Genomic DNA, 130,666 nt, shown 5'->3' with positions numbered 1-130,666 from the left:
GAATGATGTAAGGGAGCCACTATCGAAAACTACCCAATCACGGCTCGTAACTGGACAAAATTGACATTCAAATGACGTTTTTCAATATGGTGTCCTATGGTTGTTCGTAGTTCCATTTTTGGCCATCCTCTATGTAAGTTTGTAGGTCTGTACACTAAATCTTTCGAGTCGGTTTATTTTAAAAATAGTAACACTATGAAGTTGGGATAATTATATTTTTTTAAGTTTCTTCGTTCGTATACATAGTGTATACTCGTACTTTGAACTTTGGTCAGTACTCCATGGTATTGGTACAGTAGTCTAGAAAGGTTTGCCAACCGTACTATCGTTATAGTACATTAATAATTAATGTACTATAACTATAGTAACATTTATTAGTATATCCTTGGAGAATGGTACTACGTACTATGTTAAGATTTATGTAGTCAAAAATGTGAGACGTAAAAACAATACATAAGGGCAGTTTTCGTACAGTTCAAAACGGTTATTTTAGGTATTTTTGACGTAGAACTATGTTCTTTTCCATAATCTAAATTGGTGAGGGGATATTAAACTTTAATATATCTAGATACTAAAACCACACCAACCCTCGATTCTATATTGTAGGCAAATCGCATGGAATTAATGGAATAATTATAAGAAAGAATACATTCTTGATAAATGCCATCATAGGTAGGTATATTTTTCTCTTGATCGGTGTGCTCTAAATCCAAATGTACCAAAGGACCTACCAGACCGCAATAATTGAAAACAAGAAATTTGATCATTACTTTCATACAATCAATACCTACGGAGCAATACGACTGGATTCGAAATCCTTTTACAACCAATGCCGAAAATTCTGTAGAAGCGTTTTCCCTACAGATTCGAGAGACATATTTGTTCATTATTATTTGAGGAATGATGGGACGCTAAACCTGGAGTTCGCTGATGTGCCATTGGATGTTTTCTGGATTTCGGTTAATAAAGAATACCTTTCCTCGGATTTTCAAAAAAAACTATCACAGTTCTCTTCTCATTTTTACGACATAATATATATTATATGAGCAAAGTTTTTCAACTCTAGTTCTAATTAAAAATGATAAGCGGGCGTGTTTGAAGGGTCTTGACCAAGAACTTTAAGTTGTTCTTTCACATATCAAGCCAAATGTAAAACTTTTATGTTCATTAAAACAAGCTCAGGTAATTGTATAATAATTTTATGTTATATTGATTAAATAATTAAATACATAATTATATTATACTGATGTTATATAGGTATACCTATTCAATTAAGTAGGTATCAAATAAATTTTGGTGTATATTTTTAATAAGTATATATTTTCACTTGTGGTGTGTTGTGAGTGAGAAAAGGTTGCGGAGAATTTATGCTAGAGTATAGATGCCTAAAACACTCCTAATTATGCCTAAATACGAGAATATTATTATTAAAATATTTTGTTAGTAATTTAGTGTTAAAGTTATCAATTTTTCATACCTACACATAATGTGAAATTTGTTGAAAGAAACAACATATTTCGATTTTTTTTAATAGTATTAAAAAAATAATAGGTACGTACCAGTAATGGATTTTGTTTTTATAAAGATAATTTTGATTTGAGTGTTCTTAAATGACCTCCCCCTTTGACGGAATACAATACCGAAAAAATACTGGGAGCTAATAATTTTTCTTATAGTAAACTGAATTTTCATAATATTCTATTTGCAAGTAAGTATGTACCTAGTAAACTATACCTACACATTTTGTTGTACTATATTTAATTAATAAATATATGGCAGCACTTTCTTATTTTGACTTTTGACAACTTGTCAGATCAGATTATTTGTCTTGTCATTTTTTATTCGATGTCAGTTTTTCACGAGCTTTATTTTGTTTTCTCAATTTCTTAGCAATTAGTGATAATCGTCGCTGTTAGTCCGTTGACTTATTTGTGATCTATATTACTGGCAGGTATGTTTAAATAATGATATTACGATCCAGGGCGAAACAATCTACTTTAATGTTATATTGTGTTCTTATTATTTGTTTCGAACCGGTTTTAAAAAATAAGCAGTGAATTCCTAAATCCAAAACTTTTATAATTATGTCTGAACTATTAATTTTTAAGAGCTGACGGTGCCAAACTTCGTAATTACCACATAATATTATTGAACATACCTATTGTCATTTATTATATTAATTTTTATTTTGAAGCAATGCTGCCATACATACAACGAAACCCTTCGTCGTCCTCAGTCGTGAAATCAGAAGTAGCTTCACTCTCTGCTCTATTATCTAAATATGTCTCTATTATCTATATAACTATACAATATTTTTTTTAGGATGTCAAAACTAAGCTTCGCCGGTCGCGTTGCTGTGGTGACAGGAGCAGGAGCCGGTTTAGGAAGGGCCTACGCTCTACTATTCGGTGCCTATGGAGCACAAGTTGTTGTCAATGACTTAGGAGGAGGCCGACACGGAGATGGAAAGTCCTCCAGCGCAGCTGATGCTGTTGTTAAAGAGATTACCGATAAAGGTTTGTTAGATTTTATACCATAATGAAGTCCTGTGACTAATTCTTTACAATCGCTGAGATTCAGGTGTCATTTAGTCAGTTTTAGTGTTAATCCGGCTCGCATATCTAAACTTGTCACGTCTGCGGCACAGCCACAAATCAAACCTTTGAGGAATGTCGCATGCATGTTGCATATTCAACCGCGGACATAGGCGCTTAGCGACAGTGACATGCGTAACCTTTTGAAACATCAAAGTCGTCAAATGCCATTGCACAAAAATGCCATCAGATGCCAAAACAGCGAGTATTATGTTTTGGTAAGTTCATCCATCAATAATTAGGCACATACACGGATATTTCTCTACCAAGTAAATGTTGTTGCACTCATCTGCTATTTTGGACATGAATATGTAGGAGATACGACAACCGGCGAGCTTGACATTTCAATAGAAATGGCCCACTCGTAGCGTGTGCGCATGTGTAATGGAGAAATTAGCAACATGCGATGCGAATTGCGTGAAATTTGTTGCTAGCGACACCAGCTGTTTTTTTCAAACTATGTAAAATGTTTCACTTCAGCAGTGTGCAAAGGTTCATAAGATAACGTGTGTTTTGTGAATAACGATTACGTCACATCGCCCTATTCGACATATTGCAGATGAGATGAGCTTAGATGTGCAAGCCGGCTAAAAGTTGAGTTTAACGTTTTTATTCTATTCTATTGGGAAAGCAATTTTGTTGACTTTTCTGCATTCAGATTATGTTGGGGTTGCCAAAAATGTCTGCGTGTCAGACGCCTAAAGTCTTGCTACAAAGAAAATTGCTAACAGTGTGCATTTGGAAGTCTTCCTGCCACTGAGCTGTATCTATGACAGCCAGATATGATTTATTAAAGACAGCAGTGAGAAAATGTCTTTTAACATAAATTATATTTTTAACATGACCCCCCGTGTTTCCTAGAAGGGAAGCTTGGGAACTGTGTAGGATCAAGAAGCCGTATGTTAAACACATGGCCCATTTTTTTCCATTACGTAAGACATGCATGGGATTTCTCCAGACAAAAATTATTTCAACATCAGTCTGTATACCTCACGACAAGTTTGATTGTATACAGGTGCCGCACCACTCCAGGTTGACAAAATATTTGGGACTGTCCCAAGAACAACAGCAGATTGTGTTCAAATGGAAATCTTGCCTAGACCAAACCATAATAGTGGTAGTAAGCTGTGCATGGAGTTCCGACAAAAATAATGCACACTTTATCAGTCATATGTATTTGTTTTCGTTGAACTAAGAATACAAACTGCAGATGGTTTTTAAAATTCAATTAAACCCTGCCTAATCAAACAATAATAGATAAAACATATCTAAAATGATGAGCATATTATTAGTTGTTTGGTTAAGCAGGGTTCAATCGGATTTTAAAAACCGTCTGCAATTTGTATTCTTAGTTCAATGAAAACAAGTAAGTATGACTGACAAAGTTTAGTTTGCACTAGTAAAGCCGGATCTCCACAGCCTACCTCCACCCTACGCTACTGCTATACAAAGAATATTATCTATAAATTATTATAAAAATCAATTTTGTATCTCAGGTGGAGTGGCGATTGCCGATTACAATTCAGTCGTCGAAGGTGAAAAGATAATCCACACAGCGATGGAGAAATTCGGCCGGGTCGACATTCTGGTTAACAATGCCGGAATTCTCCGTGACAAAAGTTTTCCACGCATTTCCGATCAGGTATTTTGAATTACATAAATATATTACACCATTGTGTTTTCTTATTCTGTCAACGTGAGAGCCATGAATTAAATTCTATTATGGCTTGACCTATCACCTATTGTGGTGAATAAGTAGTATAAAAATATATTTTATTTTCGGATGTGTTTTAAACTTTGCCCTATGCAATAAATAAAACTTATTGAACACAAGTCATGTAATTTGTTACTGCCTGTAAGTTAGGTACTAATTTTATTATACAGTTTTTACGTCATGTTTATGTAATTTTACCGCATATTACAATCACGCCACGGGCCTTGTGATTCCATACAATTCTATACTCAATAGCAAATAGTCCTTGAATAATATTATTGTAAGAATGTATGTTTTTATTGATCTAATTTAAAAGTAAATCAAAATATTAAATATGTATCTATATAAATATTATTTTGAAACACTTGGTATAAAAGACTATTTTTACTTTTATTTCATCAATATTTCAATGTAATCTTTTGAGATCTTGTTTTTGATAGGTTATAATATTATAATAACCTCTGAATATTGGATAAATTAACAAATATTTTTAATTATTAATTTAATTTAATAAAATGCAAATTTTTATAGTACTTTTTTCACTTCTATTAATTATTATATCTGGGCCGGTTTCATCCGCGTCAGAGGGATATTTTCAAATTCGATAGTTAAAGAAAAACTACTATAAAAAATTTACATTTTATTAAATTAAATTAATAATACAATGCATTTCTACCATGAATTGACAGTTAACACAATAAAAGAAATATATTTATAAAAATATATGCGTCTATTGAAAGAATCATAATATTTTTAAATATTAAAAAGGGGAATTTTTATACACCTAATTGCAGTGGATATAATATGTACCTGTCAGTGGTGAAGGGTGGACGTAAGCTGTTAAGATCTGACATAAATAGTCCACACTACACTTTGTCAGCCAAACGAATTTATTTTCATTGAAATAAGACTACTATGTCATTTAATTCCCCTTTTTCAATCGAGGCTAAGTCTAGGAATCGCCTGAATCCATAGACGGATAGCAATCAACAAGAAAGTTCCATGTTTTGACATAATAATTAAATTTTATCTTTAGAATTGAATTTTAAAATATATTCTAATTGCTCGATTCATATTTTCATTTTATGCAACGAGTTATAAGGTGATTTGTTTAGCTGAATTTGTTCACATTCAGTACTGTATGTAGTTAAAATAAAATAAAACAACTGTTTTTTTTTCATGTAATTCATAAAATACAACGTTTTCTGATAAACAATGTTTACTTTTCATAGAAATGGTTTCTTACAACAATCAATAATGCAAGTCATCCTTGCTTCTCAGTATATATTGTAAACGTCACACATTCAAAACAAGTTTATTTTCAGGAGACAATAAACACTGTCTAATTTTAGTTTTAAATATAAGTTCAAATTTTTTAAATGAAAAAACCATATAGGTAGGTATATCAATTGACAATTCCTGGTTTTATGAGGTTAATGTTCTATTGTATGATTGCGGATGACAAGGTCTTTGTTTATTGATTTTTAAAATGATATGTTATGACTGCAGGAATCTTACATTCGATAATACAGTAGAACCTCGGTATACCTGACAAAGGCGGGTGGGACGGTGTCCGTTAAAGCCATAAGTCTGTTATATAAAAACACAAACAAAATCCTGTTTATTCGTCTTCAGATGATATATCCAGACACACCCGTTGTGGAGTGACTTTAATGTTCGATGTCGACGGGCTTGCTTTCGATAATCCTGCTTTGTAAGCTGTTTTTTTTATAATCAACTCTCTAAAATTACGAAAATGCTTGTAAATATAATTAGATTTCCTTATCTGACGAATAGTCAATAAATGTTATGAGATTATCATGCGCAGAAGATTGTTTACAAGAAGATTGGACGACACTTGGATTTAAACATGTATAACATTATCAGGATGTTTTTATCAAATTTTCAGATTTGACCAGATATTTTGTCCGTTATGTCGAGGTTCTACTGTACTTGAATATTCAAAAAACTTGTAATTCTTGACCAAAATAGGTAGATCGACATATTGTATCTTATTTCACCAAATAGTCACAATATACTCATGGTGTGGAACCACAGAACGGATTAATAATATAGAAATGTGAAATCTAGTCGCCATAGACTTTGATGGGAGTTTTCGTTTATGACTTAATGAGAGGCAAGCCATTAAACGATTAAACCCAAGAACTGCAGAGCCCTTGAATGTAATATTACCAATACTGAATGTGTGTTACATTTACGTGACAAATTTTAATACATACAGTAGAAGCTCGATTATCCGGACCAATTGAGAATGACGACAGTCCGAATAATGATAAATCTGGATAATCAATAAAACATGTATTGTACTTCCAGAATAATCCTTTTTAATTGTACCATTTTATTATAATCAAGTCCAGATAACTGAGGTTCTACAGTATTATGACGCAGGTGTAAATATTTCACATTTTAAAGTTTATCTTGTATTTCTCCACAGTCAAGAATCGTATCTTCTTACAACCACACTCAGAAGATAACGCTTCCCATGATTTTTGTGTTTCCTGCATTGATATACTACTGGATGAATCATATGCTTCTTAAAATGACGCCCGATTTTCAGCGACTCGGCCAGTGTTAAAACTTACTGTTTTAATATCAGCGGACTTAACTCGATATAAGCTCACTTAATATTTGTCTCGAAAACGACCTGGCAATAATTATGAGTAAGCCCGATCTAGCTTGCATCTTCCTCTAACTAATAGTTAGCGCATGACGACTTGCTCTGTCCGCTCAGACATGAATTTTTGGTAGCTTGCAAGCTATGGGTTGCAGACACCCTTAGGGTCACTATTCCAAGAACGCAAATTTAGTTTTACAGCCAGGGCAATACGGGTGAAATTCGGGAATCCATGTCAACGGTCTTAACGCATTATACGTACAAGGAAATACTATAAGACGATATTCGTAATATCTTCTTTTTTCTTTTGTGGTACATTTTTAAAATGACACTTGTATGGGAACTCCTCATCTAGTAGTATATCAATGGTTCCCTGTGTGAAACAAACTTTGTTAATGCTACAATTTTCACATTGACTAACGATTAAAACAGAAAAATTGTGCCAATATCCATAACTCATGGTGGATGACATTAAAGGGTTTAAAATGACATTTTCTAGACTTCATAAAGACGCATTTTCCAGTGGAGGGGGTTTCTATTTGCCAATCTGTTTATAATGTTTATATTTCAGGACTGGGACCTCATCCATGCGGTACACGTGAAAGGTAGCTTCAAAACAACCCAGGCGGCTTGGCCGATATTCAAAAAACAGAAATACGGCCGTATCATATTGACTGCTAGTAATTCAGGCGTGTATGGAAACTTTGGCCAAGCCAATTATAGGTGTGTATATATTATTCTATTCTAATATTATCTAAACACCTTTGTATTTTTTCTTATCTTTTTGACATTTGGCGTTCATGATTACTTGCAATAATTCTGTTATGCAAGTGGTGTTATTAAATGCCTGTTATATTATAATTACATAAGAATAGTGGACATTATCTTATCATTATTTGAAAAGATATTCTTAATCATTTTTAATACATACTAATCTTCGCAATTTGACAATATTTGGTGGTTTTTATCCATCAGCATTTTGGTTTATTGTTATGCTGTAAACCAAGGTTACTCAACCTTTTTTCAATCGTGACCCAGAATAAAACCACACATACAATGACATCTTATACTATTGATGGTCATCGATTCTTGGTGTTGTATTAAATGGGATGCATCTTATCTGGTTCTATGTCTTCTTATTTCTATTCTATTCTTATCTTCGAGTGATCGACAGGCCACACATACAAATTTCGCGAGTTATCTCGTCCGACTTTAAACTCAAATTACTAGCCACTGTCGATTGATTTGCATAATCCAAAAAATTAAACACACAGTAATATTTGTTTGAATAATTATGAAATACTAAGCCACGAATTATCGATATTACAGCGATTTTACTAAGAGTTTCGCTTTACATTAAACGTGTGTCGTTAAAAATCTGCAGCCTGTGAATGAATGAATGTTGGCATTTATATCATTTGTTTATAATACCAGAGATTCGCATTAAAATACATTTCAATCCATTAAATTTAATCTGGGTACCTAAAAATGTTGCATTTTTAATGAGTGAAAGTTGCCACAGACCCAGAACAGAGTTGCTTTTGAATCAATACTTACTTATTCATAGTATATATTTTTAGCGCTGCAAAGTTGGGCCTGGTTGGATTAGCAAATACTCTCGCAATCGAAGGCGGTAAAAGCAATATTCTATGCAATGTCATTGTTCCTACGGCCGCTTCGAGGTTGACTGAAGACATATTACCGCCAGATCTATTCAACGAACTTAGACCTGAGCTGATTGCACCAGTTGTGGTAAGCATAAAAACAATCTTCTTTCAATCTGTCCTATTCATGATATAATCAAGTTTGTCGGAAATAGATAGCAGAAATATGAAGACTTGGGGGGGCCTTTTTCTAGTATGGCTGCTGACGAGTTCCATGGCTATGCTATGGACATATACGATTCTGTAGTAGTTTTAATACCAGCGTGGTCTTCAACAACTTGATGAATTTAAAATTAACGATCATTGGGTCAATTTTTAAATTGAACAAATCGAGTATTTTATCGTAGGATATTGATTCCGTCGAATGGGGTTATTCCGTCTAGTAACAAAATATTTTGTTTGTATGGCCACTACTTATTTTTACACTCGGGTAGACAAAACATTTGTTTATAACCTTATTCTTAATAATTGTCAGTTAGTCACATTGCACCTTTTAAACATATCAACCGTGTTTAGGAAAAAGGGCGTAACCCACACAGAACAAATTTTACAGGAGAGCCAAAAAACGTTTTATGAATGATTTTGGTTCAACATTAATAAAAAAATAGCCACAGACATTCGGTGCATGATTATTGATGATTTGGTGTAATATCTTTTCGATCTAATAATAATAAAAAAAGTTATTACAGAAAAGTCATTAAAATTGAGGGTAAATGCTTTTTTCCTTCAATTAAAACCTTATTAAAGCTCAATTAAAACCTGAATTTAGATAATAAATCGGCATTTGCGGCTTACCTCCTTTTTACAGAACGTGTATTTAGTTGTATACATTGTTAATATCTAATAAAAGCACTTTTAAAAAAATCGAGGGTTACGCCCTTTTTCCTAAACACAGTCGATATATAACTTTACATTAGTTAATATAAAACTTGACTTTTGTAAATGGTGTGTGCATAATATGAGGCGTCTAATTACAAAAAGCGACAAGTCCACAATTCAATATTGTCGGGAAACAACGTTTTTATGTTTCAAGCTTCAATTATTTGTTTTAACGTGAGATTATTTTTTCCGTTCTATTCTATGTCGAAATTAGAACCTAATGGCAATTTGTTTCAGCCGATAAACTCTTAAATGTAATAAATATAGGCAAAATAAAATTGGACGTAGTGCTATTTGTATCTCACTTTTTAATTTACTCCGCAGAAGGCACATATTTCCATGGCACTGTCATGAGTTTACCAGATGCTACAGCATGGGAGACGCCTTTTTCAATATTGAACGTTCTTTTATTGGTTGACTTAAACACGTGCGAAATCAACCAACCTTTAAATATTATAAAACACGGACTTGGCGCTTTTTGTAATAAATCGAGACTTAACATATTTTTTTTCATATGGTTATGTCGCGTTTTGGAATTTATAGATCAATACATATTGTATAAAATTATACAAAGAATACGTGCGTATTTTTTTCAATTTATCTCCCAGAAATACAAAAAGTACGATATTAATATTTTTAATCTCCATTCCCATTGTATGTTAGCAATTAGAATGCATGGCTATATTTAAATGAATTGAATTTTAAAGACTTCAAATACGCCAGGCGGATTTGTACCGAAGAGCTACATTAGGGTGTTATTCTGCGTGGGTTAAGGGTTTCAAAACTTTTTAATAGTATTATTTTTTTAATATCAATAAATACAATAAATAATTGTCTATTATTTATCAGTGGAACGCCAAAATAGGTATAACAACACGAGTATTATTATTTGTTTTTTAATAAACCAATTTGATAGAAGCATGGTGAAATTAATATTGGTGTCTTATAAAATTGTGTATTAAAATATAAAAATACACATCATAATAATTGTATTGGTATGTATTTTGTCATTAGATGTAAGAGGCTTCATTAAATTAGTTTTTGTATTCAGTTACAAAGATACTTTTTGTTATATTTCTTTCTAAATAACAAAAAATAAAGCATAAAAAACAATGGTTTTATACATTATTTTTCTACCTAATTAATATGCACATTAATTTGTTAGAACATATAATTTTGAGCACAGTCACAGCACACTCCTAAGTTCACTAATCAAAATGTATGCATGTGTCAGCGAAACAAGAATAATTATTCTTCCTGGAAAATTTTGACGATGCAAAAATACACAAAAAAAGGTGAATGTAGATGGGTTACGGTAGTTAACAAGTTTGCAGCATGTTTTATGAGTATTATTCCACTACATTGCTGTTACCTCGTAACAGTGATAATGATTTCACCCCGAGACAGTGTTATTTCACCTACATGTTTGTATCAGTAAAATCAATGTATTAGAAAGTAGATCAATAATATTAACCACATAACAATGGATACATAATACAAAAAAAATCAGAAAATACAAAGTAACGACACAGCATAGAAAAACCAGGCAGAATAAACCCGTATGACGGTATTCAAAGTTCCTTATCTTCTTTTAGGTTTACATGTGTCATGAATCCTTTCAAGACAATGGCGCTATCATCGACTCGGCTGCCGGGTGGGGGGCAAAAGTTCATATGGTCCGAGGCGCAGGAACTCATTTCAGGTACAATAAAACCTACTTCTTCAACTGAATACCGTTATTGACACCAATTGTGCCTGAATTGCGGAATATCTATCACATCTTCTAGAGGTGCCCCCTATTATGTCGGAGAAAGGTAACAGTTACTCAAGTTTACGACCTATAGTTTGGCCAATCTGCTATTGTGACCTGTGTTCCTACGAGGAGTAAATTTTCAGTGTCATATTATGTAGTGGGAGAGATTCCTTCTCCTTACTTCTTCCTACACTATTGACAACCAGTGTCATGGGGGAAGTTCTTCCTGGAACTCTCCCAGCGAGGATAACTTATTTAAAATTTTTAAATTTTATTTATTTTTACATATAGTGAACATTACAAATTATTAATTTAAGACGTTCACAACATGAAGATTGAGATTTAGAAGAAAAGAAATATTAATAAAACAGTATTATATAAAAAAAAAAATAGATCAGCATTAAACAGTAGAAAAGTGTAAATACAAAAAAATATAAATTAGATACAAGGAAGTACACTATGTAAATGGGCATGAGTGTAAGCCATTTTCAATTATTATTACTAAAATGTTAAAATATTATATTATCTAACTCGTTTTTGGTTTCGTTACAGAAAATCGATATCTGACAATGTTACACCTGAGGATGTGCGAGACAACTGGTCGAAAGTGGTGGACATGACTAAACCGCAGAGATTAAATTCCATTCAGGAGGCAACAGGAGAACTTCTGAATTGCTTGGAGGTATAGTTGTCATCTCCATGTATCATTTACATCTCTTAAATAAGTAGATAATTACTGGGCTAATATTGGCATATGTGCCGTCTTAAAAGCTGCTAGTTCGACGAAGTAATTGAATTACATTTACGCTGTAGAAGTCCATTATAATGATTTTGAAACAATTTTTTTTTAGTTCTACAATATATTCAAGCCATTTATGTTGATAGCTATTTTGGCCTGTAAACATATCCACGGAACGGCAGTGGCAAGGGGTGAATGTAGACTGTTAAGATTTGTCATAAATAGTGCATACTAAACTTTGTCAGTCAAACGTAATGACTATTAATTATCGACTATGACTTAGATTAGGCAGGGTTTAATTGAATTTTAAAAACTAATAAACACTATCTACACATTGTAGTGTTGGTTCAATGAAAACAAATACGTTTGACTGACAAAGTTTAGTGTGCATTATTTATGCCGAATCTTAACAGCCTTCCTCCACCCCTCACCACAGCGGAACGGACTACAATAACTAATCTTAGAGATTCAGATAGCATGCGTTTATGCTCAGATAGAGATGATAGAGCAAGACGGTGTATATATTAATATCTGCTTTCATTCTCATTCACAACAGTGGCGTAGGCTGCATCAATTTATTTATACGGATTAAAATAACATTGTTAAGTGATTGAGTTTATTAGAAATTTGTGGCAATGGAAAGTGAAGAACCAAAAGAATTGAAAGTAGCTGAAGGAGGCCTTTTTCACGAACCGGATCAACCCTAGTTGATGACAATTATGATGACAAAATTTAAATAAACCCCACGTAACATTACGATTTTATTTTGTCCTGGCACTGTAAAAAAATTAAGTGGTGTTGGTATTTAAAAATACAGTAAACTCCCGATTATCCGTGTGCGGATTATCCAGTTTGCGGATTATCCGTGCACGATACGGTGGATACAACAATATAATAGCTCTTAGGAAAATTCAAACTGATATTAGAAAAGCATTAATGGATTCCTGCAAAAAAACCAAAATCACAGATTTTCTTAATAAATAATGAGTATTAAACATGTTAGATTGATTGTCTGCTTTAGAAATGTATAATCTGTAGTATGTATTTTAAAAAGAAAAAAAAATTGTTTGGATTATCCGTGCCGCCTCTCCCCACCATTAGCCCGGATAATCGGTAGTCTACTGTACTAATGTTTTTGAATTGCCATATTGATTGATGATTGACTGTCCATCAAACAAAGGGAGGGAAGATATATTTATATCATATTTTGACTCTGCATAATGTTTGTGAAAGGGGAAAAGCAGTATTCTGCATTGAAATGTTCAAAGTATAGAAATCTATTATGGCGACCATGCTACAAGTTTGCATTTCGAAATTATTTGTTGTACCTCAGGGCGCCGCGATACTCACTATGGAAACCTCTGAACTAAGCTATTACTCAATAATTATATTTTTGCAGAGCTTGAAAGCAGGATCAGATGCCTCGGGTACCTCCTCCGAAGATTTTTCATTCAATTCCAAAGACAGCATTATTTATGCACTAGGAAGTAAGTTATTATGTACAACATTTTCCATTGATAATCTATTGCAAATTTATAATTATACTCTTCCGTCGATTTATGAGATTTTTTTACGCGGTTTGGTTTTGTGCGGTAAATTAACCTAACTAACATAAACACGCGTGGCTTCAAGCAAATATAGTAACATTATTTCATTTATTTATAAGATAAAATGAAGCAATATTATATTTGCTTAAATTCTGTGTTAAATATACTTGACGGCTATCACTAGCATTAATCAATTCTGCCATTATTTAGTAGCATCGCTAGTCACTAAACGGTCGATTTCGGCTGCCTATTATTAAATGGCAGTTAAGTATGACAAACCATCTGACACTATGACTAATCAAATAATTAAAAAAAAATGATACTAGATAGATTTTATCTTTAACCCTTTATAGGGCAAAGCATTTTTTTCTTCATTTCAAACCGATCTCTATCATTTTGCATCAGATATTTAATATCTTAAGACAATTTCAATATAAAAATAAAAAATATCTATCAGAAATTTGGAAAAACTATAATTTATGATGGTTTTTTTATCAACCAGTGCCCATTCAGGTGTTTTTTTTTTGAGTTTTTGATAAATTTTTTTCAAATAAAACAAATAAATAATGGTTTTACATATTATTTATCTAATCTTAAGGAAAGTTAAAATTATTTTTTTATTTTTTTACACCCATTTACGTAATACTTTTCAAAACATAGTATGCAAAGCGGTACGTTACATTGCTTACAAAAATAAGATATGTTTTTTGGCTCTCTAGCCATACTACAATAAGCACATCGACAGCTCTTTTTCTTAGATTTACTCATGAACTGCAACAAATTAAAACATATTATCGTAACAATACCTACCGACCTACAACATTACCATATTACGAAATGACCGAGAAAAGTAGAGTATGATGGGGGAGGCCTTCATTCAGCAGTGGATAGACCCCAGCTGATGATGATGTTACTTCTACAGTCAAATATAATACAATACAAACCCATGAAAGTTGCGATATTGATAGTAATTTCGTACTTTAGCATTCAATTGATGTCACAACTAACAAAAAAACACCATTTCTTTGCGGATATTTTGAAAACTTTTCCGATCCCAAATATTTTGAGTAAAACTAAAATATATCTATGATAGTATACTATATTCACAATAAAACATAACTATACACAGCTGCCTAAGCTGCTTTTTTATTTTTAAAATAATTTTAGAAGTCAGCCGTGCGAATTGCAAATTTGAGGTTATGTACTTCCCGCTTGGCAATAGAATGATGAAACAAGTACTCTATCACAATATATTTGTAAAAAATATAATGTAAATCGATAAATAAATGCATATTAAATACTTATGTACATACCTTTTTTCACAACACATAATATAAATGGGAACAAAATGACTTGCAAAGTCAAGTGTCACTCGCGAATTCGTCGAGTCGCGACCGCAAACGCGCAATGGCTGATACATCGACCAATCGTCTAAATAGTGTTTTGCGAGTGATTGACGTACACTTCATATTAGATGGTTTATTTCATAGCCAGAGAACGTTCTCGACAACGTCTTGACGCACTAAGGGTGATATTTCCATATTTAGTGTATGACTTATAGCTCATAAATGAGGTGGTCGATAAATAAACCGTTTTCGGCCTTTGCCCTATAAAGGGTTAATTGTATACACTTCATCCATAATTCATATTATGTTAAAGCAAACCCGCATAAGTGGTAACAAAGTTTTTTGTCTCTCCTGAACATTTTCATATATCACACCGTGAGTGTAAAACCAAGGCATCTGCAAATTTTTCAATTTCGAGATTAAGTGCAAAACAACTGCAAAAGTTGTGAACTTGATAATGTAAAAGTGAAGTAACTGAAAGAACATGCAATATAATGTAGATATAAAACAAATATTATGGTTTTTTTTTAGAAACTCTATTTCTCCTAACAAAACGAAGACTTCAAACCCTAATATATCCTAAATATGTCTTTTGCAGTTACCTTGGTTTTACACTCACGGTGCGATATGGTCCATTCACGATATTGAACTTTTTTTCAATTGATGATATTATTACAGTCGGTGCATCTGTGACAAATTCTGATGATCTGAAGTTCTTGTACGAGAATCACGAGAGCTTCAGCACATTCCCGACGTTCTTCATTCTGCCTGCCATCACGCAGTCCATGAGCAGCGGCATAGTTGGTGATGCCATGCCAGCTGGGAAGGAAGCCAACTTTACCAATGTGAGTGTTCCTATTATCTAAAATCATCTCACATTCACAGTATTGCAAGCTATATTATAATTGTGTAACTATGTTTATAGACAAGTACAAATAGTGAAATAGTGATATAGAGGGGTGAATGTCGGAAAGATTGTTTTGATTTATATTAAATCCACGGATTCAGGGCAATTGAAGATTACGTATATTTCTTTTCTTTTCACACAAGATACGGAACAGAGACATTTAAGGAGACAACAAAAATACAGGTGAAAGTTTATTTAATAATTGTCAAGATGTCACAGGCGACAAAAAAAGTGTAAGGACCTTAAATTAGAATTTATATTAAAATAAAGGTAGGTATGTGCACTTGGTGCATAATGCTTCAAATACATTATCATCACGTTACGTGCTGTCACCTTCTGTCGCAGTAAGCTGCCGCTATGGGAAAAAAATGTGTAAAGTCGTTTTTCTTAGTATTTAAAATGATATCAGACTGATGTTCCCATCCCGTAGAACATTTTGAACCTTTAAATAAACATTGTCAGTAGGCAAAATCTGCCGCAAATTGCCAGAACATCAGTGATGTCACCTCACGCATATCGTGCTACATCATGAACCGCAGTTATACAGCACTAGTCAGTGTCCGTTTTTTTCTATTTTCTGCAGGTCTACACATTTTCAACTCATGACAAAATCAAAATCGCGTGTTTGTTTGCTTTGTATTTAGTGGTTTTCTCTGTGGATTTTCCATTAAATTATTATCTATGTCTGGTGTTTACGTATATTATCTATGTTCTTCTAGTTGGCTTCAAAATATTATCTATGGATGCAATATTGCAACTGAGAGATAGTGATCATTCAAAATATTCTATGTCTACAAGTCAATGAAACCATAGACTAAATTTGTCGCTGTGACAGCATGTGACATGATCATAATGTAATCACTGTAAAACGTATCTATGTTTTTGAGATGCTCATAAAGACGCTTTCGGGGTTTGAGGATGACTGACTCTTTTCTTTCAGTTTTAAAACCACGGTGTAACTGTACATTTCCTGTTATGCTAAAATTCTAAAAATTATTTCTTGTGGGATGAACCTACTGGTCTAGCATTCTGCGATGGTCCTGTTTCAAAATTACAAATTTAATACGATTGAGAGTTAAATATTTTTCTCCCTAATTCTGTCTTATTGCAGGATTTTTGGATTTAGGTAATTTAACGTTAATTGGTGTCAATGGGTACCACAGTTTTTGTATTACAAATGTTCATTCTGATGTGTTTTTTTTATGTAGATCCTGCACGGAGAACAATTTATAGAATTCCTTTCACCGCCTCCACAAGGGGACTTTACAATTACATCACAGTGTCGAGTTGTCGATGTTTTGGATAAAGGATCAGGCGCAGTGGTCTTAGTTGGAAGTGAGTATAAGGCATTCATGCATGTTTCAATTACTCTACAATATCATCTAGAGATAAATAGATATTGTGTCTAAGTACTTACCCTTACAAATATTTTATTTCCATTACGGTGTTTAATAAATTTATTTATTTCACGAATTACGTCTAACACAAATTAATCTAACATCTCATGTAATATTTACAATGAATGAATTGTAATAGAGGTACAATTTTATCAATCGTACTGTTGTACCATTTGCTCTGGAAAATAATTTCAATGTCGGAGATTACATTGATTTATTATCATCAGCCTCAATCAATACACTGTTCCATTAAAGCCTATCAAAGCTTATTCCTCTCAATCTCGGTTCTGTACATTGAATTATCACAGACTTCCCCAGAATTTTACTATCGTGTCGAATCAGCAGCCTGGCTACCATTGGATGATCGATTTGTACAGCGATTGTCTGTTCTTTGAGCAATCTTTCTGCCTATTTCCATTTAAGATGTTTGGCAAACTATATTACATTGCATTCACTTATTTCTTTCTTAATCTTTTTCTAATTATTTTGTTTTTTGACCCTACCTGATATGCTCAATATACACCTTTCCATACAATGCTGTGGTTTCTGCATCTCTCTTTTTACTGAGGGTCCATATTTCACATACATATTTGATTATGGGGAGTGGGTACACACACGTTTTAGGCATAATTGATTGTTTTCTTCAAAGCAGTGTCTCTTTCTTTACCAACATTATGGTCATAAGTTTATTATTAATCCTACTTTGCTATTTGCATCAATGGCTTCTGACATTGGAGCTATTCTGAATCTTTCAGGAAGACTACCATGTAAATAAATATCCAAAATTGCAATGGTTATTTAAAATAGTGTCTTTGCTGTTTAACAATCTCAATATCTCATTCTGATGATATCTTATTTTTAGACGAGCTTTCTGATGGCAACGGAAACCTTTTCGCAAAGAGTCAAATGAGTGTTTTCGTGGTGGGAGCTGGTGGATTTGGCGGACAGCGCCAGTCGAAGAATGTTATCGAGTGTATTCCGGTTCCTAACAGGAAAGCCGATACAGTCGTTGAACAAAAGTCTTCCCCCGATCAGGCAGCGCTTTACAGGTAAAACTATGCACGGTTTCTTAGCTTGAGTTTCTTGACAGTATGATAACATATTTACCAATAGCGATGTCATTTATTTATTGTCTCCTGTATCGTTTCATAAAGGAAATTTAAAAGGGCTTAAAACAAAATTAAATACATAAATTTATCTTTAGATTTCTTCAGCATAACTAGCTTCCCTAAAATTATGTGCTTGAGTTATATAAAAGGCCAGATGCAAAGTTATATTTATATGCTTCTCATAAATGTATATGCAACACAAAGAGAGAGCTGCGACACTTAATTGTAAAATACAGAAAATCAAGTTGCACCTGTCAAAATTATCGATTATATTCTACACAGGAAAAAAGTTTCGATTGTGAGAAAGCTAAATTGTATTGAGTACCGATTATTTATATAAACTTAACTTAACGACAACATCTGTGCATCTTACGGTGAGATTCCAATCGAAATGTGATTTTAATACATCCCTCCCTTTTTAATCTATCACAGACTTTCTGGAGATATCAATCCCCTGCACATCGACCCGAACATGGCCATGGCGTCAGGCTATAAAAAACCTATCCTCCACGGCATGTGCAGTCTCGGTTTCTCCGCCCGCCACATCTTGATGCGTTACGGAAACAATGATCCCCAGCAACTGAAGGCTCTGAAAGTGAGATTGGTGAAACCAGTGATGCCCGGAGAGACCCTCATCACTTCCATGTGGCTGAACTCCAACAGGATTCACTTCCAGACCACTGTGAAAGAGACTGGAAAGGTTGTTATTGATGGTAAGTCATAATTTATCTTTTTCCCCTATCAATCATTATGTGTGTGTTCAAATCTAGGGTGTGGGTATTCGTCATACTCATAATGCAAATTTTCTGAATAAGGGATAACCGAATGTCTAGCAACCATTTCTAATAAGAAAATATTTTATCTTTGGAAATACTGCGTATTATTTTTTTATGAGATTTGTAATGTCAGTTAGTAATTCTGCAAGACATGCATGCATGGTGCTATGCATCCATTTTCAGTCTACACTGTCAAATTCAAATTTATTTATTTTACGCAATATAATGAACATGACAAATTATAAATTCAAAGCGTTCATGACCTGACATAAAAATAAGTGTTAACACTATTGAAATATGAGTAAATAATAAAATAATAAAATATGTACCTAATAAAATAATAAAATAATGAAGTAATAAACTAATAAAATAATAAAAATACATACTTATAAGAAATTAGAAGCATACCGAGTGAACTAGGTTGATAAACCCTATCTTAAAAACTTATAAAACAGTGTCCACCTAAAAACTCATCCACACGTAAGTTGAATATATCAGTATCCGAAGCGATTTGATTGAACATAGTTATTGTCCTCCCAATTGGCATTACTAATGGCAGGTTAGCTCTGCACCTTGGGAGAACAAACAATGGATGCCCCTGATTTCTAAGATAATTATTATCAGAGACACACAAGTCAATACTACCAAGAATGACAGTTTCCATTTATGCTGCGTATAAGTCGAAAAAAATATCTAACTAAATAAAGATCCTTTCTAAACTTTAAGCTACAGTATGTAGACATACCTAGGAGAAAGTCAGTCGGATAGAGCCACAGAAAATATCCATACAGCCGAAAGTAAAGGAGTCTCAAAAATTTCTTCTGGACTCTTTCCACCATAAGGCCGTACTTCAACTGATGCGGGGCCTAGACAATAGACATACTCTTAAGTCTGCTTCTACTTAAGGTGTTATAGAGAATTTTTAATTCCCTAACATCCGAAAAAACCTGGGACGTACGTAAGTAAGTATATCTTACGTTGTATATGTACCTACAGTTGTTTATCTGATAGCGATCTCCGCATGAGAGATATGAAAATATGTAAGAGAGAGCATGACAGGAAGAAGACCTATTGAATGGAAATTCTATCTTTGAAAAATCGGATGAATCATTTATTTTAATCGGGTTGTGAAAAAAAAACAAAAAATAATAGTTTGACAGATGCTTACAGTGTGGTAATAGCATATCGAGTGATTAATGTGTTATCCATATAGTACAATTATTAGTATAGTACCTGATAGTACAATTATATTCAGATAAGTAACGACTCATAATCACCACACCCAGTACTTTCGAATAGGTCCAATACACACTTGCAATTCTATCGTTTTGTTATTTTATGGTTTCATCATTCTCACTCGTAAGACTTGCACAGATAACTTCTTTCGAAAGCTATCTGCATGTATCACAATACAATAAGAATTTGCACAACCTATTGCTTAACAAACATCCACACTGTGGAAGCCCATAATTATGATCGTATTAGGATCGGACATGGTCAAAAGAATTCTTTCACCGTAGAATTAAATACAGTCACAATCACTGTATCAATTTGTTGTCAAATTTTCAGAAAATATTAGTTTCAGGCTTTAAATGTAGTCTCACCGTGGGTGTCAGGTTTGAATCCCAGGTCTGTACAAATTCAGATGTTTTTCAAGTGACTAACATCCATATTATGTATGTATAATGTAAAATGCATTACTTACACTCACTCGCCTAGTGTGTTGAGGTTGCTACAATTTCTGTCACTTTATTTCCTTTTACTCATATATTGGTGTCTATCCTTCTGATGATAAATGATTATTGCATTTCCAAGTGGATCCGTTTTTATGCAATCTGATATTCTCCAATCCCTTGGCCATTTCTCATTTCTCCATACACGATCGCAGATAGCAATATAGTCAAGCTGTTGTCCCCTAAAAGTTGTAATATCTCTACCAGTATTTGATCCATTCCTCTTCACTGTATATTCTCCACATTTCCACAACCTTCAAGCTCAGTACATTCCCTTCCTTGTCCTCTATCACAAATGTTTTTGATTTGCTGAGTAGGTACTTTAACTAAGTTGTGTCAATTCAATAGTTTAAATTGTTATTTAAAAAATTTGAATATTCCGCATTACCTCCTTAAACCACTTTGGCTCCCCAAAATGCCGCAGCACACACTTTAGTAACCCCTGCCATAAGGCTTGCTTACACGGGCTTAGTGCTAATCATTTAATTTAGTAATCACTACTTGCACTAATACTGTTACATGTAACATGTGTCGGTATTAGTAAGAATAGCAAGTACTACTTAATGATTACTAAATGTAAGCAAGCCCTTAAGCTATACTCATTACATGCATGATTGATTGTACTTAGTTAAAAATATGATATTGTTAACTTTATTTCTTGGCCTGAAGACAGTGTATTTAAAAGCTATGCTATAGGTACATAGTTTAATCCATGTATTTCAATTTTCACAATCTAATCTTTCGATAAAGTTGTGCACATACAAGATAAAATAATTATCATGTGTCACTCTTAATACTCACACAATATGATCGTGAATATTGTATGCAAGAAATATTTAAAAAATAAAATCAAATTTGTATAAAAAATCGGTGTGTGTACTTATGTACGCGTGTTAGAAGTTATACTTATTTGGCGTAACAAAACAAAAATAAAACTTGTGATAAACTAGATTCTTTGACTAGCTCTTAATTATTTTGTTAAATTACACACTCAAGAAAAGGGACCGCTTATTGGAACGCCGTTGGTTTATTTCTATACACTTTAACTTATATTACTAAATTATATAATTAATTATTGTTTTTATTTTTAAAAGTAACAACTGCCCCTATGATGTTTAATAGTTTGTTTACGTAAGGAATTGCAAATGGCCGACAATAATAAATTTGCTGCCTAGCAACGGAACAATTCTAAACTATATACTGTATAATCGTCATGATTGCAGTATCATTCTGTGGCGTAAAGTGTTGTGCGTTCGGCTGATAACCGAACAATCGTTGGTTCGAATCCAATCCAGTGTGTTTTTTGTGTGAAAAAAATAAATTATGTGTTACATGTCACACGCCAAAAATACACTCTGATCTGATTTTCCAAACGCGCCTAAAGAAAGCTACCTTTAAATTTTTAATGTGAAAATTATTTATATCCAATAAATTATGATAAACGCATGTATAAAGTTGTACCTATTTTGTACACTATTGCTAGGGATGTGGTTTTGTATTGATACATAATAATTAATATCAGAAAAGTGTATCAATACTTTGTAATTATTATCATTGTCAATATTATTACTCGAAGGTGCCTACCAAAATGTGTTTTTAAGTCTTTGCAAAGTAAATTTATAAATTTATTCGATGTTACGATACGGTTAAGAGAATAAAATATTTGATATCAGCAAAAGGATCAAAATATAGACATTTCGATATTTTTATCGAAGTATTGAACCACCACTGCTCGTTATTAGGAAGCAGTATTTGATCCCATCTCTAGCTATTGCGGTCTCTTTCGAACTGTCAATTGTTTTTATCACTTTTCGAACCTTGGACCGGGAGTTGATCGTAAAATAATCTGAGGTTTGTTGCATTATTGTTTCATGTTAATTTGCCATTAAAATTCGACCTTTCCACTGCTACTTACCTGTTATATTTAAATATATTTATTAAGGAGCCTATTCCCTAGTAAGTCGGGCGTAAATACGTCAACATAACCTCACAATTTTCAACTGAGATACCAAAATGAAATTTACTCATTAAAGTCAGTGCTTGTGTTGTTTTTTATTCAAAAAATTAGCTGAAGATTCACACCCTGTGTACTTTTTGGTGATTAGAGTAATTTAATACGGTATATTCTTATATTTGTTTGCTTTTACCATATCGAAATGTCAATGTCAAATATATTAACTTTTATTAAGAATATCTTGTGTTTACCTTGGTTACTTAAATGTTAATTTGTGATAGATTTTTAGACAGTCACTGGCAGGGAAAATATTTTCTTTTATCCGGAAATGTCGATCATTAGATTTGTCTTCCAATGAATTATGTATCTATTAAATTTGCTTGTCATTTCCGCATATCAGAATGATGATATTATTTTACGTGTAGTAAAAGTAATCCGGATAACCACACAGTATCTAAAATATGCCTTATAACTAGAATAATCCCATATTTCATGTCTTCTTAAATAATACACCAACTTTTTCCGGTTTTCATTTAAATATTGTAATAATGTCTCATGAATTAGATGACATTATACAAAAAAGAATGGCTAATAAAACTATTAGGCTAAAGAATAAAAAAATATTGACCCATGTTCACATAATATGGGATACTAGGTTTTAAATTAAATGTTGCTTTCATGCATATTTTCTTATCAAATATTGACTCATTACTGAGAATTGCTGACTTCGTAAGCACTTTGTATTTAGGTCACGATTCTACACTAGTTGTTCCTGTACTTGGCTGGATGGATTGTCGACACCAATGAAGATCTTGTCTCATTTTTGATTTGATCGATCCAGAGTGGGGGTATTATTCTTCTTTCTCTTTTACCGTTCGGTGGGAATCATCAATAGTTACCTTAGCTGTCACCACCTCCGAGACATATGGCCAAACACCCGATGATTTTGTTTTAGATAGATTGTTGAGTAGTCTTTTATCTTAGGCTTTTATGGATTTTGACCATTCGTCTATATGTTCTTCCATGTCTTTTACAGCTGTGATATTACGATCCATCTGCATATTTCTCTCGCGTATATTTAAGAAAACACAAAACTTTAAAGCTCATTATTTGTTCGAGTTTTAAACTTTAATTGCGTTTTATTTCTATAAAGTTAATGTAATTTTCGCATAATAGCTTTATCGTATTTTTTTGAAGATGCATCAATTTATTACTCTGAAACACATAGAGTGGTAACATATTCCTTGGGCTGCTTCCGTCTCTTCGCATCTCTTGACATGTCAACCCTGCAGTATGCAGGTTGCTCTCATAATGTTGCTACATTGTGAAGAATGGTCTGCTCCATTGAATAAATCGAAGGAGTGTGCTATATCAAAATCATTAGTAAGACAGTCATCATTTTGTATGAAATCCGTGCATGAATTTGCCAATATACGAGGGTGGTCCGTAAAATAAGGTCTCCAATTTTTTTTCACAAAGAAAAACACGTTTATTTGTAATGAATTATACATTGGTGGACAGCCTGGACTTTCTACTATTTTTCTACATAATCCCTGTTGCGATGGATGCATTTTTGCATGTGCAACCTCTTCTTTCAACTCCTCGTAGGTCCTGAACTTTGTCCCACCGATGTGTCTTCAACGCAGGAAAGAGATGATAATCACTTGGTGTTTGGTCCGGGCTGTAGGGGGGTTATCTCATCCAAATTGGTTGATGAGGTCGGTTGTTGCACGGGCGGTGAGCATTGGGGACCCACTTTGCACACACCTTGTGATAATGCAAATGTTCTGTCCAAATCTTGTCAATAGTAGTCTTACTGACATCGGGGATCAATTTGCACAGCTCCCGAGTCGTCACCTGTCGATCTTCAAGCATTACCCTCTCCACTTTTGCAATCATTGCGTCCGAAACCGATGGCCGTCCGGCACGCTGTTCATCATGGACGTCTGTACGTCCGTTTTTAAACTCTCTGCACCATTTTCGCACGTTTTTGATGTCCATACACTGTTGTCCATACACTTCACATAACTGTCGATAAATTTCTATAGCACACAAAAAACGAATAACAACGTAACCCACACCTGGCGGTAGCGGCAAGGGGGAAGCTCCATCGCAAACGGCTACCAAACCAAGACTAAGCGTCGTAGACAGCTTGGAATGGTGGGGATTTGTAGGCGGGGAACCAAGCTACACACAAGTGTTGCCGGATCTTGTGATGATTAATTTTTATCGCTTATAATATTGAAATGATTGCAGGAGCGTACGTGGATTTACACACAGTCACAAACATGCCGCTGAAGATAAACACGGTGTCCGTGGAGGCTCTTAGCAGCGATGGCGTCTTCAACCGTATTCAGGATGAAGTGAAGAGACAACCGGAGAAGGCCAAGTCCGTCAAAGGAGTGTTCCTGTACAACATCACTTTGAATGGAAAACAAGTCAAGCAATGGAGTAAGTGCATAATTTATTATTAACGCCTTTATATGTTTTGGGTAAAACACTACTCATTCATATATTATATTCGAGTTACTATTTTTACAATTACAGTTCATTCGATTTATCAGGGTAAATGTGCACTATTTATGTCGGATCTTAACAGCCTACATCCACCCTTCACCACTGGCGTATGCACAGATGACAGTTGCAACATTGCATTGACAGGGCGAAAAAATACCGAAAACATTGAATGTCGGTTGTCTTATTAAACACATAATGTGAACATTTATAACTGTTTTATCACGAATATTAATTGTTGAATGCATAAATAACCATATCCTTCCATGAGCATTTAGCTTTGTAGAAATTGCATATTATTAAAAGTCTGTTTTATTTACTGCAAACGTTGCTAAGACATGTGACCTACATTATTCTGTGTCTCTTGTTTGTATAAGTTCTTATGAATGAAAATCAATTTTTTTGGTGATTTATTTTTCAGTTAACTGACATACATAAAATAACATATAAAACTGTAAAAATGACCATGTTTTTTTTTTGTATTTCCCTGCGGATGGAAAACATGTCCAAATGCGCTGACAAGCAAGCAAGTGTAACCAAATTTTACTGTCTCAATCAGAGCGACGCACGGTTTTTTCGAATGTTATTTTGATTAAAGCTCACAAATTTATACAATGTTGACTCTCCTAAGCTGCATTTTATTAGATAGGTGTCATTTGAGTTTCAACAAAATTGTGTAATTTGTTTGCGGGCATATATTATAATATATCGCCTGCTCCAAGCCAAAAGGTCGTATGTAGCATTTTGGTTATTTTTGGTTAAATATGAAGTTAGGTTTACAAAAAAAATATGTACAGACTGGCAAACGGGCGTTCTTCAAAGATGATTGCAAACAGAGTTACGATTTTCTAATTAAGGCGTAAATAAGTGATAACCTTACAGAAAGCCAGTAAGAATTAACGTACCTACTACTAACGTAATGTACCAAAATTAAAATGATTATAATAAACAAATAAAACATAACAGAAATACAAACAAAGACATGAATATAATAATGAATAAAAAAACAATTCAGTGTTTTCTTTATGAAATTTGTATTTTTTGTTGGACAGCCAAAAGGAATTAAGTGATTAAAAAAATCTGATTGCAAATAAATAAATTAACACTACATACTCCAAAAAAATATTATTCTACCATAAATGCAAGAAAAATAACACCAATACTAAGAAAGTAGTTGTAAAGAAACGAAGTTGTTCTCATTAACATGAAAGTTTTTCACTCTTTTTGCTCTCCTGAACAGTAGTAGCGATTTGTCATTGGCTTGGAACAGTCAATATATTGGTTTGGACTCTGGACTATGCTTTACACTTGTTATTTACTTAACAATGTTATTTAAATGTAATTAGTGGATTATTAGGGTCGGCCTCCCCTCACCTTGCAGCAGTGCTACAAAAGCGATTTACGCACTGCAGGTCTCGCGTGGCGGTTGGCACGACCGTGTACTTGCCCTATGCCTCAATGCTGAGGCGTAACAGGTTGAAGTAATCAGTGGAAAAAAACGATTAAGCATATTTTTATTTTATTTACAGCATTGGACTTAAAATCGGGAGTGGTGTACGAAGGTGCTCCCAAGGATGTGAAGGCTGATACGACGTTGACAGTTTCCGATGCCGACATGGTGGACATCGCTCTGGGAAAGCTGAGCCCCCAGGTTGCATTCATGAAGGGAAAGCTCAAGATCATCGGAAATATTATGCTCACACAAAAACTCGTTCCATTGTTGAAGGCTGAATCAAAGCTGTAATTATTTTTTGTTAATAATTACAATATAAAAAGATTGGCTAAATGATAAACCGCGAAGATTACACCCATCGTTACAAAGTCATGTTTTTTTTTCATAGTTTGTCGATCATCGCCGTACAGTTAAGAATACAGTTTTGTTGCCATAACATCTTGCCATTCTGACAATGATTATTTGTATAGATGAATAAAAATGACATACTTAACATGTCTGTGATATCATAATAATATATTATCTTCATCCAAGCAATCGTTGAGGTGGATGGCAAACAGATCCTTAAGTAAAGTCTAGTGACTTCGTCTAAGTACAATATGCACAGGTCTCACAAATAATATGAATAGAATATGCTAATTCGAGTGCTTAAAGTCAGACAACGTTATCTACAAAAAAGTGTTTTTTTTTCTTCTTGAAATAACGTTATTTTATATTTACGGCTACATGATAGTCAAACAACGTTATGTCAATCTTTTCTAATTTCTTATTAAATCGTCAGTAAAGTTTAACACTTACTACATAAGTTACCCTTGTTTTCATATTTTTTAAAAACTATCCCTATAAATTTTAACATCATCATACGCAAGATAAATGTACAATACACAATAAATTATAAAATATTAACATTAGGTTTTATTCCCTTGTTGAGTTACAAGAATCTAAAATAACGATTTTTGGCTCTCCTGTAAAGTTGCACTTTTGTAGATAGTGTTGTTTGACACTAAGCCCTCGAATTATCCGTTATATATTCGTCGAAGTTCTTATTCAGTTGTGATTTGAAATCCTTTTTTTCACGACTTTTTGTTTGTAAGTAGCTGGACTTAAATTATATGTACATACTTCAGCCAATTCTGACTCAATACTGTAGTGAACGTAATAAGTTAACGATGATAACCACATACAAAACGATATTACAAATCATTAATAAAACTCAAAGATACATACATTGTTATTTCACTGGATTGTAGCTCAAAAAACCGGTTAACATTCCAAATATTTTTGTGTTTTAAAATGGAAATTACTTTATATTTTAAGTATTATTTTTTTCATATAATAATGGAATGATTTATATATTATATTTTGGTTTCTGTAAGCATGGGTTGTATGTATATTAATTTAAGCATATTCGTATGTTAAAGAATTTGGTATTAGGGAAATGAACAAAATTTTTATACTTCAGGTTCACATAAATGAATAATTATTGACAAATTTGCCAGTGTTAAAAATTGAAATGCAATATTATGTAATTAATTTTTTTTTATTCACTCTTTGTTTACCTAATTTGTAGGTAAATGTATTGATTAGTATTTAAAATATTCAGAAAATGCTTGTGTTTATAGGTACCTATCTGTTAAATAGTTTTTATGACAATTAGTTCATTGATGTTATGTATTTCGGTACAAGTCGGTTACGTGGAATACAGCGGCAAACACATTTTGAAAATAGTCGATATACTGGATTATTTGTTAGGTTAACCTAAGCAAACCTAACCTAACCTAAACTAACCCAAATTAGCAAATAATCCAGTATATCGGGTATTTTCAAAATGTGTTTGCCGCTGTATTCCACATAACCGACTTGTACCAATATTTCTTATAGTATGTAATAATGAAGGTGGTTTATAATAAATATTTTGTATGATAATGTGTTTTATTAACTCTGTGATGCAATAAATCTCTCTCAAATATAATATGAAAATATGAAATTGTTGTCTGAAGTTAGTCTAAAATCACTTTTTCAGACAGTCACAGTCCGATTTGGTAATAGGTACTAGCGTTAAAGTTTCAACGATTGTCACCTATTTCGGCGTTCAATTAGACGCTATGTTGAATTTCGATCACCATGCCAGGACCCAGGTCTATAAGGCTGGGACGACCTTCCAGAGAGTCGATCATATGGCTGATAACGGATGGGGTCTATGATTAAGGGGGCTTAAAATTGCCTACGACACCATATTCATGGGTCTACGCTGCTAGCGTTTGGTGTACGCGTATCCACAAAGTGTCAAATTTAGGAATAAAGTGTGCAGCCCAGCGCGTTATTATCTATCACAGAGGCCTTCCGCACAACTTCCACGGACGCGCTCCCTATCCTGGCCGGAATCCTTCCTCTTGACCTGCACATACAAGTACGCGGTGAATCCACGATGCTCCTCATAGGTAAGAAGGCCGTTGTTGATGACTATCACCTTGCCCCGCCTCCAAACCATAATGCTGAAAAAGTATCCTTGAGGAAGTGGACAATACGTCTTATGGCGCTGGATGCTGCGTCGAAGACCTGGCAGCGGAAGTGGGATACTTCTAACAAGGGCAGGCACATATATTTGTTCTTTCCAAATACAATGGCGATAGGAGATCACCAAATTGACTTTTGACCACTACACCGGTTGGTTTTTGACCGGACATGGTGGATTCGCTGCCAAGCTCTATGAGCTTGGACCTGTTACCTGGCCAACATGTCCATGTGGTGGAGAACTACAGGATGCAAGCCACATCCTCTGAGAATGTCCGAGAGGGAAGAGATGCTTAAGTTGGGCCCATCCGACCTGGTCGCCACATAGGCCAATTATATTGCATTTAAAAAAAATGCGGTGTCTTATTGTGGACGTGAAGATCTCTTCACAAAATTGTGTTTGTCCGTATTGTTTTAGCTTTGTTTTATATGCCTTTCTCTCCCATGGCACTTTTTATTAAATTACGTCTTTCAATAAACTCAGTCAAAGCTCACTTGAGAGCAAGACTTGGGCATCTGCTCCTGAGACATTCCCAGGCGTAAAAAACTGCTGATGCTTCACATCAAACATAGGGCTTCGTGATACGCTCGATTAAGACCGAGTGTGGTGCGGGGCGGTTTGGTTTGGAGGGGTCTATGTTTGTGTTACCAATTCCATCATCAACAATAATACTGGTTAGGATGATAAAAGGCTTGGGTTACCCGAATTTAAAAATCCATATAATATTGAAAGCATTTATACAATGAGTCAGTATGGTTATTTGTTATATTCTTCAGAGCTTGGTCTATCAGTATCACGGTATGTATCTACAGTTTTTTTTATTGGGAAAGGAAGAAGAGGAGACCTGCACCATCTGTGAAAAATATAGATTTCACAAGAGCCATCGATTTTTTTTTTAAATATCAAATTTTTCCAAGGCGGTTACTGCCAGATTACACAAAGCTACCTCCAAGCTGATCACTTCCCCTAAATCGATAAAAAAAACCAGATAGGTATATTATTATGTAGGTACCTAATTGAAAATCAAAGTCTATGTAAAGCATTGATATACTACTGGATGAATCATATGCTTCTTAAAATGACGCCCGATTTTCAGCGACTCGGCCAGTGTTAAAACTTACTGTTTTAATATCAGCGGACTTAACTCGATATAAGCTCACTTAATATTTGTCTCGAAAACGACCTGGCAATAATTATGAGTAGGCCGGATCTAGGTTGCATCTTACTTTAACTAATAGTCAGCGCATGACGACTTACTCTGTCCGCTCAGACATGAATTTTTGGTAGCTTGCAAGCTTTGGGTGGCAGACACCCTTAGGGTCACTATTCGAAGAACGCAAATATAGTTTTACAGCCAGGGCAATACGGGTGAAATTCGGGAATCCATATTAACGGTCTTAACGCATTATACCCACAAGGAAATATTATAAGATGATATTCGTAATATCTTTTGCGGTACATATTTAAAATGACACTTGTATGGGAACTCCTCATCTAGTAGTATATCAATGATGTAAAGGCCATATTTTTTCGAGATATTGATGTGTGTATCCATAACCACAAGATGCACTGATGATTTATGAAACATCAGATTTCTTTTATAGACAACTATACCAGAAGATGTAAACGATGGCCAAGCAGTAATGTGTCGGCCTATAATGTCCCGGATCTGGCAAAAAAAATATTTATTTGTTTAATGCGCAGTTGGACCTATTGAGGAAGTACCTACCTAGCTAATATCCATTTACCAGAGACGTCCGTAGACAAAATGCCGCCCCATTTTGTGTACAATATTTTTTATCATCCGTGCTCCTGTCATTTCTGGTCACCGAGGACATCAAAGGGCAACGGAAGTAAACTAGACATCTCGAACCCGACAAAAAATTACAATCTTGTTACATCTTTTATGTTAATTAATACATTTTGTTTTCAACCACTCAGCTGAATTTTTTAAAGGAAAGATATTTTCGTTATTAAGTACTTACTCAGTTTAGGAAGCTATTTCTATATATAAGGTGAATCGGGGTAAGCAGTGGCGCACCCAGGGGGGGGCCAGGGGGCCTTGCCCCCCCCCCAAAATATGAAAATCATCAGAATGATTTTACACATTGAAATCGAAAGCCAATAAACTATACCTTGGGCTTAGACAAACAACACGGCAAAAAATGATTTGTAATTCTCCAGCACCCTTTTTAGTAAAATTTCTTTGATTTTAATTTATAACACAAAAATTTCGAAACACTAATGTCAGGTTTTTTTAGAATCCCGTTCCCTAATGAAATTCTCGGTGTCCACCCGAATTCCGGAGTGGTATAGGTCATGGCTGGGGAGGGTTGACAGGGTTCTAACCTGGGGGTCTGGCGTGTCGGGTTGACCATATAAGTGAGATAAACACACATCATAAATTAGGTTTAATAGTAAAAAAGTCGCCTGCGGCGCTATTATACTTCATGACTATGAACATTTTAATTTATATAATTGTCCAATATATTTTCTGATTATTATGTGTCGATACTCGACAGCTTTATTATTAAAGTAGATGTATTGAAAATCGCCAATAATTCACTGTATAAGTACCCTCAATTTGAACTAACACAATTTGAAAAACGTTAATGTAGTATTTCACACTGCCTTTAATCTAAGCGGTGGATAGGGGGCCCGTCAAATACCCTAGCCCAGTGGTCGGCAAACTCATTAGTCAATAGAGCCAAATATCAACAGTACAACGATTGAGATTTATTTTGAGAGCCAAATTTCTTAAACTTAAATTATATACGTAGGTAGTAAGTAGGTACACTGCTAATTTACTTAATAAACTTTAGTTAAACTTTTAAGTCCTAATTAAGTTATAGGTAGGTACACTGAATATCATACGTAATAATGATCTTATTTATTAATAAAAATTAAATTGTAAGTCAGGTATCCATAAAATTGAATCATGACAATGACTGACAAACTCAATGTGAATAATGGCCTTGCATCTCCTTGTAAAGTTTGGGTAAGTCAGGTTCGTATGTTGTTGATTTAATTTTAAGCACGATTCCAGGTTCTCATTAATAAATCAATTTCTTAATTTACTCTTGATTTCCTCTCTTGGAAATCTTTTTACTAACCACAAAACTTGCAATATTAACATTGCTGACAGATTTCATTCAGTACCTAATTAAATACAGAACTTTATTTTTAATGACTCTTCTCCTCAGCTGCTTTCTTCCTTGCATCATCGACAGAATATTTTGCACAAAATTACGAGTTTTTAGTTGTATCTTTCTAAATTTCAATGCGCCAATTTTTCCTGACACATAAATAATACAGGTCGGTAAGCCATTTAAGTTTTGAATAAACGCGAAGTCTCGGTCTATTCAACATTACATTTACGGTTATCCTTTTCCATTTTCTTTGCTTCTTCTTTGTAGCCATGTCAAATATGGCAGAGAGCATCTGTGGCAGAGCCGCACTCAAGCGGCCAAAGAGCCGCAGTTTGCCGACCACTGCCCTAGCCTGAGGGCCCGTTTCAGGATGTGGGGGCCATGGTGTAGGTACACCGAGTGCAATAGACAAAAGACCGATAAACGAGATATTAGGCTGTGTTGTATTGAGTAGATTGTGTATAATTTAAATGCAATAATACTTTTTTGTCCATTTTCGATTAATATGTTGGAACCTTAATATTGCAAAACCAAAAATCTACGAAAAACATTCGGCGAAAAGAACGAATACACCCACTACGGTGGTGGTGTGAATCAAAAGAACATTTTTTTTTGGTAGAATTTGGCATAAATATTGTAGTTCTCTAGACTAGTGTTCCCCAAACTTTCGACATCTGTGTACCCCTTCTATAATTTTCGTAACACTGAGTACTCCTCGTCAAAGAAAAATGCATATAAGTACTTTAATAACAATCAAAATATATTTATATATTCCTTTTGTAGTACATAAACAAAATAATAATAAACGAAAAATAAAATTCATTCATAATAATAAAATATAAATAAAAGTTATATTATAAAAAATAACATTCATTGGTTATTAATTTTAATCTGAGATGCGGTTCCACACCCAAAAGGCTGTGCCTTTTTTTTACGTAATGTCTACAAATGCTGAAAAAGCAACTTCACATAGATATGAACTGGATACACATGTTGCATTTGCAACCTAAATGATGTTTAAGTACACTCCTTATATTTATTTTGCAAGAATCCGTCTTAAGCTCATAATTCCAACAATTGCTCTTCTTCCGCATTCGATAAACCTTCTAGCATGGATATTGTATTAATGCTTGTTGCACCAGGCGTAGCCATAATCCGGTGCAGCGCATACCCCCACCAAACTCTTCCCGTACCCCAGGGGGTACGCGTACCACACTTTGGGAAACACTGCTCTAGACCAAGCGGGTAGCACAGCCGATATTATTTAAGTAATCTTTTAGCATACTAGGTACACATGTCCAGCATGGTCGCTGTTCACTTCCAATCCGCCAGTCGCTGATGACACGCTCAACGGTTACTGCCACTATGCCTCCAATTTAATAAAAACTAGGAGAAACTGTACAAATATATTGCCGTGTATTGTAAGAATATTTATATGAAGAAGAAAAAGAGCCTATGGGACTAATTTACATTCTCCTCTTTGGCCCCCCCCCCCCCCCATTAATAAATCCTGGGTGCGCCACTGGGGTTAAGTGTAACTATTAAGATATCTCAGTATCTACTACAAATTGGATGATGCCTTCTATGGAAAGGTGATAGCAAAGTCACTGATTTATAAAAATAATCAGAAATGGTGTTGATACCATGTTTTTTGAGGTGACTACATGGATTATTCTCCAGACGACATTTTGAAGTCGATGAGTGAGATGGTAGCTGTTAATAAATTATTTTTTAAAACACGGAAATCTGCACATTATGGTTGTAAAATTTGGTGAGTATATGTGTTTTGATACCCTGCTTCACGTGTTGTTATCGTTTTATTGTTATTGATAAGCATTTTAAAGCTTTAATCGAGTAGACACACTTTCCCCACGAAAGTAAACGCGTGGGGTAAGTGTGCCTTTGTTTTGTGTCACACTTCCCAATCACTTCCCCCATATATTATTTTCTATGAATTCGCATAGTCATTATTTTAACTAGTGATGGGAAACGATGCATTATTTATATCGATCGAAAAAATGATCGTAGGTACTCAATTGAAATAAAATATTTATAATTTTATTATTATAGTTTTATGTTAGCTAAGTAGGTAGGTACTCGGAAGAGAGCATGTGTTTCAATTCAATACATAAGTTTTTAAAATAAGTGCTTATCTAACATTGCATTATTAACGTGCATTTTTCCACATGTAAATATAAACTAAAGACAGATAAAGGAGCTTACAACCAAGGAAAATTACAAAAAACAGTTGAATGTGTAAAAAAACAATCTATTGACAGGATATGAAGCTGCGACAAAATACGGGATCCACGATCTACAATTATTATTGCTCAAGTTTTCGAAGAAGTGAAGACAGTTTTAGCAGAAGTATAATATTACCCAAAGAGATTGAAACATCTTTGGAAGAAGCTTTGCATACGTTGGAAAAGCATGTTAACACAACGTTTAAAAACGACGTAACCGGACACAATTGGTTTATAGGTTTTATTAAAAGAAATAAGTAATCATTTAAATATGATGGTTACTTAAACCCTGACGGCTCAAATTATTAAACATGGAACATGCGTTGCCCACTGATTCACTGTTTGTTGGTTGTCCGAATTCGAAGGAAAATAAAATAAATTGCGGGGCGCGGGTCACACGTCATTCCCGAAGCGCCGTTTGCGGCCGACTGAAGCCACTCCGGCCCACGCCGCTCTACTTTCGTGACTTTATTTTTTTGTTTTTATTACCGCTCTGTGCGATGTTTTCGTAACGAATCTGCCCGGGTGGTTAAGACTAAAGCATGTTCCATGCTAAAAACCGCAAGCAGTAGAATATGTTCGCAAAAAAGTTTCCGATCCTTTTGTAATCAATTATTGGTAATATAACTTGTCTTATTAAACAGTACAATCATCAACCTGCATTTAAAAGATTGTCCACAAAGTATATATAATGTTGACTGTCAACTTAAAATAACAAGTTTTTCCCATGATCCTTCAAAAAGTAAACTCGTTATTTTCATCGGATTTCCGTCAACTACCTACGTTAATTTATAAAAAATACGTCGTTTTTGTTTCGGTACATCACTAGCACTTCATACATGAGGATGACACACTTACCCCAAAATAAATGTTTTAGTTCATTTTTGTTGAAATTCTATACTGTAGTTTTAACTCAAGACTCAATATCCATTAAATGAAATATTACCTTTCTATGCATGTAATATGTTACGGTTTTGAAGTAATGCTTCAAATACATTCTATGACGATCGGTCATATATATTTCGAAAAACCCGTTTCTTATGTTGGCGTCCTGTGTCACAGGGTGTCACAGAGTGTAAATACGTTGTCATAGCTCTCATACAATTTGTATGTATAATATGTCGGAATGGCATAGATTTGATCATAGACACTAAAACGCTCTTAGCATATATGTGCCCGATCGTTATATAGTCTATTTGAACCATACTTAGTACTTTTGGAATAAAGACGAATTTAGTTACACTTACCCCAATATTGGGGTAAGTGTAACAAACTGACTAGTGATCAAAAAACTTTAAAATGTCGTATTCTAGTAAGATATGCAGTGGGTTCCTTCTGTACATATTAATTGTAATGCTTTTGTAGATCATACGGTAAAGTTTTCAACTGTTTAAAATACACCTATTCATCATGAACCAGGTTGAAATCTCATTGAATTATATGTCACACTTACCCCGACTCACCTTACCAAATGATTCTGCTCAATTTGCCGCCCTTCGAGTAACAATCGCCCCCAAGCGATGGTCAATCTGCCTACCCCTGCGGGACGTCACTTCAATTTACCGTAAAAACAAAAAAAAAGTGTTAATAGGTACAACCTCCATCCAGTGGATCATGATCTTAGGATCGAATATGGTAATAAAATCTGAAGATATATTTACTTACCTACCTAGGTAGGTAGCTACCGAAAATTAGACATTGTTTCAAAATCGGCTTTAATCCATCCATTAGCCTGGAGTTTCACAATATATTATTATTCGAATTCTACTTTGAAGTCCTTGATATAGGGTTTGCTCTTTCTTCTTCGCGTGAGGTTATATTCTACTAATTTATTTTCCTTTTTCTTGTCGTTGGTCATTCCTCCCTTTTTATTTACTGGTCATACCCGCGCGTCCATTTTTTATGTATAGAGTTTGAGATCCCTTTGTCTTCATTCTGGATTTGACTTTCTTATTGTTTACATGTTGCGTCTGATAGTTCATTCTAACTTGCTTTTCCCTCCACCACCCGCCACGTCTCCACACCCGTTATGCAGGCGTATACCGTGGCGTAACGAACGATAGGCGCTGTTCAAATTTGTGCCGAAAGTGTCCCAGGAGCAACTTCCCAAGACCTTGGTTGGCGTGCACTAGAGTGTGCGTGATCCCTAATTCCATATAATGTATTACGGCCAATTCTCGATGAGAAAAGACCTTCTCGCTTGCCGTATAATGCCGCAAACTTTTTAAAAGCTGAGAAATTTTCCCTCGTAGAAACCAAGTCGCTATGGCCGACTGGTCCAACTGAGGGTCGGACCGACTTGAGAAGCTCTTCCCTTTCAATCGACATATAGGGAACTCCCAGAGGATGTGATCGGCATCCTGCAATTCGCCACATAAGCAAGTCGGAGATTCTATTAGGCCAAGCTGACAGAGCTTGGAGGCAAAACCACCGTGTCCGGTTAAGAACTGAGAAGTCCAATGGTCTGGAGTCAATCTGGTTATCTCCATGCGCCACTTAATATTAGGAAAGAACAAATGCGTTTGTCTGCCCTTGGAAGAAGTGGTCCATCGCCCCTACCACACACGCAGCGCCGTGTCATACGCCACCGCGCACCGGCTCATGGATCGAAGACCTAAAGGCGGCGATATAAAGATACCGCCAACCTCCGCCCCCAGACCCCCCAGCAAGGCGGTCGTGGCACCACGGACCTGAATGTGCAGGCCTAACGGAAGCACTCCAGCAAGGACAGGCAACGCGTCGGTAGAAGTCGTCTTATAAGCCTTACTGAGGGCAAGTAATGCTGAGCGTTGACCGCTGAGAAGAGTTTTCCGGATGGACAATAACTTACATCTATGATATCACGTGCTGGCGGCATATCCAGCGATACTCATAAAGATTGCATCATAAGCTATTTTAAGAGATCTGAACTTAAGACCCCAATTACTTCCAGTAAGCCAGGAGACCCGATGGTAAGCTGCTTTGGCTTTAGCCACCGAAGTTTTGGAGTGGTGCATAAATGATAATTTGTCATCCAATAAAATGCCTAGATATGTAACCTTATCTTTGACTTTAACTAAAGTACTACCCATACGGATGGTGGGCGACCTTGAAGTGAGGTTGGCTGCTCCCTTGAGGAGGATGGATTCTGTTTTATGCGGAGCAAAAGTGAGTTTGTTAGTAAAACCCCAGGTCATAATGGTTTCCAAAGCCTCGTTAGCAGCTAGCTCAAGACCATTGCGGCTGTTCGCACTCACAAGGAGAAGCGCGTCATCCGCATAGGCAATAATACTACAGTCGTTTGGAAGCGTGATCGACAGGAGGTCATCAAAAAGGATATTCCATAGAAGGGGTCCAAGAACTGATCCCTGGGGACACCCCATTGTGGATTTCCTAGATATTATTGTATTTCCAGTATCATATAATATAGATCTGTCACTGAAATAATTTTGGATTAGTGCATATATGTCTCCCGGTACACGTTTTAATCGAAGTTTACACAATATTAATGGCCAGGAAGCACTGTCGAAGGCACCCGCTATGTCTAAAAGAATGCCTAGTACGTATTTACTTGTTGCTGTTTCAGTGTAGTTCATTGGCCGTGAGGAGGATATTCTAAAAGCAATGGACACCAGATGGCGAAGCAGAACTGCTACAGGAGGAAAAGTTCAACGTACGAGCGTCGATTAAGATGCTGCTGTTTGAGGTATCCTCGTTACGTACCTTATTTCAGCAGGGGGACCGGCAAGGAGTGGCACAACGCCAAAAAAAAACAATTATTGGCGGCCCCTACGGTCGTAGAGTTATGTCTAAATGACAAGTTGCGTCGGTGCGACCACTCGTCATCAGCTAACCATCTGACGGAGAGGACCATCGCGGCCCTCCAGAATGCGATGTTTTCCCTACGGGACAGCTTCTGGAAGGGTATGCAAGGGTTAGTGGATTGGGCAACCAATCCTCAAAACATCATAACAGCGATGAGGCTGTACCAAAAAATCGAAGAGGGTTTTGGAGACAAGGCATAATAAAATATGCGAGAACATGACTCAGATCCTTACCGGAAGGATACCTTCACTCGGGAGGCACTATCAAGGATTCCTCCGAGCTGAGAGTCCCGGAAGGCCCTCGAACTCACATTATGGCCGGGGTACTCCCAAGCGGCGACGTCCTGTGGGAAGGGAGTTCTCCATCGGAGATACGGGCTCCACCAGGGATCCGTACTCTAAGCGAAGGTGACCGCATCTGGACGACCAACAACATTGGGGGCCGCCTAAGAGACTTTTGGGGAGTCTGGATGGCGTAGTGTACCCCCCCCCCCCCCAACATTGGTAAAAATAATAGCTGTAGCCCGCATACCTTTTGTGCGGACACACCACCATTGGTAAGTCCTTCTTTACTTTTATGGAAAGAATTTCAAACGCAACAATCAGCAGAGGTCACTCTCGAGATCGAGGACTTAAAGAACTCAGGGGTTCTAGAAGAACCGGGTCAAACCCCCAGTTTTTCTGTCAACCCTGTTTCTGATCAAGAAAGAAGACGGGACTCTATGCCCTGTTTTCAACCGAAAGTGTTTGAATGCGTTCCTACAGCCAAAGCCATTCAAACTAATTCACGATTACGAGGTTCCAGCCGTCTTACAAACAGAAGACTGGCTAGTAATAATAGATCTAAGCCAGGCGTACCTCCAGGTATCAATGGCTTCTCAACATCGTCGATTCGTTCGACTAGCCTACCAAGGGGAGCTCCTACAATTCACGTGTCTCCCGTTCGTGCTGCCAGCCGCTCCGATTATGTTGGAATCCCTGACCAATTGGGTTGCTGAACGCCTACGAAAGAATGGCTGAGAATATTCACTTACCTAGACGACTTCTTAGTAGCCAACCAATCCGAGAAACAGTCTCGGTTCAGGTAGGAATACAGGATAACCTTCCTACAATCTTTAGGGTGGTTAATAAATATTAAAAGATCCTGTCTGAACCCAAGCCAACAATGAGGGTTCCTGGACATCACGTAGGACACACACAACAAGCGGAGGTTTCTGTCGCCAGAGAATTGTGTAGCACTCCGTCATCATCTGCTAATGCAGGTACAAAAAGACAGTTGATCCCTCAGACAGGCACATATCCAATTCCTTCTGGGGCGACTCAACTTCACATCCTACCTCCACGAGGAAGGTTGCATTGCCGATGGCTACAACGCTCCAGTCATCAATATGGCCGAGGTCCCATCCTCGCCAATTGATGACAATCCCACCACAGGCCCAACGGGACATCATGTGGTGGCTCTAGGCGATAGGATCCTCAGAGTTGACACAACGCAGGTACAGAAAGGCAGTTGGTCCCTCAGGCAGGCACATGTTCAATCTCTTCTGGGGCGATTTAACTTCGCATCCTACCTCCACGAGGAAGGTTGCATTGCCGATGGCTACAACGCTCCAGTCATCAATATGGCCGAGGTCCCATCCTCGCCAATTGATGACAATCCCACCACAGGCCCAACGGGACATCATGTGGTGGCTCTAGGCGATAGGATCCTCAGAGTTGACACAACGCAGGTACAGAAAGGCAGTTGGTCCCTCAGGCAGGCACATGTTCAATCTCTTCTGGGGCGATTTAACTTCGCATCCTACCTCCACGAGGAAGGTTGCATTGCCGACGGCTACAAAGCTCCAGTCAGTTCTCGCCAATAGACGACAATCCCACCACAGGCCTAACAGGATATCACGTGGTGGCTCCAGGTGATAGGCTCCTCAGAGTTGACACACATCAATCACTTCCTGACGACAGACGCAGCCGACACAGGCTAGGGAGCCCAACTGAATGAACACCACCTATCAGGTACGTGGGAACAAGACCAGTTAGCATGGCATGGTATTCCAACAGGAAGGAAATGTTTGCAATTCAATCTCAGGTACAATCGATCATAGGATCAGATCTGCTTCTGCAGACAGACAACAAAACAGTGATAGCATACATCAACAACGAGGGCAGCACAAAATCTGTCACCCTCCTAAACCTATGCCGACAGATACTAGTAGTATTTACCAGTCGAGCCAACATCACGTTTACTGCACAATACTTCCGCAGAAATTACAACTGCGTGGCAGATCATCTCTCTCGCAGACAACTCATTCCCGAATGGGATCTCATCAACACCGCAACCACCCCCCTGTTTCAAAGATGGGGTGTTCCCGTGGTGGATTTATTCGCAAGCGAAACAGCACATGTCATTGCAACGTATGTGTCACGAGACGTTACAGACAATGGCGCGCTGTTTCACGACGCCTTCAGCCGAGTGTAGGACTTCAGACTGGCGTGAATATTTCCCCCACCAAACATACTTTTACGAGTCCTAGCGCACCTGAACTCAGCAAAAGGGAAGTACTTACTAGTGGCACCGAGCTGGAAACAATGCTTTTGGCGAGTGGACTTACGAAAAAGGGCGATAGTACCTCCTTATACAATGCCTCACCCACATACGACACTAGTAGGTATGGAGACCAACCGTCCACCTCCAAGGACCCAGGACCTGTCCCTTTAACTATGGATAATTTCGGGTGGGGTGGAAATAACATCAAATTGAATGGTGGAAGAAAGGGCACTCCTTACTTCCAGATGGCGGCCTTCGACTCTAAAAACTTACAAACCAGCTTGGAACAGATGGAAGACAATGACATGGGTAACATGAACCTAATGGATCATAATAGCCCTCAACCAATGAAATTGGCCAGATACCTAGGCTACATGCACAACATGTAGGGTTTGTCGTACAACACCATCCTGGTGCATAAGTCAGCCATAGTCACATTTTGCAAACCGATTATCATTGTAGATATCAGCATCAACGTGGTAGTACAACACAATATGTTACAGGCAATTTCGGTGCATAAAACGAAACCCGTCAAACCACCGGTTTGGGATCCAGGACGAATGGTAGATCATCTTAGGAAAACAACTCCGGTGGAGCACAACCTATTCGAAACGTCTGACAGACTAGGACAGCTACATACTCGGCTGCTTCTCGCATCGGGACGAAGGGTTCATGACCTCACACTACTCAGTAATAGTAGACAATGGATTAGTGGATAAAAGTGACCACATAATTGTATGGCCAATGTTTGGCGCAAATACAAATACCGCCAAGCATCGTCAATCGGAATGGAAGCTAAGCGCTTCCACGTGTCAAAACATCGACACAGTATTAAACTCGTCTGCATGTCAAACCCAAGGAGGAGAAGGTGGGGATATTTCGGAATTATTTATATCTTCAAGAGGATCACCAAAACCAGCCACCAGGACAGTTATAGGGAATTGGATAAGGTCAGTACAGTTGGAAGCAGGGGTACAAGAACCACTAGGCAGTGTCCGCTCAGTGGTGGCTTCCTTAAACTGTAAATATACCCAATAGATGATATTATCTTAAAGAGAGGTAACTGGCGTAGTGAGTCGACATTTCACGAAAACTACCAGAGAACGATGGACACACCACCATCAGAAGGGGAAAAGAACCCATTAACTTCTCCATTCAACCATATACATTGAAAGTCACGATGGTCTATACCTCGTCAATGAATCATTGTCACATACAGGAATTTGGCATACCCAACACTAGGTGATAATACACAGATATCTCAAGGACTTCAAAGTCAAATTCGAATAATGAAAGGAGTTTTACCTACTAATAAAACTCTTATTATTCATGTTGACTTTGAAGTCCAGGTAACTCCTACCTGGTTCCTTGAGTCAGCGGCGCACCCAGGATTTATTATTGGGGGGGCCAAGGAGGAGAATGTAAATTAGTCCCATAGGCTCTTTTTCTTCTTCATATAAATATTTTTACATATTTTCACAATACACGGCGATATATTTGTACAGTTTCTCCTAGTTTTTATTAAATTGGAGGCATAGTGGCGGTAACCGTTGAGCGTGTCATCAGCGACTGGCGGATTGGAAGTGAACAGCGACCATGCTGGACATGTGTACCTAGTATGCTAAAAGATTCCTTAAATAATATCGGCTGTGCTACCCGCTTGGTCTAGAGCAGTGTTTCCCAAAGTGTGGTATGCGTACCCCCTGGGGTACGGGAAGAGTTTGGTGGGGGTATGCGCTGCACCGGATTATGGCTACGCCTGGTGCAACAAGCATTAATACAATATCCATGCTAGAAGGTTTATCGAATGCGGAAGAAGAGCAATTGTTGGAATTATTAGCTTCAGACGGATTCTTGCAAAATAAGTATAAGGAGTGTACTTAAACATCATTTAGGTTGCAAATGCAACATGTGTATCCAGTTTTAACAGAGACACTCCTGAAATACATCTTGCCTTTTCCAACTTCATATCTATGTGAAGTTGCTTTTTCAGCATTTGTAGACATTACGTAAAAAAAGGCACAGCCTTTCGGGTGTGGAACCGCATCTCAGATTAAAATAATAACCAATGAATGTTATTTTTTATAATATAACTTTTATTTATATTTTATTATGAATGAATTTTATTTTTCGTTTATTATTATTTTGTTTATGTACTACAAAAGAAATATATAAATATATTTTGATTGTTATTAAAGTACTTATATGCATTTTTCTTTGACGAGGAGTACTCAGTGTTACGAAAATTATAGAAGGGGTACACAGATGTCGAAAGTTTGGGGAACACTGGTCTAGAGAGCTACAATATTTATGCCGAATTCCACCAAAAAAAATGTTCTTTTGATTTACACCACCACCGTAGTGGGTGTATTCGTTCTTTTCGCCGAATGTTTATCGTAGATTTTTGGTTTTTCAATATTAAGGTTCCAACATATTAATCGAAAATGGACAAAAAAGTATTATTGCATTTAAATTATACACAACCTACTCAATACAACACAGCCTAATATCTCGTTTATCGGTCTTTTGTCTATTGCACTCGGTGTACCTACACCATGGCCCCCACATCCTGAAACGGGCCCTCAGGCTAGGGCAGTGGTCGGTAAACTGCGGCTCTTTGGCCCCTTGAGTGCGGCTCTGCCACAGATGCTCTCTGCCATATTTGACATGGCTACAAAGAAGAAGCAAAGAAAATGGAAGAGGATAACCGTAAATGTAATGTTGAATAGACCGAGACTTCGCGTTTATTCAAAACTTAAATGGCTTACCGACCTGTATTTATGTGTCGGGAAAAATTGGCGCATTGAAATTTAGAAAGATACAACTAAAAACTCGTAATTTTGCGCTAAATATTCTGTCGATGATGCAAGGAAGAGAGCAGCTGAGGAGAAGAGTCAATAAAAATAAAATTCTGTATTTAATTAGGTACTGAATAAAATCTGTCAGCAATGTTAATATTGCAAGTGTTGTGGTTAGTAAAAAGACTTCCAAGAGAGGAAATCAAGAGTAAATTAAGAAATCGATTTATTGATGAGAACCTGGAATCGTGCTTAAAATTAAATTAACAACATACGAACCTGACTTACCCAAACTTTACAAGGAGATGCAAGGTCATTATTCACATTGAGTTTTTCAGTCATTGTCATGATTCAATTTTATGGATACCTGACTTACAATTTAATTTTTATTAATAAATAAAATCATTATTACGTATGATATTCAGTTTTATTCAGTGTACCTACCTATAATTTAATTAGGACTTAAAACTTTAACTAAATTAAGTAAATTAGCAGTGTACCTATATACTACCTACGTATATAATTTAAGTTTAAGAAATTTGGCCCTCAAAAGAAATCTCAATCGTTGTACTGTTGAGATTTGGCTCTATTGACTAATGAGTTTGCCAACCACTGGGCTAGGGTATTTGACGGGCTCCCTATCCCCCGCTTAGATTAAAGGCAGTGTGAAATACTACATTAACGTTTTTCAAATTGAGTTTTAGTTCAAATTGAGGGTAGTTATACAGTGAATTATTGGCGATTTTCAATACATCTACTTTAATAATGGAGCTGTCGAGTATCGACACATAATAATCAGAAAATATATTGGACAATTATATAAATTAAAATGTTCATAGTCATGAAGTATAATAGCGCCGCAGGCGACTTTTTTACTATTAAACCTAATTTATGATGTGTGTTTATCTCACTTATCTGGTCAACCCGACACGCCAGGCCCCCCACAGCCCGGGCCCCCAGGCTAGAGCCCTGTCAACCCTCCCCAGCCATGACCTATACCACTCCGGAATTTGGATGGACACCGATAATTTCATTAGGGAACGGGTTTCTAAAAAAACCTGACATTAGTGTTTCGAAATTTTTGTGTTAGAAATTAAAATCTAAGAAATTTTACTAAAAAGGGTGCTGGAGAATTACAAATCATTTTTTGCCGTGTTGTTTGTCTACGCCCAAGGCATAGTTTATTGGCTTTCGATTTCAATGTGTAAAATCATTCTGATGATTTTCATGGGTGCGCCACTGCCTTGAGTCATATCATAATGAAGACAAAGGGATCCCAAACTCCATACATAAAAAATTGACGCGCGTGGTATGACCAGTAAATAAAAAGGGAGGAATGACCAACGACAAGAAAAGGGAAAATAAATTAGTAGAATATAACCTCACGCGAAGAAGAAATAGAAAACCCTATCTCAAGGACTTCAAAGTCAACATGAATAAGTTAACATATATACATATAACAATATAGCTAAATCAGAATCAAGTATTTTGAACAGGAAAACCAACGACAATAATATAGCATTAGAAAGCGCCCAAGTACCTACCTACATTAGGTATCAAAACCAAAACAAATCCAGTTGCGTAAGTTTCAAAATGTAGTTAAATCCATATCATCTATAAAAATCATTTTTCCGAATCTAAATAACATCTAACATAAGTATACTAATGCGTTTCTGATGCAAATTCTTGTGACGTATTCATTTCTAATAAATTTTAATCTTCTGTAATATTTTTTTGTTTATTAATCTCCATACTTCGACATTATTGGTTTTGGTGTCGGTAAAGAAGCTGTCTTCGAGGATGAGGAGTTCCCGGTTTGGCCGCTGAGCGTTGAGTGTCGAGCGCTAGTGTCGAATACTCCGTCGCAATAGCTGACCCGCCAGTCAATGCGCGTTTTGACTCCGTGATGTTAGAATGGTTTGATTTGATGTGAAAAGTGGCTTTGACTAGCCATCATGGCGAATCCTAGAAAATTTAGTGAAAAAATAGCTTTACATCATCAAAAACAAGCGGAAGAAACGGCTGCTTTCGAGAAGATTATGCGAGAAGTGTCCGATGCGACGAATAAGGTAAGCGAGTGCCCTTACGATACGCCTGTAAGAGATCCGTCATCTGTCTGCCGCGACGTAAACAACTTTCCCCACCGTCCGTCTTGCCACTGTTAAATCCAACTGTATTTTGTTATTATGTGGTAATACGGCTGTCAGTTTACTGCGACATCGTTTTCAACGACTATCACAATAATCTATCCGGGGTGGCTTTCAACAATGGCTTAAATAACACTAATATGTTTGCGATTATGGGTGGAATACATTTTTGACAAATGACACCTGTAATGAATATGGTTTATCTTCGATTAAAAAATTCCATGCATGCATTGCAAAATGCAGTCTGTTTACATGGACAGCGGCCTTGACCTCTCGCCAGTTACTGGATAATGAGCACGTTCGGTATTGTTAATATTAATACCCTTTTGTTTCATAATATGCCTTACATTTCTCTCGGGATAAGCATTGTTTGACAATGCATCGATGAACCTTTTTATTGTATTTGCAAACAGCTAAACATCAGAGTAATCTATACTTTACATGCGTGTGTACCTTATCAGTAATAAACACGAAAATCAATGTTGCTATAGTTTATTGCCTGCAATGTTTTCCATCTAATGTGTGGAGAATTCAAGGTTATGAATTTTACAAATTCTTATTGGATTCTCACGAGCATCCGACTGGCGAGCGAGAGAAATAACAACATAATTCGTTCTCAGTATGTTATAGGTACACAATAATTAATACTTATTAAAAATCATTTGTTTTTCATAACATTTTATCTGTCAAGGAAGATTTTTAATGAGTGCGACTGATCTTTAGCAGTCTGCATAATCATTCTATTGTTTACCACAATATATTAATTTCATAATGTCAACACACATAATATTATTAAAATGAATCTGGTTACAACTTCACAATAATAGAATATTATTTGTTTTCTTTCGCAAATATTACAATATCTAGACATGTCGGTACACAGTTTCCTGGCAAATGCCTAAGTACCTACTTACCTACTTCAATTATTATATAAATACATACAACAATTTTCCTGCTCATGATATATATTTTACATTTTTATTGGTATACCTATTAAGAAATAGCATCACACATGCCATACCATTAATTTTAAATCAAGTTTTACCTTATACGTATTAGAGAAAAATGTATTTTAAATAATTAATGTTTATTGTTTACATCTGATACAATACCTATACCTACTAGGATGTATATTTTGTGTAAATTTACATAATTAAACAAAAATGTAACTACATCCTATTCGAATGAGTGAAAACAGTGTATTGTTTGCAATACAAAATACCACAATTTGATGAACTACTGACTCGTTTTAATAATATTGTTGGATTAGCAAAAGCTTAGTACATAACACCACCAGCGCTCGAAATGGAAAATTTTACGAACCGGAGCGCTCGATAATTTTACGAAATATCAATTATATTATACTATACTAAAGTGATTTATAAAAAAAAGTGTGTTATTTTTTTATTATATGAAATATCTCGCTTAGACGGTCAAATTAATATTTCCACAAGACGGAGCGATAATTTTGTGGATTTTATGAACCGGAACGGCGCTCCGGTGCGTTCCGGTCAATTTCGAGCCCTGAACACCACATAACAGTGGCGAAGGTGGAGGTAGGCTGTTAACATCCGAATTATTAAATAGTGCACACTAAACTTGATCAGTCAAACATATTTGTTTTCTAATGGATTCAAGCTCTTTACTGTTTTCATTGAAGTAAGCCTACTATGTGTAGATAGTGTTCGTTAGTTTTTAAAATTCAATTAAATCCTGCCTAATCCAATCCATAGTAGGTACCTAGATAATACTCAAAAAATAATCATTTATCTATAAAATATCTAAAATTATGCCATTAAACCATACATCATTTTAGATATTTTATAGATAGAAGAATATTTTTTATCGATTATGGTTTGGTTAGGCAGGGCTTAATGAATTTTGAAATACTAACTCACACCATTAGCTGTAATAGGTATTATGTATTCTTAATTCAAAGAAAACAAATAAGTATGACTGAAACAGTGTGCACTATTTTTGCCGGATCGCCCATAGCATACCTAAACTATTATGGTCTGGTTTAGGCAGGGTTTAATTGAATTTAAAAAAAAAATAACCAGCACCATCTGCAAATTGTAGTCTCAGTTCAATACAAACAAATGCGACTGACTGACAAAGTTCAGTGTGCACTATTTATGTCGAATCTTAACAGCCTACGTCCACCCTTCGCCACTGCTACATCATGATAGTACATAGTGGAATAATTTTCATTTTCTATACATGCAGGGCTATTCTAACATATTATAATTTAACTCCAAAATCAACAAAAAGGCGATAAATAATAATATGATGTCGTATCAATCAGTTAATTATCCCGGGAAGTTACCTAACATGTCAGGCGTGATATTTTTTTAATACGGCCGCTTATGACAATTTTAACCGTGGAACTGTCAAATGTAGTTGACACGTATTACTTGATTCCAAATGCATCTGATCAGAATCTCCATTAATAATTAGACAATTTTTTTTATCCAATTGGAGATTTTAATCGCAGTGCGGTGTGTTAACAAATTATTATAGATAACCGGCCTTGTTTATGGAATTGCTCCGAATGCTATCCGTGTTATTTTGGAGAAATGCAAATAATGGAAACGTGTTAATTATTTAGAATAGCCCCGCAGGTCTCCTGCACAGTGTTATTATTTATTATATTACCTGAACATTGATATTATTCATTTAGAAATCATCTGTATCGTAGACAAAGCAGGGAAAACATTCGCGAATATACCTAATAGGTATACATACCTATATTATTGTGTGCATGTAGAAAAGAAAATGATACATGGTGCAGAAATGTTATACATAGGTACCTATTATAACCTATATTATGATGCTGTTTTATTACATAAACAATAATAAAACTATTCACTGTGCATAGTAAACATAATAATATGCTATACTTATACCACACACGATTTTACAACACGTGGGTACGCTTAAATCTGAAAATGTCAAAATTAAACCACCAATTTGTTTATAATGTAATTTATTAATCGTGAATATGTAGTAAACATATTTTAAATAATGCTGTGTATGCAAAGAAAGGGAGATATTTATGTGTAAATGCAATACTTTTCAGGAAAGCTACATAAGAATGGAGTTTTGCAAAACTTTCTATATGAATTTGTCTATATTTCTGTGTGAAATTTATTTCTTTATTCAGCGCCATTAATTCAACATTTTCCTTTACACATATTATATGCATTACGAGTCAGTATGCAGTTTGGCATATTAAAATCATTTTCAGACATACCTAGGTATCTTTCGTTTCTTTTTGAACTCACGGAATGAAACATGTAAATTTCACTGTTAATCTAATGAAATGCACGACATTTGCGCATTGCGCGTAGTCGAATGCGTAAGGCATTGGCTTCTAATTCGGCAGCTCCGGGCTAAATTCCCGGTGAGGTCACAATACATAATATAAGTAATTTTCTCAAAGCATGGATGTTTCTGTGATTGTTTCTTTACTACATACACTATTATCATTGATTGCCTATTGTAGTGTTAAGAATAAGAACAGAAAATTGTTTATCCTTCTGTCAATGTTCAGGTTGATTCTTTTGTTGTTAAATCGACATACACTGTGTAAGAGTGATCAATAATTATAAACCACACTCGTCACGATATTGTTGTTTACAAAATAATGCAGCATAATATTCATACTAATAATATGACATTTTTATTTAATTTCGGTTTTGTGGTGCTATCAAACTTTAGCTCTGAGTCGTCACCTACTGAGTATATTATTATTAAGTACTTATGTTTTTATTAGCCAATAATAATATATTGATTTTAGTGTATTTTTTTCATCTTATAACCATTCATTTTCAATCGTTATTTTCACGTGTGTGTAGTCTCATCACGTGCCAGCATCAATCAAACCAATCACCCGACATAACGAAACCATCCCCATTAAATATCCTCATAACATACCTAGATTCAACAATCATTCTTCATGTAATTTACCATATCATTTTTATTCATAAATAATAAGACTATGGGTGTCATACAATAATAATTAAGGGGCCGAGAATTAAACTAAGTAGTACAAGTGAGCCAGTTTAAATGAGTTAACTGTTCGATCTTCCTACGGCAATGTTTTTCAAACTTTATTCCTTTCACAATGGCATTTGTATATGTAGGAAAAATCACGCCGTCCTAATATATCAATTAAGTAGTGGACTGTTAATCACACGCTTTCAATGTTACTACTAAAGCTTTGATCCACCAGTATAAGTTGTCCGCTGAGTGAGGACATTTGACATATCATTCAATACTTTTTATACTGTGATAAGCTTAGTTCTAAATTCGAACACCGGATGATTTATGATAGTATATCAGCTATGCACTCATGTCAGACAGTCAGGGTTACGTCATGTTTGCATTACATAATAATATGAGCCTCCATATAGTGGCGTTATATCGAGAGATTTTTTACGAGGAATAGTTATTCGCCCAACTCATCGAGTCCTTGCTCTGAATCAACCAGACATTGGAAATAATTAATTCCTAATCAGATTTATAATATATTGCATAAACTGTCCTTTTAACGTCCTTTCTTCTTTCACCCTGTCACGCCCCAGCGTTGGGGTATAGGGCAAGCACAAGATCGCGTCACTTCCCTTGTTTCAACGCAAACTCTCGCGCCTCCCGCCATTCAAGACCTGCAGCGCGTATGTCGTATGTAGCACCGCTGTAGAGTGTAGGGTGAGGGAAGGCCGGCGACGGAACCCTTGAGGTTGTGCCACAGGGGTACGAAGTGTCGCACTCAGCAGCATCCGGAATCTCTTCGCGATTACCTCAGTCACCGAGGGCTGCCGTGACCGCTCACGAACTTGAGTGTCTGTAACACGGTCGTACCAGTGTACACCTAAGATTCGGCGTAGACATCGATTCTCAAAGTTCATAAGCTGAGACCTTTGACGTCCCGTAAGATACTACGTCTCAGGAGCACTTAATTAACATTAGGAGCATTTAACTACACGTAACCTAAGCTGCATCTCAATATATATATGTAATATCAGTATTGTCCTGTTATTGATGTATGAATACCCCTAAAATATAATGTTTCAGGCTTTCACGGTTTGTTATCGTAATAGATTGTTGGGTTGCCACGGCGTCTTTCCTCGACAACCCAAAAATCTATTACGACAAATGAAAAAAAATCAACAAAACGAGAAAAGAAATAAATAAGCCACCTGTAAGCAACATCAAGGACACACATTGAAAAAATAACATATTACATTAATTGGTAAACAACCAATAATACGTCATATGGACAAATACATTTTTAAACATATAGGTACAAATGTGTGGTGGAACAAACGTCATAGAGAATTTGTAAATATGTACATAGTTCTTCCAACGCGTTACCATGATGTAAAGATTTACTACTTCTTGACACTTACTAACCTTTTCTTTTAAATGCAGTATTGCGCCGTGGGTCCCAGGTTCGAATCCTGGGTCTGGCAAGTACTCATATTGTTTTTCAATTTGTGTCTGTCAGGGTATGGACCTAATAGGTTGAGCAAGTGGCTGACATCCATTTCTCGTGAAAAAACAAAATGTGTTAATACAAATCTCTACTCTGTGGAGGCCCATATTATGATCCTATTAGGATCGGACATGGTCGAAAAAAAAGAAAAAATATATAGGTACCTACCAGTATTTATTTGTTTAGCTAAGTAAACCAAACTTCTGTTCGGTAGAAATGGCTATTATGTTGATTGAGTTCATATTGGAAATATTTCCCGCCAAAAGTGTGACATCCAAAATATTCTCTCCGGATTTAATTAATTACTCTAATCGGAGATAGTTAATAGACACTAAAATCCTCCTACAAGTTTGATTAATGAACGAATATTAATTAAGTAGTTACTTTCTAGTCTAGCTCTAGATAATACCCAATTTATTTTAGAGCATTTATCATTGTTAAACTACTTCATAGTTTAAACATACATGCGGAATATACTTCAATATTTATATATTGTGACCGACGCTTGATTCACGTTTCTCGTGAGACCTTCAAAATATAGATATAAAAAAATGAATATAATTAGTAAAGGTCACTGAATAAATGGCTCAACTTGGAATCTGGACAGATTGTCATAGATAATCGCTTGGATGGGAAAAAATAAAGTATACAGAATTTGATAGTAATTGAAGACGTTCTCGATATAGACGATATTGCTGGAGGCTTTCACGGTTACTGACGCGTGTTGTTATACATTATACCTATCCGTTTCCTCCCAACAATCGCAACCGAACGTTTCGAAGCGTTTCAAAAATTCATCTCCTTGAAGATGTACGCTTATTCGAATCGACGATTAGGAGAAGATATGGTAAGACACGCTTTCAATTATTTGACTCAAAACCATCGCATTGCTGGCGTTCAAAACAAAAAATTCTCACCATACTCCAATACATCAGCGTCTCGAAAACCAAAAAGTCTTCTGGTTGTCCGTTGCAGGCTTCGGCTCCATTCTCAAATTCGGATAGATCGGTACGGAACCCCTTCATCAGTTGCCCAGGTTTATGTCTCGATTTGAAGAAATGCTTTATTTTTCAAAAGTGCTTCTTGCCATCTCAATGTTATTCTGATCTTATATATTTTATGTTGTCTTGGTGCAAAACTGATATTTTTCAGGAGGTACGATAATGTCAAGAGTCTCTTCTGGTTGTACAGGTCCTTCAGGATAAGTTCGTACATTTGGTCGTCATGTATTGTGAAACATCTTCCTCCAGCACTATATTTCAAAAGCGTCTAGCGGTTTCATGTCTCTTGCCTCCAGTGTTCACACTGTAAAGGCGTATGGAGGACACTAGTGATAGTATTGGACGTCCGTTAGTGTATATAGCTATGTTGTTGGTCTTGCAAATTTTCCCTAGTCTAGGCATGGCGGCATTTGTCACTACATTCTCTAGCGTTGCTAACTTCTTACCAGATCTAGCATTTTTCGATAGTCGTCTAACTTATTGTGGCGTTTTTATTAGCATTTTTTGATGCCTTCAACAGCTTTAAATGTGCTGAAAATAAGCTAGATTTTTAGTTTATTTATTCAGATATTTAATGAAGGTAGATCGGAACTTGAGAAATAAAACAACATAATGAAACAATATGAGCATTCTTGGCGTTATAGTGATATATTGGTAAATTAATGTGTGTATGTGGCATCGGATTGACGATTATCGTTAATTCCACTTTCTGATACAACCTAATTATTACTTATCGTAGGTTGTTAGATTAATTAATTATTTTTTATTAATTTTGAAATTAGTTCTGGGAAAATGTGGTGTGATTTTTACAATACCCATCAGCAAAAAAAGGTATTGAAAATTGATTTTCTCAAAATCTAGCGTTTTTTCTTGCCAAATAGCTTGTTCTCGTACCCCGTCTGGCATGTTTTTGTCAACAACAGTTGGCAACACTGCTACATTCCCATATGTTCGCAATTACTATCACTATACTAATATACTATTCAGATCATTAATTTGGTATGATCTTTACCATTGTCTTCAAGCCGGTGGCGGTTTTAGTGACTTGAAGGCCCGAGGCTCTGACTAATTCTGAGCCCCCCACGATATAAAATAAAATAAAAACCATACAATTTCAACTAAATAGACGTTTATTATTCAATCGTCAAAAATTCAGAGACATTCATTTTTTCTTATGAAAATGTGGCGAACCGAGATATCCATTTCAATGATTCAATTTTAGTTATGTTATAGACATCTATCTACCTACACCCTACATCTACCTGTATAATAAAATTGAATTCGTCTTTGGATATTATAATATAGAAGCAGCCACTGCGTAGCATTACGTATTATCGGAATCGAAAATATCCCGTTTTATTTATTCAATAATGATACCTTTGGCATACCTTCATAAGTAATATATTATTCTATCATTACCTTTGATACGTTTGGTAAACATCACATCTATTGTAAATGCGTAACGCCTATCTACTTTAATTTTACGTAATCCAGAAGATTTTCCGGAATAATAGTACATATGAGATAATAAACACGTTTAATGAATTGAGATAGGTACCTACCTACATATACAGCGACGATTTTCTTTAACGCAGATAACTCGAAACAGTTCAAAAGAATTACAATTATGTACACCAAAAATAATTATGTTCATTTGGGACTGCAGTTGTTTTAACCTGTTTTCTACGAGGAATTGTTGATTAGATGAAGAGCATACTTCAGTGAAACGGCAAATAATTTTCAACTATAGGTGCGACGAAATTTTGGACTGGCTGGCAATCGGAGAGCGAAAGTCGAGCTGTGAACACGTCAATTTGTTTTGTGATGGCGACGGGGGAATTAATTCTTAAATCGTTTAAAGATGACTAACAAACGTTACACATTTACTTTAAAAAGAAAACATGTCAATGAATATATTATTATTGTTACTAATATAACGATAAACAGAACATTAAATGGACGCATGTTGACTTTTTATGACAAATTATATTTTGTACTGCACGCGTCATTTGCACAATCTTCGCGTCGCGTAGTCACGATCGTTTTAGACTTGCCCCAGCTGAAATATAGGTGACTCCAATTCATAAGAGTGGTACAGAGTCGTCAGTAGAAAACTACAGGCCGGTAGCTGTTCTCTCTGCACCAGCAAAAGTTCTGGAGATGATCATGCACAGCATGATTTCTCCAAAAATTGAGTCATTTATAATGAATGAACAGCATGGATTTAGAGCAGGCCGATCAACGGAAACCAACCTGATGGTATTCACTGATTATGTGTCGTCAGTACTAGATAGAGGCAGCCAGGTTGACTGTTCTTACAATGATTTCTCGAAGGCATTTGACAGAGTCGATCACGATATTCTAATGGAAAAACTCCAACTTATTGGATTGTCGGATCGATTTTTAAAGCTATTCGGGAGTTATTTTAGGAACCGTCAACAATACGTTTCGTACGGCCTTTATCAGTCACAGACCTTTTACACATTTTCTGGTGTCCCCCAGGGCTCAAACTTAGGGCCATTGCTGTTCACGATTTTTATAAATGACATAGCATTGGTAATTAAAAGTGCTATGTTTTTGTTGTTTGCTGACGACTTGAAACTCTTCATGGAAGTTGTCACCTTGGACGATTGTCGTCAACTTCAACTTGATATAGATAATATATTAGATTGGGGCAGGCGTAACAAACTGGACTTCAATATTGATAAATGCAATGTTTTATCGTTTACTAAAGCCTCACGAGTATGGTTTTTCCAGTACTCGATGCATGGCAGAGTTCTCTCGCGAATAGCATCTGTAAGGGATCTTGGAATTACATTTGACGGTAAACTGACGTTTAGTGGTCATATAGATACCATTTGTAAAAAGGCGCTAAAGATGTTGGGCTTTGTCTTGCGTACTTCCCGGGTCTTTTCGGATGTTACGGTATTAAAAATTCTCTATAACTCCTTAGTTAGAAGCAGACTTGAGAGTGGGTCTATCGTTTGGGCCCCGCATCAGTTGAAGTACGGCCTTATGGTGGAGAGAGTCCAAAAGAAATTTTTACGACTCCTTTACTTTCGGTTGTATGGATATTATCCGTGGCTCTATCCGACTGATTTTCTCTTAGGGATGCTTACATACTGTAGCTTAAAATTTAGAAGGGATCTTTATTTAGCTACATATTTTTTCAGACTTATACGCGGCGTAAATGTGAACTCTGCCATTCTTGGTGGTATTGGCTTGTGTGTCTCTGATAATTACCTTAGGAATCGAGGGCATGCGTTGTTTGTTCTCCCACGGTGCAGAACTAACCTGCCATTAGTAATGCCAATTGGGAGGGCAGTAACCATGCTTAATGAAATCGCTTCGGATATTGATATATTCCACTTACGTGAGGGTGAATTTAGGTGGACGTTGTTTTATAAGTTTTTAAGATAGGGTTTATCAAAGTTCACTCTGTGTGCTTCCATCTACTTTTATTTTGTTACTTATTTAATTTATTTTCTTATTTTATTACTTTTTTTCTGTATTTTTTTTTTTTTTTTAATTATTAACACTTATTTTATGTCATGTCGTGAACGCTTTGAATTTATAATTTGTTATGTTCATTATATGTAAAATAAATAAATTTGATTTGATTTGATTTGATTTGACTAGGGATTGCAATACCGGTATTTGAAAACAGGTATCCTATATTTATCGATACCGAAATACCGGTTTTAAAAATCGTATAATACCATTATATTCGGAATTGAAAGTGAAAACAACATGCAAATTAACATAAAAGGTTTAACATGACTGTATTTTTGTCGGGTTACGCGATGTCTGGTTTACTTCCATTGCCCTTCAACGCCCTTGAAGACCAGCAATGGCACGTGCTATAAAATATTAATATTTTAAAGAGTTATATAATATGATGTATATTGGTAAATTTTATATAGTAATATATTGAATACCGGTATTAGAATTTTCATTCTGTATTGCATTGCAACCCCTAATTACTACACTTGTCGCGAAGTGATTCATAATCTCCTGACGACGCACGGTTTAAACTCCTTGCCTCTCTGAACTGGACACAATTCTCGCGGAGGATAAATTTGAACATTGAATCAAAATACGTAATACAGATATGTACCTAAATAGTTTAAATGATTTCATTGGTTCTTCACCTGAGATCAATCCACTGCTGGATAAAGGCCTTTCCCAGCTCCATCTACTCTTCTCGGTCTAAAGTTATTTGCGCTGCCATGTACATCCGTTGTACGTAATGAGCTCGTCGATTCCGCGGGTATTAGGACGCCCCTATGATCATTTCGTGTCGCTTGCGTACCACCGTATGACTGCGTTTGCTCATTGCCATTTCTTCAGCTTGGCGACCTCTATCTCCTTCTTCAGCTTGAAGAAGTTTCCATATAAAATTTAGTGAATTGTCGTCGTCATAGATTCAAGAAAGAAGCTTCTCCCGTGTATACACATACCTACTAGTAACCCACTCAGGGCACGCTGTTCATAGTCAAGATAATTATTGTGAGGCTCTTCCTGGAGTACTCCCAACGTATTTTCGAAACGAGCTTATCGTGTGTTACAACTTACAACCGTTTGTGAATATATTGTAGGTACCAAACCAATCAGATATCAGATCATCGGTATGCGTTAGCCGACCAAATATTCTCAGGAGTTAACCCACTCCCTCGGAGATTAGCACGCGGTATAGCAGGTGGTCAACCATACAACCATTATTCACCCGCAAAGCTTCTTAACTTCAGTGTTAGAACGGGGGGACTTCAGGAATAATACATAGAGAAATTATTAAACACAGCAAAAGATGATTATACGATTATTTTACCACATCACAAATAACATTTAATAATATAGATTAGAGTGTCTCTTTTATAATGTTAAATTATTCGATTTTGTTGTCAGTTCCACCACTGGATTTTTCTTTTTATCAATTGTTGAATAAAGCTGAAACCGTAATATAGTAAAAATAGAAACGGTAAAAAAAATCTGGAAATATATTATCTACGGTTAATTTTCCGTTAACCACCTACACATTTTTTATAATAAAATCATAAGATAGGTACTTTGTTTCACCATTTTCTCTCGAAAATGTGAAAATCTAGAACATTTCAATAATAATATATTGAATCGATGTTTACACAGTGAGTAGTGCTGTGCAAAATTTCTATGGATAAGGTAAACCGGTCAAAATAATAATATTTGAGATGCTGAGAGAACAACGCATCCAAGTGCAGATAGTCAAGTTGAGCAAGACTTGGGAAAATGGCATGAAAAAATATTGCCTCCTTTTTATGATAAGTTTAACGGAAGCACGTAGCAACGCAATACACAAGGTCGAGAGGAATGGAATGAGTTTGGAGACCCTTCATCCAGCGATCTAGGCCGACAATGATCGTATAAAAACACTTGGAGGTGGCTAATTTAATGTTAGAAACTACAAATGCTATGGACGGATTAAGTTATGTTCGATATTCTCTAATCAGTCCAATCAAAAAAAATATATTAAATTCAACAGGTTAGTGTATTGGTAGATAGTTATTTCGGTTGCCATACCATCGTCAATACTATAACGTAATACTAATACCAACGTTCCCAACATCTGTATTTTTTGCAACCGTTTTAAATCTTTAAATGCAAATATCTCAATACCGGTCTTGCAGTGGACCCTTCATGTTATGTTTTGGGCGATCCGACAAAAATTGTGCAGGCTTTTTCAGTCATTCTGACTTGTTTTCGTTGAATTAAGAAGAATAGATATTACAGATGGTGTTGGTTAGTTTTTTTAAATTCACTAAGCACTGCGTCAACCAAACCATAATCGATTAAAAATATCGTTCTATATATAACATATCTAAAATTATTAACGGATAACATAATTTTATATATTTTATAGATAAACGAATATTTTTTTTACTATTATGGCTTTGATTAGGCAGGGTTTAATTGAATTTTATAAACTAACAATCACTGTCACTATACACGTTGTAGTCTTAGTTCAACGAAAACAAATACGTTTTACTAACAAAAATTAGTGTGCACTATTTATGTCGGATCTTAACAGCCTACCTCCCTTCGCCACTGATAAAGAATGGGTTGACAACTTATTTATCCTTTTGACGTAAATATGTTGCTATGCGTTGACGTGAACACCTCACTTGTACCACTTAGGTTCTTAGTAACATAATTATTTTACTAGATATGCCCCGTCCGTATGCGAAGCAAAAATAATATTTTCTTTGCTAAAATGAATAATAAAAGGCAGGGCATTGGAAAATATATCTACCAAATATAGGTGGGTGTCTAAACCCCTGATAAGAACTGGTTTATACATAATAGAAATATCAGCATATTATGGTGTGTTTCATTATGTATTATCATTATCTCATGTGTCGTTGACCCAACGTATTTTGGAACAATAAGGATGAGCAGCTAGGTACTAGAAAATAAATAATAAATAGTCATTGCGGATTGATTTGTAGCAAACTTCACACGATTATCGTCCAAATCTGACAAAAAAACTGCAAACGTTTCTACACACTTTGAGCCAAGTAAACAATCTATTCAATAAATAATTATTAAATATGCAGATATTGTTACTATAAATCGTGAATGATTTTTTTTTTTAAATTAAAAATTGAGACATCAGTTTAAAGAATGTTAAATCCTTATTGAAAATATTATGCATTTTCAATAAACTGTGACACTTGAATTTGCGAAGAATGCTTATTGTATTTTATTTATTAATTATACTTGATGCGTATAGTTTTAAAAAACTCGAAACATGTTTCACTTGTACCTGGATCGAAAACAATCACATTGCAAAGTATGTAGCTAATGTTATCTATATGATACTGTGAAAGGACATTCCGCGCCAATTTTTGTACATAGAATATTTAAATGAACAACCGCAAAATAGCGTATGACACACGTAGATATATTATTACCGAAACGTTAACTTATCAATTATCATACATACTTTGAAAACACATCTGAGAAATATATAACCAATAGAAAAAATATGTAAAAATAACGTTAAATTGTGAATTATTTGTTTGAATAAACAAATAGTTGGTTTACATGTCAGTCGAATTAATATTGTCGTCATGTTACAATGCGCCAACTAACAAAATATATTTTCTCTGTGACTATTGAGCCAATCGCACTAAAAACGTTGTAGAAACGACGTCGAGTGGTGTAATACTAAAATTTCATAAGTCTCACGCTAGTTATAGTCCAATCTCTTTGGACGGTTATTGTTTGGGTGTATTGGAAAAGATAGTTTACTTAGTATCATTAATTTATGTTAGTCACAGTATAAAATTAATACAATTCAGAAGCGTGAATCTTTCCCCTCTAACTCTATACAAATGTGTCACAAAAGAATCCTAAAAATACAGCTCGCTGAGTGATATTTCTAAACTTGACTAACATGTGTACATAATAATATCTAATATTGTGTTCACGAGCTTTTATTGAAAGAAGCTTAATATAAGTACATTAAAAATCTATTAATAATTGAGACGAGAATCTAGATTATAAACCACACATTAAATTTCACGCCTGGTAGTTAAATTACTTTGATGGTGCAGTTGTCATTTCTCGGTGGAAAGCATATCTTCTTCATCCTGCAGACGTCCACTGCTTGAAATAATATGCCTCTACTATTCTATATGCGTCCATCACGGTGTCTTTCGCATCCAGCTCAATCAGCTGTTCTTCTGAGGTTCTAGTAGATGTTTTCCAATACTTCAATGTCTCGTCCGAGTCCCCCACCGGACATTCCTTCTACTAACGTGGCCGGCCCACTACCACTCGGGTATTGCGATGGTCGATAGCCATGCGTTGTGTTCGCAGATGGACCTTCATTTGTAACTCTACCCCATATTTAATTTTTCACGTTGATCGGTCCATCAATTGTGCCACTGTTAATTCGTGTACGTGTACCCACTATGCCAGTTAGTCCTGGGGCATATGTAATTTTTAACGAAGAAATTAAATTACTTCCCAGAGATACATGTTCTATGACAATTATTTTAATCTTAACCTCTTTTGTTCACAACAAAATAATACACAAAAATGTCATTCTCTTTGTCGATATCTTGTATCAAACACGTATAACGGATTTTTTAAATATTGCATTATGCTCAAGGTCGGAAATAAAGAATTTGGGGTATATTTGGAGCCATGTCTAAATAATATGTACACTTTATATAGGGAAGATGTAGGTATATATTATTATGATTCCCTGTCGTTTTTCAACATATAAATCGACATTGCATGATCCTTCATTCAAAATTCCACGGGATAATATATTATATTCCCCAGGACTTATATTTAGAATGTTATCGTGGTCTTTTAAATATTAACGTATATTATTATATACATCAAAATTACAAAACAATCGTCATTTAAATTGCGCATGTATTTGGAAGCGACAAAAGTACTTTTTCAATAAGCTAACTTTGTACATATGGATTTTCTACATTTATGAATTTGAAAATATGTTACAGAAATCGCTTGGTCCCCAAAGACAGTATCCAAATAGCTTTGGCTCTGAAAAAGAGCCCTGTTACAATGGTGTGTTGGCAGAAATGAAACAATACAATTTATCCGAAAACATTAGGTGGCGATGGTTTCAATGAAATGTTTCAGTTCATCTATTTCTCTTAATCATTTAAGCATTCTCCACTATCCCTCACTTATTCATGAAAACCTCATACTTCTAACGTTCTAACATCATATCAGTAGTTGCGCTAGTCTACCATAATAATCATACATTGTCACATAATTCATACTTTAGTTAGTCCTTTATAACTAAACTTCATTCTAAACATCAAACTTCATGATCATTTTATTTTTTGATTCATGCGTATGTACCTACTTAACTACAATTAAATGACTATTCATTCATCCAAAACAAGCTCATCCGTTATAATAGTAAATACATTATAATAGTCTGTAGATTGTAGAACAATTCTAGATGTCGCCCCCTGCCCAGAGGCGATGGTATTGACTTATGTAATCTGTTGCGTTAGGTTGTCGAAGCCTCCCAGAGGGGCCTGGCCCCCGCGCTCGGCCCCCTCCGCGCAGGATCGCTGCCGGACGTCTCGCAAGTGCCGGCGGCCCTCAACTCGCTCGTCAAGGTCTCGAGATCAACCCTTTTGTCACCGTAGAGCCCCTTTACCCGGTGTAGCATGTGATTTTTTGATATTATGCTGTAGCCATAGAGATGTATCAACAAAACTATATAATTTTCGCATCTTTATAATATATAAAACGTATAACACTTAAAACTTATCGAATGTAGAAAATAACTTTTAAACTGAAATCAGTCTACTGATTTTATTATTAAGTAAATTTTCATCGAACACCATTTGCCGATTGTATTATAATACCTACACACGTTTTATATGCGAAAAATGGTTATATAGTTTTTTTTTTTTTAACTTGTCTCGATGCGATGGCCTATGATTTCAAATCATCACTATGTTCCCAGCCCTTTTCTTCCACTGAATGACATTAGCCGTGATCTCTGCTCGAATCGTAGCGAGACGCCACACTTTTGATTTATCTCCGTAACTATGGACAACTAATAAATAATATCTACTTTGATACAAAATATCATCTTTATTTATTGGAATCGAAATCACTCAGTGTAGCGTCTCCTGTAGTAGTGTTATTATATGATAGTATATTATGTCTCATTTTAAGGGTAGTTTTAGATCTACACTTAACTAGCCGATTCTTTAGTAATGCCAATAAGTAGGTATATTATTAATTATTTAGTATGTGTCTACGTATTTTACTCTTCTTAATTTTTTGGTCGTCGCATATTTCACATTGTTTCTGATCAGTGATGGTTACAAATACTGTGAAATATGACTTGACTTTATATATGGTCATTTGATGTAAATGTAAACTGTAAACCCATATTGATTGAATAGAAAGCATGTGAACCTTATCCAAAACAACGATGGGAACTCGTGGTCTACGCACGTACGCCCTATCCTCTGCTCCACAGTGGACGATTAAACAGAATCCAGTCGCATTTCGTCCTCAGAGTCGCGGTTTTAGTTTCGTGGTGGATTGTATCTCGGTCCTTATTATAATTGTTAAAATATGTTTCTAACTGAAAATATATCTTTTAAAAATGTTTACTGTAACACTGCCAACGAAATATCGCTTGTTAATCTCTATATATATATATAAATCTCGTGTCACGATGTTTGTGGTCAAACTCCTCCGAAAAGGCTCGACCGATTTTTATGAATTTTTTTATGTACATTTGTTAGGTATGAGAATAGGTCAGCAAGTATATTTCATACCGCTAGGTGATAAGGATATCTCTATCCAGAAAAATTTTCTTTTATTTTTTTGACAATTTTTTTTTGTATTTTTTTTTATTATTTGGCATAAAAAATACCTATAACCCCAAATTTTCACCCTCCTACCCCCACCCTCCCATTTTTTAATCGCGATTTTATTATTTTTGTATGAACAAATTTAACCGTCGTCAAACAGAACGAAATTATTTATGTTGTTGAATGACAGATGGCGCTACGTCCGAGAAGAATTCAAGAGAAGCGTCGCGTCATTTTGACATTTCATTCGGCATACCACAACGCAGTGCGTGCAAAATTTTGTACGATTTATTTTATTTATCTATTTTTATGTGCGTGTATTACAGTGCACATTGCCAGCAAGACGCAAGGGGAGCCATTTGGGCAGTAGAACGAATAAAGCAACAAACATGCGAAATAGTAGAGCAGAAAGAACAGACGAACAAATCCAACAAGATAACAAAAACGTGCCTGTAAGCATGTCGCAATTGCGTGCATCTCAATCACAAGAGGCACGAGCTGAACGAAATCAACAACGACAATTGGAACGGAGCCAAGCGCGCCGGTTCGTAGTTAACACACGCAGTTCAAATGACCGACAACGCCAACAAGTACATCGAACATTTACATCCGCTTCGTTCCTTCGTTTCGCATTCGAGTACGAGCCAGATATTGAATATTCCGCTCATCCGAAAGTGCTGATTGGTGCTTTGGACAAAGAATGTCCCCATTGTCATGCGCTCAAATTCAAACATGAGTCAGCCGGGATGTGTTGCGCATCAGGAAAAGTGCAACTACCAGAAATTGAGATACCACCAGAACCATTGAACGGCTTGCTCATCGACACGGTTCCTGATTCAAACCTATTCCTGAAGTCCATTCGCACATTCAATTCATGCTTCCAAATGACTTCGTCCGGAGCAACAGAAATAGTTCACAATACTGCGGCAAATGGTCAACAATTCCATTCTACGTTCAAAATCAAAGGCCAAGTATACCACAAAGTAGGCTCATTGCTGCCAATGCCAAACGAACCACATACATTTTTACAAATCTACTTCATGGGCGCGGCGGTGAGGACATCAATCATGTGGATGCACGTTGCGGCTACAATAGCCTCAATTCGCCTAATGCCAGGCGCATCGTCGGCGAACTGGACGCCCTGTTGAATGAGCACAATGAATTATTGAAATTCTTCAAAGCACACGTGCACGAATTGCAAAGAGACAATCACGCTATTGTCATCAATCCTGATAAAACACCAGCTGGAGACCACGTACGTCAATTCAATGCGACTGTTGTTGACGACATTGCTGGAATCATGGTTGGCGACCGCACATCGACGCGAGAAATCGTGATTCGAAGAAGAAACAATAATCTGGAGTTCATCGCTGACACACACCGTTCATAGGACGCTCTCCAATATCCGCTAATTTTCTGGAAGGGACAAGACGGATATTGCATAAACATTAAACAACGAGATCCTGTCACAGATAATTCATTCATTATGAACATCATTACTCATTTTGAATTGAGAAAATGAATGGTTCATGTTTTTTTTTGTTTTTATCGGCGGTCATCGTCTACAGCGCTCCATTCCTCTTTCTGTCATAGATCCCATCCCCACACACTTACGATACATTCGTTATTTTTTATTTAACGACCAAAATATTCACTAGAAATAATTTATATGGCAGAACAACGTTTGCCGGGTCAGCTAATAATATATATCGCTCCAGGTCACCACGACTAACTATAATAGATGTTCCTAATCAGACAGTGTGATTCTGTCAATTACATGAAATTATATTGCAGTACATAATTGGATAATTTTTTTATGGCAATTGATGACGCGTTTAACTGTAAACTAAATAATTGCAAGATAAAAAGAACTTTTTATATACAACGTTTTTAAATTTTCTGTTGAATCATATAAACTTGACTAGCTTAACGCTAGCTAAACGATCAAAAAATTTGTACTTGATAGAAATAATACTGAAATGTCATTTTGACATGTCATATTGATTTCCATAGTAACGCACGTATATATTAATAATTTAGTTGCTAGGACCCAATAGCAACCAATAATGGTTTCGAAATAACTTTTCATACAAAACAGAATTAACTGAAAATGAATTCAATTCTACTCAAAGATGGCTAAAAGTATTAAAAATGCATTGGCATCGTGTTCTGATATATTCTAAAAGTTTCAAATGTCTAGCTAGTCGGGAAGTTAGTTAAAAATCGATTGCAAGATTTGTACCGGACAAAGAACCACCGGACAAATAAGAATACGAGCTAAGAAAAACGTTGTAATAATAAAAAGTCTGCTGTCAATGTACGTTCGTAGCTAGGTTCGACTAAATTCAGGCCGTGGCACTGAATAGTGAATTACGTCGGTAGTGCTAGTTATTGATTATCGTCAAATGCAATGCTATGTAATGCACTATATATTCATTAATTAGAATCACTTATTTTTGTTAGCTCACCGTGCTTCTCTCTCCCATGAGCTGTTCATTATAAAGTATCTGTAAACTCAGTCAAAGCACTCTCTAGTGCGTGGCGACTTGAGTCTTGGGTATGTGGTCCTGAGACATTTCCAGGTGTAAAAAACTGCTGATGCTTCACACCAAACGGACGGCGTCGTGATATGCTCGATTAAGACCGAGTGTGGTGCGAGGCGGGTTGGTTTGGAGGGGGTCCATGTTTGTGTTGTTCATAAATGAAGATTTTCGATTGCATATTATTTCGTTCAAATTATTACCATGTATTTCAATATGAAACGATCATCGTTTTCTACAAACAGTTTACCATAATATTGCATTCGAAGTATTCATGACCAATAACTAGCACTACCATCAAGATCTACAGTTTCGTGTCACTGCCTGAGTATAGTGGGCCTTGTTCGTAGCAAGCGAGATCCCACAGCAAATATTGTTAGAAACCGAATCAGATCAAATGTTATGTTGATTTTATTTGTGGCAGTATTAGAATTGTTAGATTATAGATACATATTTAAAAAAAATCATTTATTATTTATAATGTGAAATAGTTATATAAAATTCACCCGTCTGACCGCCATTTGCCGTAGTCTAATAGAAAAGGTTATTATTTTTTGTTATAATTCGTCAAAATTGATACGGAGTTTGTTATCGTCATTCTACCACAGAATATTCCTTTTTTGAAAACACGGTTTTGATAAAAATAAAGAATTTTTCATGACTTCACAAAGACCGCGTTAATTAATTGGTATTCTCTCCCTTAAACATTATTACCATAGCCTGCAAATTGTCCTGTCACAACAATATAATAATTATGTTTAGTTGTTATATTATAATATTATAACGTTGTATGTATGCTTTCAGCGAATATTTAATTACAGACCTCGGCTTTTACGTGGTCCTAATTACCTATTATTATATTTTTTTTGATGTTTGTACACCATATTGTGTCTTTTTATTATTTTGTAGTGAGTAATATAAACATAACATACTTACCTATTTGTGTGTAGAAAATAGCAAACTAGACGTGCACCAGACAACTTTATTCATAGTTTTATTATTTCTAGATGTTTTTTAAACAATGTTTATTTAGTATTAATTAACCATGTTTTCTTTATTATTAATCGAGTGGAATCAACGATAAAAATGTGGTATTCTCTTCTAATTAATATATTATGTATATGGATGGATTATCTGCCTATATTGTGATTATGAATCAATGCAGTTTTAACACTTTTATAGAAATGTATTACATATTATATGTATTTGAATTTGACTGTTTCAAAAAATTCTCCTTTAAAATATTTGATTTTGGATAGTTCTCTATTCGAGTAAGCTTCGGATATTTTAAATAAATGCTTCAAGGGAACCTTCTGGCCTCATTTGACGCTCGGCTGGGTTCGGTTGAATAAGATAATTATTATATATAAATTAGAAACACATCAGAAAAATACATATTAAAGAAAATCTTGAAACAGATATATTATATGGTGCCGGGCGGGACATGAACCCGCGTCTTGCAACTGAGACACTTCTCAAATTTCGTTAATTTTGGCTACATACCCGCTTTTGTGATTTGAATCAAGGTTCCAGGTTTCTTCCTAATATATATGTTTCCAAATTGTATTTATGTTCTATAAATAATGTTACATTCTTAAACTTGTAAATTATTCGTTGAGGAAAAAAATAGTTTATCGGATAATTATCTGAAGTATTTTTTTTAAATTTTACATATCAAACAAGACACTTTTATAAAATAATATACTATGGCGGCATATCAATCATCGATTTCACCTTCAAGTCTCAAATGAAGAATATTAATTATTGTAAGGTATAAAATATACCTAAATGTTAGTATGTAGGTATTTATGAGTTTGTTATGGTTCCATATACATAATATAATATAATATTTTTTTATACTGTCATGTCAATTAAAACTGTGGTATTCAAAGTGTGCGACGCAGCCTGTTAAAAAAATCTATGCAATCTTAATTCACTGCGCTGAGGCACAACCACAGTGATGGATTCGTACGCTTTGGTGCCTGTTTTTTCTACAGGCGACATTTAAACTGCTCTTCATTCACGTATCGTGCGGAGTCAAATCGGATATGATTTCACTTCCGAGCGGTCAATCATCGATCCACACCTTTCAGAAAGCTACAAAAAAGCTCTCGTATGTAATTTATGTATTTGTGAAGTTGATTTACCGTTTTAAGACAGAATACCTATTTCGTTTGAACAAATACAACATAACATTATTATGTTTGTCCGCAATTGTATTAAAAGTGATGACATACTTTCAGTTAATTTTTGAGTTATTGATTACTTTTTAATGTAGGTAGGTACGTCGGAAAAGTTTGTACGTATTGTGGTGTTCGGAAAAATAACAATTTGTCGTTTACACGCCCAGGTAATTTCGACTTTCCGCATATAAAAACGACGTGTATCATACTCGTCGAGCGTATGGGCGATCGATACTATTAATGACTCGATAATCGACGAGTAATCCGTGAATAAATTATAACCGCCGAATAGTAAAATAATATAATTTGGAACGCGTATTTAATGGACTTGTCTATGCTGAAATTACACCAGACGACGCGATCTCAACTGATCGTCCTACAACCTACAGACGTTGCTATAAATCTGTTTTAAGAGTGTTTAGACCATTAGACCATGGCCCCCACATCCTGCAGCGAGCCTCCAGACCAGGATCTTTGACGGAACCCCTATCTATCGCTAAGGTTAAAGGCAGTGTACCGCTCGACAATAGCGTTTTTCAAATGATGTTCGAGGTAAAATTTAGTGTATTCAGCGTATTTTTTAGCGAATTTTTTATACATCTACTTGAATTATTATTGTGTCAACACAAAACAATCAAAAATTGATTCGTACAGTCACATATTTCTAAATGTTAATACCTTTGAAGTACGTACTATAGCGCTTTTTTACATCTTTTTTTACTATCACAGCGAAGATATGATTTGTGTTTATTTCACCTATCTGGTCGATCCGCCATGCCGGGGCCCCCAGGCTGGAGTCCTGTCAGCCGTGCGAGTGCCATGGCTTAGGCTTAGACAGTCTTGAGCGAAATATAATGTTTTCTATTACCACTCTATCTGACTGGACGATGATTGTCAATTCCTTCTAATACGTTAATAATTTGTTATTTGTCCAAACACAATCGGCAACAGTTTGTATTGGCTAGGTGATATTTTAAATAAAGTAAAATACTATGAAATACTATTTGATGCGAACACCAACCTTACTTAAGCCAGACGTAGGGTCAATTTATCCATTTTTTCTTAAATATTCGTGCACTTATAGATAGGTACAAATGTCCAGGTATGGGGCACCGAATGTGTAACTGAGGTGTCAATCTTGGTAATACATACTATGAACATTTTCCCGCATATTCGATTTCGTCAGCGGATCGCAATAAAATCCCATGCTGGATTGTGCGCCACTGTTATAAGATAAGTTTTAAGCAAACCACACGAGCGTCAAATAAAAGTATTGTAATTTTTATGATTGACTTTTCTCGCGACGACCGTCGAACTGTTTGTGTAATTGAGCCATTCGAATTATTAATTCATATCATAGCAATACGACTTTAAGAAAATTGTCCTTATAAAAAAAACTTAAATTTGGAGATACATTGAAACACTCGAGTTGTATAGAATTTTCTAATATATATAATTGCTGACGTATTCAAAATGATGTATATTTTAAATAATTGATTACTTATGGGTATACGAAGATAATAATATTTATTAGATAGATACTATTTGGTAAAAACTTTTAAAGTAGTTTTTTTCCAACAATGATTATGAACGAGTAATTTATTCAATTTCAATTTTTTAATCAAACTTCGATGTTATCTTTTTATCTGACGAAGTTTTCCGCTCGCAAAGTTTTCAGCCTCCAAAGCATGGTTGTCCGTGGAACTTTTTCCCCTTGCCTATTTGAAAATCTCGGAGAGATAATAATTTGTAGTGCCAGTGTTTGGGCGGCTGATACACATTCCTGTAAAAAAAAAACATGCCAGTATCCAGTTGTACCTACAGTCCCGCGATGGCCGCGCGGATCCCAGATTCAAATCCTGGGTCTGGCAAGTACACACATTGTTTTTCAATTTGTGTATGTTTGTATGCCGATTTTTTGAATAGTAAAATGCCTAATTCTTGTCAAATTTGGGATCACAGATATTATAAATATAATTTTTGTATCGTAAATATTTCACTATAAATAATGTTAACATAAATTTGGCTAATGGTTTTATAAAGGCGTTTAAAAATTAATAAATCTAAAAAATCTCAACACCACTGCACATGGATGTACTGAAATATGACTATATTCTAAAACATTAGATCAAGAGGTTTAAAAGAATACTATTTTATGTAATAAAAATACTTTATGCAATCATCAAATGTTTAAAATAAATATAAAGAATAATAAGGCTTCACAATTATATATATATCCATAGATTATCAACAACGTTTAAGGAATGTCCAGGCTTATGCTCTGAAAATACCATAAAAGCTCCATTTTGACCTACGTGGTGCACGTGGGCCGTGTTAAGGTAAATGACATTACTAACTTAATCGTAACAGACGTCTGTTTCTAATCAAATTTACTTATCTGCGTTTTTGTATTTATAAATATTTAATACTGGAAATACATATGGTTTTAATCTAAGAATGTTAGATTCTATATTATAGAAAAACACACAATTTTAAAAAGCTTAGAAAAATTTTTTCCGACCATGTCCGATCCTACGGGATCATATGGGCATCCACAGAATGGAGGTTTGTATTAACAGATGTTGTTTTTACGAGAAATGGATGTCAGCCAATTGCTCAACCTATTTGGCCCATACTCTGACTCATACACAAATTGAAAAACAATACGTGTACTTGCCAGACCCAGGATTCGAACCTGAGACCCACGGCGCTATAGGCCGACGCTTAAGCCGCGGGGCCATCGTGGGTGTTTTAGAAACACTGCCAGTTTTTAAAAAGTGTGTTTTTTTCTATAATAAACAATCTAACATTCTTGTAACCTTGTGTTTATTCAGTATTGAATAAATAAAAACTACAATAAATATATATTCAGGCATCAGTGGCGTAAACTCATTACTAGGCTATTATTTTAACGCTTACCAATAATTAGTGGGAATATTAAATAGCGAACAAGTATTTAATTTAAATATTTATCTTGAGTCAAGATATTATTATTTAATTGTTAGTAAGTATGTATTAACCAATAAAATATAATTAGTGGTAGAAAAAATACTATTTAATAACTGTAATAATAATACTGGAAAATGAAACAAAATTCAACTTCAAAAATGCCTTAGTTTTTTTTCGCTCAACCATAGCCTACCTCTATCCAATAGCCACTCTTCCTGTCAGGCATACCGATATATTCCATCTTGTTATTTTTGGCACATTACCTTGCGCAAGACAAGGCTTGTCAGTGATCCATTATCATATCACAGTGATGTCAGTTAGTATTTAATTAATTATAAATTATAATATACATGCATTGTATTATATGCAGGAGGGTTGTTATTTTGTTGACGAAACTGTGTATTTTCCATGCACGATTAAACCGAATACGCCACTTTTATGATATTATTTTTAATATAAATCAAAATATCTTCATATCTTACATACTTCGTCGATTTTCCAACGTAGCCAGAGCCGCCGACAACTAAATCAGTTATCAATCACTCGTGTGCATCGAGACAGAACCAAGCCAAGTTTAATAATTTAATTCATGACAACATACCTACATACTATTTAGCATACAATCATGTCAGTTGACACGGCTGTGCTGTGACTAAGTAGTTTCAATCAAGTTAGGAGGATGACCTGCACCAAGACTATTTCACTATATTGACCGCTGCCCGGAACACTACGGTAGAGCTACACTCGTATCAATCACATATATGAGGCGTCTAATTACAAAAAGCGACAATTCCACAATTCAATATTTTCGGGAAACAACGTTTTTATGTTTCAAGCTTCAATTATTTGTTTTAACGTGAGATTATTTTTTCCGTTTTATTCTATGTCGAAATTAGAACCAAATGGCAATTTGTTTCAGCCGATAAACTCTTAAATGTAATAAATATAGACAAAATAAAATTGGACGTAGCGCTATTTGTATCTCACTTTTTAATTTACTCCGCATAAGGCACATATTTCCGTGGTACTGTCATGAGTTTACCAGATGCTATGCTACAGCATGGGAGACGCCCTTTTCAATATTGAACGTTCTCTTATTGGTTGACTTAAACACGCGCGAAATCAACCAAGCTTCAAATAATATGAAACACGGACTTGGCGCTTTTTGGAATAATTTTTTATTAATAATATTTTTTTTCGTAGGGCTATGTCGCATTTTGGAATTTATAGATCAATACATATTGTGTAAAATTATACAAAGAATACGTGCGTATTTTTTTCTCGATTTTGACCAAATGTGGACTTATCGCTTTTTGGAATTAGACGCCTCATAAATGTTAATCCACTCAATGATACATGTTTCTCTGCCGCGTATAACGCTGATCTTTCCTTCGATAATGAATTGGGGAATGCTGCATGTTTTTGTCCCCATAATGTAGCCGAAAAACTGTAGTTTTAATACTACGCAGAACTTCTCGATCTTTTCCCGTTCATTTAATGACGTCAATTTTGGTCAGCCACTGACTTCAAGGGATTTTGACTAAGTCGATATTATTTATTTTAGTCTGATAAGCATGGCCCCGCCCTACAAGGGGGGCTGACTCTAGCCTAGAGGCCCGGGCTCAGGGAGGGCCTGGCGTGACGAGATGATCAGATATGTGAGATAAACACCCATCAAAAAATTTCTCTAATAGTAAAAAAGTCGCCTGCTGCGCCATTTCACAAAGGGGATATTTACATAGAATGAAGTTCTAAGATGCAGTTTTTGATTGTTTTGTGTTGATACACGACTACTCCATAACATAGTAGATGTATTAAAACTCCAAAAAAAATCGCTAAAAATACACCGAAGGTCCTTACTTTTACCTCTAACACAATTTTGAAAACACTTTTGTTATACGTCACACATGTCATTAAATTTATCGACAGGTAGGGGGGGGCATGCTGAAACAGAAATAATTATAAGGCAAAAAGAACTTTTTATATACAACGTTTTTAAATTTTCTGTTGAATTATTATGCTCAATATGCTCAAACTTATACTTGATATGAAGCAAATAAAAAACAAACAAATATAGAATACTGAAATGTCATTTTGACATTTCATTTTGATTTCCATAGTAACGCACGTATATATTAATAATTAAGTTGCTAGGACCACCCCCTTCCTTAGCAACCAATAATAGTCTTTTACTTTTTACGGATTTTTCTGAAATAACTTTCCATACAAAACAGAATTAACTGAAAATGAATTCAATTCTGCTTAAAGATGGCTAAAAGTATTGAATGCATTGGCATCGTGTTCTGATATTTTCTAAAAGTTTCAAATGTCTAGCCAGTCGGGAAGTTAGTTAAAAATCGATTGCAAGATTTGTACTGGACAGACAACCACCGGAACCATAAGAACTGAAGTCTACTGCTAAGAAGGCGTATCATTTTAACAAATGCACTCATTGCTGTCTAAATTAATCAAGATTTCTTTAAGAATTGTTAATTACGTTGATAATGATGGTGACCTTGGGTGCAACATAATAAATAATTTAATTACTATTTCCAAAATAGCATATTGAACTTTTTTATATCTATGTAATTAACGACATTGTATTTTTTGGCACGTTGAATAATTATTTATTGTGGAGCTATTTGCATGACCAGAAGTCTCTAATAAAACTAAGAATTAAAAGTTGCAAAGTAAACGGTAGTGAAGTAATTTTAAACTAGACAAAATAACATTTGAGTAAATTCACCATTATACTGTAAAACAAAACATAATAATTATTATTCTATACGGCGCTGTTCGAGGAAATTAAGAAAACGTGGGTTAGACTTAATACACATTTAAAACACTAAAATATTCATTTACTTTTAATTTAATATATGCACTACTATTAAATCTAGTATGCGCCTGCAGTGAAGTAGTGCCGGAATCGCTGCTAATTGGGACGCTATCGATGACGACGATGGAATCCGTGTTGCCGTGTCACACAAGCGCGGTTGGATGTGTTACGTACGACTGCAGCACTTAAATATTACACTCAAGAACGAGGCAAAGCGATACAACAGGCGCGATCTATACAGGTCGGTGATGCTCTTGGCCCCCTCATCCTGAAGCGGCCCCCCAGGCCAGGATATTTGGCGGGCCCCCATACCTATCGCTAAGGTTATGGGCAGTGTGATGTTCTACACTTTAGTGTTCCCTAAATGGTATCATCAGTGGAATCTCAGAGTTCCATAAAGTAAAATTAAGGGCGTTCTGTGTATTTTAGCGAGTTTTAGTATTTTTATATAAATCCACTTGAATTATTGAGTTGTCTGCACTCGCCTTTCACTTATGAATGATACTTATGAATGACACTTATGAACGAACTGATCGCGACTGCCTTTTGCGGTAGGTACCTAGTCAAGTAAAATGCACCCATCAAATAATTAAAATAATTTTTCTACACGTGAATTATCATTTAATTATATCGATCATCATAATATCACATCGTTGCATCTCATAGCCATAATATATTTGTAAATGTTAATATTCCTTTAGTGAAATAGCAGGCGACTTTTTTCCTATCCGAGTAAATTTGTGGTGTGTGTTGATATCGCTTAACTGGTCGACTTGCCACGCCGGGCCCCCTCTAAGCCCGGGCTCACAGGCTAGAGTCCTGTCAGCCCCTCCCTTGTGGGGCCATGCCAATATACATTAAACACATTAGCCCCACACGCACCCCCGCAGATTAAGACCCGACGTGCCGTGTAAATTAAGAATTTGGGGTATCATTAAATTGATATCATTAAAACTCAATGGCGTTGACTTCATAGGAAATTTGTATAATAAATTATGCTTTTTGTATTCGAGTAGGTATTTATTGAATGACAAGGGGTGGACTTAGGATAATAATATTATAAATTCATGATAAAATATTGCAATTACAAAATTCCAATGAAAAGTGTGCCGATTATATTTAGTAATAAGTATTATTACAATTAAGGGTATAAATCACATATTGACATAATAAAAATAATACTATAACCACGGAAATCAGATGCAACAAAATAAGGCTTTATTTTCATTTCCCTTTTTATAATATTATAGTATATTTTATATGTCAATAAGCAAATATTATATAGTTGATATACGTAGGAAGTAAGAAAAATATCACATTCCCCGCAGAGCCAACATTCGAATGGTAAACGTTGCATTCCCGAAAACATAAAATAAACAAATTCCGCCGTATAATAATTCCGGAAAACCATTAAATCCGCAGTAGTATTGTTTTCGATTTTACCATGTCAAAATTTCACGGAATTCTCGACGCAATTACTGTTGCCTGGCGTTCATAATAATATTTATTATTTATTTCCAGACGAGTGCCTGCGAAATGTATTTTTAATGCGTTCCTAGGTACTCGAATTACTATTTTACTTTACGTGTATAATAAATAGTGTTTGCCCGATCGAGCGGTTTTATATTTTTCGCATTGTCACTTTATCTCATCGTTTCCACCGCAAGCATGTGTTTTCGAAGATCACCGTAATTATAGTTACTATTGGTCTTCACAGGGTGTCATGCACCGTGAAGATGCAATCGTTGAAGCTATTCCCATTCAGATAGCTAGGCTCTATTTGCGAAGTGCCTTATCCACCTTAGCGGGTCTATTCTATACACAAGCCTGTTTTCCGTCCGTTACGGCAGCTAAATAGGGTAGGATAGTATCGAATTATTAACACTTATTGTAACAATTACAATAAGTTAGCCGTCTGAACTGTCAAAACTGTCTATCTCGGTCTAAAATTTATCACAGCCAAGAGCGGTGCTGTTTAAACATGGTACTAATTGTAACTATTATAATTAAATTATTGTAATTGTTACAATAAGTGTTAATAATTAGATTCTTTCCTACCCTATTTAGCTGCCGTAGCGGACCGAAAGCACGCTTGTGTATAGAATAGACCCGCAGGGATATTAAACTGTTGACACTCGATATCCTGTCAGTCACTGATCAAAGGGACATTTGATTCCGGATTGGTGCTATACCCTTTCTCTTCATATCATTTGCTTCATTACAGAACAATGTCCTTCCATCTAGAGCAATGATACTCAACCTTTTTTTTCGTCGTGCCAAATACATATTCGTATTTGTAAAGTAACGCGGGCCGCATCACTACAGGTGTGACGAAAAAAATTATGAAACTCCCCCTTTTTTATAAAACATTTTTGAGATTTTAAAAAATTATGCGTGTTTTTAAATTAATCGTGTACAATAGCAACACTCTTATACCACATATGATGTGGACCATAATGACAATCCTCTTCGGGTGTCACTATCTGTGCGTCAAAGTCGAAACGAATCTCAAGATATACGAAATTCCTGATAATAAATGTGTTTCGGGCCGCACATAAAAGCTTTAAGGGCCGCATGCGGCCCGTGGGCCACAAGTTGAGTATCGCTGATCTAGAGTGATCCTACGCTTATCAAATTAATTCAGTCACTTTCTTGATAATGCCCTCGCAACCTCATCCATTATACGCCACCACATATCACTATTCTTACTATGTGACAGAAGAATCTACAAGCTCTTCCAGTATAGACACATTTCTAAGCCCAGCTGTCCATGGAATGTGAACGATTCTCCGCCAATTCTCTTCGTACAATTCTTGGTTCTTCGACATCTCACCCGTTCCAAACGGTTTTAGTCTACTGGTAAAAACAAGCTCAGTTCGATCGACAATCATTAATAGCACATAGCGTTCGCTTTTCGATGTCTCACGTTATTTTTTCATTTTTAGCCGAAGAGTAAGACATGAAAACTTACAACATCAATATGTACCTATGTAATATGTACCTGAAATTTAAAACCATAAAAGTAATCTATTATGTATACAGTGTGATACTTCGAGAGTTTCTGAACTTCTAAAAAATAATTTTAGATTCTATATAATATAAAAAAAACTAAATGGGTACTGTGTGTAACATTACTTATTCAGTATGAGCCGACTATACATCCGTTTTGCCTACCCTGTTTGTATTTTGCGTAATTCGACCTTGCTCCTGTCACATCTTCTACAAAATTATGCCAATGTGAAATTCGTATAAAATATTATTTAAAATAATGTCGATATTACTCACTGTAAATAAATTATTGTCGTGTCTAAACCACCCCTATGCTAGATCAACAGTAGTGATAGAGGAACAGTTTTTATGATGGATATTAGGTATTGTCACCATCTGAAATATTGATATGCAGCGTCAGGAAGCATAATTATAATTTACTTAATAATAATTATTATCTGTCTTTTATATTTTTTAGAATTTAAAACCAATGTAAGAATGCCTACCTAGCTAGTTCGCACTTGTTTGTATCTTTAGGTCTTCGGCCACTATGACATATTTCCACCAATCAATTAACCAATTCAGCATCTTTACAATTTAAAATTTTAGCGCCCAAATTTTCGTTTATAGCCACGCGCATACTATTATCACTGCTGAGTGGGACAGGTCGCAACGGCACGTAGGTGAGCATCCCACCTATGGTTATAGTTGCACGTGTCCAGAAACTTGTACGTATGCAGTTCACCGTATCACACTTCACAGTGAAGTGTTGTATCGGAAATATATGCGGTATAATAAAGACCGTCCAACCTCTTTGGGTTGTATAGTACTGACATAAAGTTCATGTCTAAATAAAACACGGTTCTTGTCGATTTACACTTTACAAGAAGCCAACAGCAAACATTTTTTGAAAATAGCTGATATACTGGATTAGACTAGGTTAGGTTAGGTTTTCATTCTTGAATTCATGAATTTTTGCCAAAATCAACTATGAAAATTGAATTAATGTTTATATATAATCTAATAAAATTTGAGACCGTATAGTATAAATAATCTCTTTCTTATAAGAAAGCTCACGGCGAACTGTGTCACGGTGAAGTAAGTGTTTTACGTACAATTTCCATGTAACCACAGTTGCAGGCTGGATGCTCCGAACTCCGTAGCGTGTGCAGATAGATGGTCCATTTACGAAAATTACCATCCTATCTATGCGCAGCGTAAACTTAAAATATCTATGTATGAACGACTCGTTTCCTTCCCTTCAAATTTCTACTAATATAACGCAGTAAATAATATCTACCAGGTGTAGGTTGACTTCAGATACAATGTCTACACCCACTTAATAAATAAAAACGTTCTCATTATTGTTGTTGAAGTCCATTGTCACTTATAATAGCGCTTTGTTTGTAACCGTAATTGTCGTCAATTATGGAACAGGTTGTCGACCCCTGCACCTGGGCAAAAAGGTCACGCGACAGCCTTGTTGTCGACCCAAGGTCGAGCATCCCTTCGCAATAACAATCGTAATAATAGATAATATTGACAAAAAACGAGTGGTAACGTATATTATGAAGTCGTGGGTATCAGGTTCAAATGCCTGATCTAGCGTATTCACATGTTGTTTTTCAATGTAAGTATATTTAGAGAGTGTGGTGTCAATCGGTTGAGAATGTGCCTGACATTCATTTCTCGTAAAACAAAAATATGAAACCTTTCTATTTAGAATGTAGAGGTGAAAAGTGTCCAGAAAAAAAGTCCTTTTATTTTTTAATCAGATCGAAACCTGTATGTTTTTTGTAGATCCTACCCAAAATATTTTTCAATATACCTACATATAAAAATAGTATTTTGATATATTATACATAGGTACGCACTACATGCGATACGTGGACCTAAATTATAGTAAACTTTCTATAGTTGTGTCGCTACATTTCAAAATCAGCCATGTCCACCTTTAGGTATTTTTGACTTTTTTGTAAATTGCTGAAGAACTACTGCTTTCTAAGATTTATGCATTATCAAAATGTGGAATTTATTAATTTTAAATATTCTATACTCGAAGTAATATAAACTTTTACCCTTGTGACTATGTATTTGAGAAAACAAAAATCTGTTTTTCTCCTATTCATCTATTATGGACTTGGCTGATTTTGAAATCTAGCGACACAATTATGTATATTAACGGTGGCAACATTGCGTGAATTTTTGGTGTAAGTTATAACAATTATTGTTTACGAAAAAAGTTTGACTCTGCCTGCCCCTTCAAAACTTTCGCGTAGGTACCGCCGAGGTAGAGTATACGATTTATAACTGCACTTTTTACTACACTGAAACGCCCTTTATCCTGATTACCTCACATACAATTAGATCAAATGATATTCACTAGTATTATTGATTAATTTAATAAAACATTATCACTTTGCCTGAAAATGTCTCTTTGAGGTGGACGAAATCGGTCCAAAATTGTTAAATAAAAAAGTGGAAAAGTACAAAAAATGCGTTTTATTAAATTAATCAATAATACAATGCAGTTCCACCATGTATTGACAGTTAACACAATAAAAGAGATAGTATTAATATAATATTTAGTAATAAATAAATAAATAGATAATACCTATATATGTTTAACAAAAATACATCATTTTCATCCAAGAGCCGGAGTGCAAGGTTATGAAGCGTATGCTCTATCTATGTGTACCTACCATAGTTAGGGTCACACTGGAACAACGCGTCAATCACAAAAAATCACAGGATTTTCATAATCCCTTTAATTATGAGTATAATGTACTGTAAACAGAATAAAAATATTGAGATTCTTGCTAGGTGCGTGGAAAATAATTTTCCAACCTTCTGTGCATTCAAATATATTGGAATTTTACTACCATTAGCACAGCACTACAACCCAATTTGGGTCTTCAGGAAACATCTCCACTACCCTCTGTCTGCTGCATGCTATTTCCAAAGTATTAACTTATGCTGTGTCTCTTTCGACATAGCCCAATCACTTGGGCGATTCGAGATATGTTGCCGATTTTATAATGTTACCAGTCGTAGGTTTGGCCACGCAATCGCACAAAGATGGTCGAAAGTAAATAATACGAAAGCGATTTATGTTCACTTTACTGGGACACGCCTAGACCCTGTTTTCGCTCCAAGACCGGTGCTTCGCATCCCTCCAGAGTCGCTATAACAATCATAACATTGATAACCAAAACAATAACAACCCTTTCTGGATATTGCGATCGTGCAACACCCCCACCCTCGTTCTCCCCCCTCCGTACTCCGCGTCCGTGTGTACGGAAATTGTGGCGGGCCGAACAAAGAAATTTTCGCGAAAGATTCTCGCATACTGACACGAGACGTAATTGGCGCCCGGCGTATAAGACATAAAACTAAACGAAATGCTTCATGGGTTTGAAGTGGTCATAGCCACCCCCACTCCACGTGGGTCATACACATTTATATTTATATTCTACCACTGTTAAAACGGCGTAAGTTTGTGTGAAACTATCTACAAACTGGTTGTTTATTATGCTTAAAATATAATACGTACCAAAGACAGTACATATTCCATAAACTAGACAAGGCAATCCCTTCATTCGAACCGTAAGAAATAAAATCCTAAAAATATGCGTATTTTACAACGTTTTTATTGGCTCGTATTCTTGTTTGTCCGGTGGTTGTTTGTCCAGTACAAATCTTGCAATCGATTTTTAACTAACTTCCCGACTAGCTAGACATTTGAAACTCTTAGAATATATCAGAACACGATGGCAATGCATTCTTTTAATACTTTTAGCCATCTTTAAGCAGAATTGAATTCATTTTCAGTTAATTCTGTTTTGTATGGAAAGTAATTTCAGAAAAATCCGTAAAAAGTAAAAAACTATTATTGGTTGCTAAGGAAGGGGGTGGTCCTAGCAACTAAATTTTTAATATATACGTGCGTTACTATGGAAATCAAAATGAAATGTCAAAATGACATTTCAGTATTCTATATTTTTGTTTGTTTGTTTTTTTATTTACTTCATATCAAGTACAAGTTAGAGCATATTGAGAATAATAATTCAACAGAAAATTTAAAAACGTTGTATATAAAAAGTTCTTTTTATCTTGTAATTATTTCTGTTTCAGCATGCCCCCTACCTGTCGTTAATTTTTTTTTTATCTTGTAATTATTTATAATTGTGTGGGTTATACAAACAAAAGACAGAACCGCTCGCCTGCTTTATTACGTTGCACATCAAACTAGCATCTCTGCAACAACAACATAACTTTTCCGTACCTCTGTTGACGTAGGAACCTCCTGTTATATATTCGACATTATTTTATTCTTTACCGTGATATTTGTCGAATTTGGATATCATATCCTTGTATAGAAAGTAAAGTATCACAAAAATGACCCATGGTGACTAAATTGGTAAAGCAGCTATCTATAATTTCGTGAAATAGATACAATTATAGCTAAAAGTTTAACTTCCGACTATCGGTGAAATAAACAAACATCTACGCCGTAGCACCTCCCTTACGGTCAGCCCGTAGGGCGTAGATGGCCTTTCGTAGATGCTATTACAATATTTTTACTGAAAAAACCCACACATAAAAACCATCACATGTACATTATTTAATTTATGTGATAGCATGGGGACGTAATAAAATATTAGCCATTTTACAAACTTAGTGTTATTCTTATCTGCTTGCTACGTCGTAGATAGCGCAAGTGTACGATTCTTGAGCGGACCTCTACAGGCTACGGCAAATTATACGGCTTGTACACTTCATCCACATCTAAGCCATTTTAAGATTTAATTGTTGTTTGTTTCGTACTCTTTACCAAATGAACTTAATAATTGAGGATTAAATCGACTTCAAAGTTAAATATGCGATTATAAATGTTACGCCTTGTATGAAAATATATTTATATAAGTATCTAATATTAACATTGGATTTACACTCCGTGAACTCCTGGGTATAAAAATTGATTTTAAATGTCATGTAAATGTCTCACATCAAACACTAATAAACAATGAAATAGCAATATTCTTGGAATAGTAATAAAATAATGAATCGTTTCAAAATAAGACGCCATTTACAAAATAATTAAAATTAGTCATGTAGAATTTATAATCGAAAAGTTAATTTACTCAACTTGTTTACCTTATGCATGTATGGTTTTAATCCTTGGCGCTTCATTCAGTTCATCAATTATTAGGTATATTATAGATGTTGAGAAAGATTTCTAGAAATATTTTACCAAGTAAACGCTGAATCTCTGAATTGATAAATTCATCACACCGTGTAGGTAATTAGGGATTGCAATACCGGTAATTCAAAACCGGTATCCCAGTATTTTTCTATACCGAAATACCGGTTTTAAACATCAGACAGTACCGATTTTTTCGGTATTGAAAATGGAAACAAAATGTATTAATTAACATAATATATAAGGTTTAACAGTTGCTGTCATGTGTATTTTTAGATGTATCCGAATTCGCGGTTAAATACGGTTTGTTTGTATAATCATTAGTAACCTCAGTCCTAGTGGCGAGTATTTCATGAAGAAATAATAATTGTAAACTATAGTGGACTCGCCTGCGCCTAATTTATTGATGTTATCTACTACTTCTACACAAGTATTACAACTAAAAGTGAGCAACATTGTCTCGTTTTACTTCTTACAGGATAAAAGTAAAGAAATTGCAAAGTGTAAAAAGTGCAATAAACTAATAAAACATTAGATGGAATTACCAGTGGGGCAGTCATAATATAAATTAATTGAAAGATCATTCGAATAAGAAAGTGCCAATAGGTCAACTACATATTACGTTGGTATTTGTAAACATCGGTATCTCTATATCTTATATCTTACCTTTAAATATTTTTAAGGGTTTTCGTGTATGTACATTTAAATATTTGGCCATAAAATATTAATATGTTAAAGAGATATATATTTATTAGTAGAGACTAAAGTTTTTTCATATATTTCACGAATACCGGTATTCAATATGAAATACCGGTACTTATTGATATTTTCATTCGGTATTGCAATCCCTACGTGTACTGCGAAGGACAACTACTTACATTATATTGTTTGTTGTTTACCAATAAATACGGAAGCTTGAGTCTCCTTGTATCGACCATAATAATTATTAAAATATTATTTATGAAACCAACTGGCATCTATGTGGGTGGTAAGTTAGGTACTCAGCGACCGGCAGTGCATGTTGTTTTGTTTCCATTGAAGTGACATCTCGAAATCACTTTAAAGGAAAATCCCCGCCTGTTTCTGTCGGCCGAAGGTCGTCCTTGTGTGCGAGACACCTCTCGGGAATTTCCCGCATTCAATCAGAGTTATATCATTTGCTACGCAATACTGCCTGAATGTTAAATCTCGTTTTGTTAACGATTTTAATGCAAATAAATGCCACAGGGACGCTTTTTATTTTATTATTCATTATATCGTTAAAAGCATATTTAAACCGAGGCACATAAAACTCATTTTATTTCAAAAAAATATTATATTTACTTTCATTTAGCTTTGTGTACCTACACAATATGTCACAATTATATTATATTATTATACCTACAACGATTATATAATCACTAACCACACGCTGCGGACTGCATTTAATACACTGTTTGTTTTAGTTTATGACGTCCGCACACGCTACGTAACGTGCGATAGACAGTTTCAACCCACTACGGGGTTCGGAAACTCCAAAGTTGGTCAGTACTGTCTTAGTTCTTGTGTTACTTACTTACGTGTCGAATACGTCGATGTGACGTCATCGTTATTCACAAAACACACGTTGCCAAATAGAGCTCCGCAGATTGGTCGAATGTGACTTTTTAGTTTAAAAAAACATTAGAGCTGCTATCAACAAATCGCATGCGTCTCGGGCTGCGAGTCGAAGACACCAGAACGCATACGCACACCTACAAATCGGTCATTCCTATGCCGCCGCATCCAAATATATGTACGTTTCGAGTGGTTGTGCGCGACTGTCGCCAGGTAGATGTGCGCGGTCTCATATGTAACATCGAAACGACGTTCCTAGAAGGTTTGATTTATGGCTGTGCGGAAGACGAGGCTAGTTTAGATGTGAGAGCGGGCTTCTGCCTCCATGGCTGATCGATGTCATCTCGCGACTACCCTGTGGACAATCCTCATGTCTCAGACACTCCGCGTTTTGCTTCTAGCAATGAATGCGAGTGATCTTATGAGTTTAAAATTTCTTCACATACGAAAAAATTATTGACTTTTCGGTACAGTTTATTAGTGAATATGTACTGCATTACTGTCGTGACCATACTTATTGTAATTATATGGGTGCCAAGGATTCATTTATAAATTCACCCACGCAATAAGAGTTTTCAAACATTTTCCTCCCAATCATATAGCATTTTCCAGTAAAAAAAAATCCTCTAAAATTCAATTCGAGAGCTTTTTTAGCCTGAAAATTTTCCGTCAAAATTGTCACTTTGATCAGGTGTTTTCACTGACCGAAATATTCTGCATGCCAGTGGTTGAATTTACATGATTCTACAATGCTTTCGCGTGATAACATAATTTATTCTCGTGTCAAACGTGGCACGTGTGCCATAAGTTCGCCATCGCTGATAAAGGGCATAAATACTTAAAATAACCCAGCCTTTAGTAGATAGTGCGCTGCGATAGTGATATCGATATGATGATTTAGGGTAAAAAATATCTAACTCCAATATCCGGGACTATTTATAATATTGTTTTCTCTTCCTCGTATTTCCACCCCGTTGAGAAGAATTGAGAGAATGGTTATCATACGATTCTCGTAATAACTATTTGTAAATACCTCCACGTTCTGCGTTTTCTGTATGGTATGGAATGAAAACTGTGAAAACACAATGGTGACGTAAAACTAACTTATAGTGTAGTTTTTTTCTGAAATGTATGGACAAATGGTGCTAAATTTATAGCCTTTTCACATGAACACGGATCAATAATGTTGGCACAGCTTGAAAAATTCTCAGAAGTATACATCTATTATAAAAATCTGGATGCCTCTTACCACTAATCTACGTTGACATATTTTTAAATGTCCTCAATTAGTCATTAATTAATGAGACTCAGATTAATTGATACTTTCTTCGATAATATGATTAAGTAGTAGGGTTTTAAGCTTTAACAAAATAAACTTGTATGGTCTGCTGTCAACCAATTTGACAGTGCAACAAAAGGCAGTTTATATAGCCCATATTTTTTTTTATATTAAAAAAAATCATAACCAAATATGTGATCTCAAAACGTAGAAACTCGTTTACTTTTATTTTTATTATGAACGTCCATACTCTAATATCATCATTCTAAATATGTATTCAACCCTTCGTTACGGTTATACATATTATGTTATTCAGTGTCTACATACCTTCTCTTTCGCAGGGGTACATTGTCATAGGTATTGCCAATCGATAGTCTAAACTAAATTAATAATACGCAAGTGAGCTCGGGTACACTTACATTTTATAAGTGCATATTGTGTCAGTGTATGTGCATTGCGTGCGCCTCCTACACATTCAACTATAATTTATTATGTTTCTAATAAATTCATCAGGCCGCTGGGAACAAATTATATAATGGGAATTAATGATGCGGTGGTAATTAATCGATAATTTTAACAGTGTTAGTTATAGAAGTCATATTAGTTGTTATAGTCATATGACCTATGTATTAGTTGACATATATGCTAATTAAACACGTCAGTTATGTAACCCTAATTTCTTGACGCTAATTTCATACCGATCATATTCTTGCTAATCAAGCCGTCCTTTAAACTGGTCATATTTTTAATACTAAATTAAATATTTCATCTTGCAACCTCATAATTTTATTCTCGTGTGTTCTATCTCAATAGAAAATTTTCGGTAAGCGAGGCCCTGGTACCGAGGAGCGTCCTGGCTCAAGTATTTTAGAGACTAATTTGATCTCAGCAGTCCGTCCATAATAATGATATAAAACCCGTTGCACTCTTAATTTAGTCTGTTCATCTAAAGGACCTCCTTCTCGTCCTCTCGCCTTGACCATACACGCAAGGAGAGCGGAGGCTTGGAAGAACTTGTGGTATTTGGTCAGGTAAAAATTAGTCCGCGACTGTGCACAGTAGATAATATACAAATAATTGATACATAGGATTCAGCGTCTCAATATATTTTTATGATTTTACCGAGGCTTTGACTGCGAATTGCTGTCATATTGCCTCTTCTCTTCTAGAAGGAGATCCGCCGATCAGGTCCTCACTCCAAGTCTGTTAAAGAACTTTAAGAGCCAAGCTCTTCCGTCTTACCCACCGCCAGGGCACCTTTCAATTCGTCGATATTCTCAAAGATATCCGCAATTCGCAGCTGTACTCTGTGTAGTTCATATTTAGGACATTGTACAGCTATAATGTACAGTGTCCTCCAAAACATCAGATTCATCGCAGAGCTGCGAATCGCTTCTTCCCACGAGGACGTCAATTTTTTTACCCAGTGTGTGCCCTGTTCTTAGCTTCAGTATCAGTTAACCTCATTTCTCCTCAGTCCACGTTTTCTGGTATTCACTGATATGGCATCCCTGAATAGCTAGCTTCCTTTGCCAGATCATCCGCCCTTTCATTGCCCGTCTCAATATGTTTAGTGGACACGTTAACAGAATAGATCGAAGACATCAATGTAAATTTTCAAAACGATACAACATTATACGATGTAACTCTACAATCTTATTAATTGTTAATCACAAATAAACGGAGTTCGTATCAGCAAACCGTGTTGTCTGTAAGCACCGTCTTTTTTCCATTTAATTCTTCAGTTATTCTGTCCACTGGTAAGTCAATGACATGAACTTTAAGATTGAACAAAATATTATATTATGTACTAAAAACTTACAGACAAATTCTCGAAATAAAAATGGTCATAAATAAAGCCTTGATTAAATTCGTTAACCTGAGCACGTAATATAATTTGTGTTCTTAATACACATGGCTTTAACTGACCTAGCTCAATATCTCTTATATATACAAGGGAGAATAATAATACAAAGTCTTGCCTTCTCCCTTAATCCAATAAGCCTAGTCGTATCCCTGACTAACGAGGTTTTTGTTCAAAGAACGATATACTGGGGAAAGTTTAACGTGAAATTGTTCAATTACGGTATTTTGGGCTGTGCGCCTTTATTGAATAGTAATAATCTTTTCATATGAAGGTGGATTATCGAAGCGCTTGGCGAAATTTCGCCACGTTTGTTACTTAACAACACCGTATTGCCATTTTCTCTAAAATATATTATAATAGAATGAACACTAATAAATTATATAATATGTACAACAGTGATTTACATAATACACTTAATGTTACTGTTAACTAAATGCTGTCTTCTCTAAACTTACATGTATGGCGTAGAGACTTTATTTTATTACTATCTACGAGTCCTTTACTACTTAATAAAATTGCACCATTTTTTCATTTGCGTTTGTTCGCATATAACTCAAAATTACTTGACTCACATTGATAAAACTTTCATAGCTTATAACCTACTTTGATGGTGTCAATTTAGTACCTATAGTTTCATTTTCATCCGGGGACAAAATGGAATCACACCATACTGCATCCTTCCCAAAAAACTTTTTTGTTACTTATGTCATGAGTTTGAACTCTACAAGGTTTATTTCTATGGTATCCAAGGGTAATATTATACCTACAAAAATAAGAAAGGGCACACAAATTGCCAAAACTGCGATATAGATAGATATGATATGATAGGATTGAGAAATCTCAATTACCACTAAAATGATGCCTGTCAAAAGATCATGTCCTGAAATGTGGACGGAAATAGAAGTTATTAACCAGCCCTTGGCTTTATTCAACCGCTCTATTCGCCGTAGAGGCCAATTATAAAGCTTTTAAAAGTTTAAACGGCGTACCTACGTACTGTGAACGTAAAGATCTCCTCAGCCAGTCTGTTCGGCAGTTTTGTATAAGCCTTTTTTATGTTCTTGTTATTTTACATGTTTCTACGTGATCCTCTCTGCCATGGACACTCTTGGATTAAAGTCAAAGTAAACTCAGTCAGAGCACACGTGAGTGCGTGGTGGCCTCAGTCGACAACTGCAGACGCCTCACGTCACCTCTTTGCTCCTCGTGATTGTGATGTCCGATTAAGACAGTGTGTGATTGGACATAGTGTTCTCCATATTATGTACAGTGTTGTCATGATTCATGAACCATCAAGGCAAGAAAACGTACGGCGATTGATGACTTTTAATTAATGTAGTATTGGCACTGGATACTTCTAATTCTTTGGACAGGCATCGAACGAGTCGATCAATCTTCCAGAGTATCATAGTAATATCAAAGGAACGGCTGTCGACAATACGTCTCTGATGCATTCTGCAACTTTTCGGACACATTACGTTGTAGAGTTTCGGCGCACGGAGTTACTGAGTGAAAAACTTACATACTTTAATCTGATCTGAGAGAAACAGACGACCTTGCATATTGATGGCGCAGAAGACGAAGAAATAATCACGATTCCCAACCATTAAAAGAATATAGGATCCAAGAGGTGGAAACGAATGGCCAATAATCAATCTTCGTTCTATTCGTAAGAGACTTGTATATTTTGTCGTTAGATTTTCGTTGGATTCCTGACCGAGTTGAAACTATTTTATGAATATCTATTATGTTAATACGGAATAATCTTCCGTTATAAACTAGATATTTTGCCGGAAAACCCGCCAGTTACGTCAAATGGAATAGAACTACTCATGGGTATTTCAGTTTTATAGTTTTATATCAAGTTATGGAAATGAGTACAAAACTAATATAAGCATAAATAGCATTACCATCTCACCAGATCACATGATGTCTACGTATGGTATTTTATTATACGTATATTCTTGTTTGACATTTTTTGTTTCGCAATCAATTCGGTAGGGGGCAGAGAAGATACCACTTCTTAAATCGGTGTTTTATACTTTATACCCTTCCAAATAAACTTCATTTTTATGTTATTATCGAAGTCCTTTAACCAAACTGCGATATCTCGAAAAATTAGTTTTTAGTAAGTTGATTATGTCACGAACTGTAGGTATGGTATGTTGCATCATCTTGTTGGAACCATATATCATCCAGATCAAAATCATCTAATTCACGCCAGAAAAAAATCTGTTTTGTTTCTGTAGCGTTCTCCGTTGACAGTAAATGCAAAAAAATACGGTCCAATTACATCTCCATACCATAAACCACCCCAAACTGTTAATTTTTGTGGCTGTAAAGGTGATAAAATTTTGACACAGCAAATGATCATTCGATTGATCTTGTGTTGTATTAATTATATGCCATCAAATGCAAATCTCTATGAATAATATTCCATGTAGTACCACAAGAAAGTACTAGTTCTCGAGAACAGCGTTTAGTTGATTGTTCTAGATTTTTATACGCACTTTGATTCACAACATCGATATTTTCAGCAGTACGTTTACGTTTTTGTTGGGTTGGATTCTTAACATCACAAACATTACCGTTTGACTCCAATATTCCGATTAAATTACGAATAGTAAGCTTTATAGGTCGATTATTTTGACGATAAAATTCACTTATTGCCCCAAACGTAGCTCGAATAGATTCATTATTGTTGTAATACATTTTAATAAGTTGTAAAACTCTATCTTTCCATGATGATTTGCCAAACAATACTGAACACAAATGTCAATTTTGATATGAATCACAAAAAAATGGCTGCTATGACATTTTACAAATCTATAGTAGCAATTTGATAATTTGATATAATATGTGGTAATTAGTATTGATGAAACTATTCAAAACTGACCAGCCCATCTCTATATTATATTGGCTACTACAAAATGAGTGGTTGTTTTCTATACGTTGCCTATGTACATACAGTGCACAGTTTCTTCACTAGGTGGTATCTAAGAACGTTAAACGCAAATTATTAGTGAGAATGAGTTATGTGAATGCACGTATCAAAAAATATGAATAGATTTGTTAATCATTTCTTATTTCGTGTTATTAATAACTTCTCAGCGTGATCAGTATGGTACATACTGCTTAATTATTGGTAAAGCATATTGACTGGACTCCTCTAAGACATATTCGGTTTAATGTTTCTAGATAGGTAGAAAATTTGTTAAATGTGGCTTTATTTATAACTCTCTTGTAGTAACCAGCATCGTTTTTTACTAGTTTAACCAGCAGATCGCTTCAATTGTTTTTTTATATGTCGCTTCATGACGCGTTCTGATTGACCGATACATTGTTATCAATAATAATTCATATTAATTAAACCCATTTGTAATCAAGTCATCGTGCAGTGTCACCCCTACACCTTGATTAGACGGTGCAATCTATAATATACCAATTATGTGCAGTCTTATAGCAACCGTTTGCTATTTCCGGTTCGATGCAAATAATGCATTTTGGTGTTCGTACCCCACAACTCATTTCTCGATACTAAAATCGATACCCACTTCGCTTCGTGATGGCCTTAATTATATTTTCCTGACAGACCCTTGCTATTCGTCAAATCGCCATACGAAGAATTTTATTTTTGGTCAGGTCAGATCCTAAGAACTAGAAGACCATACCTCCACAGAGACAGAGACCAGAGTGGAGGTTTGTATTAACTGTTTTGTTTTTACGCGAAATGTATGTTGGCCACTTGTTCAACCTATTAGGTCCATACTCTAACTCCAAACACACATTTTATAACAATATGAGTATTTGCCAGTCTTAGGATTCGAACCTGGGACCCACGACATTATAAGCTCAGCTATTGTAGGCGTTTCCAAGAATAGTACCTACTGTATAGCCCCCACAAAGGGGGGGCTGACAGGGCTCTAGCCTTGGGGCCCGGGCTCAGGAGGGGCCCAACGTGGCAGATCAACTAGTTAAATGAGATAAACACACCGTAATTTTATAAGCTCTAATAGTAAAAAAAGTCGCCTGCGGAGCTATAAGACGAGTAGAATTTTATTTTATAATTATTTTTATTGTCTCCTGACTAATGAAAATGACTATTTATCCATGACGAGGGGTCAGATGTGACTTGGCTATCACAAAAGAGGTTTGCGCTCAGTGCTTCATAATATGATGCTGGGTGCCGACAATTCAAGCTTGATTTATTTAAAAATACGAAAAATCGCTAAAAAATAGACGGAATACTCTTTATTTTACGCGGAACCCTGGAGTTCCACGGAATAACATTTAGGAAACACTACTATAAAACATTACACTGCCCTTAACCTTAGCGATAGGTTGGGGGGCCCGCCAAATATCGTGGCATGGGGGCCCGCTTCAGGATGTGGGGGCCATGACCTACTGTGTTAAAATTCATTTGCTTACAAGAGTGAACATTACAAATTCAGATAATAACCGCTTATAGTGTGATTAACGATTATTAACATATACATACACAGCTTGATATAATATTATAACAAAGTAATACAGTAGGCAGTAAAATTTATTAAACGACAAATTTATCGTTATCCAAGACAATTTGTTTGAACACAGTTATTGCTTTCCTAATTAGCATCGCCAATGGCAGGTTAGTACTGTACCTTGGGGGAGAAAACATTTACTGATGCGCCAGATTTCTTAGATACTAGAGATCAGTGACACTCAGAAAAAATACGTAGCCAAATAAAGTCATTTACTAACTTTTGTGTTGTTGGTACCTTTGGCGATTTTGTATGGAAAATTCTCTTTCTGTGTGAAATTTTTAAATTAAATTAATACTCGCATATTAATATATGCATTTTGATTGCCTAATTTTTAAACTAGTTTTTTTTTCTATTTTTCCTTACTTGAGAAAGCGTTAAGAAACTGCGATTAATTTGGATTTGGTATATAAAAATCATTGCCCAACACACTACTATCGCATAATAAAATTGTATTCTTACATTCGTACATTTGCGGATTATGTACTGTACAGATAGTTTACGTCAGTGCCTAGTCTTAAGTAATTTTCTGCGTGTATTTTTTCCCGTAATGCCACGCAATATTTCCACGCGTCTTACGACGTAAAAATAAGTCATGCCGTAATTACAATTATCATATAATAATACTAAGTGTGTATAGGTTAACCTGCTACGTCTCGATTCATTCATAAGATCGTTATATCGGCGTTTCTTACTATTATTTGTGTACACAGTAAGTAATATTTTTTTCCCGCCCGCACCCGAGATTACGCTGTATCATGGCCGCTCAAGATAAACAAAATAAATTACAGTCCAAAAACAATATTATTTGATAAACAATATCAGATCACTGTAGCATGTGCTCAGAGCTGTATACGGTTTTTACGTACAGTTTACTTTTTTTCTTTTACATTCTGCTATTTATTAAGATACGTGAAGTAACAACTATTAATTAGTAACTTTGTAACGGCCATAAACATACAGCGCTTAGATGTTTTGATCAAGGGCTTGGAAGACTAATTGTTTAAACAACGATTTACCTTGAAATTTTTTTTTTGCATTACGAAGCATCGTTTGGCATAATATCTAAGTACCACAACAATAATAATATGTACATATGTAGGTACTACATAATACTATTTTTTTAAATCTAGCGACCAATAATCAAAGCAGTACGTACGGCATGGACAATCGATGATTTATAATATATACACATAAATTAGGCACTTGTCAAACAAAAACGTGTTGTGTTCGTAATAGATTTCACTGAAAATTCATCACTCAATTGATAGGTCAGTGAGCTATTGTCGTTCATTAATTTGTGAATAGTAATTAATTACTAATTAATTAGAATTCAAATTCATTCATAATAATATTGTTATTTTTATCATTATTTGTGTCCCGCATTGATATACTACTGGATGAATCATATGCTTCTTAAAATGACGCCCGATTTTCAGCGACTCGGCCAGTGTTAAAACTTACTGTTTTAATATCAGCGGACTTAACTCGATATAAGCTCACTTAATATTTGTCTCAAAAACGATCTGGTAATAATTATGAGTAAGCCCGATCTAGCTTGCATCTTCCTCTAACTAATATTCAGCGCATGACAACTTGCTCTATCCGCTCAGACATAAATTTTTGGTAGCTTGCAAGCTTTGGGTTGCAGCACCCTTAGGGTCACTATTCCAAGAACGCAAATTTAGTTTTACAGCCAGGGCAATACGGGTGAAATTCGGGAATCCATGTTAACGGTCTTAACGCAATTATACCAGGAAATATTTTAAGACGATATTCGTAATATCTTCTTTTGTGGTACATTTTTAAAATGACACTTGTATGGGAACTCCTCATCTAGTAGTATATCAATGGTGTCCCGCAAGTATGACTGTAGGTCACCCATCATTTATTTACACCCAACTAGTAGTTTTCCCCACTACTAGTAGTAGTATTAGTTCCTATTTTTCAGTTTTTGTATAAGCCTTCCAGTAGCGGCTCGACGACTTTCTAGGTGGTGGGGTTTAGCCATTAAATATTAAATATACATACATACCTACTTTCTCATATTATACATTATGTACCAAGCTAGTAGCTACATATATAATAATATGATTATCTAAGTCGTTACTTAATTACATCTAAAAACGTGCTTAAAATAATAACTTAATTTACAATAATAATTATTATAGACTTACCATCATCAGTTTTGAACAACGACATACAGCGAACGTTTTTACTCACCTAGGGGTTATTTGATTCGTTCCCCCGTATGCCTATACTAACGGTAATGCATTCACATCTTTTGTAGAACGAGATTTGTACCGCGGCGATGGGATGGGAGTGAGTGATTAAATATCTTTATAAAATTGCGACGGTTTAGAAATGGATAAAATAAATAAAATAGTTCATTTAATCATGTAATTAAGTAGGTATATTATGACAATGATAAAAATATCGGGCATGTATTTTTGACATGATAACGATGTGGGGATGGTCCCCACGAACCCTTAAGGTAGAGCCGCCCCCATCTTAAATGGCTCCAGAACTCGGCAGAGGCATCACCATGTTGCTCAGCTTGTAAGATCGCGTACTACGCATGAAAATATGATAATGTTGTGCTCCATGCTTTGTTTCCCTATTTCACCATAATGTCACCTTGGTTCGCAGTCTATCGAGAGCCTTCCATGTTTCTTCCGAGCTTCAGGAGGTGACACTTTCTGCCCTTATTTACTCGTAGTCCGGACCAAGATACATAATGTTATGTACGTGAACAGTTTTTATACAATGTTCGTTTGTCCATATTGTATCTTGGGCTTAGACTAGGCTTTACCTACTCGCCGAGACCTCAGAAACTGAATTCTCTTTTCATACAGACAATTGGTCCTTATTGGGCGAGACGGTCAAAGATGTGGGTTGTTGCAATAAACCAGTTCCTTGATGTATGCCTGTCGCGGATTCTTCTCTTAGAAAATCGTACCCGCAGGAAATTCAAATTTATTCATTTGCATACAATTCTAAATTTAAGAAGTTCACAAAATGACATTTAAATATAAAGAATTAGTATTAAAACAGTATAAAAAAACAAATAAATAAATGCAGTATTAAGTAAATACGTGGAAGTCGAATGACCTAAGTAGACCCTGTTTTATGAATTTAGAAAACAACACCCACCTATACTCACCCTCGCGCAGGTGGAATTTATCAACATCCGAAACGATTTGGTTGAACAGAGTTATTGCCCTCCCAATTGGCAGCACCAAACCTAGGTTAGTTTCCACCTTGGGAGAACAAACAACTGATGATACCGATTTCTAAGATTGTTATCAAGCACACACAATCAATGCCACCAATGGGTTCTTATTTACATCGCATATTAGTCGGAAGAAATACGTGTTTAAACTACAGTATGCAAGCATACCTAAGAGAAACCCACGGATAGTATCCATACAACCTCAAGTAAAGGAGTCTGAAAAAATTGTTTTAAACTCACTCCACCATAAGGTCGTATATCAACTGATGCTGGGCCCAAACAATCGACCCACTCTCAAGTCGGCTTCTAACTATGGAATTAAATAATGAAATTGATACGAAATCAGTGTAGACCATATTTCTATTTACTTATGAGATTATTGAACAATTCTACGGTGATTGATTATGTACAATTGTAAGCACAAGCCTAACATCTAGCTCTATCTCCTAGCAGCTAGCTGTATCTAGACGGCGTAGTATGTAGGGACCCACCTATGTGACATAGTACCTAGAACATGCATAATGGTATTGTTAAACCTGGCGTTATCAACTCTTAATGTTATTGTTATGTTATCGATCACGCTTATCAGCAATATTGTCAAAGAATCGCACTCCATACAGGGTTGAATTGAGATGTTATTCGTTAATTTTCGCCCGCGGTGAACTGGCTTCAGATTTCCTCGTTTGGAATATTCACATTTTACTCAACGTGTGTTTGTTTGGATCCAGTACCTACATTATCTACTGAGTTTACATACATCTGTAAGCACTGTACACTGTATCGGATACGTCAATCCTCCGTAAGACCACTAACGAATTTAATTATTATGGCTATTTGTGTCATCTGCACCGCGCTGTCCCATCTTTCAAACATGCCGCAAGGTGATATCAATTTCAAACATTTATTTTAATATCTTCGCGGTAGTTGAGTTCCATTCAACAAAATAATTTTAAGAGGACTCCCTCCCTCCTTGTATTCGCATTTGGATCTTTCCTTGAACAATTATTCATATTCAACTGAGCACAAAGAAATAATCATATTAATTTATCAATATATCAATGAATCCTATAAAATTAATGATACGATGCTGTTTAACGTTTTTTCGAAAATATAATCTATAACTTGTAGTTATGTCGCTAAAACCTGTTTTTAGTGGTTTAATTTTAGTATTGTATCTCAGTACCAGTAAGGCACTTAGCATACAGAATACCTGTTGCCAGTGTTTTAAATAGGTACCGCCGTCCGTCCTTGGGAAATTATACGAAAATTAATAATTTTCTTAATATAACCGGTTATAGTTAGGTATAACGTATACAATTCATCTCATAATATGAGATGTTTTCGAGTTATGTAACCAAACGGAAGATATTCTGTTTCGTGATTATATTACATATGTATCGACTGGGGTTAATTAACTACAGCATTCCACTCATCTTGAACCTTACGCCCCTGCTCTATTGGCACGCAAGTCTACAGTTTACAGTCTTCGGGACTTTTCTTTTCGTGTGGACCTCCCTAAATCTGCGGATTTTTAACTCCGCTGACCAATGGCTTTCAAACATGTTGGATATATTATCCACCGAGTTCGTCCGTTAACCACTACGTGAGTTCGAACTGACATTAATACGTCATATCATTCGGATCGAAAAAACGTGTAGGTATATATTATACACCCTCATAAATCGTCCGGTGTTCGAATTTAGAACTAAGCTCATCACAGTTCAAAATAGAATTGAATGATGTCAAATGTTATCATGTGGCACCCTCACTCAGCCGACAACTTATACTGGTGGATCTATTATTGTTATTTTTTATTGATTAGCTTATTAAATTACATATCAGAATGTATTTTATGTCATAATATATTATGTATCTATTGTATATGTAATCAATACCTGTCAATTTCATGGTGGAACTGAATTGTATTATTGATTAATTTAATAAAAAGGATTTTTTTAGTAGTTTAGTAGTATTTATCAAAAGTGGAATAACTACTAAAGATTTTGCGTTTTATTAAATTAATCTAATACATATTAGAAAATGAGAGATTTAGCATTTTATTTTTTTAAAGACAGCGTATAATTTGTGTATGTTAATCTAATCTACATATTGTAAATTACAATAAAAGTTTAGGATTTTCGGAAGACATTACGATATAACAACTGTCATTAGGGGAGCATGGACAAATCGGACAATTTGTTGTCTTCGGATTTTTGGCTCATCAATGCGCCTGCATTAATTTTTCGTTGTCACGTATTTCCTTCTAACTGCAAGTTTGTGGCCTTTTATTAAAGGTTTCGTGACTAAAAGAAGAAAAATGACCATTTTCATTCCTAAATGGAACATATTATTTGCCTACGAAGACTGGATGCTAATGTAGCCTGATTATTATGGGCCATTCGCCGAATCCTTATTTTGGATCAAGCACACGATATGTCATTTTTCATCATACATGGGATTCAATCCAGCAACTCGCATCTTCAAAAGCAGACAATGCCACTATTCTATCGCGGGTGTGGATCTTCGGCTTTAAGTGGACATACGTCATGACTAGGGAATCCAATCCCGAGCCAAAATTCTGATCCCGGGATTTCGGGATTACAATTTGACAATCCCGGGATCCCGGGACTGGTCCCGGGATTGACATTTTTTCCATTGTTAATATAAAATATTTATATTTAAAAATAACATTGATAAAATCGATCAAAAATAAATCTAGTATAATTTATACAATTTAAGACATTTATTATTAATATTGTATACGTTCAATCTTGGAAATACACAAGTTTAACGGAGTAAATAATGTTGTAATTTAAATAATAATATGAATTTAATAGAAGATTTCTGTTTCTGATAGTTAAGACTTAATGAATGGATTAGCGAGATTTAAAATATTAAAGCAAATAATCATGGCGTACTTATGGCCTTTCCGCTTCATAAATATAATTAGTCAGACAAATATGAAACTGCCGTAAAACGTATGATATCATAGTGGAATTACTTTGTTAAAAGTGCGAAGCATTGTTTTTTCCAATCTTTCCATTTTTAATAATTTACGTGAAAAAATAAAATGAATCGGCAACCTACACATGGGTATAAATCAAACTTCATTAAAACTCACTTCATTTCTAATGTAGTTATTTTTTATTAAAAGTATTTTTTCTGTTATATTTTCGCTTTTATTTTATTTTCCATAAAAATTGATAAAAAAATCACTTCCGAAATCCCGGGATTATGTTTATCAATCCCGGGATTCATAGGTATCGAAAATAGCTCGGGATCCCGGGAACCCGGGATTGGAATCACTAGTAATGACGTCGCCATCCATGTATACGTATATCTGCAAACTATCATAATGATATATTGTGACATTTATGTTTACTTGATTTATATGGTGATATAATCACTTAATACAGTCCTGTTCAGAGGATGTTTGTATTACATACCTAATCTTTTCCTGTACTATTTGTAGTTGGCAGTTTATAATTTACGAAAGACTTTATAATATAATATGAGGGTATCAATCTTTACAATGAAAATTCGTGTGTATGTAAGGCAAATATAATATTATTGACTATCAAAATACATGCTACGAAATATTTAATTATTTAATAACCTAGCTGTGGTGAAGGGTGGAGGTAGGCTGTTAAGATCCGACAAAAAAAGTTCACACTAAATTTTGTCAGTTAAACGTACCTATTTGTTTTCATTGAACTAAAACTACAATGTGTCGATAGCGTTTATTACCTTATAAAATTCAGTTCTTCTTATTGTGCCATCCCCCAGTGGAGGTCGACCACCATCATTGCGATTTTAGCTTTGTCATCTGCTACCCGGAATAGTTCAATGGAGCTGCACTCGTACAAATCACGGAGGTTCTTAACTCACGAAATGCGGCGTCCTCTTCTACGCTTACCATTGATCTTTCCTTGAATGACAAACTGGGGAATGCTGTACGTTTGTCCTTTCATAATGTGACTGAAGTATTGTGGTTTCCTGGTTTTGGTACTACGCAGAACTTCTCGATCCTTTCCCCCCTCGATTGAAAACTTCAACGTTTTGTCACCTGGTCAGTCCATGGAATTTTGAGGATGCGTCTATACAGCCACATCTCGAAAGCTTCAACTCTCCTTGACTCTCTCTCTCTCTCTCTCTCTCTCTCTCTCTCTTGGTTTAGCGTCCATACCATAGAAAAGAATTGAGATAACACAACAACGCACCAAACGCAGTGTCAGACCTAGGTTAAGAAGGTGTCGATTGCTAAGGAGGAGTCTCATTTTGAGAAAGACACTACTTGCGATCTGAATTCTCTATTTAGGCAGCGTTTAAATAATTTTAAAAACTAACCAGCACCATTTGGAAATTGTATTGTCAATTAAATTAAAACAAATAAAAGTATGACTTAACATTTATTGTGCACTATTTATGTTAAAGTTACCTACCTTCACTCCTCGCCACTGGTACCTAAGTGCATACAGCAGACGAAACGTGTCTCGCAAATTTTGATGTTTTTGTTGCTGTATGAAAGAACTTGCCTTCCCCACTACGCATCCAACCCTGCGTGTACCGTGGCTTAACGAACGTTCAGTACGTGATTCATATTATGTGATAAATTATTATATTATGTATTTTTATATATTTAATGCCCCCACTAAGCGTTGTCATTCAGTGATATTCACGTATTATGCTCAGAGCTCGGAATGGGAATCAATCGGATCGACGTTCCAGTTCGTAAAATCCATAAGAGAGAAAAACATGATACATCGTGGGTTTGGTGTAAAGTTTTTGGTTAAATGATTGAATTGCATCTAATTTAATATTGATTAATAAGTTAAACATGTCTGACACTAGGTAAAATTTTATTATTCGTATAGTTTCAAACGATCGGCGATATCTTCTTGGCAACAGCAGCTTCATAATCGAATTATAATTATTGTTGTTGTTATACGTGGTCAGTTCACTACTAATTGTAGCTATTACTTACCTGTGTGCTTATCTCGCGTGACACGAGTATTTGTTTTTTTATCGCTGTTTCGCGGTCTAGCCATAGTGTGCGATCTGTCTTATGCCGGGGCCACACCGGCAACAAGTCGCGCGACAACTCGTTCAATTTTACGATAATTATCATAATTGCTTAAGAAATTTTACGATAATTATCATGCTTATCGTAAAATTTAACGAGTTGTCGCGCGACTTGTTTTCGGTGTGGCCGCACTTTTATGTCGACATCGATTGGCCCGAACTGTCAGTTTTGGTGCCCTCCATTGTTTTATTGTTTCTATTTTTCGTACAGTTGTTCGAAACCTTTTCATAAATATCAAACAAACAATCGCCAATCCTCTTAGAATTCAGCTGTCATTATTCACCATAGCGGATATCACAGGTTCCATTATCATTATACAATGATACTTGGATGGTAGTTACTATGCACTTATAGATTAAACGACATGTTACGTCAAACTGGCATATATAATTATTTTTAGGAGCTGTAGGTAGTCGTCAATAAATATGTACCTACCCAATATGCACATAGATACTTTCTTCAAAATTCTCAAAATAGTATATCAAAATAGTATAATATCTTTGTCATGAATTTTGTTTGTTTAATAGTTAAAGGTTTAACTGGCAGTTTACATTTATAAATCACTTCATCTGTCAGTGAATAAATGCATTATGTAGAATTCTAACTTAACTTATTACATGGCTAGACGGTGCAGCTGAAAGCATACGTACACTACACAACGGTGATGGTTTATTTTTCGTTTATATGTGCCATCATATAAATGGGGTGGATTTTCTACTGCATCGCACACGATCACACTAATAAAATTTCGTAAAAAATTGAAAATAGTTTTTAGAAATATGTATTTTTGGATGGAATATAAAATTCACGAACCCGTAGTCCGTACAGGCTCATCCACTTAAATCCGAGCCCTGTAACTGCATAGTAAACATTAATAATAATCCTGTCGTACGACTGCCATAAAATACAAGATCCTTATATGTCGGTACCTGTATGCTGAGTATTTTAGTACAAAACTTGGGGGGGGAAACCCTCTATGAATTATTAATAAACTACACCTTATAAACAAGAGATTTTCTGTGTAGTAAGTAGACTGTATACGTTCCCAGGATTCGCAGTTTTAAAAATGCAACATATGTAAACACGAGAGAGCATTATTATCACTATGGGGCGCGACGGTTCGCTAAGTTTTTTCATTTGATTTCTCCAACGAAGAAAAAGGATGCAGACGAATTATTTCTAGTTTTTGAATGATTTGAATTTGACATCGTGGAATGCCTACCGCGCATCAGGCATCGGTTGAACACCTCTGAACAATTAATGATAATGCGAGTGACTCATGTATTTATTTTATTATGAAGATTTTGTAAGATACGTACATTGCAATTATGTAATACAATGCCAATATATAGATACAATATAAATCATTTTAATTGAATTTATATCGTAATTATCCACAGCTGTAAATTAAATAGTAAAGATCTTATACTGTGCGATATTTTTCCAATGTAGACTCACGTTTTCCTTAAAAACACTACTTTTGTAAATAAATCAGCTGGTCAATCAAGTTTAATGATACAATACAAAGTCAAATAGCCGGGCAGGCGAATTCTTTCAGCTACTAGCCGACATTCCTATACCAGTAGCGAAGGGTGGATGTAGGCTGCTTAGATGCGCCATAAATACTGCACATTAAACTTTGTTAGTCATACGTATGGCGAAAGTGCATATCTTATAAACTAAAAACACTATTTTTACCAGAGACTTGAAATTCTGTATACAGGTGTTGATTCATTAACAATGTATTGTGATAGATTCAGAATTGATTAGGTATAACTGCTACAGGTGTATAATTATATTTTGTCTACAGTGATGAAATAACCGAAGAAAACTAATAATCTATTTCTTTTATATTGAGATTTTCCTGTATCTAAGTAATATGTATTGTACGGACTTCGATGTATCTAACTGTGTACTAGTTTGCACGTACCTACCGGTACGGACCAACTGAATAATTCCACTGCATAATGCCCTATGACTATGTTTGGTATTTTCCAGGGCTTCTGATCAAAATATGACATCCTCAGTGTCGCATGTATTTTTTTAAATTCTCATACACGGACATTGAAATTATTGTAATACATATTATGTTTTACTGGACGTTTTAATGTTACAGAGATGTGTAAACAAACCTATGCCGCAAGCCGCAAGCAATTTGCATCATGTATAAGTGAACAATGGCAATTATTCTTGACTTGTTTAGTAGTTAAGTACTTGAATTCTATATAATATATTATTATATTATCATCAAGTAACAATACTATCACTCATTCAGTGGGTCTATTCTATGCTTATCGACCGCTAAAGTGATAAAGTGATAAATATTATCAAACTTAGGGTAGGTTTGTATCAAAATATTAGCACTTATTGTAACAATTACACGAAGCTGGTTTTTATTGTTGCAATAAGTGCGATATTTTAACAGCAGCAAGATATGTGCTGTTAAAATATCGCACTTATTGCAACAATAAAAACCAGCTTCGTGTAATTGTTACAATACGTGCTAATATTTTGATACAAACCTACCCTAAGTTTGATACTATTTATTAATTTAGTGTTCAATAAGTATAGAATAGACCCACAGAGACGCATTTCCCATATGGCTAATAGAGCACAAGGCCCGAGGCATAAAATCAGTACCTACTCGTAATTGTCTACGGAAATTATTATCAAATATTATTTATTATGAATTAATGTCAAAATTTATATTTCAATTTTATTAGGACTTCACTCTCTGTCTTGAAACAAACTTCGTAGCTCAAATAAATAGCACGTGTTTTCAAAATTCATGCAAATTACCAGCATTATTTGGCCAATGAAAATGTCATTCGTTCTCAATGCGCTTCTGCCCACTCCAGACAAAAACTGAACACTGTAGGTATGAAATCTGTTTAAAACATTGGAAATGTTATGATACAAATATCCATGTTTTTTTGTATTTCGCCGCGGATGAAATCAATGTTCAGCGTTGCCAACTTGGCATTTTTTGCCGGATCTACAATGTATGTATAGGAATCTTGCTTTCAAAATTCTCATCTGCCGTATGGCGTTAAATCTAACGCTTAAAACTTCTCATAAAGCTAGAATATTACACCAAATTTAGTTGAAATCAATGTTACCGATAAAATAAATGTTATTTGCAATATTTTACTGAAGTACATATTTCGTAACTGCGTTGATTTGTTGTTGTAGCTTTTATTTATTAGTTATGATGTTAATAATTATGACTTTTTTAATGTTTAAGTTTCTAGTTTTTTTTATTTAGAAATATTCTAGCATTTTTCTGTCATCTAGCTTACTTTCTTTCCCTATTTGGCATATTTTTTTGAATGGTTGGCAGCACCGTGTAGGTCATGTAATATGATACAATACATACATAATATTGTTTTTAACAACATATAGCACTAGTCTAATAATATATAGTAATGTTTGCTGGCATATTGATTTTTCTTATTACCTACGTTTACCTAGAATGCCTTTTCTATGACATTAGGTAAAACGAAATAATAACGCTTTGTAATTCCACAGGATAAAAAAAACTTTGATAATGCTACACGAGAATATTACAATGTTGTTACGAAAAATCACTTGACTATTATTCTATAGTGTCGGCTTAATGCGCGGGAAATAAAACGCGGGAGAACATTTTCTCGGCGGCCATTGCGCATGGGTAAAGCAGTTTTCGCGATTACCGATCGGAGAGATAATAACCACAATATTAGTTTCATTATTATATTATTTATTAATTCCGGAAAATCGAAAATATCAACTTTAAAGGAAAACACGGTTTAACATAAGACCGTATTATTCCTGTTGGATAACATTCTCTGTAAATTAATAAAACTAAAATAAATACATATATATAGGTACTTGTAATAATATTATGTTCTTCACATTGTATTATTGTTTTCATTTAGAAAATTTTAGTGGGTAAAAGAAACAATCTTACGTCAATTTATATACATGGAATTAGTCATTTTTCACATATTAATACAGTATTTCACATCGATTTTTGAGATGTCAAAATGTACTGATGCTTTTATTTCATTTCAGACAAAAATTAAACTCCCGAGTGTACCTACCCAAACACCATTATAACAATATATAGGATAAGTATTATGAATTAATATATATATATATATATCCACAGTTCCTTGTTACTAATGATATAAATTACCATTTCCAAACCAAATAATATGGTACATCGATTTGTTATGTACTAGCTGAAGTACTCAGCTTCGCACGAGGTCGCTTCCTTGACAAAACAACACTAATCACTGTTGTAATAATCAGGTATAATAAATAAACCACTTTTTTTATTCGACGAATAATTCATAAGATTTGTGAATGTAACATGTTAAATAATAATCACATTGTTCGATATAAAAAAATAACTATTTAACCTGGGCATGCAAAATGTAAAAACGGAAATAATTCTGACTGAAATAAAAGATCACCACAATACAATCGAATCCAAGATAAATATACCTACTAAGTTTATTTTAATCTATATTTTCAAATTCCTTTTTTATGGATTGTTTGCTAGTTATTCGTGCGACCCACTCCTTTGTCTTAAGGCTATACTTCAGCTGGGGCACGGTCGTGACTACGCGACGCAAAGATTGAGCAAATGACGCGTGCAGAACAAAACATAATTTGTTATAAAAAGTCAACATGCGTCCATTTAATGTTATGTTTATTGTTCTATTGCTAATAATAATAATATATTCATTAAATTTTTTTCTTTTTCAAGTAAATGGGTAACGTTTTTTAGTCATCTTTACACGATTTAAGAATTAATTCCCCCGTTGCCATCACAAAACAAATTGACGTGTTCACAGCTCGACTTTCGCTCTCCGATTGCCAGCCAGTCCGAAATTTCGTCGCACCTATAGTTAAAAATTATTTGCCGTTTCACTGAAGTACCGTCTTAAGACTGATCCCATTTTCCCTAAATATTTTTATTTCGTTATTGGTTGGCCTTTAATTACGGAATTCGTGTTTCGTGTCGCTATTTCGGATACCACCATTTATGTACATACTAAAAACGTTCTAGAATCGCTATCGAATGTTATAATACAAAACTTTCTTATTAATTATAGTAGCTCTCTTCACGTTGCACTTATTTGATATAACCGGTTCAACAATAACACATTCAAACTTGTTTGGCGATGTATGTAGGTACATTCTACTTGTTTCATTATTGTGCATAATGATAGAGTTTAAATAAGCAAGTTGAATGGTATGAAAATAATTAAGAATGTCGTCTTAACGGAAAAAAGTTTTATTTATCAAATTATCAAACACCAGATAGTCAGGCATCGTAAACAGTAAGTCGCAATACCAAATTATATGTCATTTAAATATAAGATTAATTATAATAATATAATACATATAACGAATGTAATAGGCTTCCACAGAGACACCGGTTAGAGGTTATCCTAAGAGGCGAAGGGTGTAGGTAGGCTGTTAAAATTTGACGTAAGTGTTGCACACCAAACTTTGTCAGTAATATGTATTTCTTTTCATTAACACATTGACTGCTGACTGGATAATTACTTTTTAATTACTACATTTAAATAGTATGCTAATTATGTCGAATGGCCACTTTAATCGTTACGCGCTGGGCGCGTCTTTAGCATCCAATGTGTCAACTAATACAATTTGCAGATATGGGGCTGGTTAGTTTTTAAAATTCGATTAATGCCTTGTTTAAACTCATCCATAATAGTTTAGGTATGCTATGGGCGATCCAACAAAATAGAATATGTTACAGATTATGTTGCCAATTCGAATCCATAATGTATGGTTTAATTTTAGATATTTTATAGATAAATGAATATTTTTGGCCGATTATATCTACTTTGAATCTTAAAAAACTAACAAACACTACTTATACCTACACATTGTAGTCTTAGTTCAATGAAAACAAATACGTTTGACTGACAAAGTTTAGTGCCTATTAATTTTCTATATAGCCGATTTAACCTCGCCAAAAACTCCGGAATCGCCAACAAGTGTTTTAATGCAAAATTCTTTTACTACTTTCTAGTTACAGTCCAAATTATTTTTGTAAAACAAACTTATTTTACCGTACATTTTTGGTCCCTGGCCCGCGATTTTTGTGCCCATACATTTTACCTGTTGAATCGCATTATTACTAATGGTTCCCGTATTGTTTTTTCGGCAACACATTGTTCGAAGGCCAACCGGCTGTAGTTGTAAATTAAGTTTGTCTGCAAATATTATTAATAAAATACGTTTTTTGGACAATCTTTATGAAAATTCCGTGATCGTTCACTGCCTCTCAAAACTATTATCGTCGGCAAAGTTTTTAACGATGGCGTCATCCTGCATGCAGAGAGGCTTTGGCTTCCAACCTGTGGGTCGCAGAATTATTTTGAAAATAAGCAATGCAATATGTATTATAATATAACTAATATTCCAAGTAATGTCGTGGTCCCCGTTTTCTATATTTTTTTTTGAGAATCCCGGGATTAGATAAAACAAAAAAAACTAAGTATTATTTTTAGAAGGTACCTACGACATAATAATTTGTACCTACTATGAATTTATTTTTTATATTAAGAAAATACCGAGTGGAATGTTGATCGATTTTTTGTTTACGAAATATAATAATCACAATGCATACTTTTTGCTATCTCATAATTACGTGAAAGTTAGAAGACAAATGTTATGGTTCTGAAATTTGAATATTTATTTGTAAATGAACCATTTTTCTAATATTAGTTCGTTTTTGTTGACAAAAACATATTGTTTTTGTCATGTCTTGGCTTGAAAAATCGTATAAAAAGTAATCCCTAAATCCTTTATTTTTTCCTCGCATTTTCAATTAGGGGATCAAGAAGATAACTGTATTACGTGATCACGAAATTGCAACCCCTAATCGAAATTGCAATAGTTTTTATTAAAGATAAAAGATGATATTGAATTTGTGACCCTTCAATTTATTTTATAAAAATTGTGAAAGAAACTTATTGTTGAGATTTCAATTATAGTAACTTTCTTCTATTCTTGACAATAATATGAAATGACGTTCTTCATTATATTTTGGCCAAGATGCAAACAATGTCATTAATCACTAAACAGCTGTTACTTGGGTAAATAATGTTTTGTCTTTAATGAAACTTATGCGATTCCTAGTCTGTGCCTAAAACTTGCAGTCAATTTCTGTTACTTTTATAATTTGTCTACATAATTTTTTTTCTCTCCAATTCTAGCCTGATGATGCGACACTTGCGCAGTATGGACTGTTACCACTGGGCGGAGTGCCTGGAATGCAGGGCCCCGGCCAAGGCGGAGGGGGAATGTCTCCGGGAGGGGGGCAGCATGGCGTTGGCGGGCAGGGACAGAACCAGGGTCAGCAGCAGCAGCAGCAGCGGGGGAGGCCAGCTGGGGTGGGTCCCATGCGGGCGAGACCCCAGGATAGAAAAATTGACACATCGCCGTACGGGAGTACAGCGTATCTTAGGTAATTTATTCATTACCTTTTCAAGACTTGGCTAATAGAGACTTGCTTGTGTCTTCCTTTACTGCTATCTCTCATGAGAACAGAAAAACTATTATTTTGTTCCATCATTTACATACTTCACTGCGAAGACTTCCTACAATATGAATTTGTTCTCTTTTGATGATAAGTATATCTTCGAATAAGTAAGAAGCATAGTTTGATTGAAAACTGTGTGACTTTTAATACCAATATGTAACCATTTGCATTCACTGGCAGAGTTGTACGACGAATTGTTTCAAAGTGAAAATTTGTTTCAATTTTAGCAAACTATTTTGTAGCATTTTTGTATAGAAACACTACCTCTATCTATTTAACATTATTAAAATTTATAAAAATTGAGTAATTCAAAACTGCTATTTGCCTAATTAAGTTAATCAGGAAGTCAGCAACTTTGTTTGAATAATAACAGCCAATTTTTGCATGACTCAATTCCTATGGGGCCTATGGTAAGATCAACCAAAACCCATCCCACGATCAACGTGTTGGACATATTATCTGCTATAGATGATTAAGTACATATTATGTGAACTAAACGATTTTTGGAAAAAGACACGCTTCATTTGTGTGTTCAGGATTTTAATTTGCCATGTTTGTTCTCCAGCCCTCCCCCTGACTGCAGCTGGCGGCGGACGAACTCAGACAGCGCCCTGCACCAGTCGTCAGTGGCACCGAGAGACGTGTCCCCGCAAGGCTCCCCCCACCACAATCACCACAACCACTTGCAGCACCACCACGGGGGCAACCTGCTTCACCATCACCACAGTCAGAGTGGTGGCCTGCACCAGCAGCACGTCATGGGGCAGGGGCAGGGCCAAGGAAACGGCGGACTGGGGATGCAACCCAATCACCTGCAGCAGCACCACTACTCCCACTCCCACCACGCTCTCAACACGCCCGCCATGCATCATCACAGTGGATTGGGCCACAGAAGAGGTGATTAATTTGATTACTGTTATGATACAGGCAAAAGTCAATAGGCGTGTACTGATTGAGTGATCAGCCTCGTGCATTTGCTTCGTGAAAATCGCTGTGCGAAGTAGCTTGCACTAAATTAATGTCACGCGAGGCAGCCGCGCGCAGCACCTTTGAGCATCGATAAACCGACAACGATTGGATCAGTTGTGGCAATGCTCCGGCGAGGCGAAATGTGCGTTTGTCTTGGGCGAGTCGCGTTGACTGAGCGTTTTGCCTCGCAAGGCTTTTACGTATGGTCAGTACGCACCTAATTATACACAATTCATTCATACAATCATATGGTGGCTATATTATGTCAATGGCACAAGAAACACTGTGATGAAAATATTTTGATGAACCACATGTTCTGCCATGGTTCACAGGGGTATTCAAAGTGTGCGCCGTCCGCCGTTTTGAAAAAACATAATATTTCCAGACAATCGTAACTAGGATGGAACGATAAAATATTAATATTGTGTAGTTCCACGTTGTTAGAGTGGGGAAAAAAATGATTTTGATTTGGTTAGAGTATAATTCTATAATTGGTTTCCAATACACATAACATTGGATTTTATATGAGAAAATCATATTAATATTTTTCTTGCGCCTTTTTTAGTTAGATATAATTTTATTTTTGAGGTTTTCATCCAAATTTTAAACTAGGTGATGGATATTTTAAATTAAGAATGCTAATTATAAAGACCATACAGTTGAATAAATAAAACCACCCAATAACCTTTTCATAGCACACAATCGATAATTCAATTTATAGAAAATCTGTTCTTAATAACAATAGGCTGAAAAACTATTTAATTATCCATTGTCTGATGTGCATAATGGAGTGATAATATTTAAATTGTTGTCTTTATTTGACTTAGGAAATACATAAATTACTAATAATATAGGTACGGTTAGCTTTTACGATTATGTCTCTTTAAAGCAAACATTCTAAAACTATACCATTGATTTTTCACAGTATGTACCTTTCGTAAATATCTAATATGGAGAATAAAAACACCCTATCCATAACAAAAATAAATATATTAATAAAGACATAATCTATTAACCCAAACTAGTACCTCGATTATCCCGAAAAAGGCGTGATTCGATTATATTTTGTTTTTGAGCTGTTATCGTGTCTTCCTCATTTTTTCCACATTTCAGGCTCGTTGCAGAGGTCATTCTCAACGAGAATAAAAGATACACTGTGACAGCTCAAAATAAAAACAATAACACGTGAGCGGCTATTGGTTTCAAAGTCGGTTACCTCTACTTTTTGTGTTGTTAATATTTTTTATGATTCTGCTTCCTTAATAATTCTTTAATTCCATTCACATCAAATTCAGCTCCTCTTGCTAATAAAATAATATCATACCGAAATTTTAATCCTGGTTATATCCACAGTTACAACTACAAACTATAATTATTATTTTCTAATAATTTCATTGTTTCGTCATTCGCTTATTTACTATGTAATAATATGTTTGCAAAGAATGTATTCTATTGCTGTCCCAAATGTGCTTCGAGTTATTTTGTGAATATCTTGAAATAAATATTCACAGAGGTAACCGACTTTGAAACTAATCGCCCCATGTAACTGTAAAAGTCTCTTTAAAGTAAATTTTAAAAATAATGGTGTGAAAAAACGTTTATTCCGGAAGTAAAAAAGTTTCTTTTATTGTTTTTTCAATTATACTTATTTTCTGAAACACCATTAGGTATACCAAAGTCTGGATGATTGAGGTATACTGCATGCATGTTTTTATACAATCATTTCTTCCCTAATATAACTATGGTTTTATGTTGTTTAATATGTTATAATTCTTTTGTATCTTTATTCCAGATGGCACATTAGACGGCATGATGTCAATGATAGATACCAACCCCAACCGACCGAGATCATCCTGTGAAGTTCCTAGAGTACCTGGCATTAAGTAAACACCAAAATTATCTAAAACCCTCACCTTCACAGTTTTTATGATGTCAAAGATTTTACTCTGAAATGTATATTATTTTTTTTAAGTTGATAGTCATTTCATTCTCAGACTTATCAAAACTACAAAAATAAATGACTTATCTACGATGGAAGTATAAAATTCATAGAATGAGACGAAATGACTCTCTCATTTCGATCGATATTCGGGATTCGATTTGATTATTTATCTGATAGAGCAGTATGTAATGTTCGAATCCTGGGTCTGGCAAGTAGGTACATATATTGTTTTTTCAATTTGTGTATGAGTATGGACCTGATAAGTTGAGTAGTGTTGATAAGTGTTTGACATCCATTTCTCGTAAAAACAAAATCTGCTAATACAAACCTCCACTCTGTGGAGGCCCATATGATCTTATTGGGATCGGACATGGTTGAATATGTAAAAAAAAAAATGTACGTTATGATTGGATATTGCAGACTTATATTACTAGTAATTTTTCATATGTAGGAAAAATACAGAATATAGTTTTGAATCAGTTAATAATGATGATTGTATTTTTTCCAGTATATACCCGTCAGCGCATGAGTCGGGGGTGGCGCAGATTCCCGTCAGCAGTAACACGGGTTCCCTACCTGACCTCACCTCCGTTCACTTCCCCCCCGCCCCAGCACCCCTCTGCCGAGACCGCAACGATGCAAACGACCACACGGCGAGCCCCTATAGCACTGTGAGCCTTCACTACTTTTTATTCTACAGCAAATAAACTCAGAATGTTGCTTTTGGTTTTTTTAATGTTGTTATAGATATCACAATGTAATGCAAATGTAACTACATATAATTGTCTATAAGGATAGACCGTATCAATGCCAAATACAGTCAATTATCATTTTATTGAATATTTAGATGAACAATTACAAATAGTGCTATTTCATGCATACGTTACAGAAACATCAAATTAGCTGCTAAAAATGACACCTCTAAACTAATATTTGGTTTTATTTGGTATTTAAATGTATCTGTACTATACTGAAATCACCTCATGTGTATCACGCCCTCACATGATGGAAGGTTTTTTATTTTATCAAAAAACTCTTAGAAGACAGCTGTATTTATGGCAAGCAGAAAACTGATCACTATAATAATAAACTCGTAGCAAGATAAAATATAATAATGACTGCTTATTTTTTGTTTCCAGAGTCCAATATCAGCATCACCCGCCACGTTATCCCCCACCTCCCTCCCCGCGAGATCGGGCCACTCGCCGCACCATTCCCCCCGCTCGTCCCCCCACACAGCCAACAGCAGCCCCACGGCTGTCGTCGCCCCCTCTCACCCCGGACACTACGCAAATCATCATTCGCAGCAGGTATGCAACAACCACACGCACATACATCCACACACCAATACACTTAAGGCTTATTATCCGGGACAATCAGACTTGGTTTGATGACTGCAGTGCATTCAGACAAATTATATTTCTATATAAAAATCCACAACCAACCATCATAGGTTAGTGGTACAGTTATGAATGAATAATCTCGTATTGTACATCTAACATGTAGAGAGAGCATCTTTTTGTGGTATTCATCCTTACCGCAAACCAATCTTCTTAATCGCATGCCACTGTAAGTGGACATGTTTAATCCACAATATAAAAAAAATCTAAATTGATTTCAATAGAGATCGTAGCATTGCTTTTGTAAGCGTGTTTTTCTAATTAAATATATGAACTCTCCTGCTAAACCAATGTGAAATTTTGATTGCAACAGATAAATCAAATCAAGTTATTTAACAAAATCACTCTTCACTCAGACTACCCTGCAACCTTCAATAACAACAAAGAAATATTGAGATGAATCCGTTATCATCATGCCCACATAATAAAACAACCTTTTTTTTATATCGATACTGTACAGTTGGGCAGATTAATAGTTAGCAACAATATACTGACACACACAATTGAGTACAGGTACCCTCGTTCATTGTGGAGATACGTTCTGGACATGGTCGCGATAAGCGAAATTTCGCGATCGGGAGGTTCCCTTGTTTGGCATCTTTACGTTTGTTGTGCAAAATTTGCGATTACATATTGTCAAGTAATGCATTACAACCATGTTTTACAGCACTCACTCGCTCGTAATCTTTGTCGTTCTCTTCTCACAACTCCATGCCATTGATTGTGAAGAGAAAGAGCCTTTTCAATGGTTTTAACACTTAAATTTTGCACGGGTGTAGGTTCGGAGACGTCGTTTTCTAGGGACGTATGGCAGTCCATTTCCTGCAGCTCCTCATTAGTTAGGGTTCGCCGTGTGAAGTCTGAATATCATCTACATAAACACCTCCGATGCCTCTGGATATGGCTATAAGACTAATCTCTTCGATGATATTTTGAATATCATTTTCATAATTGCAGTGAACTTCAACAATTTCACTGAACAACCTTTTCTAAACACTCTTCATACACAACTGGGTGCTTTCATTCCACGCTTCGTCGATGTTTCTGATAGCTTTCCACTAAACCCGTATGGCATCTCTTATCACCTCCATCAGTTTCTTCAATGAGTTGAGAGAAGAAGAGTTAGACGAATATTGGATGCTTTAAATCCAAAACCAGCCTTCACCTCTATGGAAATAAACATACGTGTTGGCATTCGTTCCCAATAGAGTCCCGACTCATCCACATTAAAAATTAAATTTGGTGGATGATTTCCCCTTTCCTCAACATCCAGTTTTACAAAAAGATCGCGATATAAAGAATTCTCACTCATAGTGTCTCTCTCCAAAGCCATGAATCGCAGTTCGAATAGCCTGATAAAATTCACATGTTTTTTTCAATGTGTGTTTGAATCAGAGCTTTTATAAAATTACCTAGACTTTTGTTGTCTTTAGCTTCACTGAAGATAGTGCATCTTATTGATATTGTGATACTATTATTTTTGCAATAGCAATATTTTCCATACATAGATGAGGTGCGTGAAGAGTCCTTTATGTTACACCACCAATTACAATAACTCACAAATCTATATTTTTTTTCAACCACTTCATAATACCTAAGTTTTTAGTAACTGCAGCTAAGCTTCTGAGTAACACACACATGTCGTCCTTTTCTCATTACTGATGACAATGAAATGTCTCTGTCGGTGCGATTATGCCGTTTTATTACACTTGTGAACAAGAAACGTACAGCATATCTGTGTTACCCAGAAGCTGCCAACAATCAAACGATATCATGGAGATTCTATAATACATTGACAAGATTAAATTCATTAGCTTTTATTCATTTTTATATGTAGTACTATTTTTATTATTTATTTGTGTATTATGAAGAGCTACTGTATGGGAACCAATTTTTTTTCATAAAATCACTTCTGGCGTGAAAATAATGTCAATATTAATATGTGGTTGGTGTTTTTTAACCCGGCCGGCGCCGATGTCACACACCTTGTACAAATCGGCCAAATTCGCAATGCGCATGTGTATAAATCGATGCCACCGCGTCCATATTTATCATACGGGACTGATTTTTTCACGTAAATTTGGCCTGATTTGTCCTTCTCTTGCCACCTATGACATATTTTAAAAGCATTGGTTCTAAATATAAAATAATCACCAAAGTTTCGAACCAATTCGTACGGCCAAGTTTTGCCGGTCGACAGAAATCAGTTTGAACTGCGCGCCGCGACTGCGCAGTATACGACAGACTTTCAACCGAGCGGGCCATTGCGCGGGATTGTATTTATCGCATACAAGTAGAATATTTACCGCAATCGTTGATAAATACTTTTTTTGCTGTCTGGTGTACTTATCACATTAAAACTGGCATGATTAACTATTGAACGTATGATTTTATTTTACCGCGATTTTTAAAATACTTTTTGTACTGTCTACCGTGTCCCATTTTAGTGAATGTGAAAATTAATACTGATATCAATAACTATTGTGTGTGAGTTTAATGGTTTCTGTGATTTGGCGTTCCCTAATACTGTAGTTAAACATTTTAAAAACATTTCATAGTTTTATAGTGCGTAAATATGGAGGAAGAAAATGTGCGTACTAATGAGGAATTGGACTCAGATTATGATATGTCGGAAGAGGAATTGGAACAGCATGAGACTGATCATGACGTCGACGATACGGACTCTGACGAGCCAATTGAATTTTTGCGGTCGTGGAGAACTGGCCCGTATATTCCAATAGTTCACGAATTCAATGATTGTCGATCTGGCGTGACATCGAACGACTTGAACGAATCCTCTCCCGAATGTCTTTTCTTTGAACATTTTTTGAATAAAAATATAATTTCGGAAATAGTGAACCAAACGAATACATTTTTTAACCATTCGTACAGTGCGGGAGACCTTGGACCGAAATCGCGATCACACAATTGGACAGACACGTCAGTGCCGGAGTTGTATACATTTTTTGCCGTATCAATGCTGATGACTCGAAATAAGCACACGTCGATAGAGGAACATTGGAGTACCGATCCTTACCTGCATGCAGACATTTTTGGGAAAATAATGGCTAGAAATCGATACCAACTTATTTTACAAATGCTTCATTTTTCTGATCCTAGTGTGACCGCCTCAAATGATAGACTAGCTAAAATTAGATTACTGTTAGAACACACAAGAACAATTTTTAGGGAAACGATGATACCGTATCAGAATCTTTGCATAGATGAGAGCATAATCGTGTTTAAGGGTAGATTAATTTTTAAACAATTCATTCCTTCCAAAAGACATCGATTTGGAATAAAAATGTTTGTGATGTGTGACGTAATGACAGGATATATTATTGACTTTATAATTTATTGTGGGGAAGGGACTGACATACAAGACAATGAAAATCTCGGTATTTCCGGTGCGGTAGTGACAACGCTAATGAAAGACTACATCGGGAAAGGTCACACCTTATGGTGTGATAACTGGTATTCGAGTCCGGCGCTTTTTAAATACCTTCACTCTCACAAAACGAATGCTTGCGGTACAGTGAGAAAAAATCGTAAAGATATGCCAGAGTTCAGCAAACTGAAAAAGGGAGATACCGAGTCTAAGTACAATAGTCCACTTTTGGCTCTGAAATGGCACGATAGGAGGGATGTTCACATGCTATCCACCCTCCACGATGCATCATTTGGACCAACGGGAAAAGTGAACTATAGAACTGGCGAAAACATCGAAAAACCAAAATGTGTTATAGATTATAACAAAAATATGGGTACGGTAGATAAGTCCGACATGATGCTTAGCAACTTGTCGTGTATGAGAAAGTCGATCAAGTGGTATAAAAAGGTCGCATTCCACATGATCGACTTATATTTATTAAATGCTTTTTATTTATATAAATTTATTAAATGTGACAAAAAAACATTGGGCGATTTTCAACTCTGTGTAATAAAACAATTAGTGAACAAATATTGTGTGAGAATTTCAAATGCACCCCTGCCCAAGCCGACAGCGTCAACTAGCGATAATCCCGTACGATTATTGCCCAAAAGTGCAACGGGACATTTGCCAGAATACATTTTACCGACACAAAATACCGATAAGCCTAGAAGGAGATGTTTCGTATGCGGGAATTCTAAAAAAAATCCGAAAAAAACAAAACTCTCTCGCTATATGTGCCCAACGTGTGATGTTGCGTTATGTCTGTCACCTTGCTTTAAAATATATCACATGTCAAAAGAATTTTAAAATAGGTTTATTATTGTATTTGTTTTTTTTTTAATATGTGAGTTCGTGTTAATTTATCAATAATATTCAATAAGTTAAGTGTTTGTGTAGTTTAAATATATTAAAAGGGTCCCCTTTATATTTGTTTACGACTCAACCCGAAGACATTAATATGTGATTTATCGATATGCACTTGAAAATTAGTAACACTTCAATTCGTGGGAACGTAATGCACAAGTGTCGAAATAGTACACACCGCGCAGAGCTCTAACTATTGGCTACAAAATGGCGTCTTACGGTGAGTTCTTTCAAATTTGGATAGCATTCGTTTGTTCGAGTGTTTCTGATATTATAACTGATTTATTACGGTTTTTTAGTGTGTCGAAATTATTTTAATGGTTTTGGGTTCTCGACTGGAGCTGTGACATATTTTTTATTGCTTTTTTTAGTATAGAACAAAGACGATAATGAAATTCATGCGTAGTTATGGTGCGTCATACGATTTTTGAGGCAGGTGCCGGGTTAAAAGTATTTTTGGAACTATACAGTAGCTCTTTAGAAGTATGTCTGTTGATGAACAATAGACGTAATTATGATTTATTAATTTAGTTAAACCAGTGTTTTCTGAATTGTGATATGCGAAAGATCTGAAGGAGTATGTATGCTTTAATCTGAAATTTTATTTCGTAAATATAAAATAGAATTGTCACTTCGGGGTTTTTTTTTTTTTAAACATCACGATTCCAATAGGAAAATTTGTAATTGACTTCTCGGAATATTAAAATGGACTCTTTGTTGGTCGTATAAGTGGTATAATATGTCAGTAAAATTAATGCCCCTGAAGTGATACTAGCATGTTGTATGTTTGGGAAACACTGAATTTATTAGACCATAGTTAGAATTATTATTTTTGAAATCCTTCTCAACAAAATGTCCCATGAAATCATAAGAATTATTATAATAATTATTGTGTTGCGTCGATGTCGATGTCGATCTGTGTAGTTGCACATCCTTTTTTGTTTTCAAACAGCATGACTGATTTTCAATTTACAAGTAATATTTTAATCCTTTCGATACTAACATGGTATTATGTTTATAGCCTGAGCAATAATTCCGTTAGTAATTCTTCTTATTTTAATTTAAAACCCAGATATTTAGCTGACTATTTTTTATAGTAATATTTATAAATTCATATTGTTTGTTTTATCTCTGTAAGCATACCTCTTTACCCCCTATTTTTATCCACATTTTTATTTTTTCTATTGAAATCAATTTGTTGTGAATTTCATTAGAGGGTTGTCCATTTATTACGTAGCATACGATTTAAAAAATGATACCTAAGTTTAATTTAGTTAACGCCCTGATAACATCATTTTGAAGTGGGTATTGAATACGAAGGCTGTTAGGATTCGCCATAAATAGTGCACATTAAACTTTGTTAATCATACGTATTTGTTTTTATTGAACTAACACTACACTTTACAGATGGTATTGGTTAGTTTTTAAAAATCAATGAAACCCTGCCTAACTAAACCATAATAGTTTTGGTATATTTTGGGCGATACGACAAAATTTTACACACTTTTTCATTCATACGTATTTGTTTTCGTTGGATTAAGAAAATATATTGTTGGTTCATTTTTTTAAATTCATTAAGCCCTAAATAATAATAGATAAAAAATATTATTCTATCTATAAAGTATTCAATGTTATGTATGATTTAATCGCATAATTTTAGATATTTTATAGATAGACCAGTTTTTTATCACTATTATCTCTTATGGCTTGGTTTCGCAGGGTTTAAGGCGATACATCAGTGAAACGGCAAATAATTTTCAACTATAGGCGCGACGAAATTTTGGACCCGCTGCTATTCGGAGAGAGAACGTCGAGCCGGAAACACGTCAATTTGTTTCGTGATGGCGACGGGGCTATTAATTCCTAAATTGTGTAAAGATGACTAAAAACGTTACCCATTTACTTTAAAAAGAAAACATGTGAATGCATATATTATTTTTGTTACTAATAGAACAATAAACAGAACATTAAATGGACGCATTTTGGATTTATATGAGAAATTATATTTCGTTTGGCATGCGTCATTTGCACCCGCGACAATGCAATCCGCGCATCGCTTAGCAACGATCTTTTTAGACCGTGCCTCAACTGAGGTATTATAGCCTTAATTGAATTTTAAAAACTAACCAACACCATCTGTAAATTGTAGTATTATTTCAATGAAAACAAATACACATGACTGACAAAGTTTAGTGTGCACCATTTATGGCGGATCTTAACAGCTCACCTCCACCCTTCGTCACTGCAATATATAAATATGAGTGATCAGAATTATATTGAAAGAAATTTAGACGGGGGTTAATGATTGTTAATTATAAAGTAAATAATCATCGGACGTGACCAAGACCCTAGGTGCATGATCACTCTGAAAGTTAATATAATAGCAAGTCTCTGTTTACAATTTTTTTACTTTACTAATTCCGCTTTTTTTATTATATTTTAATTTATTATTTTGCTGTTTTTTATTATTATTTTTTGCCTCTTTGTCTTTTAGTATTTATGTTTGGTGTGCATTTCAGAACCACTTGTCTGTGCCAAACACAAATAGGTATCCCCATCACATTAAGGTTTGTTTTATTTTTCTTTTTCTTTATTTTTATTACCTATATATTTTATGATTACTCGATTTGCATGACGATCCGTCTTCCCCCTCTAAATGTGCATAGTTGATTTATTACTGTTTAATGTTGGCACCCTTCCGTTTGCTAAAACTTTAACCTTTTAATACTAATTTTATGTTTGTTAAAAAATTTCTCGTTCACTATACTTATCTTATACAAACACATCCCTTTTATGTTAGAATATAGTTATTATTATTGAAGAAAAATGTAGAAATCTACATTATATAAGTCTGTTTATTATTGATTATGTGTTGTTACAAACAGGCTTAGACCCACCCCTTCTGTAGTTAATTAAATAATTTAGTAAGTAATCGTGTTAAATTGACGTTGACTATACCCACCCCCCTCTCCACAATTGCAATTTTATTATTATATATCATTAATTTCACTTAATTTTGAAAGTGCGTATTTTACCTTTCCAGTTTTTATTTATTTATATATCCATGGTTTTCAGTACGCTATTGTTGTGTTTGCAAAATATTGACACTTGATGTAAAAAGTTTGATAATTTTTGACATTGTTTCTTTCAGGGGTCAACGTTAGAATCGTCATGGATACAAAGTGGTTACCAGCAACAGTGCAGTCCGCCGTCTTTACACTCCTCGCATTCGAATATCAACATACCTTCACCGACGGTGAGCGGCGTTTGTTTTTATCATTTCTACTTTTATGTTTTTACAATTTAGAAATTTTAATTCATGCTGGTTGATCTCGATCAAGATATTAGACCACCTCCAAACATCCATTCATCTGTTCGGGTCTGGTTACTTGACATGAAAGAAATAAAATGCAATGATGTGTGCTATTGTCGTGTTCCAGATGGGTGTGGCACCGGCGCAAGCGGGAGTGTCGAGCAACGGAGGCGCAGGAGGGTACCGCAGCCCGCACAGTCCGGGCAGCAGTCCGGGAGGAGGCGGAGGAGGGGGGGACAGCCCCCACTACGACGCCAGCGCATCCAACTCCTACTCCAACCCCTCGGCTTCGGCCGCTAACACCGCCAACGACAACTACTACCTCAGCCAGGCATTGCAGCAACACTTTGAACAATTCTCCATGGTCAGTACACCCTCACTGTTTCCGAAATCTTCACTCACCTGTCCATTTTTATATTCTGCTAGAGAAACAGCAGTCAGACTGGCCCGCTTTTTTTTTATTGTCCTTACTGCAAAAATCTACATTTTTAAATGTTGACATGCGGAATGAGTGAAGATGACGACATGAATATAATCACTCCCGAATGGCATATTTCCTAAAACAGAGACGACTGGATGACCAGTTCTAGTGTATTTTTATCCTATGTTGGTCATAAGCGTTCAATGGGCTCCGACTCAAGGAGGGCGATAGTTTTGTATATGTATAAAAACACATGATTTTTATAGAAACTAACTCATCGAATGTGTCAATAGCTTTTTGTATTTCGGTGAATAATATCATTGGTGAAGGAAAGAAAGCGAATAATTACGGTAGTATACGGGTTCTACTTTGGTTTACAAAATCAACAAAAGTTTCGTATACTCTCCCGTCGTTTGAAAATCTTCATGTAGCTAGGTACAAGATGTCGATCTGACCAGCATTAACTAATGAATCCGTAACACCATTGAGCGTGTGTTTGATGTGATCAAAAGAAAGTTACTGTATGTGACATATGGCCCCATACTAGAAGGAGGCGAATGACATATACAACATCCTCCAACAAAAAAGCTAACTTCAAATTTGTTGAACTTGTAGTTGGACAGAGGAAGATGGAGGAAATTTTGGAAAACCCGCCCTGGGTTGTTGAGCCACTTATGATGATGACGACTGATTACTCGAAAATGGTCTTTATGTAGCTTTTGAAATTGAGTACTCATATATTGTAACATAAGAAAACATCACGGATAAAACCAAAGCCAGCGAACACACAATTGCTTCCATCAGTGACGAGGCGTGGAGTTAAGCTGTTAAGATCCAACATAAATAGTGCATAGTAAACTTTGTCAGTCATACTTCTTTGTTTTCATTCAATTAAGAATACATTTATGACAGATGGTATTGGTTAGTTTTTTTAAATTCATTAAGCCCTACCTAAACCAAACCATAATCCGTAAGAAATATTCGTCTATCTGTAAAATATATAAAATTATGTATGGTTTAATTGAATTTTAAAAACTATCTAGCACTGCAATTTGTATTCTTAGTTCAATTAAAAAACAAATAAGTAGACTGACAAAGTTTAGTGTGCACTATTTATGTCGGATCTTAACAACAAACCTTCACCCTTTGCCACCGGCTTCCATTGACTTGGGACCCAGTGAACGATTGTACCACATACCCATATAGTTGTAGTGAAACAAAAGAGAGACATGGTGGGTAATTCATACTTATAGTTTTCATACATATCATTATATTATTCTTATTCCTAACTACTTCATGTGTTTTAATAACATTAATAATATTTTATTTATGTTGTATAAATAATATTTACACTTATTTTTAGTTACTCTTAAAATATTTTCATAATTAATATTCATTTATTTAATATTATGAAAAAAACAACATAACATTTCGCTTAGTAATCTACCTTTGACATTCCCTTATAATGAAGTTACATACAGATTATATCCAAAGTATGCTACATATTATTTATTTTCCCAGTCATCATATTTTGTATTTTCTCTTTGTTTTGTGCTTCGAAATGTCATCCGATTTGCTAACAGGGAGTGGTGAGTTACTAACACGCTTTGCTTGTCTATAAAAACCTCTTCAAATGATATGTTGTGTCGCCATCTTGGAAAATGTGCTTTATGCTTTCATATAATATCATACATAGCATAATATATAGATATATAATATTATATTATACGGCGTGTGTAGACTTCACAAAGCAATTTTGTCATAAAAACTACATTTCATATTTGAAATATCGATATATTTCTTATTATTTATTGCAAAAGAACATTTGTGTCATTTTGTACAAATGATTGATCATCGTATCACATTTCATTGCTACGTGTAAATTAAATTGAAATCTTTTTACCAATTTTTAGCTTATTATGGTGACCGCAGTGGAGTAGACAAAATGCGCGCCTATAAATCTGTGGGTCATGTGTCCAAATCAGAATTGAACCCAATTCACATTTTTCAATGTGTAGATCGAACAGCTTACAACTGATACTCATAAAAAAATGTTGGAATACATCAATAAGAGGCGGCCAAGATTCACATCATTATCATTACAGTTATTTTTAAGTTTTATTTTTCAGTCACTAAATTATTCTTCATTTTTGTAAAATACCATTTCCGCTCCAAAATGGAGCAAAGATAAAGATCTGCACACAGTGTGAAGGTATATTAACAAATCTTTGCGTCTGGCCTTGTAAAAAAACTATATTTTACTCAACTGTTAGATTCGGATCCATGACTCACGAAACGAGACGTAAGTGTCCTGTCCTCTCCTCCACTGTGGGCACATGCGAGTGTACCCAATTATTATTCAATTATGCCTAAATGCAAAATATCAATCCAGTTGTAAATCTCATTATTTAATTCACACTGTTTATATTGTACAAAAACATAATATTTTTTTTATATGTAATATGAAAATTTTAATGAAAGTTGATCACATTCAATAGGATTCAATTGATACCTATTGATCAGTTTTAATAATACTCATGATAATGACTTTGTTATATGAATCGTTTTGAATCAACATTGACTTATCACATGCGTTATAAACTCCGTTCTGTTTTTGTGAAGTCTCACCACGATACTCTTAAAAGACTGTAAACAATATGATGGAACACTGTGGAACGTTCATGTTTTTGCACTTGAATATGTGTGATATATGTCTCGTTACAGTTCATTCATTGTTCATCCTATATTATTATTATTACATATACCATCGTTTAGCGTCTTAGTACAAACACCACGGTCGTTTTAAACGCTGTCATGGCCATACAACACTGTTTTAATATAAATAATGCTTCACTTTGACGATCCCGTAAGCGGTCTTGTAGCGGAAATATTCAATCACTCACCTTTTACCCTTGACTCAGTTTTCACTAATTTGTTTTTATACGTTGGTTTATACATTTTAATGCAATTCTAAGTAATTGTCACCACACTCTTCGGTAGATGATATTACAATATCTAAAGTAATTGCACAATAACGATGGGTCTAGGACGATTCGGCCCTACTGACTGGATGCCGGGACAACAGACATCTGGGCGGTGCACAGACAAATGAAATACATGAAGAAATATACGTACAGTCGAACTCAGTTATCACGATCTCAGACATAGCGAGATCTCGGATGTAATGAGGAAACATTCGTAGACATTTTGGTTTATGATTTTCTCCATACATTTATTCACTGTTATAACAACCAACTTATCGGATATACCGGGCTTAAAGACTGTTAATGTGTCGATCGTTTAAAAACATTTCGACCCTAAGCAATTAAATCCGATCGGACAGGATGCCGCCGGGGACGGATTATGTTTATGACACTAGTTAAGTGCATACCTAATTGTTGTTTTTGCCGATAATAATGAAAAAGTATTCACGCATATGGTTGAAAAATCCAAGGTTTGTGAAGTCCGTAGGTACCTACCAGCATTCATTACAATAAATAACTTCTTTTGTAGTTTATGAAGGCCATGCTTGTTTCGGGCATTTTTACAATGGTTTTCAGATTTTTTATTTTCGACTTTTTTGTTATGTGACCGCTCATTTAAAAATACCTATTCTCTGATATAACGAGTACTGCTTATAACGAGAAAATTCAGTCGGTCCCATCTTCCTCGTAATAACCAAGTTCGACTGTATATTGAACAGACAATAAACAAGAATCTCCAATTTCAGTCAGTACCTACTTTTAATAGAAAGTTGTTTTAGTTTTGTACAGTTACTTAGTCTAATCCAGTTTATAAAAATAAAAACAATACCTTCCTCCTTGGAGTTTAAAGATTTGCACTAAAACTACGACAACTTGAGCATAATATGTCCTTATAGACAGATACTCTGTATTAAATTTATTTTTCAATTTACTGTATTAAATCGTAACATACGTCTATTTCTTCAAGTATTTTATTAATCTGCAGTGGTGTCCAGTTGGCGGCGCCAAATCGTCCCATTCACATAAATGATAAGATCGTTACAAACTTTTTGTACATTTCAACTGCAATTAAAATATTATGTCTAATATGCAATCTGTTTATTACAGAATATCTGAACTAGTATTAAACCATTTCCACCATAAGACCTGCCCCACATGAACCAAATCTTGAGTCATCACAACCATAAAATGTCACCGTAACGTTTGTTTGTAAAAGGCAGCTCCAGTCAAGCAACCGCTAACGAATCAGGGGTCGGCAAACTTTTAATACGAAAGAACCAGATACAACGCAAAATGCACAAAATACTCCTTAAAACTATTATGAAGAATAAACCTTGCATTTTAGTTCTTCAAGGCATGAGGCGTATTTGATCAATATTTCTGATAAGCCGAACACCAAGCCAGCAAGCCACATGGGGCTTACAAGTTGTAGTTTGCCGATCCTTGCGCTAATGTGTGTTTCTACAGTAAGTCGAAATAGACGACTAAATTGTGCCATATGAATAGTCCATGTGTTGTGGGTTGCAGACATTCTATAAAAATATTAAATTCTTTGAAGAAAGACTCCATCATAACTAAGTGTATATTATGTATGAGTTGTAAAATCAATATCAGTTAACAGTAGTGGCAAACGATGGAGGTAGGCTATGGAGATCCAACATGAATAGGTGCACACTATAGTTTTTCATTCATATGTCATATTTGTTTTCATTGAACTAAGAATACAAATTGCAGATTATCTCGGTTAGTTTTTAAACTTCTATTTATTAAACCCTACCTAAAGCAAACCATAACAAATATTAGATAAAAAATATTTTTCTATATATAAAATATTTAAAATTATACCATTAAATCATCCATCATTTTTGATACTTTATGGATAAAAGTATATATTTTATTTATTGTGGTTTGGTTAGACAGGGTGTTATCGAGTTTTAAAAACCATCCGCAGTTTGTATTTTTAATTGAATGAAAACAAATAAGTATGACTGACAAAGTTTAGTTTGAACTATTTATGTCGGATCTCCACAGCCTACTTTCATCCATCTTAACAGTCAGAAAACGTTTCCCCAAATAATTGGAAATAGTAATGTCATAAATATAGTAATAATTATTAGTCTTTTAAAACGAAACACTCAATTTGTTATTTATTATCTGAGCAGACGTTTTGATGATTATAATGGTATGAAATATTCTGCATTCGGTGCAATTGGGTTAAAAGCATAGTCAGATTGGGGTAAAATGATATAATATTGTTTCGTTTAATAAATTTTTCAATGTTCATGATAATTAATTACGAGTGTTTAAAGCATTTGTTATTAAAACATAATATGAAAAATGTGAATAAAGTCATTCCTTGGAAGTTTACTGCAGTAGATATTATTTAGGTCTAGTGGATAAATAAAATATTTTCTTTTACTTGACACTTATCAGTAAGTATATACCACCAGAGTGTATACTTTTATAAAAAACAAAGTAAAGGCAGATATTTGAAATTATTAACACTATACTCGTAAATGGCCCCGACATAACGTGTAGTGTGTTTTGGTAGAGTAGTATATTCTAAGAGTGAAGTGTAAGTGTTGACGCTAGAATAGGAGATGTTTTAATGGTGGTGTGTGTGTCCTTGTCCTATGCCTTGCGCTAAAGGATTGGGCACAGCTGGTGCAGAGTCTAGTGGAATCCGGGGTCACTTGGACGGCTCAGGTCCAGGTGATGATACTTTTCAACGTTGCCTAATGTTCTGTATTCCTCTCTTATCTCGTTTTGTTCCGCTTACCGGGCCCTTCAACCAAAACATGCCTTCGGTCTAAACTTTCTCCAATAATATCACTTGACTAACTTATTAACACATAACTACATTACATTATCTCCATTGACAATAATTGTCTCAGATTTATCACACTTCAAACAGGAAAATGTAATGTTTGTAATGTAATTGTTTGTATTAACGAATCACCATATTTTTTATATTATAAATCTTTCTACTCATACAAAATTACGATTTTACTAATACTGTCATAGAAATATTACATTTCTTGTGTGTTTTTCAATATTGTTATGTCTCTTGCAAAGTGGGAATTTTTTTAGACTTGATTGTCATATTTTGATGTTTGTAACTTATGTATTTTTGAACTGTCTGTAAACGTGTACAATCAAATCGTCACCTCAATACTACAACTAGATAACTTGATTTTCACTGTTTTTGAGTTGGCTATTGAATATCATTCTACATTTCCTTCTCTACAAAATGATAATACTAGGCAAGTCAGAAGTTAATGGTAACTGTGTTTGAAAACATTAGATAATTTTGAAACCATAACTGTATTAAACAAATAAAAATATATCTACAATATTTTTTCATACAATTGAACATTATTTAATTGTTCCCAAATAGACAAGCACAATTATCCATTTTTATTTTAAATAATAATTTTCCCCAACAATGACCAAATCAGAGTTATCTAGTTGTAGTATTGAGGTGATGAAATCTTTGTACTACATTTCGTCATAGATCCCTACTTTAAATTAACTATTCACATGAAGTGACAGTAAATAGAATGATGGTATGTTTTTATTGAAGAAGGTCCAGAATTCTTTGTCAATGTGTTTCGCTCCAAACAATCATTAAAAAAAAAATTTGTGTTATTATACTATTAATTTTTTTTACATCTTTCACATATTCATAATTGTATAGTTCGATGCTTGCATGGCTGAAATGTTTATTTTACTGTTCGTTGAGTAATTTTATTTGATTCTGTTTTCGTCGATGACGTGCCATGCTTCTTGCTTTCGACGTCCATTATTACCTCTTTATTTATGTGAGAAAATTATAGTCCTCCGGTTGTTTCGATTAAATTATTTATCTTACAAAGGGACCGTCTTACCTGGAAGCGGTTAACATTGTTTTTAGGATGGTGCATAAACTCTTTAAAGAGATTCTCCATAATATTATATTTAATAGAATCTCATCAAAAATTATTACTATATTAAGTCATGTTCTTTTAGGCAATTATTATCTTCCTGGTTTAATTACTCAGTGCGTGAAAATATAAATATGAATTGAAGAGTTGTATCCTCATAGTAATAACATAAAGAGAGTGGGTATTGTTTCATCAAAATGAAGCCGCATTTCTTGTGTATAACGCACAGTGGAACCTCAATTTTATTATTATTAACTTAACTATGAAATGTTATACCATCATGTTGCTTCTCAGTATGGCTACCAAATTTAAACACAACATAGTTAACCATATTTTCTACTAAATTAACTAAAAATAATTACCACTAACTTTATATTTAACACAAAAACAATAAATTTCAGCAACATGTGCTCTCAGTTTTTAAATGAATGGAGTCATTCAAACCAATGTTTAACGGTGACGTGTACAAAAAATATTTAATTCAGCCGTAGAAATTCTATTTTACTCTAACGCATATAGCGGATATATAAGCGTGCCAAATGCTTTGTCACTCGCACTAATGATACGTTTTTATTCAGGCCTTGGTTGTATCAGAGAAGATCTCTTATTAATCTTGATGCAAACAGTCTTTCGAAGTTAACCAATGTGTTTCGAATGTTTTTAACGTAGTTATTATTTGTGTTTTTGAGTTAATTGATCTTCCTAGGCAGTGTAGTTATACATTTATACAAATTTTATATCCATTATTCATTGTGTAAGTGTATTAGAAGAAGAAAAAGAAGCATCAAACAAAACCAATATTCCTTTTGAAGGACAGACACTCTCTTTAAAATAATCTAAGAATAAAAATGTATTTTTGCTATCCCAATTCCTAGACCCAAGACCTAGGGTGTAAAATAGACCTCGTAGAGATATTTTCCAATCATTGCATGTTTCGTGTGTGTTTTAATAGTAATAATAATTTATTAACTGCTTGATTTTTGTGAACACACACTTTATACGTCTAATCTTACATTATAAACACTATATTAAATATGGCACATCATAATAACTACATATATTATGTCTGATTGGATATTACAACTTTCTATCTTTCATATATCGCTTACCTGCTTGGCTTTCTGTTACTATACTGTACATTTGGGCGTTCCTTCTATAGTCTTGCCACCAATAAATAACTTTTGTATGACTAATACATTGTAAAAAAATAAAAACAATAAAATGCTTATTAATTAATAATTATCTTCTTTCTACCTCATTTTGTATGAAAAAGAAGGAGATGGAAAATATCAATATGCCGTATTATGTTAGTGATGAGTCATGCCAAACCTTTCGATGGTAAAACTATAGTGAAGGCTTTTTTTTTCAGCAAAATTCCACGAACGGAGAGACTGATGGCTAAAATATTGTTTTTCATACTTAAATAATTAATTAATGAATATTGTCTTTATTAGCTTAGTTATATTGAAAAAATATATTCAACATTAGATGCTTATTTTATTGAACGCTTTTAATACCCATGAATATAAATACATAGTATGTATTTCACAATCTCTTTCTCTCTAATATCTTTGTTATGTGGTATTACAAGGGTCAAATACAATTTGCTTTGCATATTATTAAAATACTTTCAAATCTCTGTGATAATACAGATTTTTTAATTAAATACTATTCATTATATTTTTATAATCTATCTCTATCACCCACGATGGCCGAGCGGATAACGCGTCGGCTTATAATGTCATGGGTCCCAGGCTCGAATCCTCGGTCTGGCAAATACACTCTGTTAATACAAACCACCACTCTGTGAAGGTCGGTTTTAAAGAAATTTTTTTCATTTTGGAGACGTACAAGTAAATCTAGATTTTTTAATTATATTTTAAAACAATTACATATTATTTCAATTTATTTAATTATGTTTTAATTTATATTATTAATCCTTTTTTTAAATACCAATTATCACACGGAAATGAATAGTTTGATAATATATTTTATAGTATCTTAGTATTGCCGCTTTTAAAATAAACCTATAAGTAATAATTTTTCATCAAGGCTCATATCTTCAATAACTATTTTTTCTGTGTTCTGTTTTCAGATGGACACACCTCCTACGAGTCACAGTTATATAAATAATATTAATACAAATCAGTACACACAGGTAATTATTATGTTTGTTGTCTATTTTCACAATTAATATATGAGATATATAATTTTAACCATATGAGCCATAATATGTTTAATTTTATTTTTCTTATAGCTATTACAGTATAAGGTTTATTGTCCAAAATAACGATGAGCATTTCAAAATACAATGTAAAAAACAAACTTGCACATTGTAATGACAAAAATAATTAGTCTATATTAATACGAAGACTGTTAAGTGTCGCCACTATGCAGACAAAAATATTGTTTTTGGTCTATAATAAAATTCTCAGCACTCAATGCACAATTGACAATTGCTGTGAATGAGACTAAATGTGATACGATTTGTTTCCAGTCATCCCTCCAGAGCGGCGACGGTTGGACAGGTGGAGGGGGCGGGGGAGGGGGTTGCTCGGGGGCGTCGCAGTGCATAGAAGCGGGAAGCTGCTGCGGCCTCTCGCCCTGTTCCCTCCCCCCTCACCCAAACACTCCCACAACTATACCAGATATTATACTCACAGGTACAATAATATTATTTCTATTTACTTTGATTTCAAAATTATTTTTAATTAAAAACTAATTTAGTAGTGAAGACTCTAAAGCTTACCTTTTTAATAAAAATAATGTTTAATTGCCTATTTTAAACAATAACTTCATTATTTTATATTCTACAAAAAATATATATTTTTCCAAAGACATCTGTCTGTGGGTATGTATTATTAATTGATTGTTGACACAGTCAACAAGACAGCATGTAGCAATTCCACTAATACATAACAAGCTATAACACAAACACAATCTAACAAAGCCAAAGGCTCCCAACTAATTTGGTACATTTCACGGATACAATACATGCAAATTTAAAAAACACATGCACACAATATTCTGTTCAATATTCACTGGATTCGATGTGAAAAAGTCGATTCGACAAGATGCTGTACTACCGAGGCTTTTAGATATCGAAGATTTTAGAATTTAACCACAGCCAGTCAAATATTTAGAAAACCAAAAGCAGAAAAACCAGGCTCACTTAAGTAAGTCCTCAATTCTATTGTTAATTTCTCTTTCCAGACTTTTCGAACCCGAGCTCGGCGGACATGGGCAAGGAGCTGAGCGGCGGGCTGGCGAGCCAGTTCAGCAAAGAGCTGTCGGCCAGCATGAGCATGAACATGAACAGCCACTTCGACACGTCGCTGTTCCCCGAGGACGAGGGGCTGCGTGACGGCCTCGGTCCGCTCGACTTCGACGGCCTGCAGATGCTCACGGACCCCGACATGAACGTCATCTCCGACCCCTCCACCGAGGAAGCCTTCCGCCTGGACCGCTTGTAGTGAGCCTGCGCTCCCTCATCAGAGAATGTCGTCTTCTACAAACAGTAATCGATGTTGGACGGAAAAACAGACTAATCCAATAATATCAATCTGAGATATTGCGACGTACAGAAAAATTATAACACCATACGAAATGTTTGTGATTATAACAGTACCATTATCCTGCACTATGCAATTATGGAATGAGCTTTCGAAAGAAATATTTATGGGCATTTCAACAAATATTATGTAACACACGGCTCAAATCTGGACAGTGTTAATTTCAGTAATACTTACCATTGGTCACAGAACCATCCGGAAATGCTGTTTTTCCACCGATACATTAGTTAATGTCACATTTCAAATTTCCAAAATTCCTCATGAACCAAATTATTAAGCCGAATTCAAAATTAATACGGAAACAAGATTTCGATTTTTTTTATTAACCCTTTCTAAGCGTTACGAATCCCGACTTAGTACAACAGTGCGCGTTGTTATTTCAAGCATCAATAAATCGTAATAAATGTCAGTCAAACATACACAAATAGAGTAGTAAAAAATCGGAGTCAAGTTCAAAAATGATTATGACAGAACCTAATATTTTATGTGACTCTAAAAATAAACATTCGTCGCCTAAAACTGATAAGAAATCACGAACAAGATTTCTTCATTGAAAAAATGCCGGCTTACTCGAGCGGCGCCATGACACTTACGAAATGGTGCTGGACTAATGCGTCGATGACAGATTAACAAGTGTAAGAACAGTTCAGTATTATAGTCTACGGCTACGATTTCGACAAATATGTCATACACATAATGAATAATAATATGGTTTATGACTTTTATGAGCATTTTTGTTGAGTGTGTTAAAAAAATATCAGTCATAAATAGCTCATTTTTATAGCATCCAGGACATCTCAAACTGTGTAACTTTTATTTGAACTCCCATACACATTGCAGCACTGCAGGTCGAGTATAAATAAATCATCCTTGAGAACTACTGGCTATTTGAGAGTAATGTACTTACCACCAGTGCCTGGTTTGTACCTACCATTGACCCCGAACTGAATGGAATCGAATGACACATAGTTTATAACAAAACGGTTTATTTTTCGAATACCTATTAGGCTATTACAATTCGTAAAATATTAAATTTCAAACACTTTTTGCACTTCTAAATGCTTTATAGTCACCACAATTTTATTTTCAAGTTCATTTGTTTTTTTTTTTATTATATAACTTCAATAACCTGTGGGTCTATTCTATACTTATCGAACACTAAAGTGATAAATAGTATCAAACTTAGGGTAGGTTTGTATCAAAATATTAGCACTTATTGTAAC

General features: G+C 35.1%; 2 protein-coding genes across 4 annotated transcripts; both read left to right on the top strand.

The window, feature by feature from the left end:
* Positions 1-1,780: 1,780 nt before the first annotated feature.
* Positions 1,781-28,638, top strand: Mfe2 (peroxisomal Multifunctional enzyme type 2). Of its 2 annotated transcripts, XR_015070204.1 has the most exons (15): positions 1,781-1,951; positions 2,323-2,516; positions 4,091-4,236; positions 7,515-7,666; positions 8,524-8,695; positions 11,082-11,188; positions 11,792-11,921; positions 13,378-13,465; positions 15,550-15,716; positions 16,987-17,113; positions 18,038-18,224; positions 18,717-18,997; positions 25,004-25,198; positions 26,791-27,894; positions 28,566-28,638. XR_015070204.1 is itself a non-coding variant. In XM_085943561.1 (14 exons), exons 2-14 carry the CDS (start codon positions 2,324-2,326, stop codon positions 27,003-27,005), a joined length of 2,160 nt encoding a protein of 719 aa, XP_085799687.1. In that variant the 5' UTR covers positions 1,809-1,951; position 2,323; the 3' UTR covers positions 27,006-28,182. The 2 variants fall into 2 exon arrangements, 1 of the variants encoding a protein (XP_085799687.1); XM_085943561.1 differs by lacking the exon at positions 28,566-28,638 and having other exon boundaries at positions 1,809-1,951; positions 26,791-28,182.
* Positions 28,639-45,648: 17,010 nt separating this feature from the next.
* Positions 45,649-129,763, top strand: LOC147074422 (CREB-regulated transcription coactivator 1-like). Of its 2 annotated transcripts, XM_085943669.1 has the most exons (13): positions 45,682-45,836; positions 61,451-61,558; positions 106,297-106,547; positions 107,188-107,519; positions 109,384-109,474; positions 110,042-110,204; positions 110,673-110,843; positions 117,750-117,797; positions 118,382-118,486; positions 118,671-118,907; positions 127,967-128,029; positions 128,369-128,534; positions 129,085-129,763. In XM_085943669.1, the coding sequence occupies exons 1-13, from the start codon at positions 45,723-45,725 to the stop codon at positions 129,342-129,344; spliced, it is 2,109 nt and encodes a 702-aa protein (XP_085799795.1). In that variant the 5' UTR covers positions 45,682-45,722; the 3' UTR covers positions 129,345-129,763. The 2 variants fall into 2 exon arrangements, with proteins under 2 accessions (XP_085799796.1, XP_085799795.1); XM_085943670.1 differs by lacking the exon at positions 61,451-61,558 and having other exon boundaries at positions 45,649-45,836.
* The last annotated feature ends 903 nt before the right edge of the window (positions 129,764-130,666 follow it).

The sequence above is a fragment of the Rhyacophila brunnea genome, unplaced genomic scaffold (assembly GCF_057557595.1).
Source record: "Rhyacophila brunnea isolate RB1 unplaced genomic scaffold, BYU_Rbru_1.0 scaffold_16, whole genome shotgun sequence".
Classification (NCBI taxonomy): Eukaryota; Metazoa; Arthropoda; class Insecta; order Trichoptera; family Rhyacophilidae; genus Rhyacophila; species Rhyacophila brunnea.
Note: the sequence above shows the minus strand (reverse complement) of the source record. Positions and strands in the feature narration are given on the sequence as shown.

Excerpts from the sequence above, each read along its gene's own strand:
- Mfe2 (XM_085943561.1), top strand. The coding sequence starts at position 2,324 with ATGTCAAAACTAAGCTTCGCCGGTCGCGTTGCTGTGGTGACAGGAGCA. Across the intron at positions 4,237-7,514 it reads TTCCACGCATTTCCGATCAG|GACTGGGACCTCATCCATGC; the intron begins GTATTTTGAATT and ends TTTATATTTCAG. Across the intron at positions 17,114-18,037 it reads CGCAGTGGTCTTAGTTGGAA|ACGAGCTTTCTGATGGCAAC; the intron begins GTGAGTATAAGG and ends TCTTATTTTTAG.
- LOC147074422 (XM_085943669.1), top strand. The coding sequence starts at position 45,723 with ATGGCGAATCCTAGAAAATTTAGTGAAAAAATAGCTTTACATCATCAA. Across the intron at positions 109,475-110,041 it reads CCTAGAGTACCTGGCATTAA|TATATACCCGTCAGCGCATG; the intron begins GTAAACACCAAA and ends TATTTTTTCCAG. Across the intron at positions 110,205-110,672 it reads CGGCGAGCCCCTATAGCACT|AGTCCAATATCAGCATCACC; the intron begins GTGAGCCTTCAC and ends TTTTGTTTCCAG.